This window comes from Panthera uncia, chromosome E1, assembly GCF_023721935.1.
Source record: "Panthera uncia isolate 11264 chromosome E1, Puncia_PCG_1.0, whole genome shotgun sequence".
In the NCBI taxonomy this organism is placed as follows: domain Eukaryota; kingdom Metazoa; phylum Chordata; class Mammalia; order Carnivora; family Felidae; genus Panthera; species Panthera uncia.
In genome coordinates this window covers 29,310,782-29,454,960 of record NC_064814.1, presented here as the reverse complement: position 1 = coordinate 29,454,960, position 144,179 = coordinate 29,310,782, and positions in this window count along the sequence as shown.

The window sequence follows — 144,179 nt, the reverse complement described above, 5'->3', positions numbered from 1 at the left end:
TCCTCAATTCTTCATGACTTAATGTGCCACCAATTACAGCATAACAAGACACAGAGAGTCATTTATCTGAGCCATTTTAGCTCCCTAGCTGGGATTCAAAGAAAGAGGATATTAATTCTATATATCCAACTCATTGAGAAATTCCCAATCTAGAATGATCATAGATCATCCAGATTCCAAGGGAGCTTTAGAAAACACGTGTGATGGACTAACACAATCAAGGAATCCACATTTATTTAGTACCTACATGCTATCAAGTAGTTTGCTAGGTATTAGACATATATGTATAAGTGAGAGGAGTGAGTTTGACCTTCAAAGAACTCATTGTCTCTGTGTGCAGTTAGGAAAAAAGACATTTGATTGAACAATTTGAGTATAATATGATAGGTATTATCTTACGGTGTAAACAGTATAAACTGCTTAGGAAGCTTGGGAAGGGAGTTTTTGGAGATGAGGTAGGGGCTCATACTATATACTCTCCATATGCCCCTCTAGATCCACCCTTTTCCTACCTGCTCTGTGCTCTTGGAGGTAACCTCTATAAACTGCATCCTCTGGGCACTGGTGCCTTCTGGCTTCCAGATGGTTTCAGTCAATGGGAGGACATGAGAGGGTGAAGGAGAGAGAGCCACCTTCCTTTCACAATGCAGGTTTTCAGGTGCTGCACTGTTCTAGGAGAGGCCACAGCTTCTGACTAGAGGTTGCTCTTATGAATTTGGCCATGTTCCAGTAACTGGTTCCTCCTTCCTGCTTCCAGCAGTTACTAGTCTTGGGCTGCTTCACCATCCCATCTTGGTTTCCCTTAACTTTGCCTGCACCATTGTGGAGCCCCATCATGCAACTCCCTGCAACCACTCATTAGGGGTGGACCTCCTGTTTCCCCTGATCAATGCTGAGGTCAAGAGATGCTTCCCAGAGAGAGTGGCCTTCTGAAGAATGATTAAGCTTCTGCAGGAGCATGCAGGTGGGGTGGGGTGTCCCAGGCTGAAGTGAGAACACTGTTGCGGCAGGGAGGCCTGGGAGAACACTGCATATGTGGAGGCAAATAAGTAATACCCTCTTAAAAAGATTTTTAATGTTTTGTTTATTTTTTGAGAGAGAGACAGACAAACAGTGTGTGAGCAGGGGAGGGGCAGAGAGAGAGGGAGACACAGAATCTGAAGCAGGCTCCAGGCTCTGAGCTGTCAGCACAGAACCCGACGCAGGGCTTGAACCCACAAACCATGAGATCATGACCTGACCCAAAGTCGAATGCCCAACTGACTGAGCCACCCAGGCACCCCAGTAACACTTATCTTCTTATAGAGAGGCCTGAAAGGAGTAGGGAAAGGAAATTAGAAAGCTGAAAGGACTTGGGGGCCATGCTAATATGGCTTTTGGATTTTATCCTGTTTGATGATGGGAAGTTTACAAAATACTGGAAATATTCCAATGTCTTGAAGTTCCAGATACTCAAGTCTTTCTACAAAACCTGGATTTCAGAAATGACAGGCTGGTATAGATCTCTGCTCTGAATTTATGCCTTATTGGTACTGCACTCTTCCCCGTACTGGTTAATAAAATTCACTCTCAGACTGTGTGCTAAGCTGTTGACTTTTAAAAACATCAAATCACTTCAAAAGCTTTTTCCTTCTCAGTCCCACTATATTGGGCCTTCAACTTATGTATTAAAGAAAAAGGGAATACTCCTCTTGAGAAATGTCATAGTTTCATTCAATTACAGAAAACTGTTTGACGTGACAGTCTTTCACCAATCTTTATAGAAATAAGTGATTGATCAGAGTTAAGATTCTTGGTTTGGTCTTAGGGAAGGGGGAAGAGGGAGGCCAGAGTAACATCTGGTAAAGGCTGGCAGAGGCCTTGTGTGGGGGGGTAAGGAGAAGGAAGCACCAAGAATGAGAAGTTCAGATCAAAGAGGTCTAATAGAACTACAATACAAACAGCAAAGGTAGAAGCTACATCAAAAAAAAAAGTAAAAAGAGGTGAAACAACCCAAGTATCCACTGACGGATGAATGGACAAACAAAACGTCCTGTATACACACAATGGAATATTATTCAGCCTTAAAAAGGAAGGAAATCCTGACACATATTACAATATGGATGAATCTTAAGGCCACTCATATGAGGTATTTAGAATAGTCAGAATCATAGAGACAGAGAGTAGAAGGGTGGTTGGCAGGGGATGAGGGAAGGAAAAATGAGGAGTTGTTTAAAGGGTATAAATGATCAGTTTTGCCATATAAAAAAAATTCCAGAGCCAGACTGCACAACTGTGAGAATATATTTAACACTATGGAAGTATACACTTGAAAATGGTTGATGACAAATTTTACATTTTGTGAGTTTACTACAATTTCAAAACAGTTGAAAATGGTAAGATTAATTTTAAGACTATATTCTATTTAGGGGTGCCCGGGCAGCTCTATTGGTTAAGCATCTGACTCTTGGTTTCAGCTCAGGTCATGATCTCACAGTTCATGGGTTCGAGCCCTGGGTCAGGCTCCACGGAGCTTGCTTGAGATTCTCTCTCTCCCCCCCTCCCAACCCTCCCCTGCTCCTGCGCACTCTCTCTCTCAAAATAAATAAACTTTGAAAAAAGAATGTATTTTAGTTAAACCATTATATCGGCAACATTATCATTTTAATATGTAATCAATACAAATTTATTAAGATAATCTATACTTTTTTCATACTGAGCTGTTGAGATTTGATGTGTTTTTTTATTTACACTTAGGGCACACCTCAGTTTGAACAAGCAACATTTTATGTGTTCAATAGCCACATGTGGCTAACTGCTACCATATTGGACAGCGCAGTTCTAGAGCTAAGAACAAAGGCAGGTGCACCAGAGGCTTGCCCCGTGATGATAGTTTTCTTCAGAGCCCTCTACTTTTAGTAACTTGCCTTTGAGGTAACCTCAGGCATGAGCTAAGACCTAAGTTTTTTTGTGCAGCATCATAGGAAGATGATCTAAAAGCCATCCCAGAACCCCAAGTTGAAAGAGATCAAAAAAAGCACTGAGCCCACCTCTACTGTCCCAGGCAAACCCTTTGCTGCGACTGCTCCGGCCCTTGATCAGTGCCAAAGTGGCACATCAGTGAGGTGCAGTCAGAGGTAACAGACGTTGGAGTCAGACTCACTAGCTCTGTGACCTGGACAAACTGCATAAGATCCCAGAGCTTGAATTTCTTCATTGGTGCAATAGGGATAAAGACGGTAGGCTCTCAGAAGGGTGTCGTGGGAATCGCATCAATGCTCGCACAAAGCCACGGTGAAAGGTGACACAGCAAAAAGTGTAACTTTTCAAGTGGAGACACAGATTCTCTTTTTCCCTCAATGATTCTTTCCTTCCCCCCGCCCGATCCTTATACACAAGTCTCCATCTACCCTCTGGCCTAGCCTCCTAGTCTTTCATTTTTTAAATCTGCAAAAAATGGGAATAATCCTAGGAACCACTGCATAGGACGGCTGTGAGTAGTGAGGGTACTAATGGAGACGTAGCACTTAACCCATGTCCCGGCACACAGCAAATCTTGACGAAGTGGAAGGTGCTGCTGCTGGGCGACAGACTGCAGAAGTAACAGTGAATAAAGCGGGCACCATTCTCGCTTCTGAGTATAAACTTGCAGGAAGCTAGCCCTGAAACCAATAATACAAAGATCGGGGATTGCCATGTGGGAAGTCCTTAGTAACATCTTTCTTAAATACTTGTACTACAACTTAAAAGCCTGTCATCCTTGGTAGGCAAGGCTTTCCTCTCACTGGCAGATCATGAGCACACCATTTCCCTTGGTTTGTCCACCATCTGAAACAGCAACAGCCCTGTTCCTTCTTAGACCACTGCCCCATCTTTCCACTTGAATTCAGACACACCAGTGGCTCGCCAGTTTTGTGAAGCAGTGCTTCTTCTCTTAAGCCCTTGCAGACTGAGTCACTAATACCTTTAAAAAAATCATATTTATCAAACCCGCTTATGTATGGTAAGAAAATCTTGCTCCCAAGACACAAGTCCTTTCTCTCTGCAGGTTAGGGTCGGCAAATGTATGCCGAGTTTCTGTGTGGCTCCCACTGGGCAATCTCGGCCTTTGCACAAATAATTACAGAATGAACAAGAGCTTAGCACTGAAGCAATTTACGGTGAGCTACACAGGAGGTGAAAAGAGCACAGATTAATCTCCAAATGGACAAAGTACAAGGGAAGAGGAAATAAGAGAAATAATAAATCGTTGAAAAAGTTGTCTTGATAGGAGGTAGGAACCGAAAAAGAAGCATTCTACAGCTCTTATTTGATGAGAGTTGGCATTCAGCCCTGTCTGTCCTACATCATTAAAGTCCATGCATTTGGGAGGATACAAGGCAGTGAGACTCTACGGTATGGTTCCTTTTACCCCGATAAGCTTAGCTAGTCCTCACCTTCCCAAGGACCCTACTCCCATCTACTCTGTCAGCCGCAACTCTTGCCCAAGGAGTGAGTTTACCTCTCTGCTGGCTCCGTCAGGGTTGGGGAGGGAGACAGAAGGGCAAAGAAGCCTGCCAGGATTGAGCTCAAGGGCTTGGAGACAACCCGAAGCTAGCTTCCCCTCCTGTGATCCCTGCTCATCTTTCTCAGGTGGTCTGATACAGGATGGAGAGCTTCTGCCCCTCTCTTCACTCCTTACAGAAATGGAAAGAGGGGTCTGCTGCACTTGGGATTCCTCACGGGAATTCTTGACAAAGTATGGAAGCTGAGGAGCTGCAGGCTTGTCCTGGGGAGGATGATACTGCCTGGCTTAATTGGACTCAAAGCCAGATTTAAAGAAGTGACCAGTGTCTTTTTATAGCTCCTAATTTAGACAGAGAGAGAAAAAAAGAATCTAATGTGCCTAAGTCTCTAGATAAATCTACCTTTCTCCAGACTATAGTACTGATGGCTTTGGACAGTGAAAATACGTTACAGAGAACAGTTTGGTAATAGGCACGAAAAGCCACAAAAATATTCATATTTTTTTACCTTGCTAATATCAATATTAAGAATTCATCCCCCCCAATGTTTTTATAAGGAGAAATAAAACTGCTTTATGCACAGAAATATTCACAGTGGCATAACAATCATGGGAAAGCATAGAAGCAATTTAAATAGCCAAAAACTGCTAAACAGATTATGGCATATCCATTTAAGGGATTAATCCATTTAATCCAGTCACAATTAACCATCTATGTGAAAACTGGCTGGAAGACGGGAAAGTGTTTATGGAATAATACTGGGAAAATAAATGGTGAAAATAAATATATCTAGACTGTGGTTACAATTGTGTCAAAAAGGCATGCTTGGACAAAGGCTGGGAGAGAGCACAGAGAAGAAACGGGATGCTAAAAGGGCAATATTAAGACAGTCTTTAAAAAAACAAACAAACCCAGTTTGTAATGTTTCCACAATGCATCCTTACCAATAACAGCAAAAGTAAATCATAGCAAAGCATAGGCATCAGATTACTCATCTTGCCTCATTTCTTTGGCTTTCCCTGAGTTGCTTAAGTTAGGTCCTTCCAACTTGAATGGCAAGGCTCCCCACGTGCAGTGGATGGAGCCCAGATAGCATGATACTGCAAATACTGAAATATTGAGCCCTTCCCACTGGGATGGCCAGTTGGGTCTCCTAGCCACTCATCTCCAACTCTGAGCAGCCTCATCTATTGACCCTGGAGTGCTGTGGTATGAGGTTGGAAGGTGCTCCCTGGGTGACAGGATTCCCCATAAAGCCAATGCCCTGGTTTACATTTCATGCACAGTCCATAATAACTTGAGAGCTGGGGCCCTGACCCCCAGTATAACAGCATTCAGTTTTGCACCCAAGCATTGGCAGACTGCTCTCCTCTGGACCAAGTCCCGGATGAAGTGTCTCTGACTCTTCTGCCTTCATTATGTACAACTGCCCAAAGACTGTTCTTAGGACAAGGGAAGTGTCCTTCCTTAGAACCCTCCTTCTCCCCTTTTTCCTTTTGTCCTGCAGATGATAAACTTGTGGTGCACTGACTGCAAATACTCATGCATGTAAACATTCAGCCTGACACGCTCAGCCACGTCTAAGCTTCTAAAGACAGAGGAAAGGAAGCAAGGGCGGGAAAACAACAAAAAAAGGAACCAGGTCTTCAGAAAAACAGAACACGAGCAAGTTTATGACCAGGTGTACTTTTGCTCAGCTCATTATTTAACGTCACTAACAATAACCCAGAGATGCTAACTAGCCCAAGAAAACCTGCAGCTAGCTACACTAGTGGTTTAAACAAAAACATTCTCTCCGGCTGTTTTTCAGCTTCAATCTACCCAGTGTTCACAGTAATTTCCAGAGCCTGATAACAACAACAACAACATAAAAACAAGATAAAACAAAACAAAACAAAAAAACTGAAAACAAACAAACAAAAAAACCCACAAAACTTTCCCCAAGTTCAAGAAGGCATCAATGCTGTCAACCCTGAGAGACCTACTTATTTTATCCTGGGTTGAGAAAATGCATGAAATACAACCCATGCTTTTCTAAGCCCGGGAGGTACCCATCGAACTCTTTTACCAGTGGGAAATGAGAGGTTAAATTGTGTTGGATTTGTGGCTGTTTACTACAGACATCTAGAACTGTGAACCAGAGATACAAAAGTCACCCTTGCCCCTTTGTGGCTAGCAGGATTGTAAACACCCCTGCAGGAGAACAGCTCTGTGGCAAAGAATCTCCGTGAGAGCTACACATCTGCAAAAGAAACTTGGGAAAGAAACCCTCTGGAAGAGTCCTTCCACTCGGGAAAGCTCTCTCTGGCTCAGGGATCTTTCTGCCATGCAGCCCACTCTCAAGGATGAAGAAGAAGAAGAAAAAGACAATATCCCCCACCTGCTGCTTGGACTTACTATACGACCAGCGGAGAAAATGCAAGTGCGTGTGGGCACGCTCTTGCACTTCCTTTGGAAGAGGAGGGCAGATCCCAAATGCACTTGTTAATTGTGTAAACCATTCCTCCCACCCCCTGCCACGGAAAGCCCCAACTCATACACGCACGCCCACCTCACGGCCAAGCCCCCTCCCCAGCATTCCTTTCTCAGCTTCAGAGAAATCATAAAATGCTACTCACATGTGGCAGCTTCAGCCTCCCTTTACCTCTCCCCAGCCTGTGCACGGGCTCCGGTCGCGGCTGCTGCTGCTGCTGCTGCTGTTGCTGCTGCTGCTGCTGCTGCTGCTGCTGCTGCTGCTTTTTCTGTTGCAAGTGAAACAAACCTTCATCGACAGAGATGGTTTTCCTCTGGGTTGCTTTGTCTGAGATTCCCCAGATGAACACCGACTCGTTTATGTCATTATGTGAGTTCGATAGCTCCCCTAACACAGGAAAGGCTTTGGGGCTGTCATCTTCCACGGGCTGGGCTTCTGGTGAGAGAAACAACAGACCTGAAACTGACAACTGATCACATCAAAACACTCCAGGGGATGGCAACCCAAGACTACAGAAGTAACACATTAGCTCGCAATGATACCATGCACAGCATTGATCATCTGTCTTCTCCTGGCACTGTGAGCCTAACCAAGTTGAAGAGACATTATTTATGAACTTACAGCTTCCAGAATGACTCCAGGTGAAGCCATATGGGCATTATAAAGCATAGTGTCACAGAAGGATTCTGTATCCAACGTTCTGGATCCAACGTTGTTGACATCAATAAGGGGGGCGGGGGGAGGAGGGTAATACCATTTGGTGGCTAAAAGTTAAAGGCTTTCAGATGGACCAAGGTTTATATACATTGAAGTAGACTTAGGTTCAAATGTGAGCTCCATCACTTATTAGCTGTGTAAATTTGGGAAAACTCCTTATTTTCTCCAAGTCTCTCTCTTCATCAGCACATTAGGGATAACTTAATGTATAGAAGAGCTACAGGAGGGAAGTGCAATGGTATATATTAACTATCACATTCAATGCATGTCACAGAGTAGGTACCCCATAAGAGAAATAAAGATCCCTCACCTGGTGGTAGTATTTGCTTGCTTTGGGGACTCGTCATCTCTTAATGAGGAACCTTGTGATTGTATTATAAAACACCAGGATCATTCCAATGGTCTATGTAATTAATTGCTTCCTCAGAGGAAACAAATAATGATACTTTACATATGTGGATAAACCGTAAGTTTCAGCTCTCAAGCATGTAAAAATGCTGGGATGGCCATTTCCCAGATATGAGAAACAGAGTCACTGGTTTATGAAAATTGCTCAAAAAGGGGGAAGACACTGATTCTTACTGCTTTGCCTTAGAAACAGACTTGTGAGAACAGAATGCAAATCTACTTTCACTGAAGGCCTTCATTTAGGAGGGCTGGATTTCTCATGACTGACCTATTTTGAACAAGGGGATCCTCAGCAGGGAAATCTGTATTCATTTCAAAGAGTAAATAAGTCCAGGTGATGAAAAAAAACCCAAAATGTTAATGCCGGGTGGACCTATGAGACGCTCCATGGGGGAAAAGAACCTCACTTTTCCCACCTGAGAACACTGATGTTCGGGAGCTGGTCAATACTGACCCATCTCTCATTTCCCACTATCTCCAAAGCAGCAGAAGAAAGCTTGAGCAACTGTAGTTGTTGTTTGGGGGATTTCTACCATATTGAGGTGGTTTCAGTGGAGCCAACATAAATGAGACCCAGGGTTGACAAATGGCGTAACCCAGTCCACCACACCTCATCTTACCCCACAAAGGATGTTAGTTGGAAAGTATGCTTCTGGGTCCCAGACATATGCCACCATTCTCCAGGTGAATCAGTGTGAATGAACAAATGTTAAAAACCTAGACCAGAGCAGTTGCTGATAAAGGGAAGACTGAGGAGGAAAAGAAATAACTAAATGGTCAACCAAATCCCAAAAAGCTTCCTTGTAAGAGTTCAAAAAGCTTCAATAGGATCCCACAAACATGGAAGGAACATTCTCTGAGGAATTTGTGCCAAGTACGTGGCATAGTGTCCACTACATTGTAAATGCTCAATGAATGTTAGTAACTGATAAGAAAAATAACCAATAAAGAGAGAGATGAGGGAATTTCTCATAAGTAATTTGAGCTCATAAATTATACTGGACATGATGCTAACATTTTGCCATGTTGTCTCATTCAAGTCTCAGAGCAACTTGAAAGAGAGATATAAATCCCCAATTTGTGGTTAAGGAAATTGAGGCATAGGAATTAAACAACAAAAGCTTGTTCACAAAGTCCCACCACATTTACCCAACTACCAGCATCTGTGCCTTTAGGCTCTGCTTCCCTCACATTACTGTGGATGAACTGTCCATTCCCCCAAAAGTCAACTCTTGCCTACTCAAGGACATCACTGCAACCATTTGTCCTTGTCTTTCCTTCACCATCAATTTTTCCCTCTATACTATATCGTTCTCAACACCTGTATGTTAATTGTTATCCTATGTGTAAAACATACCTTCAGTTGATCCCATATCCCCTTCCAGCTACTACCTGCTTATATCCCCTATGTATAGTAAATATCCTCTCAAGAATGGTCAGAACTCATTGTCTAAACTCCCCCTTCTCTCTTGAACTCACTCCAGTCTGGCTTTTACTGCCACCACTCTACCTGCCCTTGTCACTCTAAACTGCCAGTCAAAATTGCTTTTGCCAAAGTCACTGAAAACCTCCGTGTTGCTATGTCAGTCTTTATCTCCATTTGGCCTACCAGCATCACTTGACATGGGTAAGCAATTTTCTCTTCATTGAAACTTCCTTCAGTTGGCTCCCAGGACCTCACACTACAAGGGTTTTCCTTCTATCCCACCGGTTGTCCCTCCTCAGGCATCCCTATTGGCAGCCCTCTCTTCTAGTTACTGGAGAGAGTGCTGGGAGGGAGTTAGAAGCCCAGACTCTGAAGCCAGACAGCCCAGGTTGGAATTCTGGCTACACAACTCAGCAAGTGTTATGACCTTGGCCAAGTTACTTAACCTCTTTCTTCCACTTTCCTCATCTATAAAATAAAGGTAATAACAGTAACCGCCTTATGAGGTTGTCATGAAAATTGAAGGAGTTCATATACGAAAACACTCAGAACAAGGTCTGGTACGCAGTAAGTACTACATGAGCATTAACTATTTTTATTACCCACTTCTTAACATCAAGTGCCTAAGGGCTCAGCCCTTGGAGACTGTCCTTCTCTGGGTGATCTCATTATTTCTCATTGTTTTAAATAACATCTAGAGGCATATTGAAATGTACAGTCTAGACCTCTCCTCTACAAGGTGCAGTGGCCTAATTAGGATCTTCTCTTACACGTTTAATAAGCATCTCAAACTTAATATATCCAAAACCAAACACCTGGTTTTTTCAACTAACCTGTTCCTCACATCGTTTTCTTCATCTCAGTTGACCACTCCATCTTTCCAATTGCTCAGGTCAAAAACCTTGAAGTAATTCTTGACCCTCTTTCCCTCACACCTGACATGCAGTCTGTCCACAAATCCTGATGACACTATCTTTAAATATATCCACAATTTGACAACCTCTCACTTTCTCCATGGCTACTCACCTGGTCTAAGACACTATAATCTCTTGCATGGATCATTTCAATAGCTTCTTAACCATTCTTCATGCTCCTAACCCTTCTCTCCTGTAGTCTATTGTCAACACGGTGCAATCTTTCAAAACTTGGAGCCAGATCATACCATTCCCTTGCTTGAAACTCTCCATAAGCTTCTCACCTCACTTAGGAAAACAAAGGCCATGTCTTTATTGGCCTACAAGGTTTGACCCTATGCCTACCCCCCTTCTTATACCTCCTTGAAATCATCTCCTATTACTCTCTCCATTTCTCTGAACACCCTGGACATAAAGCCCTCTTGCCTACCATAAGACGCATCTCAGGGCCTTTGAACTTGCCATTTTCTGTGCCTGGAACACTCTGCACCCATAAGCCTAACAGATTCATTTCTTTACTCCTTCAGCCCTCTTTCCAGTGTCACTCTCTTGTTGACACCTTCCCTGATCACCCTATTTAAAACTGTTCTCCCCTTGGCACTCCCTTTCCCCCAAAGTGTACTTTTCCCCATAGTTCTAATCACCAAATATTTCCTATTTGTGTGTGTATTGTCTCCCAAAGCCTCCCCCTATGAGAATGTAAGCTTCATGAAAGTTAGACTTTTTTTTATAACTCTTTTTGTCACTGCTGTTCATAGTGCTTTAGCATATGCACCAAGTAAATGTTCATTAAATATTTTTTGAATTGATGGATGGAACTAAAAGGATTTAATCTCTTATCAAAGGTCACAGAGTTAATACATGACAAAGTTAAACAGATATGTCTGCTTCCATAGCCCATATTATTTCCAGTGCACAGGCAGTGTCTCTACCAATGTGTTAACGCAAATCATTCTAGACGTACATAGAAAAGCAATGTTTTAATTTCTATCGACTAGTGCTACGTTTCAGTGTTTTCAGGCTGCATGTCTGTCATTGCTTGCTAACATTTCTATCAACAAAATACTGTGTGAGCTACAAGTGTATTTTACCAAAGGGGAGAACAGCCACTTTGTTCCTTTGAATAGATTTATTGAAATCAACGTTCTGGCTGAAATGAGAATTTTCCTTATGGCAGATGTCCTTGACTATCTATTCAGAGATAAGAAACAATCACTAACACCTTTTAAATTTCTTTTGTGTGCCAAATTATTTGAGAAAAAATAAACAATTCCCTGGAATTACTGAATTTTCGAAACATGTTTCAGGAGTGGTAGTTGAACACTGTAAGGGACCAGAGACTCTGAGTTGTTTTCAACAATATATGGGAAAATAAATTCATTTTTCTTTTTCTTTTTTTTTTTATTTTTTAAAAATTGTTTTATTTATTTTTGAAGGAGAGAGAGAAAGACAGAGCATGAGCAGGGGAGGAACAGAGAGAGAGGGAGACACAGAATTTGAAGCAGACTTTAGGCTCTAAGCTGTCAGCACAGAGCCCGATGTAGAACTTGAACTCACGAACTGTGAGATCATGACCTGAGCCGAAGTTGGACGCTTAACCGACTGAGCCACCCAGGCACCCCTAAATTCATTTTTCTTTTGTAACTTTTCATTTGTCACTTTGAGGATCTCTTAATATAGATGAATCTATCTATCAGGAAAAACATGCTGTCCTCATGGGGCAGAATACTAAAAGACCCTCCATTGTGGGAGAACACCAGTGAAGTGACAAAGATCTCTGGCTTAGGAGTCAGAAATTTAGGCTCCATTCCCAGTTCTTGTCCCTGAAATCTGAATGACCTTGGGGAAAGCTCTTCAGTCCACTTGGAGTCTAATTTTTTTTTTTTTTATCTATATGAAGAAGGATTTAGACTAGTTTATCTCTGTTATCCCATTTGATGTTTAAATTTCTGTTACACCATGAGTTCTGTTTCCAGTTATGAGGGTAGACATATTCCATACCACAAGTAACTGATAACTAAGTTTAAGCACATAGACTCTGGTTATAAGCAGACCAAATCTACCGGGTCCATGTCAAAATGTATTAATGATTTCATTCATCTAAAAAGTACCTACCATATATTTACCACTCTGTTACATATTGAGTATACAAAAAGAAGCAAAACCAGTCTTTGTATTAAAGGGGTTCAGAGCCTAATATAGAATATACCAAATCAAACAGACAATATGATGCTGTGATGGTGTGGGAAACAAAGGAGGGCCACTTGGTTAAGTCTGGAACTTAGAAAGGCTTTTTGGAGGGAATGATCCTTGAGCAGAATCTTTCAAGAATGAAAAGTTGTCCAGAAGGACAAAGGTAAAAAGGGATGAAGTTGATGATCCAGATGGAGAAATATCACCCCTACTGGTGAGAAAGCTGCCAGAATTGGACCACGTTTAACCAATTGAGATTTTGGGGTGGAAATCTGACTTTACATCTTTTTAAAAATGTATTTAAATTCCAGTTAGTTAACATATAGTGTGGTCTTGGTTTCAAGAGTAGAACCCAGTGATTCATCTCTTACATATGACACCCAGTGCTCATCCCAGAAAGTGCCCTCCTTAATGCCCATCACCCATTTGGCCATCCCCTCACACATTCCCCCCTCCAGCAACCCTCAGTTTGTTCTCTGTATGTAAGAGTCTCCTTCTCTGTATGGTTTGCCTCCCTCTGTGTTTTTTATCTGACTTTACATCTTATTTCTCCTGCTATTCTCTGAAAATTTTAAAGTTCTTATCTTTTCTTTGTTCATCACAAGCACAGGAAGAGATTTGGGTTTCAGAGTCTGATCAACAGCATTGCATACAAAAAGAAGGCAAAGGAACTGAACAAGGTAAAATCTACAAATTATCCATACTTACATTCCTTTGGTAATATCATCCTTGTGTCCTGCCATCTGTTATCTTCTGTCCCTGCCCCTCACTATTCTGCTGAGTAATTTGTGTAGTTGTACACAACCATTCAGAATGTGTTGGTATTCATTAAGTAAAGATATAATATGTCTGAATCGATCTTGCATGAGGAAATGTTTCATCCTGGAAAGTAGGACAGGACACAGGTACCAGACATCCTGGGCTTGAGTCCTGACCAAAACTCACTTTCTTCATCTGAAAATGGGAGATGATAATAGTACATACTTTAGAGGTTTGTGAAATTAAATTAGATAATCCACAGAAATCTCTTAGCACAATGCCTGGCACAAGGGAAGAGTTCGATAAATTCTAGTTGTTTTATTCAGGCATCTGCATCTGAAAACCACACTAACTTAAGTGTTGGGTCACTTGATGGACTCCTCATGTTCAACAATGAAAATCAGAACTAAATAGTCTTCAACTATAATGCATAAGTCATTGCTCAAGCAATTGTTAAAGCAATCCAATCAGATCTTAACTTGCCAATTTTTAGTTAGTAGGTGACCAGCAGTCAAGACTGAGATGTTTAGCCAGGAGATTCATGAGCTCAGACTAGGGCTAAGTCTGCCAATGTTTGCTTCTTTCCTTAAAGTCACTTGACTTTGCAAACCCTTTCTATTTGAGCTTCTTAAGGGCAGGGATTTGTTTTCAGCTTTATATCCCCAGCGCTTAGCATGGTGTGTGCCAATCGTAAGTACTTTGTGAAGTCTTGCACTGGCCTGCCACAATTGATGTCACTTAGACTTTGTAGATAACCAACTGCATATGTCCATAGACTATCTGTCATTGTAGAGCTGCAGGGCAACTGTGCATCTATGCTGTCAAGTCACCGTTACCAAATGTGTGGTCAGCGTAGCAAGATGGCACTTAGATGCATACCAAGACATTGAACCCTGAACCCAGATGTGAATCATGGAGATAAGGCTCGCAAAAGCAGTTTTTGCAATCACTAGGGAAAGTTGTTGAAATTTCAGGATCTGTGTTTGGGGTTTAAGAGGCTTGGTAAGGCTTACACAGGGCTCTTTAGGATCTGGCAGAAGCTCATGATGGTCAAGGAAAAATTCCATAGTCACTGATCTGAGCACATTCTGCATAATGAACAAGAGAGACTTAAAGCTACACTTACTGAGCTGTCCCCAGACCATATCTCCCAATATTCTTCCCAGTTGCTAATTATGTTTCAGTTAATTTCTTCTAATTATGACTTCCATAGGATGCATATGTCAGACCATTCATTTGCATCAAAATTTAACCCAGTGCTCTACTAGAGAACTTCAGACACTCAATACATTTCTGTGGAATCAGTAAAAGCACACATGAACGAACATTTTCATCCCTATTAAATAGGGTCATTTTCTCTCTGTCTCCCCAAGAAAACAAAGCAGAAGCCACTTGCTGATGACTTTTGGGCAGGAGGGGCTGTTGGCTCTCAGATTTCAGGGCTGCTGTGTGGTGCCTCCGGTTTCATCAGGATGTCACGTTCTTGGTAACAGCATCTGCTGTGCTTCTAATGAACACCCAGTGACAAACAGAGCCTCTGCCTTTCCCCAGGACCTGCAGAGGACAGAGGGGCCGCAGCTGGGAGAGACAGAACAAGCCCATACTTCATAACAATTACTCTGGGTTATCAGGAAAGGTGGCAAGAAAAACTATTAGCAAGTTGGTGGAAAGAAGATTTATGTCTTGGCAGCTCAAAGGTGTGACAGGTTTCTTCTCTGATGAAAAATCACTTCTTTGGAGGTGAGAAAAGGGCAGGCACCCTGCTCAGCAGATGGGAATCCATCAAGTTAGCTTCACTTTTGAGCAACTCTTCATGTCATCGAACAATGTGTCTTCAACTCCCTAAGGCAAATGATTTCTTATTTCTTCCAGGGAATATTGTAGGATTCACATAGTTTAATTACCAGAATGTTAAATGCCATGGTCAATTCTCAGTCTTCATTTGACCTATCAATAGCCTTCTCCATTGCTGGATTACTTCTTCCTTCTTGAACCATTTCCTTCACCTTTAGCACTTCACTCTGTTTTGTTATAATTCCCCAAGCCACTTTCTGTTTCCCATATTAATTCCTTGTTTTTGCCCAACTTTTACACTCGGTTTCTCCAGGTCTCTCTTCCCTATCCATAGCCATTCCCTTACATGCTTGTGTAACTTGCGGCTGTCAACACCATCTGAACCCTGTGGAATATTCTCCTGACTTTAGCATAGACCTCTTCCCTGAACCCCAGACTAATTTGTCAAATTGTCTACTCACTCTCTCCATGTAGATGTTGGATGCACATCTTCAGGTTAAACATGGCTTAAACCGAATGTCTGATCCAGCCTGGCTCCTAATGCCAATCCCCACTGCCTCTTAAGTCATCTCCATCTTAGATTTTCAGATTCTAAATCTTGCAGTCATCTTGATCTTCTTGTTTCTTTCATCTCCCACATCTAACCCGTCATTTAAAATGTGATTGGCTCTACCTTCAAAATATACACAGTGCCTTGCCCTAATCCCCCCACCCTCACCTCCTGCACTGCTGCCCCTGGTGTGAGTCTTGCCAGGGCTGTGAACAAGCCTCCTAACTGGGTTCTCTGCTTCTTCCTTGGCTCCTACACAGCAAGAGGGAGGGCTTGGAATGGTGATTGTGATTCTTCACACAAAGTCAGAGCGATCCTTTTAAAATGTAAGTTCCAATTCCCAAATCACTCAGAATAAAAGCTACAGTCCTGAGCTTGACCTCGAGGACATGCCAGCTCTGGTCCCTCTGACCTGACTGCCTGTCAATCTTCTGCTTCCTTACTTCACCCAGCCACAGTGACCTTTCTCTTCCTTAAAAACTCAAAGCAGGCTCCCACCTTGGGGCCTAGGCACTTGCCCTGACACGGTCTAATCTTCACATTTGTATTCATGACTCATTCCCTCGCTTGCTTCAGATTCACCCTCTAATAAAAGACCAACAGAACTTTCCTTGGTCACCCTATATAAAATAGTCTCCTGTTTCCTACAGCAGAAAATCTCAACTGTTGCTTTTCTTCCTATCGAAAGAACTGAATATGAATTGGGGAAAGGAGGAGGGAAAGAAAAAGAGAAAAATACAAGAGGGGGAGGGGTACACATTAATATTTCAAAATATCATCCAATCACAACAGCAGCCAGGAAATGAGGAGGGAGAGGAGCCAATTTCATGATGAGTTTTGGGTACACTGAGAGCCACGGGCTGGCCGGGCTCCAAAGTGGAAACGTCCAATGGTTAGTTATTTCACAAGGTGCAATTCCTTGGATCCCTGTGGCATGAAGGAAAACTGGACAGGCAGCAAATGAAGACTGGACTTGAAAAGGCATGGAGGGAGGTATTTCGATCACAGTGCTGAGGAGGATGTGAACCTGGAAGGCAGCGCCTTAAGGCTGATTTTGCGTCATCAAAATCCTCTGGATGTTCATGGCACTTTAGAGTGTGCAATTTGCTTTCGTATATAGGACCTCATGTGACCTTTACCACCCTGTGAGTTTATCCAGGCAAGCACCACACATCCTTATCACAGAGGCGGAACTACCCTTCATGCGAACCCACCAGGAGGGGAAAAGGCAGGTGACAGCTGTCAGGAGTGTCGAACTCAAACACTCCTATCCAAGCTCTCACACACTTGCTCCTTCACCCGTTGTTTTAGGATGGTTCTTAACTTGGGGTTCTTAACAATGGGCTTAGAGAATCCAGAACCCTCTCCAGATGTAGGAAATATAAGGTGTTTCTGTCCACATACACTGTATTTTTTCCCTTGACCCAGTCTCCATTGCTTTTATAAGATTCTCGCATAGTCAGCAACCCCAGAATGATTAAGGTCACAGCCCCAAGGCACTGTTTCTTAAGGTATTCTCCCTGAGTCATCAACATCAACAACAAAACCAGTTAATACTTGTTTAAAAAATGCAACAGTGCTTCCTGGACCTCACCCCAAGTTTTTCAGCTGGACTTTCTGGGTATAGGCAGGAATCTGCATTATTAGCAGCTGTCCCAGGGAATTCTTAACTAGTAATTGCCAATCAGCCTCCATCTTTGTTATCTACAGGTGACATAATGTGAACCTCCAAGTGTGTCTTTAAATGTAGGCCCCTGAGGCTGTGAGTTCTAGAACTCTGGCCACTGTGAGCACGGAGATCATCCAGCCACATAGCAGTTTTCCCACAATAAGGACGGGGTCAGTTCTAAGGTAGCCTCCAGAGCATACAGGACCTAGCTGGTCTTCGCTGGTCTCCTACCCCTTGGGGGCAATGAGCACAGGGAGATCCAGGAATGCCTCCTGCAGCCCTGATCCCCTAGTGTCTTCATCATCTGCCAGGTTATTTCCTGAGCCCAAGCACCCATTCTTGTGCTGCCCGAGCTACCTGTTGAACTTGGAGGCAGCTGCTGGTTATCAGTTTCAGGTAGAAAAAGACCCTTACTGGGCTATTCTGAAAGCTGTCTTGCTTATGGATACACTGGAACAAGTGTCAGCAAACTGTAGCTATAAAGAGCCAGAGAGTAAATATTTTAGGCTTTGTGGGCCATCTGGTCTTTATCTGCCATTGTAGCTCAAAGGCAGTCATGGATAATATGTAAGTGAATGGGCGTGGCCATGTCCTAATGAAGATTGGCACAAAAATGAGAAGGGGGCTAGACTGGGCAAGCCAGCCCTACTTTGCCAACTCCTGCACTGGAGCCTAAATAAATGCCCAATCATCTTCACTTTTTTATAGCAGGGATACATACAGGGGAGCAGTGATGTGAATAATCCAAAGCAAACAAAAATGTCAAGAAAAGCAGCATAAACATCAACATTCCACTCACCCGATATATGGCTTTGGAAAGCATTACACTCTTCTTGTGGCTGCTGATTTAGTTTTCTAATTATGTTTTGCTCAGGATGATATTAATACGGGCTTACACTCTCTGAGTAGATCCCACCTGGGGCTCAGGAGGTGGCTGAGGGTGAATGCAGAGAACAAAGTGAGCAAAGCTGGCCTTGTATTAAAATTAGACACAGGTAATTGAGAAAAGACTGTCTATAATCTGCCAGTGGGAATGAGAGATGCCTCGTGAGTGGCTGAGTGTTTATTAAATTTGAAAATGGCATCTCTTGCCTTCATTTACCTGGTTCCCAAAGGCCTGTGCTCAAGCAGGTGTAAGTCATGAGGGTGGGGCGGCCTCCACTGAGCTAGAGAGGACCATTGCACATTCTAGAACAGGGAACACGTGGTGGTGGAGAGGATGAACATTTATTGATTGTCTATTATGTGTTAGGCACATTGTGCACTGGTTTACAGATAACAGCTAATATTTTTTGGGCACTTGTTCTTTACTAATTATTTTACATGAATTGTATCACTTAAACTTCCCAGGGGCCCACAAATTAAGTACTATTATTGTGCTCTTTTTACAGAGTACTTGGGTTAAGTAACTTTCTCAAAGTTACAGAATCATTTAAAACATGCATTTGGACTCAATAGGGCACATTTTTAAACATTATGTTAGATTGCTCCCAAACTGTCTATTTCACAGAAAACCTCTTCTTAGGGAGATACCATTAGCTGCACTTCATAAGTGAGAACATAAGTGACTTTCCCACAGCTATACACAGAGTCAGGGGCAGCCCCAGATCCAGGTCTGTCTGACTCCAAGGTCCATATTCCCTTCACTACCACCTGCCACTTGGGGGCCCGGGTGGGGTCATTCACCCACCTAAATCTCCATGTTCTCTCCTGCCAAATTGAAATACTAGTGTCTGTCCCGTCTCATTCATAGGACTGATAGTCATTTCAAATAATAATCCTATACTTTCAAAATGATGTACATTAAAAATAATAAAGCACTGAATAATTATAGCTTATTGATTAGAGTTATGAGCTTTGAAGTCTGATAAATCTGGATTCAGGTTCTGAATCTGCCACTTACCAGCTGGGTGTCCTTGACCAAGTTCCTGAGTCTCTCTTGTTTTAAGTGTTTTTATCTGAACAGTTGGTATAATAATAATGATGATGATGATAATAATAATAATGATAATAATACCACCTATCCCACAAGATTGTTGTGAGGATAAAATGAGACCCTATGGCAGGATGACACCTAAAGACCAAAATTGTGTCATCCCTTCTTAATTTCATATTAGTTAGAAAAATTGAAGAATACAGAGGTATTAGAGTAAGGGACCAAGGACTCTGGAAATACGACTACAACAGAGAAAGAGTGGCTAGAGGCAAAGTCACACCTTTGCCTCCTGATTGGATGGCTCCTTTCTTCTTGTTCTAGATGCATCTATAGCTGTGGTCACATGAATATGTTGGCAGACTCCATCATACTCTATTAAAATAACTTCCCTGGGCTCTACTGGGGGATCCACTTGCATTAATTTAGAAAAATGTACAGAAAGTCTAGGTATACAGCATTTGCAGCAAACTGTGGAATGAGTGCGGAAGCCCAGACTTGGTTTCCCAATACTGGGGAAAAAAAAAGAGGCTATAGACCCAAGTGCCTTGCCTCCTAGTAACTAGCTGGCAGCCTACCCAGACACAAACAAGAGAGATCAGGGATTCCTGTTGACTTATGCAGTCTTTGTCAAAGGTAAAGTAATTGGTCTGAAGACAGAGACCCTGACCTGCAGAGTGTGTTCCAAAGTCTCCTTGCATTGTATTTATAGCACTCCACCCCTATAGAAACAAGATGGTGGTTTGCTTCCCAGGTCAGCTCTTATATGACTGAACTGAGAAACAGTGGCCCTAGAGAAGTAAGCACATCATTAGAACTAACATTAGAGTTTTCAGCCTTTGTTTCTGTGGGGAAATGCATTTAATATTACATAGCAAGACAGAGACATGCAGGTGCAGGGAAGAACTGAATCACCAACTGCAGCAATATCAGCCACTGAGTGCTATGCTTTAGGGAGGCAGGGAAATTACAGAATCAGAGAGCCTGAGATAATACTTAAGAAAACATTAAACAGATGTGAGGCACTTTTGTTATTGCTGCTGTAATGGTGATGATGATGGAGATTATTGGTGACAAGGGCTAAGACACTGACCTTCCACTGCAAACATGGAAGCCACTGCCACCCTGTGTGTTTTGAGAAGAGGTGAGGGGAACAGTAATGTGGGATATGCTTCTCCTTGAGGACTTGGGAAGAATTCCCCATACATAAATCCTTTGGTAGCACTGCTGTTGGGAGATGAGCATTTTCCTCAAATGCAGACCACAATTATATCATGGAATACTGACTATGTGCCGGGCATTGTAATTTATATTTATTGTTTTGAGCACTTAGAACTCTGAAAGGTAAATATGACCACTCCTATTTTACTGATTAGGAAATTTAGACCGCATTAGGGTTACTAACTGGCCCAAAGCCACATAAATTATAAGTGACTGAGTTGGTATTAGAGCCCATGACACTTGACTCCAATACAATCCTTTTTCTATTGCATCATAACCCTCTTTCACTAGCCTTTCTCCATTATGTTTTCTTTCTCTATGGGTCAGTTGGAAGAGCCATTTGTCCTGTGCTAAATTAGAGACTGCTGAGTTGTGCTGAAACCTAGTTCCCTTTGACCGATATTCAAGTGTCATCATATGGCCCCCCCCACACTCTATTCTGTCAAAGAGCTTGAGGAAAGGATTGCAACATGAGTGTGTTTTATGATAGTCCCTGGTGAAATTAGTGGCCCTGGATAATGTTTCAGGATAATCCTTTAGGTCATTGTTCTATACCCACTTCCTTTACCAGCTGTCAAGGTAGTTCATATCAAATTCTTCTTAATGGGAGGATCCATTTCTACCTCCAATTTGCCCCAACCAATAGATACACATGCATATTTTCATACTGTTTTCAAATGATTCCTTATCAATTAGCCCTTTTGGTTCCCCTTATAATGAAGGAGAAATAAATCCACACATGGAAAGTGAAAAAGATGCAGTTGATAATGCATGGACTATGTCACTTCTGCCTCTGTCTGCAATGTGCTTCCTCTGGTTTTGAAAATTCACAGAAAAAAAATCAATCAATAAACCAATAAAATGTACACCTCATTTCCTCCTAACCCAGAATCCCACAGTTTCTAAAATTATTTCCCTGGATGCAAAGAAAGTAGACATGTCTCTCTATAAGAGCATTTGCATAACCAATTCTAGTTTACGCACCTGCTATTCTAGCAGTGCTCCTATTTACCCCATTTTTCTATAGAGAAAAACATGTTCTGTTCAGAACAGGGTTCTGGTCTGCCTGGAGGCACATGACATCAACTTCTCCCAGTATGATTGCCATTTTAGCCTCAGTTTGATGTAGTTCTCTGTTTCTTGTGCTCTTCTGTTCTTAGGCAACATGTCTCGTATTGAAATATTTTTGTTGTTGCTTGTTTTGTTTTAGTGTGGTGCATTTGTTACAACTGATGAGCCAATAATGATATGTTACTATTAACTAAATCCATAGTTCGCATTAGAATTCACTTTTTGTGTTGTACATTTTATGGGTTTTGACAAATGTATAATGACGTGTGTCCACCAATTACAGTATCATACAGAATAATTTCACTGCTTAAAAATCCCCTATGCTCTACCTGTTCATCCCTCACTCCTTGTCCCTGAGACCTGGCAATCACTGATCTTTATATTGTCTCCATCGTTTTGCCTTTTCTGGAGTTTTATATAGTTGGAATCATACATTATGTAGCCTTTTCAGATTGCCTTTGAAACCATAGTTTTACTTTATAAACAGTAAAACTAGCTCTCAAATTCACTAGGAATGGTTTACCCATTTGCACTAATTTTGCAAGCTTCCTGGACAAGGCAGCATGGAGAGTACTGATTTTGCTGCTACTACCAATTTCTGGGTCGTTCCAAGAATGTTCTGAAAGGTGAAGTGGTTTGGTATGGAGAGTTGAGTTAATAATTTTCCCCAGTTCCATGATCATTGGCTCACTCAAAGACTCTCATTCTTATTTGATTGATTTTCAAATTAATCCATCCATCCATCCATCCATCCATCCATCCATCCACCGACCCATCTACCCACCCACCCACCCACTGCATTTCATTCTAATCCTATTGTACTGTCCAATCCCACCACCCTAATGTGTTGGATAGGAATCTCTGAATTTTATGTACTCTTGTAAAATATAGAGTTATTGTGTGAATGTTTTACATTTACTTAAATGGCACTGTGCTAATGGCCTCATTCTGTTTTTATATTCTCTAGCTGTAACTGGTAAACAACCTAGTTTGTTGCTTCTTCCCGCTAAATAGTATCCAGATGAACATCCTCCCCACTGGTTTACTGGTTCCTCAATGATGGGCACCTACACTCTTACCAATCCAAACCCCCGCCAGCCATGTGGTGATGAATAATTCAGAAATTTTAACATTTTTTGAGTTAGAAACCCATGAAGAGTCATTCATTGTTCTTGACTCAAAACTAACTTTTTGGGGAAGGACCCAGAACCTTCCTTTAACAAATTCAAGTAACAGATTCCAATCTATAAGGGCTTAAGAAAAAAATGGGATATTTTACTCAGGATTTTATGGCAAGACAAATGTAAGGATGGGCCCTAATTCCTTGCCTGTCCTCTCAAGGCTCCCTCACAACAGCTCTATCTTGGTCTCTTCCCTCTCTCATACCCCCCAATATTTACATCCGTTTTCAAATGTGAAGTGATTTAGGCTCTGGACTCCCCCAGTAAACCTCTACATTCCTCCCCGTTACCTACAAACAAAAGATCCTATTAGGGACTGTCTCCTTTCTAGAGTATATGTGTTGGGGGATGGGATTACACACGGGATCACAGTTATGATTCTTACATGCTGTATGCTTTAGCTTCTTTCTTGCAATAATACAAATACACTAAAAAATTTAAAATGTAATGAACACACAATTAAAAAGGATCAGCATACTGAACACTTATTATTTGCTACTTTTGTCATGCTTTATATAAATCAGCATAGACTCCTCTCTAATCAGCCCAATGAGGAAAACAATATTAATTTCATCTCCTATGTGTACTCTGTTTGTAAATATTTATTATGTGGCAAGCACCTCTATGTTCTGGTGATTTTCATGTGATATTTTATTTAATCCTTAGATTAGACCTTTGAAATTTTTTTAAAACCTGTTTTGTAGGGGCGCCTGGATGGCTCAGTCGGTTAAGCATCTGACTTCGGGTCAGGTCATGATCTCGCGGTCCGCGGGTTCAAGCCCCGTGTCGGGCTCTGTGCTGACAGCTCAGAGCCTAGAGCCTGCTTCAGATTCTGTGTCTCCCTTTCTCTGCTCCTCCCCCATTCATGCTCTATCTCTCTCTGTCTCTCAAAAATAAATAAACGTTAAAAAATATTTAAAAAAAACATTTTGTAAATGAAGAGCCTTAGTCCCAGACTGGTGACATACTTTCCCAATCGTGGAAGCACTGTGCCAGAAAGAAGTTGGCCTTCAGACTTGCCTGGGTCTCCTTCACTGCTTAGTGGTTGAAAAGTTTAAAGTAGAATAATCCGTGCAGCAGTGAGGGAAAACATCCCATCCCCCTTTGATACTTGGTAGAATTTAGAACCCAACAGGCACAGATTTTGAGAGCCAAAGAGTACCTTCACCTTATACCAGTGGGATGTTATTGGTAATCTGGGCAAGAAAATTCTTTCTTGGGGGAAAAAAAATAAAGCAAACAAAATTCTTCCTTGGGCAATACTGTTTCTAGCATTAGTTGACATTTAGTATCCCTGGAAGCTGCCCACAAAATGCTAATAAGACTCTTAATTTACTATTACGGTTCAATATATCCTCACAGTTCCAAACCCCACCTCTCCTGTGTTCAGATGAAGAAGCTTGCTCTCAGGGAGATGGAATCACTGCGTCACACAGGATTTCAACTCTGGCTTCTCTTTAGATTCACTCTCTGGTACTTTACAAAAATACCCGTGCCCTGACCCTGTCTCCTACCACATACATTGGAATATCTAGGGGTTAGAGCCAGGACCAGCATCTTTTAAGAGCTGCCAGGTGGTTGAAATGACTTGCAAAGTGGTTAAGACACTGGGCTTTGGTGCCATCCTTTCTAGGTTCAAATCCCAGCTCTTCCATTTACTAGCTGTGCAACTTTGGACAAGTTGCATCATATCTGGCTGCCTAAGCTTTAAAATATTAGTGGTATTTAATTCACAGAATTGTTGTCAGGATTACATGAATTAATATGTGGAAAAGTGGTTAGCAAAGAGTAATAAAATGTCAGCTCTTATTATTATTATTACCGTTATCATTATCATAATAGATCCCAAGTCTCTTTATCTTTTTACTGATGCTCCTTCCTCCTATTCTCCATGTGCAATTCGGGCTCAATTTGCACATCCAAGGGTTGTAGTGGTGGCAGACCACCAAAAATATGTGAAATCTTAGGGGAAGGAGCAAGTATGAAAGGGTCTCCATTAGGTACAGAAGATGGAGCAGGTAAGTCCTTCAGGTATTGAATTTCTTTGGATATTACCAGCCTTCTCCAGTGGGACAGAGGGCTCAGTGAATGGCCCTGCAAGGAAGAAAGGTTATTGACATCCATTTGAATGGGGTTGCTTTGTGAAGGACACAGCCTGGTAGCAGGGAAAGAAAGAGGGGCTTGGAAGTCAGACCAGGCCTCAAATTGTGGCTCTCTGCATCTTCCTAGCTGCATCTCCTAACATACCTAGTATATGTTACCTAAAGTCCTTGAGTCTCAGTTTCTTTGGTGGAAATAAAACAACCTGCAATGCAGTATTATTGCAAGGATAAAATAAGGGAGTGTGTAATGCTCTTGGCATAGAGAAACTGCTTACTGACATTAGTTCCTTCCCTTCAAATGCTTCTTGGAAGCTGTTCCCACACGCTTCTTACTCTTTTCCTAGCCACCCTGGAGGCTTAAAAACAGAGGAGAGTTAAAGCATGCCATGCTGGACTAAGAAATGCTCAAGGATTCAAGTGGCTTAGGAGAACTGTTTAAGAGATAATGACACTCTCCCAGATACCAAGAGGGAAAAAAACAGGGAGAAAAAATTTGCATAACTCATAAAAGCAATTTTGCTTCATTTACTTGTTAAACTCAATTATTCATTCCACTGCCAGTTTTTAACTGGGCCCACTCTGTGCAATATTATGGGCTATAGTCTGGAGAGAATAGAAAAGAATTTTTGACTTCAGTTCTGGAGCCTAAGCAAAATTCTTGGAAGACGCCATCACATTGGACATAGAGCTTAGAACTCAGAGTGTGCCAATGCCCAGGCCTTTGTGGGTGGGTCTAAATTTTATGTTGAAGAACAGCCTGAAACTGGAATGAAGCAAAGAGCATAAAAAGAAATAATAACAGCTTGAATCCTTGATGTTTGTTTTCCAAATCCCTTTGTCGTATAATATCCTATTTGATCCCAAAATAGTTCTAAGGACACAGCAATTATCATCTTCACGTTACAGAGAAGATACTGACACTCCAAGAAGTTAAACTTATTTGCCCTGGTCATGCAGGACTACCAAGTAACTTCAGATTGAACATCGAATTTAAGATATCTGACTTTTTAAAAATGTTTATTTATTCTTGAGAGAGAGAGAGAGAGCACGAGCGAGCAAGGGAGAGGCAGACGGAGGGAGACACAGAATCCGAAGCAGGCTCTAAGCTGTCAGCACAGAGCCTGACGTGGGGCTCAAACCCACAAACTGCGAGATCATGACCTGAGCTGAAGTCAGATCCTCAACTGACTGAGCCACCCAGGCACCCCAAGATATCTGACCTTAAACCGTACTACTAGTATTCCTGAGCTTTATAAAACTGCATGAGTTGTGTCAGACACACTTTTTGTTTTATCCACCGAGTAACCCATGCCCCTAGGAACCATGGTGCCCATTCCTACTGTCATTGAACACACCTGAAGTCTGTCATTGACCAGCCCACATTCAGGAGCTTTATAAAATTGAGCTTTGTAAAACTGCATGGATAATGTGAAGACATTAATACCACTCATAAATATTTTCCCATTTATCCTCTGAAAAGATGGGAAAACTGCACTTTCCTGGCTCTTGAAGGCATGACCACGTGACTTGCATTAGCAAATAAAATGTGGGCAAAATGATATGTGTCATATCTAGGTAAAAGTACTTAACTGCCAGTGAGAGATTCTAGACCAGGAGGCAGCAAACTATGGCCTATAAGCCAAATCCAACCCACTACATGTTTTTGTAAATTAAATTTTATTGAACATGGCCACACTCATTTTTTTTATATATTATCTATGGCTGTTTTCATGCTATAAAAGACAGAGTTGCATAGTTGTGACAGAGATTTCAAGGTCCGAAAAAGCAAAAATATTTTCTTTCTGGCCCTTTAAGAAAAAGTTTACCAACTTCTGTTCTAGAGAGTTCTTCCCTGCCAGGTCACCTGAAGAGTCTAAGTCTCCCAACAATACAGGTATTAGGTGGCAGAGACTCCTTCAAACTAGATTGCTAGGCTGCTGCATGAATAACAGTAGCCCTAGAGAGTTGTCTGGACCCATTATAGACTTTCACATGTGTTAAAAAGAAGCCTTTGTTGTTTTAGGCAACTGAAATTTTGACTTTTTTTTTTTTTCACCTTGACATAATCTGGCCTCATCTGACTGATATACAAGTTAGTGAATGCTGGGGATAAAGGAAAAAATACACTGATTAAACTCTGTTAGGGTCAGGATGCATTGAAAAAGTTGGATATTTGGTGATGGAAATGGACATGGTAGGGGTGGATGGGTGTTCCTGCTTTTGGGACTGGCACATCCTGTGATTTTGAAATAGAAACTTCTGGGCCAGAGATTGTGGGTAAGTCTGCATTGTTGATAACTCTGCGTACCAGGTTTAAGGTCAAGGGAATTTCCAGGTGAAACTCATGGATTAGAAATAGTCATGTTTCTGGGGCGCCTGGGTGGCTCAGCTGGTTAAGTGTCCAACTTCAGCTCAGGTCATGGTCTCACAGTTCGTGAGTTCAAACCCCACAGCCCTGTGCTGTTAGTACGGATCCACTTCCGATCCTCTGTCCCCCCTCTTTCTGCCCTCCTCCACTAGTTCTCTCCACCCCCCTCAAAAAAAAAAATTAAAAAAGAGAGAAAGAAATAGTCATGTTTCCCTAAAAAGTTTTGTAAGTCAAGTTTCTGCATTTTGAGTGTTGATGCATTCAAGACAAGATGGGCTCCTGGTTACGAGCTGTTATATAAAGTAACCGCTCTGCAGGAATGTTCTGCTTCTCAAGATCAACTATCTAACCTCTTACAATGGCTGATGTTCAACACTGAGTGACAGATTAATCCAGGTTGAGGCTAATGTATCTTTGTTGGAAGACAAGGTTTACTTGGTATTTGCATGTGATTCTAGGTTCCAGTGCAAACTAAATAGGGGCTGGCTGCATTAGTGGTTTTCGAATTCATGCAAGTGAGTAAAAAGGTTCACTCGACAAAGAAATGAGCATTTCTTTGACTTTTAAGTTCAACAAATCTCCAACTCATAGGAATTTCTGTCAGGATACTAGAAGTGGATTTTTATACAATTTGAAGTAAACTCATCAGTTTTCCAGGGACACAGAGCACTTGGATGGAAGAATGATTTTAGATAATAATGTGTCCTGTCCTATTGCATGTAACATGCTTAGAACTAAAAGGCCAAGGGCAAGGTGATTTAGACACAAGATCCTGAATGTGAGCTGGTCAACAACAGACTTCAGGTGTGTTCAACGACAGTAGGAATGGGCACCATGGTTCCTAGGGGCATGGGTACTCAGTGAATAAAACAAAAAATGTGTCTGACACAACTCACAGTGGCCCTCTCCTGGGGGCATTCAAAATATCTACCTTCTCTAACATACACTCCCAGACATTTTCCTGCCTCTAAAGTTGGTCTTAGAAAGGTATGGTCTCAGAAAGTACAGAATAGTTAAGAGGAGGGAGAGGATGTGAGTATATTCATTGGATAAGGCATAGATGAGGAGATATAAACAGGTGGAGGAATAAAATTGGCTCCAAGTGGATCTTGAAGAAAGGTTGCTATTAATCAGTAAAAACAGTGGTGACAGGGACCCTGAACAACCTAGTTAAGACACCCCACAGACAACAGTCCTTCCTTCCATACCTACACTGGTTTATAAAGAGAGAAACCACCCCTCACTACCAACATCCTAGAAATGAGAAAGAAAATAGCTCACTAATTGTTTATAACATACTACAATCTTATCTTAGTCTTAATAACTGAGAACAGCAGAGAATCAAGTAACTATCTTGTGTTACTCTTCTTTACAGAAAAATCATTAATAAACATTTCAGAAGACATGGAGAAATAAGACTCTGGATACTACCAGGGAAGACAACTAGAGATGCAAATTCTTGCCGAGAGAATAGTTGGGATATCTTGTAAATACCGTGGCCTTGTTAACACTCTATTAAACTCAGTTTGATACCAACGGAGGGCTGCTTTTCTTCTTCTCTAATTAGGGTCGTCTTCCTAATTATTATAGAACATCACAAATACCCCCTTTGGGTCAACAGAATGTTCTCCCTACTTTCTTATATTTTATTAATCCACTTTCTTCTGTGCCTGTTCTGAGAATCTAAAATTAGATCATGCATTTGAACTTGGAGACTGCTGGTATCAGACCATAACTGCTGAAGCCAAGTGGGGAGCAGCCTCAGGATGGTGGAATGAGGAGACCAAGGGCTTCTCACAGCATCTATTTGTCTCATGATTCACAAGACAATTCTTGAACTGCTCTGATTTGGGAGGGGCAGGTTCATGTGGGAGAGAGTAAGCACACTTTGCTGCATACTTAATTTCATTAAAAAATGGGAAGCCAAACACACAGCAAAGGGGATGAGAGTCAGGAGGAAAGATCTGGTTTCTATGGCAACTGGAGGAGCACACGCATCATCACAGTGAGAGGTCTGAACTGGGGCAGGAGTGCTGACAGCTTCACCTAAGGCCTGTTCCCATGTTTTCCCTTACCTGGTGGGACCTTTATCAGTTGCCATCTCCCTAAAGTCTTGGCATGAATGGGTATCATGTACCCTCCTGCTAACAGTTAGGGATGGCCTGCCAATATCACACAGATTTTAATCCTACAGAAGGAGATAGAAGATACACATTTTCTTCAGATTACTTACCAACTCAAGCATCTGGATTAGAGTCCCAGACTGTCACCCCTGTGACCCTGGGGATCCCTCTCCTCATTCTCAGCTCCCAAATGCTTACACACACACACACACACACACACACACACACACACACACATCAGTGTCTCCACTCTGTGTACATCTATAAACAGCTGCACCCAAATGCATCACCCTCACAGGCATATCTTTTGGTGTTCCCCACAGGAAGTACACAATTCCTCACAGGGAAACCTTTTCAGGCCTCAGCCCATTACATCATAAAATCACCTTTTTGCAGCAGATTCTTTAAGTCAGCAACCTCAATCCAGGCTGCACTTAGAATCACCTATGGTAGTTTAAAAAAATGTTCTGATGCTCAGATTCACCTCTAGATTTGACTCAGTATGGTGCCTAAGCATCAGTAGTTTTCAAACACGTCCCCCCAGTGTGATTCTAATGTGTAGCCAGAGTAGAGTACATTATAGTAATTCAATCAGGGTCAATGTACTTATCACTATCTGTGTGCTGGGCACTGGGTTGTATTTTAGAGATCTGAAGATGAATAGGGCAGAGTTCCCAGTCCACTGGTGGAAGACAGACATAGAGACAAATAAGTACATGAAGTGTTTGTTGTGTGGGTCCTAGGCTGGTCTGTACGAGTTAAGTGGGGGAATGTGAGCGCTTGGTTCTATTTAGAGAGGGTCAAGAAAAACATTATAGAAGAGAGGATGATGCCAGACATCAATATGAACAGATGGATAGAGGAGCAGTTTGACAAAAGGCACAGAGGACATAATATGAAAACTAGAGAAGTTGTTACCACTGACATGCAGGGTTTTGTGAGTAGAGATGAATCTGGATTTGTGAAATGTAAAACACATCAGAAGAAAAGATGCAGGTTAAAGTATGGACATAGAAATGAATTAAAAAATACAAAACAAAACAAAACAAAACAAAAAAACCAACACAAGAGATATATGGAAATGGTATAAAGGTATAACATGAATGTAACTGGAATCCCAAAAAGGAGAAACAGAGGAGTGGGGAATAAGCAACATTTGAAGAGGTGATGGCTGAGATTTAAGAAATTGATTTAAAAAACAACAACAAAAAAACCCCCAAAAAACAAAAAACAAGCCACAGATTCAAATACTATGAATCCCACCCAGAATAAATACAAAGAAAATAAATCTAGATCTATCTGAGGAAAACTGTTGAGAGAGAAAAATGGGAAAAAAAATATTACAAACCAGCCAGGGGAAAATAAATATCTTCTTCAAATGAGTAAAAATAAAACAGGTAGCTTATTCAACAGAAAACAAACAAACAACAACAGCAACAAAAACATAAGCCAGAAGTGATACATGCCACGAGTTAAAAGAAAATAACTGTCTAACAGACTCCCCTAAAAATAATAATAAAGCTCTTCAGAGAGAAGGAAAATGACTCTAGATGGAAGCACAGAAATGCAAAATGTAGGAAGAACAATAGAAAAGGCAAATAAATGAGTGAAAACTAATAGTGTAAAACAAAAGTAACACATATCATAGAATTTCAAAAATACATTGAATCAAAACACACCAATAAAAGCACATAAGTTGGAAGGGGCTAGGTAAATGGCATTAATATATTTAAAGTTTTTATATTGTTTGGAAAGTAGTACTAATTTACGTTGGATATTTAAAAATCAAGGCTATTTGCTGCAAAATGAAGATAAACACTAAAAGAATAGTAAAAGAAGGGGGCGCCTGGGTCACTCAGTTGGTCGAGCATCCTACTTTGGCTCAGGTCATAATCCCGCAGTTTCTGAGTTTCGGCCCCACATCGGGCTCTGGGCTGACAGCTCAGAGCCTGGAGCCTGCTTCGGATTCTGTGTCTCCCTCTCTCTCTCTGCCCCTTCCCTGCTCATGCTCTGTCTCTCTTTCTCTCTCAAAAATAAACATTAAAAAAATTAAAAAAATAAAAGAATAGTAAAAGAAGGAGTACGCTTGCAAGCTGAAGTGGAGAGCAGGCTAAAAAATTAAAAATCCATGAGTAGACATGAAAAAAAAAAGCAAGGGAAAAATATATGACATGCAACATATAGATGATAAATTTAAACTCAAATGTATCTGTATTATATTAATTCTGAACTAAGTTTTTCAGTTTTAAAAGACAATACGATCAGAATGAATGAGAAAAATAGAATGGTATGTGGCTTGTAAGAGAAACATCTTAAATACAAGGATCGAAAGGTTTGAGAGTAAAAAGAAAAACTCCACCCCTAGATGTTGATTTAGGAAAAATGAAAACATTTATTCACATAAAGCCTTGAACAAGAACGTCCATCATGTTTTATTCATAATAGCCCCAAACCAGAAATGGTTCAGATGCCTATCAATAGAAGAACCAATGAAGAACTATGAATGCACAATGGTATACCTCTCAGCAATAAAAAAGAACAAACAACTGATACATGTAATAAAAAAAGAATAAGTCTCTAAAACATTATGTTAAAGAAAACAGACATGAAAAAATAAAAGAAAAATATATGATTATTTCAGTAGATGCAAAGCACTCCATAAAATTCAACACCCATTCATGAAAAAACTTATAGTGGTCTAAGAATAAAGGGAAATATCTTTAATATGACAAAGAACATCTATAATAACTTACTACATATTTAAAGGACATATAAGGAAAACTTGCCATCTGAGATGCTGAGCAAGACAAAGATATTTACATTTATGGAAGTCCTGGACAGCTAAGAAAGGTAAGAGAATAAATGTATTAGACTCAGAGAATAACAAATTAAATGGTTTGATTATGTATGTAGAAAATACAAAAGAATTACTAACTACTATATTAAATTAATGAATTTTGCACAAGCAGTCAGAAAATGAAGTCCAAAACATAGCACTAGTCATGACAGTATTAACAAGGTCAAATAATAGGGCAAATCTGAAAAAGGTGAGTAAGAATTCGATGCAGAATGCTATATACAGTTTTGCTAACAGAAAATAAAGACATAAATGAAGGAAGGATATACATTTTCATGGATTAGAATATTCAATATTGTAATGACATCAATTCTCCACAAATGGATCGACAGACTCAGTGCAATCTTGATTGAAATCTCAAAAAGTTTTGTTTGTGTGTTTGTTTTGGACAGCCTGATCCTAAAATTTATTTTGAAAATAAAAAGACCCAAGAATAGCTAAGAAACTCTTTTTGGTGGCAGTTGACAAGGTAACTCTATTTCATATTAAAAACCCAGTGGGCCATGAATAGCCAGGAAAGAAGAAGGAAGGAGGAAGGAGGAAGAAGGAGGAAGAGGAGGAAAAAGGAGGAGGAGGAGGAGGAGGAGGAGGAGGAGGAGGAGGAGAGGAGGACAAGGAGGAGGAAGAAGAAAGTAGAAAGAATTATTAGACCTGATATCAGATTTATTGCAAAACCAGAGCAACTGAGACAGTGCATGTGAGTGCAAAGACCCATAATTAAACCAGTGAAATAACAAAGAGATTTCACAACTAAAACCACCCCCACAAATACCTGATTTAATGACAAAAGTGTCACTGCAGAGCAGTGGGGACAAGGATAGGCTGTTCAATAAATGATGTGCTATCAATGGAATATCCATAGGAGAAAAAAGTAGAACTTAACCCCTTTCTCAGACTATGCACACGAATAGACTCCAAATGAATTGCAGATCTAACTGTGTAAAGTAACACAATAAAGTTTCTAGAAGAGAAAGTAGAATATTTTCATGACCTTGGGACAGGGTGGATTTCTAAAGATTGATATTAAACTTTGTTAAAATTATTAACATCTAGGATTGTTACTAAATATTTTACAGTTATGATAATAGAGGAAAATGATGGGTAAACCAAGCAAAACAGTATCTACCACATGCTATTAATGTTTTCAATTTGAATTTTAAAAATTTATTTTGGTTTTGTAACGATATATGAGTTATATGCACAATGACTATAGTAGGTTTATGGTGGGCTTGATAATTTACATTTCTAACAAGTTCCCAAGTGATGCTGCTGGTCTGATAACCACACTTTGAGAACCACTGCTCACACTGAACTACCAAGTTACCTTTGATTTACTCACCCCCGGATTGGTGTGGGGCAGCCTGCAAAATGATTTCTTTCTAAGCTCCCAAATATTAAATGGGGCTATGTCCTCTCTACTCTTGTCCCTCTTCCTGGGTCTTTCCCATCTTTCCACAATCTCCTGGGGACGGATATGCTAGGTTTTATTATTGGTGATGATTTTGCTCTTTTCTCCCCCTTTTCTTATCTATCTGTGGCTTCTTCAAGTGTTGCTAAGGCCAGAAGAGACTGGTCCTGGGTGGTCCTTTTTGTTCTCCTACAACTTACAAGAAAGCACTAGTGGCAGATGACATTCAAGGGAGAGAGATTAACTTATGATAAGGAACATAAATTAGTATTTAAAAGCCTTATGCTCACTGTAATAATGCAAATCATTTAAGGTAATATGGAGGATCTATGAAAATCCTTTTATCTAAACAATCCCCAAATTTGAAAAACATGACAGAATGAAAGCGGGACCAAACTCAGAATGAGGAAAAAGCTAATAGGAATGTGGAGAAGTGGGAGCAAAGCTCTATCCTCTATCTTATCTCTCTAGGGGAGGGGATGGTAATTCAAGACCAAATCTGAAAGGTGGCAGAGTCAATTCTGTTCTGGGCCAATGAGCACTGGTAGTCCAAAGAGACATCCATCCTCTGGGGACTCTGTCCTAGCAGAGATACATAGACACAGGGCCAGTGCCAGGCACTGAGTTGAATGGCTCCATATGTTTCACAGTGCTTAGGAACCCAGAACAGAAGAAACCCCTACTCCAGAGACCTGAGGGCTGCCATTAGCCATGCATGGAGTAAAGTCCAGGCAACTGGCACCTGTTAAAGATACTATATGGAACTCTCTTTAAGGACCAGTGCCTGGAAGGTGGGGGTAGGAGAACGCATGGTGCCTGCTGACCCCAGATCAAAGGCATTAGGTAGCAGCTGAGCTGTGCTGCAGATACGGTTGTCCCTCTGTTGGCCAGGAACACACCCTGACACCACCAAACCATTCCAACTCCCATCATCTCTGGGAAGGGCTGACCACATTCCGGCTATAGGAGAAGAACACAGCTGCAATGGGGCTTCATTGAGGATGAGGACTGCTATAGGAAGCAGACAGCCAAGCATTGATAGCAACTCTTCCCTCTGACATTCCAGACTAGGAGAGGCAGTGTCACTGAGAAATGAGAAATGGGAACTCACGTTCCTCCTCTATGGTCCTGGAAAAGTGGCAGCTCTTCACTCCTGCCATGGTCATCATTTAATGTGGTTAGTGGCTACTAATCTCTTCCCTGTCTATTTTACAGGACTGCCATTTGAATCCAAGTGCAGTGACACAGAGGAAAGCACTCATTAACCTACTATACAAACCTAAGATGGGAAATGTAGGAATGATCATGATTATACTGTAAGCCAGCTTCAATCTTTTGGCTCAAATAAATACTAGAACAGAAAAATCAGAGCTCCCGGGGCTTTTCAATTAAACCCCACATCAGCGCCTTCAGTGAGGCTTCCTACATGCCTGTATTCAGCTTCCTCTTGAGTCAAATCCATCTCAAATCATTTCCTCTTTTTAAATGAGAGATCAGGATAATAATAGTGTTTTGGATTTAGACATGGAAACCTCATATTTTTTTGTTTGGAAAGGAATGGGGGCAATACAACCTCCTGGGCTTTTGGTTTAACATTGTGTGTGACTGTTCCTGTACGTTTAGATGCTAAAACTGGATGGTTAGCTGATAGAGGAAAGCATTTGTGGGGACATACTGCACCTTAGGCAGCTCCAACATCACTCTCTAAGCTGGTACTGCACAAGGGGAGGGGCCACGGACACGTAACACAGTGCGTGCTGTTTGGCCCTGGCTCCCGGTCTTAAAACTGGGCAGACTCTCCATCTACCAGGCCGCTGGGGTTCAACAAAAGTGACTTCTTGCTACTCTCTGAAATGGTCTGAATTTTATCACTTCATTTCAGCCTCTGTTGCTCATCTTTCTTCCTGGTTACGTCCAGCTCTTGACCTTTTGACTTTGTTACCTGTCTTATTTCTGTGCATACTCTTTGAACTTGGCTGCAAGTAGATAAATCCCCTGGTGATTTTAGTCCTTCCTACTCCCCTTACAGCCATGTACTCTTTCCAGCTCTGACACCTGGGACCCAGTCATGGAATTAGCCAGCTTTACTAATACAGCAAGAGGCATGTCTTAGTCTCCTACAGTGGGACTGAGTAGTACCCTGCAGGACCATTCAATCTAAGGTCAAAATGAATGGATCCAGGCCATATGATGAATGCTGCCAGTTTACCATACATCAAATGAGAACAGTGGTTGAGAGAGTTCCCATAAATGAGTTTACTAATTTATCCATGGTTTAAATCTCATCCCTGTCCAACCACACAGTCACTCTCCACTAACTCATAGACCATGGAGAGCTAGTCCTGGCCTGGGTCCTCAAAGGAGATGAAGGAGTCCCAGGAAGTATCAGTGTTCAAGATTTCAAAAATCCTAATAGGAATTGAATATTTATCCAAGATAAGTCTGCTCAAGCAAATAGGGACTCAATTTTTATCTGGGTTTAATTGGGGAGATGTTAGTTATCACTGATGCATACTTATAGGGTTAATACATAAAATAGAAAAATGAATGATATATATACTTAGTTAATACCGTCTGAGAGCCAAAACATTGTAAAAAATGAGAACATAACAATTATGGTGGAAAGCCCTTTGAAATGAAAAGGCAGTAATTTGCTGACTAAATACCAATAATCATATAGACAGTTGGGTCTCCTACGTGCAGCACCAGAGTTCTTTGTGCTTTTATGTAATCAATGGCTAAAGAAATCTTTGGGGAACCCCTAATCTAGTGATCATAATGGGAGATGCAAACACTTTGGGTGAACATGTAAGAAATCCACTAAAATTCTCTATCCATCCCAAGAAAGTACCAAAAAGACATCTCTCAAGCAGCAGGGTTGATTGATTTTTTTAAATATTTAATTATTCATTTTGAGGGGCTGAGAGAGGGAGGGAGAGAGAGAATCCCAAGCAGGCTCCACACCATCAGCATGGAGCCTGACTTAGGGCCGGAGCCTGACTTAGGGCCCGATCCCACAAATTGTGAGATCATGATCTGAGCCAAAATCAAGAGTTGGACACTTAACCGACTGAGCCACCCAGGCGCCCCAAGGGTTGACTGATTTTTTTAATAATTGATGTATTTATATCTCATTTATACATCATCTTCTAAGTTTTAAGAAAAAGCAGATCTATAGATTTATAATTTCTTACCTATAAATAGGGGTTACTAATTTACAAGCTTGGTTTTATTTGAAATCACTACCAAGTGGTACGTAGTTTTATTAGGTCTATTCTGGTGATGAGAATATTGAAGTTGCAAGAAATAAAGTGGCTCTTTACCCCAAGTAGGTACATAACTATTTCCTATTAAGTGCGAGACATTTTTAGCTTAAGGGCACTGTAGAATCTTGCTCCTGAAAGTAAATTTCAGAATGATTTAAAGCTCTATTGATTTTGTTGAGGTAACTAGAAGGATAGTTACTAAATATGACTCAAGACAATAAACAGAGAAAGTAAAGACAACACCTAAGCACCTAAGGCTTTTCAAAAGGCAGGAAGCAAGTTTTTATCCTAGCATTTTCTAAACAATGCCTTAGGAACATTAGTGTCCCAAGTTATATTAATAGGAGTTCTAAAGAAAAGGATTTTGAGGTAGCATACATTTTGAAAACACTACTTACTATATCTTTTTATTAAAGGTTAATGCATCAAAATCTCTGAGCACTTCTGCAGCAAAGAAATCCATTCACTTTGTCAATACTTCCCAAACTTATCTGACCGTGAAAAAAAATTTTGTCATGTAATTGCTATTACCAAACTGTGTTATTCATATGTTCTGGCATAACAGTTAAGCATACTGGTTTAGCCAAATAAAAAGAGGAAACTTGCCTTGGGTTTACAATAAGAACAGGTCCAGGAAGAGAAAGTAGTAGCCATGATATTTTGTTATGGCATCCCTAGAAAACCAATAGAATTACTACCTCTAAATTTACATCTCTAGATTATGGTGATTTCCAATCATCAATGGGGTACCACCTCTTTGAATAAAGTATAGTGGGGGATTTTCTCCAGTATAATTGTGTTGAGGTTGTCAAGACCACTTCCAGGTTTGATGATTCACTAGCAAGACTTACAGGATTCGGCATATGGTCACATTACAGCTAACATCTATTACAGTAAAAGGATAGAAAGCAAAATCAGGAAAGGGGAAGATGTATGGAGTGAAGTCCAGAGAAAACCAGAAATAAGCTTCCAAGAGTCCTTTCCCAGCAGAATTACACAGGATGCACTGACTCCCCCCAAAAATGAGTTATGACAACATCTACAGAATGTTGTCTACCAGGGAAGCTCATTATAGACACAGTGCCCAGAGTTTTTTTTGGAGGCTGATAATGTAGATTCTCTCTGCTTAGCATGGACCAAAATTCCAGACTCCCAGAAGGAAAGCAGTGTTCAGAATAAACTATACTGCTTATGCAAACAATTTTAGGTATAGGGAACTACTCTCATCAGCTCTAGGAATAGTGGGGTAGCCAACAAACACCAGCCAAAAAGGCCAATCTTGCAAATAGGTCTTTATAAGAAGGGCAACCTCAGACTTGCCATATTACCTCCTCTGCACAATGATAAAACAACTGAAATTCTGGATAAAATGTAAAAATACCTTTCAAAGTACACCATTGGTCTGAAACTTTTAAGAAGGAATTTGTGGAGACCAAAAATCAAGTAAGAATAGGAACCTGAAAGGTAAGAAAGAGACAAAAGCAGCTTTTGTGCTGAAGGTTTCTGCTGGCCCTAGGAGAATGAACACCTTCACTGACAAATCTACAGAGTTCAGGGAACGGGAGACAAAATCCAGGAGACACTCCAGAGGGATTGCCTAGTAGAATATTGCTACGAAAAGTTAGCACCTGAAAAGACTGTATCTTTTTAAGATAAATGAGAAAAAAAAAACCTGCTGAAAACAAGAGAACTGACAGGAAATGCTCTAGTCTCTACCTCAGCATTGGATGGGAAGGAAAAAATTCCTCTTAGAATTAGAAACTACAGGCCAGAACTCATGCATGTTTGTAATCCAAATGAAAACTATCTATGTGATATAGAAAACCTCAAATATATAGTTGTATTTAGAGTTGGTACAGGTTGACAGTGCTCCAGGCATGCAGCTAAAATATACATAAATTCTCCTCCAGAAACATAATTTCAATCTAGTCTTTAAAGTTAAATATCCCCAGATAAGTTCCAAGGAAAATGAGCAACTTCCAGCCAAATATCACAAAAGACATATAGAGGACAAAGCTTTATGTGAATGTCACCAAATGTGATAATAGTTAAATCAGATCCACAAATAGTTCAGACATTGGAATTATCAGACACAAAATATAAGTTTCAAACTTAAAGGTTATTAATAAAAGAGAAGTGTGAAGTATGAACAAGATATAAAAGACTTAAACTATGATCAAACATAATTGAAAAATAGCCAAATAGAACTTTGAGAAATGAAAACCATGGTAATTGAAATTAAAACCTTAACAGGAAATAAGACCCAGCTAAATGGAAAATTAGTGAATGGAAAGATAGATACAAGGAAAGTATTCAAAATGCAACACTGAGAAACAAATGTGTAGAAAATGTGAATCCAACATTAAGAGAAATGGTATATAAAGCAAGAAGTTAAATAAATACTTAAATTAGAATTCCAGAAAGAAAAGTCATTCCAGAAAGAATTCCAGAAAGAGAATGAGATAAAGGCAATACTTCAAGAGAAAACAATGAATTGGAATTTTCCAGGATTATTTCAAGACATCAAGCTTCAGATCTAGGAACTGTAACAAATCTCAAGCAGGATAACCTTTCCAAATCAAAATGAAATGACAGAAACCCCAAAGAAAAAGAGAATCTGTTAAAAGCAACCAAATTATGAAAATGAATATACAATTTAACATAAAAATTGTGGGCTGCAGCAAAAGCAGTGCTTATAGGAAGATTCATAACAATGAACACGTGTATTAGAAAAGAAGGCATTTCCAATAATCGCTAGTGGAGTAAAATAAATTTCTCTGAACTATCAATGATGTAACCATGCTAGAAAATTTATTTATACTTACTGTTCTCTCTATAGAAAATAACATTGAAAAATCATTATCATATGAACAAGTGATCAAAATATATACTGCCAAAATGTAGGAGAAATTATTACAGAGATAAATCAGACACTTGATTAATACAAACATAAAGTTATCATGATATACATGCTACTTGTCAGATTTTTTAAGTTCATAATTTGTTCTGATTTCTAAATAAATATTGAATTGCCAACTTAATTTGGCACTCATAATTTTGCTTCAGGTTTTTCACAGTTTGAACCTACCCTTGACGTAACACAAACATTTCTCTGTAGGAATTATACACACTTATGCCTGACACCAGTGGACATATTAATGTGGGGCCACTGGGAGATAAGGCTGGTAAGCTGTGTCTTGAGAAACTGGGCAGTGTAGAATAAATACCTTGGTGAACTTACTATAGTCTAGTATCAGACTAGTGTCCTACAGGCTCAGACCTGATTTTGTTGTGAACAGACCCATCACATAAGCATCAAAAATACTTGAAAGGTACCTGGATAGCTCCATCGGTTAAGCATCCAACTCATGGTTTTGGTTCGGGTCATGATCTCACGGTTTGTGGATTCGAGCCCTGCGTCAGGCTCAGTGCTGCTGGTGCAGAGACTGGGATTCTCTCTCTCTCCCTCTTTCTGCCCCTCCCCTGGTCTCTTTCTCTCTCTCTCTCTTTTTAAATAAATAAATAAATAAATAAATAAATAAATAAATAAATAAATAAAAATACTTGAAAGTACATCTGTTTCAGACATTTTTGTGTGTGTGAAACACACTGCAGAAAACTGCATGGGAAGCCAGTATATTAATTTATAATGAGAGATTTTTGATAGAAGGGCTAGAAATACTTGAAACTGAAAAACTAGAGAGACTTGAAATGCAGGAAGGGCATGTTCTTTCCCTGCAGGCAGACTTGCATGGAAAATCAAATTCCAGTCAGAAATTCACATAAGCGTGAAATCAAAACAGAGATTTAGAAAAAAAAAATGAATATTTAATGGTAACAGACTAAAATTCTCTTTTGAATGTTTTTGTCATTGGCATTTGCATATTTAAAGACCACTTGGCTGCAAACCCCTACACCCATTTCCACTGCAGGGTGGTCCTATTAGTGGGATTGAAACTACTCAGTGTCTTATACTTGAGGGTACCTATTCCATCAATAGTGCTTGGATATGACTTTCTTTTTCTATAAGCTTCCATAGTGGCCCTTTTCAATTTTTTTTTTTTTTTTGCCATGGATTTATTTTTTTTTCAATATATGAAATTTATTGTCAAATTGGTTTCCATACAACACCCAGTGCTCATCCCAAAAGGTGCCCTCCTCAATACCCGTCACCCACCCTCCCCTCCCTCCCACCCCCCATCAACCCTCAGTTTGTTCTCAGTTTTTAATAGTCTCTTATGCTTTGGCTCTGGCCCACTCTAACCTCTTTTTTTTTTTTTTCCTTCCCCTCCCCCATGGGTTTCCGCCAAGTTTCTCAGGATCCACATAAGAGTGAAACCATATGGTATCTGTCCTTCTCTGTATGGCTTATTTCACTTAGCATCACACTCTCCAGTTCCATCCACGTTGCTACAAAAGGCCATATTTCATTCTTTCTCATTGCCATGTAGTATTCCATTGTGTATATAAACCACAATTTCTTTATCCATTCATCAGTTGATGGACATTTAGGCTCTTTCCATAATTTGGCTATTGTTGAGAGTGCTGCTATAACGTTGGGGTACAAGTGCCCCTATGCATCAGTACTCCTGTATCCCTTGAGTAAATTCCTAGCCGTGCTATTGCTGGGTCATAGGGTAGGTCTATTTTTAATTTTCTGAGGAACCTCCACACTGCTTTCCAGAGCGGCTGCACCAATTTGCATTCCCACCAACAGTGCAAGAGGGTTCCCGTTTCTCCACATCCTCTCCAGCATCTATAGTCTCCTGATTTGTTCATTTTCATAGTGGCCCTTTTCAATTGGTAAATACCGTTATTCAAGTAAGATGATGACACATCTATGGTCAAATCTATGACACACCTTGATGTTTCACTCTCAGAATAACATAGTGTGCTCCAAACATGCTAGGACTGTCTCTCTAGGAAATGTTACTTAGAGCATTATTTATTATCATGGAGTCCAGAAATGGCTTACTGTATGATATATAAAGGTGATGATCAAGAATATTCTGGCTTACCACCTCAATATACTATTATACAGTTAATAAGAGTTAACATGGTAGAAACTATATTCCCAAACATAGAATAGATATATTAATGTTAAGCGAAAAAAGGTACAATGCATATACCTAATGAAAACAATTAGGCAAGCTTTAGAATTAGAATTGCATGTGGACAAGGAATGAAAAGAAAGATTTTCTTGTTTTATTTTAAGTTCTATTAATATAACAGAACATTATAATGCTATTTTGTTATTTATGCACCCAAACCATTTTCTAAAATCTCTACTTCCTTTTCATACTTCTTTCTTTAGTATGAAATAGTGGTTATTTGAATTTCAAAGGTATAAAATATAATGGAGCTTCAAACTGCTCCAAATATTTGGAAACTAGGTTTTCATCACTATTCATTCTTTTGGTCATTTATTAAATATTTTTAGTGAAGATCTACTATGGGTTCAGTACAGTTTCAGACTTACATCTTGCAGATAAAGAAAGAATGTTCTACTAAAGCAGAAAAGGGCGGATTTATTTAGTATCAGAGGCAACTGTCTGGAATAGAAAATTGCCAGAGGTGGGGAAAGAAGATAAAGGACTTTGAAATGTGGCTATCAAGTGGTTAAAGATAATGACCGCATCAGAAGATGTTCCAAGAACTTTGATCTGGAATTAATGAGAAACCCAAGCCCCAAAAGCCAAAAATTAAAATCTGACAATATAATTCTTCCAAAATTTCACCTAACAAAATGGCTGTGTATTTTTTCCCCCCAAATAAACTTGTCATATACATAATCCACATTCTCCAATACGGGTCAGCCTTAACTAGTAGTTAGTAAGAAACTGGAGGCTTCATTCTAATTGATAATTGGGAAACAACTTGACAGATCCTAAAATACTACTTGCATACTCCCAAATCCAATCAATCATAGGTTCTACAGGCTTTGCTTCTGAAGCAGACCTGGGATCTGTTTTATCTAAGCCTACAGTCAGCTTCGTCTTTTCCCAGGCCTCCTGCCTAGAGGAACCTCCTGGTTCATACTCCACCTGGCTATTGAAGCAAGTTTCCTACAACACACGGTGGTTCCCTATACCATATACCCTATACCCATAGCACAGGGGAAGCTGTAACAGCATCCACTTACTCAGCTTTTTGTGAACCAGTCCCTGTTCTTTATTCAATGTTTTTGTTTGATTTTTGTTTTTGTTTTTGTTTTATCTCCATGGCTATGCCATGCTTATTCTTTCCTTTGCATCTTTGTACCTGTTGTTCTTTGCTAGCCTGGTACACTCTGGTACAGACACTTCATCTGTCTGTAATACCTCACTTTTCCTATGGCTTGGCATCATTTACACACTATCTTAATAATCTCTTCACTTGCCTGTATCTTCTCCTAGACCATAAATCTAGTCAGAACCATAGCTGTCTCAGTAACCACTGTGCCCTCCTATGTCACCCACTGTCCCTTCTATGGACTAGGAACTAAATAAATATTTGTTCAGTGACTTATTTAATGAATGAAATCATTCATTGTGTTTCTAGTATATGGAAAAATGAGCTATCGTTTTCTGGGCATCTATTTTGTGCCATATCCTGTACCAGGCATTTCATGGACATATTATTATCCTGAATACTATATAGTATAGTAATAGTCACCCTGTGTTAAAGCCCTACCACATGCTGAGTCCTATACTGTATGCTTTATAAACATTTTATAAACATTTGCCCCCCTTTGATTTTTTTAAGTTTATTTATTTTGAGAGGGGGAGGGGCAGAGAGAGGGAGAGAGAGAATTTCAAGCAGGCTTTGAGCTGTCAGTGCAGAGCCCAATGTGGGGCTCGAACTCACGAACTGTGAGATCATGACCTGAGCCAAGATCAAGAGTTGGACACTTAACTGACTAAGCCACCCAGGCACCCTATGCCCCTATTTTCAAAAGGCAAAAACTGAGGTAGAGAAATCGTCCTTTAAGAAGGCTGTCTCAAGTTACAAAGATGGATTCTCTTACTGTATCCACACCCCTCCTTGCAGTTCCTGTGTGAACAACGTATGACTCTCCTTGACTCCTCAGCACTGCAGAGGTCCCCTTCACATGCCTAGAGACCACTTTGTTCCGACAGAATCCTACACTCAAGGAGAAATCGAGCTGGAAGGGATCTGGGGAGACCAATCAAGCTAATCCTCTCCTAACAGAAGTGAGAGCATTGAAGCTAGAACTGAGAGATAGTTTCCCCAAAGCCTCAGAGTTCCTTTGTAGCTGATCATTGGGAGGCTCTTCCCACATAAGCTGTTGTTTGTCAGGAGGACAGGCTTAACAACAATACCGTTGGCAGCTAATATTTTCAGAATATTTGCCTAAAAATATACAAATTTTAATTTCATGAAATTTATGTCAGGTTATTAAAAATATGGATCCTGGTTCCTTAATTTGTAAGTATGGCCCAGGCATGTATCTTCTTAATTAATACCTCTGGTGGTCCTGACCCAGGTGGCACAGGACCACTTTGGGAAACACTGCTTTAACCACCCACTCGAGTGTGATCCTTACCACATTTATCAAGATCAGTTAGCTGCTGTTTTCAGACCAGGCTATGGCCCTTCCCCCGGGAAGGCCTCACATCTCACTAGCTCTCATGGCTCTATGCTCTCCCCCAGAGGTCTGAGCAAACCCTCTGGGGCCGGTCCTGGGTGGGCCTCAGGAGTCGAGAGTTCTGACACCAGGTAGAAAAGAAGGCCACATTAGGGCTTGGTTCTGGCTTGGGAAGAGGCACAGAGTTGAGTCCAGGGGTTGGGAGCATCAGGTTAGGGGCCAAAGTGAGGAAAGTGAGCTAAGAGGGCTTAGCTGTTGGACTTCAAGGTGGGGCAGTGGATAAAGTAAGGGTGACTGCCACTTCGTCTCATCGGAAACCCATGTTGTGTGTGAAAGGGAAAGACAGTAAAGGAGTCAGATGCGTTTATTCCCTGTGTCTCTGAGGCCTGCTGCAGGCCCTGCACCACACACGGTGGCTCGACTGTGGTCTGATCCCTCAGGACAGCGAGCCCAAAGCTCTGCACACACCTGCCTTCAGTCTATTCATTCCATTCCACTCCAATCCTCCTCTTTTTCAGTAACTGTAGCAGAAGTTAGAAACCACAGAAAATACAGAGCAGTAAGGACGTCCAACAGATAACTGGGATCAGAGACACAGGGAGAAGGTGGCAGAGGACCTATCTGAAAGAGGTTCTGTTCCTGTTGACCCTGAAAAGCACAGTAATGGGGACCCAGGGGAGGCTTCTCCTGCCGGGCTCCAGCCAGGGGCTTTGTGAAGGCCTTGTCTCCCACTGGGCAGCTCTCCCACTGGGCAGTACAGAAGGCAGTTCCTTCCCCAGGGGCCGCTCCTCCCTGTGGGATCATCTCTCCCTCCACTTGTGTGCTGAGGCCGCAGAGTGCAGAGCCAGGGCCGTCAGCAGGGAGGGCACTATAAATAATCTGGTGACAGGAGGCTCATGCTGTCTGTCCCTTCCCTTTCTCCAGTCACCTTGGAGACAGCTGGGCAAGGCCAGGCCTTCCAAGTGGCACGTCAGCCTCCTCCTCCCCGGCTCTCCCACCTGAGGGAAAACAGGATAGCATGGGGGACACACCACTCTCTGGCGTCACTGTCCTGGCGTCCACTGCTCTTTCTGGCTTCACGCTGGGAGCTCTCCTTACCCTTGCACTGAGTGCACACACCACCCATCCACAGCGCTTCCAGAACACGAGGCTGCTGCAGCCTCAAGTGCAGAGCTCCCGGGAGGAATTCTCTTTCCAGAACATTACAAGGCAAGGTAAGAAAGGCATCCTTCCCAAGGTCCTTGATTGCCCACCTGTGCACTCAGATGGACTGGGAACAACCTGAGGGCTGGACCCATGTCTCATTCATTCACCCTATCTCCAGAATCCTCTGGGATTATCCATTAGGTACTCAATGTTGGATGGAAATAAAAGACGATGAAGACAATGAAACGGCAGGGAAAAAACGCATTCTGAAGACTGCATTACACCCCTAACAAATGCCCCTAAAAGCTAAAATCCTGAGAGCGGATGCTATGCCAGGCACCATGCTAATCTCTTTAGCTAAATTATTTTATTTACCATCATGGCCATCCACTGAGGAAACAGAAAGTTTAGGTAACTTCCTTGTATAGTTAAATAGTTAATAATTTATCCAAGGGAGTGGATGATTCATAGGGGCACATGTATCCCAATGTTTATAGCAGCACTTTCAACAATAACCAAATTATGAGAAGAGCCTAAATGCCCATCAACTGATGGGTAGATAAAGAAGATGTGGTGTGTATATATATACACATATATATATGTATGTACACACACACACACACATATATATATATATATATATATATATATATATACACAATGGAATACTACTTGGCAATGAGAAACAATGAAATCATGCCATTTGCACCAACATGCATGGAACTGGAAGGTATTATGCGGAGTGAAATAAGTCAGTCAGAGAAGGACAGATATATGTTTTCACTCATTATGTGGATCTTGAGAAACTTAACAGAAGACCATGGGGGAAGGGAAGGGGAAAAAATAGTTACAAACAGAGAGGGAGGGAGACAAACCACAAGAGACTCTAAATACAGAGAACAAACTGAGGGTGGATGGGGTGGTGGGGGAGAGGGGAAAGTGGGTGATGGGCATTGAGGAGGCCACTTGCTGGGATGAGCACCGGGTGTCGTATGGAAGCGATGAACCACAGGAATCTACCCCCAAAACCAAGAGTACACTGTACACACTGTATGTTAGCCAATTTGACAATAAATTATACTTAAAAAAAATAGTTAATATCTAAGATCTAGACTCGGAACCCAAGCAGCCCCATGTCAGAACCCTCCAGTTGGAAGTACTGCACTAAACCATCCCACTAATATTACAAGCCCCCATGGCTTAATTCTTGAATAAACAAATAGAAGTGCAAATGTTACCCCACTTTAAAGTCTTCTTGGGGACTGTGTGTGTTTACGTGTGTGCATGCGTGTGTGTGCGTGTGTGTGTGTGTGAGACAAAGCCATCCTCAGTGGTGTTCCTGCCAAAGGAAAATGTCCTGATTGGAACGGTGTTTGAATCCATGGATATGACAGAGAAGCTAGAGCAGAAACCCAGCTAAAGGTTTAGGAAGAGGCAGGGGACGAAGGCACCGAAGTTGCATCAGAGGTCCAAAGGTTTGGGAAAGCCACTGGAACCTGCAACTTTTAAAAACAAAAGTTGTGGAGGGGGGAGCCTGTGTAGCTCAGTCAGTTGGGTGTCCAACTTCTGCTCAGGTCATGATCTCACAGTTTGTGAGTTCGAGCCCTACGCCGGGCTCTGTGCTGACAGCTCAGAGCCTGGAGCCTGCTTTGGATTCTGTGTCTCCCCCTCTCTCTGCCCCTCCCATGCTCATGCTCTCTCTCTGTCTCTCGGAATAAAACATTAAAAAAATAAAATAAAAATACAAAAAAACCCACACAAAAGGTGGGGGTGTGTGTGGATGGGACTTACGTGAGTTTTACAAATAGAACACTTCATGTGCCAGAGAAGAGATGGCCTTGTGCTCTCCTGTCAATGTTGCCCTCATGGGAGAGGGTTTTCCTCTCCTTTATCTTTCTTTCTTCATATAAGTGAGGGAGAGGATAAAAGGACAAAGATGATGTTTGTTTTAATAGTGATGTAAACAAAACTACCTCCATAGCAAAAGCTACCTCTTCCCCCCAACTACCTCCTCAGCACTTGTGTCTAGTTTTTAGCAGACTGATTTTAACTCCTAAAAGACCAAATGAAATTCCATGGCAGGATGCTCAGGATCTCAGCCTGAATGTCTTCAGAACTGCAGGTGAACAAACTCCCCTGAGTGCAGCCCTTGGAAAATCAGCTTGACACAGCTCTGCATTTTCTGGGAAAGTTGGAGAATGAAAATGAGAAAGGCTTGAAACCTGCTAAAATTACTTACAAAGCCCCAGGAGTCCTTCCCTCTAGGGAGATGGGAGGGAGTGGGAGAAATATTCCATATTACACAGAAAATGGGGCCATCTATTTGTGAATTTGGTGCAAGATTTTCTGTGGGAGGGATACTAAGTGGTAAGAACACCTGTCCTGGCTCCTTCAACTCAGGACTTGCCTCACAACACCCCGCTGCATCTCCTGCTGAACTTGGCATTGTTTCATCTGTAGAGGCATTTGGAGTTTAGTGAAGGACAGCCTGGCTCAGAGTAGGTCGGACTTGGGTTGGACTCTTAGCATCTCTCTGTGACTTTGGGTTGATGATTTGGGACAATGTATTTCTTCTGTAGAGAAAAGCTGGCCAACAGACCTCTGGTGAAGTATAAAATGGCTTTACTAGCTTCAACTTGACCCACAGGAATGGGGACAGCCCATTCCATGTCACCTCTTAAGCTATGTCTTATACCATGCTCCTTTCCCCTAGCTCCTTAAGATCCATCTATCCTAGCCTTTCAGTACCTCAAAGTCGGCTTGCATGCCGCATTGCCCTCCACACACTCTTTCCTCTGTCTGGGGAATAGATACACCCAACTCCTACCCCAAACTCTGCCTACTGGACTCCGACACATCACCTACCTGTGGAAGCATTTACCATCCACAGGCCAGGCTTATTACAGGCTCTCTTATATCATATCTTAGACTTTCATTTATAGCATGCTTCAGAACTGTGATTCCATATTTAGTTGTATAATTATATGACTATAAGCTCCATGAGGGCAAAGATGTGTCTCTGTTTTGCTGGAACTGAATCCTCAGTTCTGACGTTTAGCAAACACTCAGTAAGTAATAGTTGAACCACTAAGTGACCTTTACCGGGCCTGGATTTACTCCTTCGTAAAACTGCAACTGGCTCACAGGGTTGTACCAAGATTAAAACGTGGTAAAGCATACTGAAGACTATAAAGCACTTAACATTGTTACCTTCCATTCGTTTGTTAATTTCAAGATGCTTTCCAGCCTCTTAGCTCCAGGCAATGTGTTTTCTAAAATCGGCAGTGCTATTACTCAACCATAAAAAAGTATGAGATCTTGCCATTTGTAACAACATGGATGGACCTAGAGGTTATTCTGGCAAGTGAAATAAATCAGACAGAAAAGACAAAAACCATGATTTCACCTGAATGTGAAATCTAAAAACAAAAAAACAAAACAAATGAACAAACAGAAAAGCAGAAACAGACCCATAAATACACAGAACAAACTGGTGACTGCCAGAGGGGAAAGGGATGAGGGATGGGCAAAATGGGTGAAGATGAGTGGGAGATACAGGCTTCCAGATGTGGAATGAACAAGTCGCAGGGATGAAAAGCACAGCATAGGCAATGGAGTCAATAGTATTGTAATAGAGTTGCATGGTGATAGATGGTAGCTACACTGTGGTGAGCACAGCATAATGTATACACTTGTTGAATCACTATGTGGCACTCCTGAGACTAATGCAATATTGTGTGTCAACTGTACTTCAATAAAAAAAATTATATATATATTATCATTATTATATATATATACACACACACATACATGCATACATAAAAATAAATCCCCAACGACATGCTGATAGATAAATCCAAAATTTCCCTCTGTGTCCTTCTGGCAGAGACAGTAACGCTCACCAAATCTAGTATTCCATTGTACCCCCTGAATTTCTTAGTTTCCTTCTAAGTAGGCAGGAGAAGATGACTAGTTCTGGCCAATGAAATGTGTACTGAGTCATTGTGTGTCTCTTTCAGACTGAGGCAATAAAAAAGCTCACTTGTGGGCCCCAGTCTCTCTCTTTTTCTATCCAAGTAACCAAAGATACAGCAGGTTCTGAATCCGGCAGTTACGAGGTGGGAGAGCCTCTGTAACCACAAGTCCTTGCATAACTAGCAAAGGCCATGTAACATAAGAGAAAAGCTTTTGTTGTCTGAAGCCAATGGGGTTTTGCAATTAATTTGTTATTGCAGCCTTCCCTACTCTTCCCTAATGAATACAGACCTTATCAGACTCCACTTCTGCATCATGCAGGATTTTTAGCCACACTCTCTTCAAAATTACTTATATCTCTGGCTTCTGGAAGTCAACCCTTTCCTGATTCTCCTCCCTCTCAGATACTGTCTCAGTAGTCTTGAAGGTTTTCTCTTCACCCATCCATGTACCTTCAAGAGAGTGCCTCATGGTTCTTTCTGTGGTTTCTACTTTCTCTTACTCTCTTAGCTTTCCATGAATTATTTTATCTAGACCCACAGCTGCAACAATCAACTTTATCCTGACTCACGCTACATCTATATGGCTAGGTTGTCCCTCTGTCCTGGATTCCAGGCCCCTATGCTTAACTGCCCCTTGGACATCTGTGTTTGTGGTGTATACCCATAAGCATCTCAAAGAGCATGCCAAAGAGTAAATACATTATCTTTCCTCTGAATCTTTTTTCTTCCTGTAGTTTTCACTAATCTAAACACAAGAATGTGCTTTCTAATACTCTTTTGACTGCAAGTGCTAGGAAGTCATTCCAAACTGGTAGAAACAAAAAGGAATGAACTAGTTCCTATGATAACTGGGATGTCTAGGGAATGGAGCTGGCTTCAAGGACTCCAGAAACCTGTGTTATTTCTATATATGGATCCTCCTATGTCTAGAGCTCTCCTCTCTCTCTCTCTCTCTCTCACTCTGTTCTGTTTCTCTTTGTTACTTGTATTCTCTTTCTTCTTTGTGGAAGGGGAAGTGGGAAACTGAAGGCAGAGGGCATGACCACCAAGTCTTCTAGCTTAAGGATCCCAGTGAAAGAAAGAAGCTACCTTCTCTTGGTATCCATGTATAAAATATTAGGGAAGAACTCTGACTGTCCCTTTACAAATCACTGCATTCAGGAATCTGGTGAAATAAGATGGTCAAAAACATAACCATAAACTCTACACCAGTGCCAGAAATCCTGGGTACCATTATTGGCAAAGACTATGCAAGGACCACATGGAGTGAAGAGCTCCCCCGGCAGAAAAGAGGTGTTATTTGTGGAAGGCAGATGTAGTACTGAGTACACTCCTGTTTTGTCTACTGTCTAGTTTAGCCTTATATTTCTCCTTTCATGCCCCAGGATCCCAACATGGAAAACACATAAGTTTCCCAACACACCAAGCTGTTGTATGATTCTACTTCTTTGGAAACTCTTTGATCTTTGCAGAAAATGCTGAAAACATTTCAAAAGTCATTTGGAAAACTCCAACTCATCCCTCAAATCTTCCCTGGGGAAGCCTCTCCTGAGTCATCGAAGGAGATATGATCATTGTCGTCTTTGGGCCCCAACGTATTTTATGTACACATCTACTGCAGCACTTAAACCATATTGAATATATTCATTTATATACCGGTGCTTAGTACACTACTTGGGCTCTTTAAGGGAAGAACTAGATCATAATCATGTTCTCGGTCAGCTTTCATGCCTTACCTGGTAGTTTTGCTGAAAGTCACAATAAATACTGATCAAATAGGAATCTGTACAATAACTCACCTCTCTGAGAGCACTCATTTGTCTATTCATTTGGCAAGTATTTATTTAGTTACTTCTGTTTGCTAGACATTATTCTAAGTGATTAAAACAGAGAGTAAGACATAAGTTCTATGCCCTCAAGGGGCTTATATTCTAGTGGTGAGAGACAGATAATAAATTTGTAAGCCAACAAAGAAAGATTTTTTTTTCAGACGCTGGTGGATGGTATGAAGAAAATAAAGTAGAATAGTGGGACAGAGATTAGAAAGGATAATTCCAGCATGAACTATCCCCAGAAAGGGATAGTTCCAGCATGGGGTCTAGGTGATGGCCCCTACAACAATTAGGCAGAGGACACACCAGGAGCAAAGGGCTTTGGGTATATTTTGGTGTATAAGAAAGACTCAAGAGTGGATGAAACATCATAAGCTACAAAGAAGCTTGTGGGAGATAAGGAATGAGAAGCAGGCACAGCTAAATTATGTTGGACATTGACAGACACTGTATCTTATTCTACTTGCAAAAAGGTGAAGAGTGAGCAAGAGGCTATCGTGTGGTGAACCAGCTGGTGTGCATGTTGAGGCGTGCAAGTGTGGATGGCAAGACTGAAAGCAAAGTGCTTAATAAGTGGGCACCACAGGAGTCCTAGGAAAATATCATGGCATTTGGAATAAGGTTATGGCAGAGAATATGAACATAGGCCGGATGAAGAGTGTGGAAGAAATGCACATATATGTGCTTCTCCTAGATTCCCATCCAAGCAAACCATGACCAATATACAAGATACAAACAAGTAGTGGAGAATTATCTTCACTCATCACCCATTCACTCATTCAACAAACATTTATGGAGCCTGTCTTAAATTCAGTCCTCCAGGCTAGGAGTCAGAGCAATAGTGGTAAACAAGATGGACAGAGCCCCTGCCATTCTAGAGCTAGCAATTTAGTGGGGAAGAGTGGCAGTAAATAAATGACTATGGAGATATAAGTAGATGCCACGTGACAAATGCTTTAAAAGGGAACTAGAAGACTTTAGGTGTGTCTGGGTGGCTTTGTCAGTTAAGCGTTCAACTTCAGCTCAGGTCATGATCTTGCGGTCTGTGAGTTCGAGCCCTGTGTTGGGCTCTGTGCTGACAGCTCAGAGCCTGGAGCCTGCTTCGGATTCTGTGTCCTCTCTCTCTCTTTGCTCCTGCTCATGCTCGGCCTTGCTCTGTCTCTCAAAAATAAATAAATATTTAAAATTTTTAAAAAAGAGAGAATTAGAAGACTTTAAAGAGGGTAGGAAGTGATGCCAAGCCATGACCTAGAGAATGAAAAGGAAATATCCCAGTGAAGAGAAGGAGTAAGAATAGCCAAAGCGGATGGAACAGAATTTGCAGATGCTCTGAGGCTGGAAGGAGGATGTACTCAGAGGAAGTGACAAAGGACTTGTCTGGAGTCCTCCATCATGAGCCTGTTTGAGTAGCAAAGGAAGCTGGAGAGGAAAGAAAAGGCCAGATTGATAGGTCTTTGTAGACATGGCTAAGGAGTCTTGAGTTTATCTTATCAGCAACAGCAAGCCATCAAAGTATTTTAATCTCTGGTACTGAAGAAGAATTGGAAGCTCTTTGTGTACATGTGCTGTCAAAGTGTCACGGGAGATGTGGGGAGACTGCTTACTCATCACTGTGTCCCCATTTGCATATGCAGTGGAGATGTTTGGCATGCAGGAAAAGATACATTTCAATTTCCCTCAACTCTCCCAGGGAGAAAGGGGTTTTGCAACACAAATGGAGTCTATAGAAGGAAGAGTGAGAGCTGGTGTGTTATGGTGAAGGACAGGCTCAGGGATCATGCAGACGTAGGGATAATTGGATATGAACTTAACCAAGTCCTCAGTTTTCTGGAGCTTCACTTTTCTTTCCCCCTCAGAACAATAGGGATGATAAAACTATCAATTTGGAAGTCGAGCTGTAGATTGCAAGAAAAACCCTGATTTACCTGACTTGGCACAGAAAATGTATTATCTCCCATAGCGAGAAGTTCTGGAAACAGTGAGTCAGCAACTTGACATCATCATAACTCCAGATGTTTTTCTTCTATTTTCTGCCTGCCACCCTTGGTACTTGTCCAAATTCCCTCTTGTCAAAATATTGCTGAAGTAATTCTAGGCATCACACACAGACATGGTAATGACTGGTAGAGAAACAGGGTATCTTCTTCCTATAGGTCACTAAGCTAACGTAGAAAATCTTTCCAGAAATCTCTGTGCAGCCTGTTCTTTGGGACTCGTTGGCTAGAATCGTGCTATATGCCCATGCCCAAGCCATCCCTGGCAAGGGGTGCTGCATCACGTAACTGGTTTGGTTTCATCATGATTCACCCCTCAGGCTTGGGCTCACTTCGCCTGCAGCATAAGCCCACAGGAGAAGGGTGGATAGTTCAATTAAAATTGTTAAAAATTAGGAAGGTAGTGCTGAGTTGTTGTATACCTAGCTACGTCTAATACCTTAGTGTCCATATTCCAGGGTTGTAGTCAGTATTTATTACAATGTCTGTAATAATAGTAGCCATTGCTATATTTCAAACAAGTCCTGTGCAAGCTCTTGAAATCTATCTGTACAAATACAAATCCATTTGGCTAATTATTAAAATCAGTCCTCGAGTATCTCTACTGACTAGCACAACAGGAGGTGCTATTTTTAATTAAACATGATAGAGTGGAACAAGTTTTTTTTTTTTTTTCAAATGTGTCGAATTAAGACTTTACCTGTAATCAGTCCCTAATCCGTTTCCTCAAGTTCAGTCAGAATGAGTTAAGTTGTACTATCTTTTTGAGGTAGTGTCGTTGTTAAGCATATGAACACCAGAATTAGACAAGCATCAGTTCAAATCTTGCCTCTATCATTTACTGTCAATATTAGCTACATTTTCCAATCTTCAGTTTTTCATTTTTAACACAAGTATAAAATAATATTATATTATGAGGACTGAGATAAACAAAACATGTAAAAGATTATGAAACATAGTGTGTGTTCAGTAAATATTAGCCTCTTTTGCTGTTATCTAGCTCATGAAGTGATCAATAAGATAAAATGAGATAATACATCTATAGCAATGGCACATAGTAAATAGTTAATAAACAGCATCTATTATGTTTGCCATAAGTCAGTACAGTAGTTGCCTTTATTAATACCATGGATTTTTTCCTACATTTTGATTGGTGGAACTATGCCACTCTAATCATGCTACAGGTATTAATTTTTTAGACAAAACACATGGTTAGTGTTTCAAATTACTGACTACTCCCTTCAGGGCCTGTCATGTTACACTAAATGGTCTGGTGTGGTCATTCACCAAACTAATAATTAAATGCTGGAATTTTGCTAAAACAAGTTACAAGCAAAAGATATTGGTCTTCAGCCTATACCCAGAAATGGGTGTTTTGGAAACTATATACTTTATCCTTTTGAAAAGTTGACTTGTCCTTAATCCCCCCTAACTGCCTTTATTTACTGAATTCCTCAATCCAGTGGGCTCTGACGTCCACTGTAAAAAAAAAAAGAGTGGTTTCTTTGCATTTCATTCTTAACAACAACAGCAACAAAATGTCTTTAATAAGGGGCTTCAATAGGTCCTGACATAATTAATGTCACTCTGACACAAACTGCTTTAAATTACCGAGTAGAGAGAGGCTTTGTGGTGAAGAATAACACACTGGTTGTGCCAAGAAAGAAGGAAGAGTTTAAAAATGGGTTTTCAGAATGGAATGGGAGGGAGGTGGGGTGGGGTATTTGCTGGGAAGCAGCACAGTCAATAATGGACCTCCAGTTTCAGAGAGGCTGGTGCAGCTGGAATTATAATGCAACTGAACTGTCAAGCGGCTCTTCCTCTATTTTTGCACCTTCATACTTTTCACTCAGCCGTACTGCCCAGTGACATCCTGGGAAGCACACACTAGTCAGTGAGACCTCATTGCCAGGAGCCTCCAGGAGGCACACTTGCCTCAAAGACTTTTTCCAATGGCATAGTCAAGAAAACGGCACTAGAACTCATTGCCAGTCTCCTCTAAGAGATTACCAGAACCAATCCCATTGTGCCTCACATCCTAATTTGCCTCATTCATCATCAGAAGTCTAAGTCTCCCCTATTTCTCATAATCATCCAAATTTTCATCCTCATTTGCTCTGTAAATCTCATGTAAATCTCTCTGTAAATCTCATGATTTGAATCTGATGGACAATCCCCATGATGACCTCCCGGTGATTCATGCCTTTTTGTAGTCCCCTCCTATGTTGAATAGCCAATAGGATGTTGCTAAAGTGATGGAGTGTGACTTCCAAAGTCGGTTAAGCTAGTGACTCTTGATTTCAGCTCAGGTCATGATCTCATGGTTGTGAGATAGAGCCCCACATCAGGCTCAGTGCTGGGCACAGAGTCTGCTTGAGATTCTCCTTCTCCTTCTTCCTCTGCCCCTCTCCAGCTTGCTCTCAGTCTATCAATCAATTAATCAATTGACATTAAAGCTTTCATCTTGTTCTTTTGGATTGCTTGCTTCAGGAGGAAGCCAGCTGTCATGAGAGGATATGCAAGCAATTCTATGGAGAGGTACACATGGTGAAGACTGAGGTCTTCTATCAAGAGCCAAGTGACTGAGTCATCTTGGAAACGGATGCTCCAGCTCCAGTCAAGACTTCAAAAGGCTTCAATTGTCAGCTAACATCTTGACAAGAAGCACATGATAAGCCCTGAGCTAGAACCACCCAGGAAAGCCACTCCTGAATTCCTGGACCACAGACATTGGGAGATAATAAATGTTTAATGTTTAAGTCATTACATTTGGGAGTCCTCTGTTACACAGCAATACACACTAAATGAGTGCTCACCTTCCCATCCTTCTAAAACCCTGGGCCATGTTTCCTCAAGCTCCTGATCTGTTATCCATTAAGCATTTCCTCAGCCCTTTGTCTTAGCTGAAACTTGGTTCTCTCCAGACGACACTGCTTTTGATGTAGCTCTTTAATAGAATACCTTCTGCCGCAAATAGGAGAATGACTCAGTGGTTTACACAGTAAAGGCATTTAATGATCTCATATCACATAGTAAGAAGTCTACAGAAAGTTGTCTTTAAGTTTGGGGAAAATCTCAGCGTTTGCAGATTGTTTTTATCTTTTCATTCTGCAAACCTTAGCATACTGACATTGTGACCACATGTTTATTGTCCCATAGTCACGCAATGGCTGCTATATCCTTAGGTATCGTATCCATATCCAGAACAAAAATAAGGAGACGGGAGGGATGACAATGAATTCACTTCTCACAATCATCCCTTTGATAGGACAGCAAAAACGTCTCCAGAAACCTCCCAGCAGATATCTATTTGCATCTGACCTTACAACCTTTCTAATATAGCAACTCTCTGATATACTCTGTTCTCCTCCCTGTCTATATTTAAAGTACTTAATACCATTTGAAATATATATTTATTTGTCTCTTGTCTGCCTCCCCTCATTAGAATGTAAGCTCCATAAAAGCTTTTCTGAATTTTGTTCACAGCTGTATCTTCAGCACCTAGAACCATGCTGATATGTGAGCAGGTGCTCAAAAAATACATTTTGCTGAATGAATGTCCTTTGGCCATAACCATATCATAGCCACCCTTGCTACAAAGAAGGTCACACAAGGAAGTATTGGCAAAGGAGAACGATACTGATTTTGTCATTTTAGATCAAGCATTATTAATCCTCTGGTACTTGATACATGATTGGGATTTTTAGGCAACTGGGAAAAGATGGGCAGATGGCTATTAACTAAAGAACCAGCAGAATCTTCCTAAAGTCCTCTCAAGCAGAGACTTTTCGTTTTCAATTCTTACATATTTTAGGAGAGAAAGGTAAGGTCGGTATCCTCCCTGCTCCCCATTCCCACTTTTAAACCGTTACTTCTGTTCTGTCTTGCAAAACCCTCTGTTTATTTCAGGTTTACTCACTGAAGATACACTCTCCTTGTTGCTACTATTTATCTGGTCATTTCTCATATATTATAACAAATTAGCTCTGGCTCATGTTCCTCCTTTTCATCCAATTTTAGTCATCATTCTTGCTGATTTCAACACCCATGTGGGCAATCGATCTAATACCCCAACTTCTCTGTTTCTCACCCCGTGGCTCTGAAGACCACTACCCCAATACCAAAACATTAGTCCTCAACTTCCCTCTCGGATATCATGCTCTGGGCTTGTCATTACCAAGACTATACCACCTCCCAGTCATGACTGCAAGCATCCTACATTTGATCATCACTTTCTGTGCTTTTAGCCTGCCTACTCATTTTCCTCACTAACAGTAATTGTTCAATCTCTTCATATCACTCAAGCCATAGAGCTCACCTCTGAAGAGGAATCCTTCTTCCTATCTAAGGTGAATCCTCCTCATCTTCCCTTCCCTCCTCAATTTTGTGCCTTTGCTCATCCTCCTCTCTCCTACATTATCAATTTTTACCTCTCTGTTGGGTCATCCAGCAGCATTCAGACTCACTGTGATACATTTCCCAAGGCTAGCTGGTCTTGGCTCATTTAACTTCCTTGGAAAGGCCCTGCACGACCCTCCTATTTAAATAGCTCTCACTGCCTTTGCAGTCACTATCCTATTAATTTGTTTTGTTTCCTGCACAGTACTTCTCACTCTGTATAGTTATCCTTTAGTTAATTAATTTATTATTTGCTGTTTATTGTCTCCCCTTCACCCAATAGGCTGTAAATCCTGGAAGAGTACAGATCTTGCTTGTCCAGTTCTCTACTCCATCTCCAGGGTTGAAATGGCACTGAAAAGTCATGGTGCTCAACAAATATCTGATAAATAAATAATTAAATGCCATCTTCCATTCCCCTGGACCCAGATAAAGCACCCTTCTCTTGAACTCTCATATTCCTATCAGTCTTACCCAATTTCTCTTCTCCTTTTCAGAGGCAATATTCCAAATATCATCCAAAAAACTTCTACTTTCATGTCTTTGCTTTCTCTACTGGCACTAGACTGGCTTCCACCTCCATTTTACCACCTCCCTGGTCAGTGTCAGCAATAACCTTCTGTCACCAAATTCAGGGGCCAATCTTTAATTGTTCTCTGTTTAGACCTTCATTGTTATGAAACAGTGTTTCAACATGAAAATCAGATCCATACTGGACAGGGCAGATGTAGACCATTTCCATCATTGCAGAGAGTTCCAGATCCCTCAGTAGCATTTAATAATCTTGTACTTTGGTTCCTTCCTTATTGGACTTCCGTTGTCTGTCTCCTCTGAAACATCCTCCTCTTCTAATCTAACTTTAAATACATAAATACCTCATGGCTAAGTTTTAGGCTATCTTCTCTACCTTTCGAAATTCCCTGTAAGTAAACTTATTCATTCCTATTGTTTTAAACGACATCTATAAGCTGATGACTCAGGAGTTTATACCTCCCATCAAATGTTTTTCTTCTGGGCTTCAAATTCACACAACCAACAACCTACATGATAGCTCAAATCTCACATGTCCAAAAGCAAAAGCTTGATTTTCTCCCCAAATATGTTTGTCTCCCCAGTCTTCATCGTCTCAGTAATGGCACTACCATCTACCCATTGCTCATACCAGAAACCTGCAAATTGGCCTGATTTCTCCCTTGACTCTAGGCCACACCAAGTCCTGGCTCTTCCTCCTTCATACCTATTTACTCTGTATTTACTATACTATTTATTATAAATATTGCAAGCCTATATATCACATAGTGTGTGTATACACATTATATATTCCCATCTCACACACACACTCACTATCCCTAGCTAGCACAAATCACCATGATGATTTCCCTAAATAAGCCATGATCACTTTAATTTTCCTTCAAATTCTGTCATCACAGAGCAGCCAGAGAAACCTATTTCTATACATATCCTGCCACTTCCCTGGCTGAATCTAGAATGAAATCCAAATTCATTAACATGACTTCATTTCCCTGTATGATCTATCCCTGCCTATATCTACAACTTATTTTATGACCTTATTCCCTAAAGAATATCCTCTCCAGCTGAACAAAAGTTATTTCTGTCCCCTAAAAACAACAAGTTATTTGCTGTCCTTAGGGCTTCTCACAGTCTTTTCTCTGCCCTGAACACCTTCCCCAACTTCTGTCCCTGACTGGTTCCTCCACACCCCAGTCCTCAGTTTAATTGCCTTTTCCTTAGAGAGAACGTCTCAGACCACCCACTTCCCCTATTTCTCCTTTGAGTTAATATAAATACATATAATAGATCATATATTATATTAAACATATTTAATATCTATGGAGACTCCCCAGTTATTCTTTCTTATAGTGGTACATAATAGTTATTTACTTGTTATTTATTATCTGTCTTCTCTATTAGATGGTAAGTTCTGTGAGAGCAAGACCATGTCTATATTTTTACTAATTTAGACCCAGCTCTAGCACATAGTCACGCCCACAGTAAATATTTGTTGAATAAACAAATAGTATAAAGAGAAGAGGTTTTCTGAAGGGAGACAAGTTTGGCTTTGATTCCCAGCTCTACATTTTAACAGTGTGACTTTGTATATGTTTCTTCCATTATTTTTAGACTAAAACTAAATACTAAATTTAATCTAAAAGGAAATATAAATTTAGTATACTAATATTTAGTATTAAATATATATAATTTATATATATATATGTTATATATATTTGTATTAAATATGTATCTTAACCTCTCTGAGCTCTAGATCTTTAAGCTATAAAGAGAAGAATAGTAATATATACCTTGTAAAATTGTTGTAAGCATTTGGGAATAGTGTGTGCTCAAATTTTTTTCATTTCCTTCACTTCTCTTAAAAATAAAAGATCACGGAGATAGAGGTGGGGAAAACAAATGGGAACAGGGGACAGACATGATCTCCCTTTTCCCTGAGAGCTAAGCTGGGTCCTGGGAGTGAATATTCTCAGAGGGAAGAATCACCAATCCCCAGGATGGAGCCATTCCTTAATGAATACAGATGGTATCATTTGTTGTACAGAGTTTGGCTTAGGAAAAGAAAAGGAGGGGGGCTGCCTGGGTAGCTCAGTCGGTTAAGCGTCTGACTTGGGGCACCTGGGTGGCTTAATTGGTTAAGTGTCTGTCTGATTTTGGCTCAGCTCAGGTCATGATCTGTAGGTTTGAGCCCCACACTGGGCTCTGTGCTGACAGTTCAGAGCCTGGGGCCTGCTTCAGATTCTTTGTCTCCCTCTCTCTCTGCCCCTCGTGCTCTGTCTCTGTCTCTCTCTCTCCCTCTCAAAAATAAATGAACATTAAAAAAATAAAATACAAAAAAAAAGGAAAGGAAAGGAAAGGAAAGGAAAAAATAAATTTAAAAAAAAAAAAAAGAAAAGGGAGGAAAACTGTGTCCTCCTTTAGTCAGATACAGACCAGAGTTGAACTAATGGGGTCAATTATTTTCATCTTTTAGAAGTTGGCTTTCTGCATCTATAAATTGGGAATGATAGGATCTACTTCTAAGGTTATTATCATGATGGAATGAGAAGAATATTGTAGTGTGTTTACCACAGTGCCTGGAAAACACTTGCAGATATGCAGATGTGAGTTAATTCCCCTGCCCCTCATAACCAGAAGGACAGGATTATAGCTTAATCTTTACAACACTCCACTGCAAGTTGGCAGTAAATGCTCTAATGAGTGTTACGGAAAAAAACTTTAAGCCCATAATTCACTATAGCAGTTAAATGAGTGATTAACAACAGTAATAATAATTATAATAATAATAATAATAATAATAATACTCCCTTCTATTCTCTACATCTTTGGCAATAAAGTATAAAGAAGACTTTTTCAACCGATGCTTAGCTTTCAGTTTCACAAGCTCTTAGTCAATCTTAGTCCAAGTTGTATGTCCATGTATTTTGCTGAATTCAGTGAATTTGCTACCACTGTAACTTCTGGTGGAAATGACCAAATTTTTGTCTCTATGCTCCAAATTTAGCAATAGATCATGACACTCAGATATTTCTTCAGGGAGTATTAATTGTAGGGGGAAAGTGATGGCATCTTATTTAGGTTGTCTGGAAAGTCAAAGGAAGATTATAATTTATAGTTACTATGGTAGCTAATTATACCTTCAAGGATATGCCAGTTGCTGTTAGGGAAAAAAAAAAAAAGGCTTTGATCATAGATGAGACCCTTGTTGGGGAATCAAAAAAAATAAGAAAGTGGAATTTGTGAATTTGCCATCTTGAAAAATGCCTGGCTATGGAGGCCAAATTTCTTTTTGGATAAAAAGTAAACTCAAATTGGTGTCTCCAAGGTGCTAAAATTCGTATCAAGATTCTAATAGCATGGGGACAATATTGTAAAATGCTAACCCATGTGTTTTTATGTGTACTCTCTCTTTACCATGTGGGTCTCTTTTATTCAGGGAAGTGGACATCATTCATCAAATTCATGGCTTCTAAGCCCAAAAGCCTTGGTCCAGGTTATACCAGGACAAACAGACTTGGAAGAATATGCCGTTAGGCAGAACTAGTTTACCTGCAAAACACTTCTACCCCCTACAGTAGTTTAGATCTTCTGAGCTCAGTAGGAGGAGAAGGGAGAGCTGGAGCCAGGTCTGGAAGGCTCTGTGCTGTGCTCATCCCTTTGGATGGAGTCCAAGTCCTGGGAGGGGTCAGTAAGAGAAGGGAATTGTGTTTGCTTCCTGATGAGGGATTGAGAAAATCATCAAGGTCTAGGAATACCTAAGCTAGACCCCCAAGTCTTGTATGGCCCCAGAATAGTATGGGAAAACACTTGAAAACTCTCCTGGCAGAGGAGCAAAAGGCCACAGAAGAGCTATAAGGAGCCAGATGGACTGAAAATGGTACAGTTTTTGACCAATGACTGGAGAATATTGCAGGGCTGGACAGATACCAATGACCAGGGATCAGGTACCACCCTTTCCACCTCCCACCTCTCATCCTTTTATGTTTTGAAAGTCTCTCCAAACTTTGGCCAATCCACACAGAAAGAGGAAGTAAATTCTGATTTGAATGAGTTTGAATCTAAAAATGTCTGTAAAAACTCATTAAGACTTGGGGCGCCTGGGTGGCGCAGTCGGTTAAGCGTCCGACTTCAGCCAGGTCACGATCTCGCGGTCCGTGTGTTCGAGCCCCACGTCAGGCTCTGGGCTGATGGCTCGGAGCCTGGAGACTGTTTCCAATTCTGTGTCTCCCTCTCTCTCTGCCCCTCCCCCGTTCATGCTCTGTCTCTCTCTGTCCCAAAAATAAATAAAAAACGTTGAAAAAAAAAAAAACTCATTAAGACTAAATTTTTCTGTCATATAAGGATTAGGTAGCATTCTAGAAAAATAAAGATGTTACTTGTGTTTTGCACATCTGGATTCATAGCTACTAAGAGCAAAGACCAATTCCAGGCAGACCATTTATATGTATTCAGAAAAGAAAATAATTTCAATTTCAAATCCACAGCCCAGAGTCCTAACCCTCACCACATACTTCAGAAAAATGTATAGAGGATTCAGGGAACCTATCACCATCCTCATTATTTATTTAGAGATACTCTCATGAATGTAAGTTGTCTAAAATCCCTACTAAAATCTAAAATCCTTACTGTGGGTTACCATGATTTATAGAATAAAAATTCAACTCCTTAGTACGATATCCAAGGGTTTCAAACAACAACCCCCATCCTACCTGTCCAGCCTTGCATAAAATCCCTCAGGATGGTCTAAGTTCCAACCACAAAAGAAGTGCCCCATCCTGACCCTGTAACATAATTTTACTCTCCTTTTCTTTCCTATTTTTGTCCCTTACTTTGCATTGTTCCCTCCACCCAATTCTTGCTTAATATTTAAGAGCATCGGGCACCTGGGTGACTCAATTGGTTAAGCATGTGACTTTAGCTCAGGTCATAATCTTGTGGTCCATGAGTTCGAGCCCTGTGTCAATCTATGCTGACAGCTCTCTGTCTCTCAAAAATGAATAAACGTTAAAAAAATTTTTTTTTAATATTTAAGAGCATGGACTTTGGAATCCAACAGACATGGATTCAAGAATTCAAATTTTAGTTCTTCATCTCACTATCAAGGTACCTCTGAACAAGTTTCCTCTTGTGTAAACTTATATTAGACACAATATAAGGGGTGATTGTGCATTGTAATTAGATAATGAGTTGAAAATTAATTAATGGATGGTTAATGAATAAACCTAGGACTTGGTAATGCTTTAAAAAAAAAGCAGGGGCTATGATTATAATTAACAGTCTAAAAATATTTTTTTTAATTTTATGATAGTACATTTATCTGGCTCAGTGGGTATGGGTAGGTCATGAGTTTCCTAGTGACAAGAGTTGTCATAATCTGCACTGTCTTGCACTGTCTGTCACCTAAACCAGGCATTCGGTAAATGGCAGTGGAATGCATGTTAGGATTAATATTCAAAGCTCAGTTTAAACTATCAGAGTTTTAACATACCTGACTAGTCCTCTCTGATACCCTCGGCAGAATTAACAGCTCCTTCCTCTAGGAGCTGCTAATGCTTCCGTATGCCTCTTATTTCAATTTGCCTTGTTACATGTTATTTACATGCTCTTTTCTAATTATTTACACATCATGTATTTAAACGTCTCTCAATAAAATATCATGTAGATTCTTGAAAAATGTAGTTTTTTCATCTTGTTAGCCCAGCCACCCTTTCTTGAACTTAAAACTACCTTTAAACATAAAAACAGAACGTGGGGCAGAATAGATGCTCACTTAACACTTGCTAAATTATGCTGAAAACCTCAAATCATCTTTCCTAGTTGGAGGGACTCAACAGTATCATGTCTGTACTTGAAGGGCAAAGTAGGGTGGGGACCAGGAAGTGGCAAATTGCTGTGCACAGCTGAGCAGGGTTGTCTTTGACCCCACAGGACAGCTGGGCTCAACATGAGAGGAGAGCTTTCACTTTTGATCTTCAAGATAACATTTTAAAATATAAAGGAAAAAGAATTTGAGATAATGTGCAAGCTCTCCTTCCCAACATGCCATATGGAAGATGAGGCCCTTGGATTAAGAATCGTTAAGTCCTACTTACTAAATAAAGACAACCAGTCTCGTGGAGAACCAACAGAGAGATATACAGAATATGAAGTGTGGATAAGAGTAAAACTTACTCCAGAAGAAAATAGCAAGAATTAGCCCAGAAGGCCCAGCCCCTTGTCCCCAGCAGGCCAAATCATACCGATTTCCACTTCCAGTTTGCTCCCTGCACTATCACCAACTATTAATCATCCCAGCTCCCTGATAAAGTAGTTGGGTGGAAGATGATGACAGTGGCAACCCCATTTGAACCAGGATTTGTGATTTCCAGGGCTACCTACTCATGCCTGCAGGTAGCCAGATGAGATGGGGGTTTAGTCAGACTGTTCTAGCACCCAGTAGAGGGTGCACAGCATACACCAGCTGTGCAGAATGAGAAGGGAAAAAAACCTGTATTCCATTGTGTCTGGGCTCATACCCGTCCTCTCAGTGGGTCTTCAGTAAGTTCCTTCTGGTTCAGGAAGGATTTGGTAGCTGTATCAACGTATTCTCCCTTAATCTTTCACCTGCAGTCACCTCTCTGAACACCTGAACTGGTTCCTTATGCACAAATTTTTATCCCAGAACTAAGCCACCAAAATGGGTTGTTTTATGATGTAGATGAAAATAGTTGGGACCAGACCCTATGATGTCTGCTGGGATGATAAGATTTCTCCTCCAGAATTTGTTTCCTGCAATCCTCAGTGCTTTCCATAAGGGTAATGAAACTAGAAAGGATAATGGAAAAGAAAACTCCAGGGCCATGCAAATCCCAAGAGCCTACAACTGTCTACGATAAGATACTCATGTGGATCATAGCTATATGTTTGAGAAGAGGCATAGTTAGCCCAGCCACATCACCCTGGTTTCAAGATTATGTTAAAATGTGTGATTCTAACTGCATCAAGAATCATAAAATACCTAGGAATAAATCTAACCAAAGATGTACAAGATCTGTATGCTGAAAACTATAGAAAACTTATGAAGGAAATTGAAGAAGATAGAAAGAAATGGAAAAACATTCCATGCTCATGGATTGGAAGAATAAATACTGTTAAAATGTCAATAATACCTAAAGCAATCTACACATTCAATGCAATCCCAATCAAAATTGCACCAGCATTCTTCTCGAAGCTAGAACAAGCAATCCTAAAATTTGTATGGAACCACAAAAGACCCTGAATAGCCAAAGAAGAAAACCAAAGCAGGAGGCATCACAATCCCAGACTTTAGCTTCTACTAAAAAAGCTGTAATCATCAAGACAGTATGGTATCGGCACAAAAACAGACAGATAGACCAATGGAATAGAATAGAGACTCCAGAATTGGACCCACTAATGTATGTCCAACTAGTCTTTGACAAAGCAGGAAAGAATATCCAATGGGGAAAAAAAAACAGCCTCTTTAACAAATGGTGCGGGGAGAACTAGACAGCAACGTGCAGAAGAATGAAACCACACCATTCACAAAAATAAACTCAAAATACATCAAGGACCTGAATGTAAGACAGGAAGCCATCAAAACCCTAGAGGAGAAAGCAGGGAAAAACATCTTTGACCTCAGCCGCAGCAATTTCTTACTTGACACGTCTCCAAAGGCAAGGGAATTAAAAGCAAAAATGAACTATTGAGACCTCATGAAGATAAAAAGCTTCTGCACTGCAAAGGAAACAATAGACAAAACTAAAAGGCAACCGACGGAATAGGAAGATATTTGCAAATAATGTATCAGATAAAGGGCTAGTATCCAAAATCCATAAAGAACTCACCAAACCCACACCTGAAAAACAAATAATCCAGTGAAGAAATGGGCAGAAAACATGAATAGACACATCTCTAAAGAAGACATCCAGATGGCCCACAGGCACATGAAAAGATGCTCAACGTCACTCCTCATCAGGAAAATACAAATCAAAACAACACTGAGATACCACCTCATGCCAGAGTGGCTAAAATGAACACATCAGGAGACTATCAATGCTGGCGAGGATGTGGAGAAACGGGAACCCTCTTGCACTGTTGGTGGGAATGCAAACTGGTGCAGCCGCTCTGGAAAACAGTGTGGAGGTTCCTCAAAGAATTAAAAATAGATCTACCCTATGACCCAGCAATAGCACTGCTAGGAGTTTACCCAAGGAATACAGGAGTGCTGATGCATAGGGGCACTTGTACCCCAATGTTTATAGCAGCACTTTCAACAATAGCCAAATTATGGTAAGAGCCTAAATGTCCATCAACTGACGAATGGATAAAGAACATGTGGTTTATATACATGATGGAATACTACTCGGCAATGAGAAAGAATGAAATCTGGCCATTTGTAGCAACGTGGATGGAACTGGAGGGTATTATGCTAAGTGAAATAAGTCAGGCAGAGAAAGACAGATACCATATGTTTTCACTCTTATGTGGATCCTGAGAAACTTAACAGAAGACCATGGGGGAGTGGAAGGGGGAAAAAAGTTACAGAGAGAGAGGGAAGCAAACCATAAGAGAATCTTAAATACTGAGAACAAACTGAGGGTTGATGGGGGGGTGGGGGAGAGGGGAAAGTGGGTGATGGGCATTGAGGAGGGCACCTGTTGGGATGAGCACTGGGTGTTGTATGGAAACCAATTTGACAATAAATTATATTTAATAAAAAAATATGCTGCCAAAAAAATAAATAAATAAAAGCAATTCTCTAAAAAAATTTTTAAAAATATATAAAATGTGTAATTCTGGGAAGACATGCAACATACAGCCTGAATATATAAGGGACTCCATCACTAATCTCAAATCATTTAACACAAATTATATGTGCTTGTGTATAAAAGGTTATCAAGAACTCCTCTGTGGTTCATTTGTGCCTCAGTTTCCCCAGCATTGTGGTTGGGGTACTTTTGTTGGATGGCGTAGTAAAAGAAAAATCAAGAAAATTTTATTTTAAGACCATCCCAAGCCCCAAAATTTGTCAATAGAGGAAGTAGAAAGGAGATCAAATTGTAAGGAGGAATGAGGAAGGAGGAAGGCGGAAGAAGGATGGAGGGAGAGAGATACACAAAATCAGCTCATGAATCCTTTCCTCGTGTTGATCTTAAGCTGGCCGAAGCTCACAGTGGGTGGGGAGATATTATTAAACCTATGTGTTGTCTGGAAATTCACCATCCATGTGAGCACAGGGCTCACTGCACTGGGAGAGGAGGGTAATATAAAAAGCATCTGAGATGTGGGAAGAGACAATTCAGGAGCTCAGTGGTCCATAGTAGCAGGACCTCTGCTGCTTGTGTTTAAGTTTACTTTCACTTAGTTTCTGAGGCCTACGGGGCTAAACTCCAACAGATGATGTGGCCACAAAGAATATGGCACAGTTTGACCAACAAAGGATTTGACCAATGAGGGCAGCAACCAGGATTTTCAGGGATCATCAGTATACAGCTCATTCTCTATATTACTGACCAGTAACCATGCTCACAAGGGCAGCCAAAGATGAAATGTAGGAACTGGGACTAGAAGAAAGACTTGCGATAATAAGTGTAAGGCCCATAAATTGTAAGAAATTGAATAAGCCTTGGATCTCACTCAATGCCTTCCCCCACCCATTTGTGGAACAACCATAATCTCAGATAGCCTGGGATTGTTTCCATTTATAACCAGTTGCTCTGGCATAGTTGGCAGAGTTATTAATAGCACCTCCTCTCACCTTCAGAAATGTCCAACAAATTATCTAGTCACTCATTCATTTGGCAAATTGGAAATCTGAGTCCCAAAGAAGGAAGGGGAATTAGTGGCAGTGGGTATAGATTTGGAATAGGTTATGGGTTGGTTTGCTATGGCCAACTAGAAAAAAAGCAAAACAAACCAACGCAACCCAATCTTCACACGACGTTACCCATTTCTCTATTTACCTCTTTCACTAAATTATAAACTCTTCAAGGTCAAAATCTGTGTCTTAGCCTCATATTTCTCAATGCCAAGCACTTAATAAATATTTGACTATTACACTTATTAACATGCTTTCTTGTACATTATCCCATTCAATTCTCCATTGGCACCATATGATGGGTAATACTGAATAAAGATGAGAAAGCTGAAAGTCAGGGATATTAAATGTTGAGGAAGTTAATAGCAAAACCACTAAAACCCAGGTCTTGAATGCTTCTTTCCATTACATTATTCTCAGTGTTAGAAGGAGTCTAAATGCAGAGGGAATGTTTGCTTAGAGGGATGGAGCCCGGAAGAGCCAAGGAAAATGTGGTAGGCAGAGAAACATCTCTGTGGGCTGAGAGATTTGACTATTGGACCAACAGGATTGTTTTTCGGGGCCCTGTGTTTCTTCCAATATGGCTGCTCCTTTGAAAAAAGGAAGCACATCATGTGCCGGCAGCGAGGTGGAAAGGGAGGTTTGGACATAGCCCAGGATGCTGCGAGGGCAGAGATTCAAAGTGGATGGGTGAAGGCCGAACTGAATGGACCCACAGTCCAGCAGTTAGCTTGGGTCAAGCTACCAAGGGTTTTCCCCTCACAAGGACTTCCATAAGACGTACCCAGGGCCCCATTCAAAAAAGGATCAAGCCTGGCATTTTCCTGGCTGTTTACTTAAAAAAAAATTAAAGCTTAGCATTTTGAAAAATGTATTTCTTGGAGACAAATATATTTTGGCCCAACCCACATCCCACTAGAACTTACCACACAAAGTTTCCAGTTCCATCCCCAGGCCACAGCACCACTGTACCATGAAGGGTGATATTTTATTTATTTAATTTCTATGTGTTTTAATTCTCCCATTCTAGCTCCTTTAGCAATCAGTTGGTTTGTATTCTTTTATCTTGACATTGTTCTCTTTCCTTGCACCCATTAAGTCAGTGCATTGTCTGCTTATTTCCATGAAAACATTTTTTTTTCAGTAATGAAATAAACTTTACCTGACTTGGAGCTGTAAATACCACCAGGAATCATTGGGAGTCTCCTTGACTTCTTCCTGGCCCAGATGTCATCACCATTCAATCGACCATAGGCCACCCTATAAAAGGAAAAATGTGCACTCTTGTTCAGGTACGAGACAACCAAAGGAAGATTATGGGCTCTCTCTCCTCTTCCCCACCTGTGATCCCCAATCTAGCAATGCAGTGTACAATTATCAGAAGTAATAAGGAAAGAATCCTAATAAAATCTCACACCATGACTCAAATTCCAATTTTCAACAAATGGTAATAAGGGTCTTCCATCTTGAAGGCAATGAAAAACAGAGTCTGTGTGGTATTCCTCCTGGGCAGTAGAGGGCACTGTGGGCACACACTGGAAGTAGACCTTTTGTGCCTCAGGAAGCTGACCACAGTTAATAGGAATACACTGTGTGGTTGCTGTCCCCACAAATGCATCTTTCATGTCAAGTGGTCCCCATGGTTCATCTTGCTGCCATGATGCCATGGAAGCAATAACAATGACAATAAAAGCAGCTTGTTCTTTCTTTTACTGTCTTCTATCAAAAGCAGTCTACTTTGGAGGTAAGAGATTTTGGAAGCACTCAGGCTTTCACTCAAAACCTGAGTTTGCTACTTACTGTCTGTATGACCTTATAACTGAACTTCTCTGAGTCTAAGCTTCCTCATTTGTCAAGTGGAAATAGCAATACTTGTGAACTGGATTCTTGTAAGGATCAAGTGAGATTGTGCAGATGGATGCCTTCAGCATATAAACATTAACCCATGGTAGCTGTTGTTGTTATAGTAGTCTTGCAGTGCAATCAGGTGTGTGGATGACCATGCCCAAGCCTAGATTCTTCCACGTTCTCTGAGGCCCAACCTTCTTGTCACTGTCTCTGATTTAACACTTTGCCCACCAAGTCACAGAAGGGTTTCATGAACGCTAGTAACATTCCCACGAGTGCACGAGAAATGCTGCTGGGCAGAGGTGGCATCTCACCATTGAAGGCGATGATTATTCAGCTGGGTCTCTCAGGATTATTTTGAGAGAGCAGGGCATAGTCCAAACACAGGGATCCTCACTGTCATTACAGGCTCAGAATTCAGAGTCCACATACAGAATTATGTGGTGCCTCACTAGGGGTAACATGTATAAGGGTTCAGGTTGTGCACTGCATGGTAGTCTATCAAAAACTACAGCTAGAGTATCAAATCTGACCTGCTGCCTATTTTTGTAAATAAGGTTTTATTGGAAGACAACCAAGTCCATTCATCTATCTGTTGTCTAGGGCCACTTTCATGCAACAATGATAGAGCTGAGAAGTTGCAACAGAAACTGTATGGCTTTCAAAGCCTAAAATATTTATTATTTGGCTCTGTACAGAACGTTTGCAGATTCTTGTGCTTAGCCTTCAGACCTAGTACCTTGTACATAGAAGATGCTCAATGGTAGATGCTCATGCTGAAAGAGTGAATGAATGAATAAAGACAAAAATACCAACCCAAACAGCCAAGCGTTAACCATAAAGAAATTGGAATGGAGGGGCGCCTGGGTGGCTCAGTCGGTCAAGCGTCCGACTTCGGCTCAGGTCATGATCTCACGGTCCGTGAGTTCGAGCCCCGCATCGGGCTCTGTGCTGACAGCTCATAGCCTGGAGCCTGCTTCAGATTCTGTGTCTCCCTCTCTCTCTGACCCTCCCCCATTCATGCTCTGTCTCTCTCTGTCTCAAAAATAAATAAACATTAAAAAAAAAAAAAGAAATTGGAATGGAGAAGATTAAAAGGAATTGTAAAAAGCTTAAAATGAGGAAATTTAGGTCCTAGTTCCAATTCTGCCCCCTTATAAATTTGTGTGGCCTTAGACCAATCACTTCTTATCTCTGTATCTCAGTTTCCTGTCTACAAAATGGGAACCCTAAGTGCATTTTATCAGGGCTGTAATGAGGAATAAAGTGAGATCACAAATGTAAAAGCATCCTGCCCAGTTTCTGGCACATAATAGGAGCTAAGCAAATGTGAGAAGAAAAAGCAAGGATGAGAAGAAATCCTTGCTTCTGAATAAAATATCTGCCCCGTCACGGAGGAGTAAACAGAGTAATTCATACATTTAATTGGCAGATGTCACGGAAAAAGCTTCAAGAAGCATTCTACACAAAGACTCCCAGGCTAGTTTGTGTTCAAACAAACCAGACAGCCAGCCCACAGCCTTAGCCAGGAGCCAAATATTTCAGACACGATCAGGGCTGGCTGCTCCAGGCTGAGCTGTTCCGCATGTGGCTGGAGCCAGGCCACAGGAAGTCCTTGGTGTCAGCTCTTAGAACCTAGTGAGACTGTGGCGTTTTCTTGATCTTCTGTGTAGACCATTACTCAGATAAGGGACATGGGGAGAAGGAAAGGGGGTCTCCCTTTCTAAAGGCTGCTGCTCCCCCAACTAAACAAGAACTTAACAGCTGTCTAGGAGCTGCCAGAAGTCAAGCCTGCAGACCAACATGCCTTTTGTTTCCACTTTCTTCTGGGGTGGGGCTGGCGGGGGGGAGTGGGACAGGGAGTCTATCATAATGTTGACCTTGAGGGATGCTTTGCCACACCTCCACCCAGATCCCATTTTATAGTGTGTGGAGTTTTATGGACCAATTTAACATGGGAGAGGAGACGAGAAGGCTGATGTGTGAACTGAAGTTGAAGAGACATAAATTCAAAGAGAAATTATTCCAGAATTATAAGCCCTGCTTACCAGTGACCAAGGGTAATAGCCACTGTTCAGTGGCAGGGGTTGGACTTCCAAAGTTATTTCAGGGGCCATTTGGAGGACAAGCACCTTTTCATTTCATTTGGATGGGTAAATATTTTCAAATGGGGTCTCCTAAATATGTTGGGATCCAGCCAAAATCCCTAAATTGTGGAAGCTTTGAATACCCAACGACTCTTTTCCCAGGACAGTCCATTCAGGAAGTCTAAAATCTGACAGAAAATGATTTATACTTTATCTGCACAAAATACAACCAGACCCACTGTTTAGTTTGAACGTGAGACCTGAAGAAATTACTGAAAACCTTTTGATTATGAGGTACTGGCTAGGACATAACAAAGCCAAATTCCAAAGTTCCCACAGGATATGAAGCAGAAAAAAAAAAAAAAAGGATGTTTTGATGAAGACCTAAAACCCTGGTCTTACACATTTCTCTGTAACAATAGCTCAGGAACCCATGTGGATGTTTTTGCACAGAACAACAGAAAAGGCAGAAAACAAAAAGGCTGAATGAGGCAGAAGTGATCTGGTCATCAGCATACACAGCAGTTCTTACTCTGTCATGTTTCTAAACACTTGGAAAGAGAAATACCTAAGAACTTCTAGGATAGCAGTGAGGAACTGGAAAGGCAGTCTGAAGTCCCCCAAGCATTATCCCAACACATTCACTCCCCAGAATACCTGTTGCCTGTGACTGTGTACCGCTGGCTTTTCCAAGGTCCTTTCTTGTAGACATCTGATTTCCGCTGATTTTTCAACAACAGCCCCACTAGTTTCTCTAAACACAACATCTCAAACTCCCTATGCAAAAAACATCATCATCAATACTCTCAAAAGGCTATGAAAAGCCCTGTCCCTTCATGTCTGCTGGCTGCTGTTTGACAACGTCTGGTGGCCCTCATTCAAAATGAATAGTGGAGCTGCTGAAAATCTAGACAGTAAGAAGACTCTTGCGGCTGTTACCATAGCCTCAAGCCTGACTTGGAAAGCCTTGTGGAAAGGTCCTTTCTTTCCTAAATTCTTGGTTTTAGGTTTTTGTTCAAGAGCTGTGAAGAATATACTGTCATCATCAGAGGTGTTGGCTTATGTAGACACAAAGTAATATGTATGTTTTTTCAACCAGCATTTATCTCCACGCATTCATGAATTTTTCATCCGAAGCCAAGTGAAATGCTCTTCTGCTTGCCAGTGTTTAAGTTACAGGTTGGAAAACACTCAAAGAGCTTGAAATTCAAGCTGATGAGACAGATGAGAGAACAGGACAGGTACGTGGCCATTGGCAGTCATCCAAAATAGGATATTCTTCTCCGTATGAGGTGTTGAGGCCCATTAATAAACTGCAGAAAGAACTGTTGGGCCTGCAAGATTAGGGTAGAAGCTAATAAGTCAGTGTGAGTCGTTGATAATATCCTAGGTTTTAGGTTCTGTGGTTAATTCATGACTGTTCTTTATTTGAGAGATAAAAACATAAAGTAAAAGAGGCAATGCATGGATGGATGATAATGGTAGAACAAGAAACAATGATTACTTTGAACCCAACTTGTATTGATTGTATTTTCTTATTTTCTGCATTCTTGATGCTTTGGCATTTAAAGTCTTGATCCTGGAGAGACTGCTCCTCCCTGGGCTTTCTAGAGATAGAAAATTATTCCCCCATGAGCATTCCTTTGATGGGAAAACCAACCAATCCAGATATAGATCCCCAACTCTCACACACCAAGCCAATATCTTTTGGCCCTAAATCACCCCAGGGACAGGTACCAGACACCTAGGGACCAGCTCTATAATCCAGAGCCTGCCAAAAATATTCAAGCTGCCTAGTTCCAAACTGACTCAGCATACCTATCCTGCTTTGCCCATTACTTCTCACATAATTTCAATAAATGCTCTGGGCTATATCCTTCCCTCTCCCTCTGTCTCCTAGTCAACCTGGGTGCCTCCCCATGTGGCCCTGCAAGGTATCTGCTGTCTCTTGTTTCTAAGGATCTTCAAGTATAAACTTCTTCCTTTATGACAATTATTTCCATGTCTGCATATGTTTCCATACCTGATTAATATGCATCCTGGGTATATTTTTAGAACATGATTTTGTGCAGTAGAAACACAATTTAAAGAAAAACCAAGAGTAGAATGAGTTAGGAAAGGAAGTGCCCAGAGCAGTAAGGGCCAGGAAATAAGTTATAATAAGGCATCTTTAGTATAAAAGAGAAAAAGCAGCTGTGCCAACAAAAGCCATGCTTCTCAAGGTTGTAGTGCCTATGGAGAAGGGATAAGGAAAGGCTACAGAGAAAGATGGGTAGAAGAGGATACATTTTCCACCATGAACATTTAAAGGGTTCCCAACCTGAGTTACTGGGTATTTGAAACAAGAATAATTAAAAGAAAAAGGAGAAGGAGGAAAGGGAGGAAGAGATAGGGGGTGTGGGTTCCAGGTAAGGAGTGCCATTCTTCACTCTTGGGCACCCCTCTGGTTTGTGCTACAGCTTTAGCACACAGTAGGAGTGCTTCAGAAAGAAGAACATCGTTGCCTGGGTGATCTGTCTGGGCTCTCTGTCCAACTCTGATGTGGTGATCCTGCTCCCAGTTAATTGGATGTCTACAATGGACTCCACAGGCCACAGTGAAATTCTGGGTTGCTTCTGAATTCACCACAAGATACCTATCATCACAGCACACAAACTCTCATTGGATTCTCTAACACTTTAAGGAAGCAAATTTTCCTGCAGTGTGAAAGAGCTGTGTGTGGAAACAATTATTTATCCTTGCATTTTCTTTCTCCATACTTGTTTCCCTTTTCCAGGTATGTGCCATAGTAGGCTGAGAGGATTTCTGCATGGTGCTCAGATACAGTTCTCTTTATGTTCCTTCTGAACAAATTACCCACATGGACCTTTGTGGAGTGTTGAATGAGTGGTTCTAAGAAATAATAAAGACTTTCTAAATAAGTCCCCTTAACACTTAGAATTTTTGGAACAAAAACCTCTGCTTCAGAGAAATGTGGCCCAATTTGAACCCATTATGTAATAATCGAAGGAGATACAATCATGCTTTCTGCATGGTCGTGGCATGGTGATTAGAGGTGACATGTAAATTAAATTTTTTTGTAATTCAATTTCTATTTTGAGCCCAAATTCTAATAAAGTGGCAGAAAATCAGTCTCAGTCAGTTCAGGAATTCAGTCCCCCATCTCCTGCCTTTCACAGAGGTGGTCTAAGTTGCTGGGAGGCTTATGCAGGGCCAAGGCATTGCTGAGGTAATAGCTGCTGCCCGGGCTAGTCTCCTTAGAGATACCCATGCCCCCCCTGCTATTAATCTGCACAGGTTACCCTCATCTGAGGCATTGTTCTGGCTCCCTCTCAGGGGGATTTTTCTTTTGCCTCTAAATCACACTACACATTGAGGAACTCGAGGAGTCTATCTCAAGTCCTATCAGCCTAGACACAAGACTCCCTCTTTGAGGACTTGCTGCCCTCCAGAAATATGCTCCAGAAGTGAGACATAGGACTTCTGCTCTCAAATGCAACACATTTACCTGAAGCCTCTCTTTTTCACTCATGCTGGGTTTAACCCAAGAAGGCTAGTGCAAAGCTCCTGTCACTCTGGGAACGGCCAGGGCATATATCCTTAATACATCCCCCCTTATTTTTCTCCTCCTCATCCTGAGGGCTCTGGCAAGTCTAAGGAATAAAGAAATGTGGCTCTGGTCCTCAGATGTTCTTTAAAATCTACCTTTACATGCATTTTCCCCAGTATCAAGGCTTTGGGAACTTAAAAGCCAGGGAAGAAAAGTTACGTGAAGTGTGTGTGTTGAATGGGTGGAGGAAATAGTTGGTGAACGGAAGATCAAGGAGGTAACAATAAATGATGACATAAACCTCACTGGGTAATATTAGAAAACATAATACCACTGGCAAAAGTGCTGCTGCCTTCAGGAACTGAGAATGGGGCATATAGAAAGCCATGTTGGAACATATCTTGTTCCCATTTTCTGAGAAGTTAAAAACTTCTTGATGCACAGAGAAAACTAGGATGAAGACACTGAGGTTAAAATCTAAATTTATTTTTTTCTGTCAATGTTAGATATATCATTACTTAACCCAAGCCAGTGCTGCTAAATGGATTCCAAAAACCAGCTTCCTTCACATCACCAGTTTCTTTCTTTTTCAGACTCCTTGAGTCTCTTCCATAGACAGACAGACACACAGACACACATACACACGTGTACACACTCACAAACATCACTGACAGTACTCTAGGTGGCAAAGTAAACCACTGCGGTGATTTGACAGCCTGTTTTCCAGCCAGTTGACCATACAGCACACATCCCCTACGTGGTAGTAAAGCCATATTTTCCACTTGTTACACAACTGTTGAGACATTTTAAAAGTAAGAATCACGGAAAAGATTGGCACACTGTCCAGGGCATTAAATGAGATGACCTCTGAGGTTGCTTGCCTCCTCTTTTCATCATTCATAGGAGAGAAAATGTCATTTCAGGAGACTATACTGTAGGCAGCTCTCAGTTATTCACAAGCATATTAATTTTCCTAGTAGCTTTTTCCATCTTGATGAAATGAGCTCAGAGAAGGCTTTGCAGCCCTTGGTAACTTTTCCTACCACCTCCCCAAAAAGTTCTGGAGGGTGGGTATCTCTCATCTGTTTCTCTCCACTGACTCATCATAAAGGACAATTCCCTAACATGTAACACCATTGGCTAGAGACTCCCAAGATTCCTGCTCTAATGTTATGATTCCCTTTTATTTTAGTAATCAGAAATGTACAAACAAAAACATTTTAAACCTACATCTTCAGATATAACTGTTATCAGTTGGCCACACATTCTTTCAAAAATTTCTATGCTTATATAAACACATACACAAAATGTGTGTGTGCGTGTGTGTGTGTGTATCTGATCATGTATGTATACAAATGGAATTGTGACAGACAATGTCCTTTGAACCAAGCAGCCGTGAGCATCAAACTTCTACTTTCCATCTACAAGAACCCCAATTTAAAAAAATTTTTTTTAGTGTTTATTTATTTTTGAGAGAGACAGAGACAGAATGCGAGTGGGTTAGGGGCACAGAGAGAGTGAGACACAGAGTCTGAAGAAGGCTCCAGTCTCTGAGCTGTCAGCACAGAGCCCGACGCGGGGCTTGAACTCATGAGCTGTGAGATCATGACCTGAGCCACCGAGATGACTCAAACCTACTGAGTCAACCTACTGAGCCACCGAGATGCCCAAAGAACCAAAATTTTTAAGATAGAGAGAAGAGATCTCTTTTGGCTGGTTTGGGGTTCTTTGGTTTGTTTTATTCTTTTTTTTTAAGGTTATAACTCTCATACTTCAAAGTTTGCAAGTCTTAAGTCCAGTGAATGTCTACAATTGCATGCAGTTGTCTTACCACCACTCTGCTCAAGATATGAATTATGTCCATCACTCCAGGAGGCCTCATTATGCCCCCTTCCCCCTAAAGGTGACCTCTTTTCTTCCTGATCTCTATAACCATAGTTTCACGTGTTTTTCAGTTTCATATAAATTAAATAATAGCGCATATAATCTTTTGTGTCTAGCTTCTGCTAGTATTTCTGTGAGATTAATGCTTGGTTTGCTGCATGATTCAGGAGTTCATTTTTTGTCATCATTGTGTGGTTTTTCGTTGAATGCATATGCCGTAACTTATCCATTCTCTTATTGATGAACACCTGGGATGTTCCCAGTTTTGTGATACCATGAATAAAACTGCTCGAAACATTCCTTGACATATTTTCATGGGGGATGTACATTCATTTCTGTGGTTGTATACCCAAGAGTGAAATTATTGGCTCACCGAGTATTTGTAAGTTTAGCAAGTGACTATCACAAAAGAATGCTCTAAAGTGGCAGGGCCTATTTAAATCCCATCAGCAATGCATGAGAGTTCTACTTGCTCTACATCTAAACTAGCACTTGCTATTGTCAATTTTAAAAATTTTAGTCATTCTTGTTGGATATACAGAGGATTTTATTGTGCTTGTATTTGGAATTTTCTTCGTTGATAAGGGTGTTGGAAACTTTTCACATAAGCTTACTGGCCCTTTGGATACTCTCATTTCTGGGCTGCCTCATAGTCTTTTGTCCATTTTAAATTGATTTATTTGTCTTTTATCTTTTTAGTTTGAAAGACTATATCTTTTGGATCCTTTATCAGATGTATGTATAATAAATATTTCTTCCCAGCCTTTTTTCATACTTTTAATGATGTCTTTTGATAAGCAAAAGTTTTTCATTTTGATGAGGTCCAAGTTATCAATCCTTTTTTATGGCCCATGCTTTTGAAGGATGAGAGCCTTGATTACAGGGAAAGAGGCTTTTCAAACCCTGGGGATCAATCATAACACTGCTAAGTGGGCTATAGAACCCATTCTCTTTTGTATGATACTTTTGAGGCTTCTATGCAGTGAGGTGCATCCATGTGCCACAGTTCTGGACTACGTGAAGTAAGAGCAAATCTGATAGGAGGTTTCTATGAGAGACTATCTTGCTGGGTAAAAAGACAGATTCATGAAAAGAAAACCTATTCTCTTGCTCTCTTCATCTTGGAAAACTGATGTGAAGACCTGTTATTTAGAGCAGCTACAATCATTCTGTGACCATGAAAAAAAAAAAAAAAAAAGCCAAATGAATCATGGTGTCATTAACCCAATAATCTTACATCGTCAATTAGGGAAATAACCCTGTAACAATTCCACCAGACTTCTTGTAATATAAGATCATAAGATGCCTTTGCTATTTTAGATGTGGTCAGGCATCTAATATCTGGAGATTGGAATGTCCTTCCTAATAAGGGCCTCATGGTACACATACTGATCTTTAGCTTGTTTTTTTCTCTTCCTGTATCACAGGCATCACTGTATACTAATATACAGAGTATTTTCAGATTTACTTCCCTCTGTCTAAAGGTCACACAGAATTCCATCATGGAAAATACAATATATTATTTATCCTGTTTCTTGTTTTTGAACATTTAGATTGTTGCCATATTGTTATCATAAACAACGGTGCAATAATTTGTATGGACATCTTTGCATACAGACTTGGGCACACTGACAGGATTCATTTTTAGAAATGGAATTGCTGAGTCTAAGGGCCTGTACACAACAGGCACATGAAAAGATGCTCAACGTCGCTCCTTATCAGGGAAATACAAATCAAAACCACACTCAGATATCACCTCACGACAGTCAGAGTGGCCAAAATGAACAAAGCAGGAGACTATAGATGCTGGAGAGGATGTGGAGAAACGGGAACCCTCTTGCACTGTTGGTGGGAAAGCAAATTGGTGCAGCCACTCTGGAAAACTGTGGAGGTTCCTCAAAAAATTAAAAATAGACCTACCCTATGACCCAGCAATATCACTGCTAGGAATTTACCCAAGGAATACAGGAGTACTGATGCATAGGGGCACTTGTACCCCAATGTTTATAGCAGCACTCTCAACAATAGCCAAATTGTGGAAAGAGCTTAAATGTCCATCAACTGATGAATGGATAAAGAAATTATGGTTTATATACACAATGGAGTACTACGTGGCAATGAGAAAGAACGAAATATGGCCCTTTGTAGCAACATGGATGGAACTGGAGAGTGTGATGCTAAGTGAAATAAGCCATAAAGAGAAAGACAGATACCATATGGTTTCACTCTTATGTGGATCCTGAGAAACTTAACAGAAACCCATGGGGGAGGGGAAGGAAAAAAAAAGAGGTTAGAGTGGAAGAGAGCCAAAGCATAAGAGACTGTTAAAAACTGAGAACAAACTGAGGGTTGATGGGGGGGGGGTGGGAGGGAGGGGAGGGTGGGTGATGGGTATTGAAGAGAGCACCTTTTGGGATGAGCACTGGGTGTTGTATGGAAACCAATCTGACAATAAACTTCATATATTGAAAAAAAAAAACAAGGGCCTGTACATTTAAATTTGGAGAGACACTGGCTTCCAAAAACGTCATCACAATTCAGATTTTTATATAGTAGAGAACCTACTTTCCCTACACAAATAACAGCCTAGCAGGTTTCTATTTGTTAAGCTTTTTAAAACCAATTTTATGGACAGCAAATTGCAGTTCATTGGGTAAATATGTATTTTTAAATTATTAATAAGTTTGTACATGTTTTCATACCTTTTACTGTCTATTTACATGTATGAATTGCCTATTCGTAACTTTTGCTCTCTCCCCTATTGTGCTATTTGTCCTTGGTATTGCATTACTTCTGAACTGAGTATTTAGCAATGTTCAGTATATATAAGCTGCAATTTGTTCTTCTTTCAACTGTTCTTGTAAAGACTTTTACTAGACAGAAGTTCTACAATTTTATGTATAAACTAATTTGTTGATTATGCTTCTCTACTTGGTGGTATTCTTAGAAAAGCCTTCTCTATGACAAGATTTTAATAACATTGTCCTATATTTTGCCTTCCCTCATTCTCATTTATGTTTTGCTCTTTTATTTGACATTTAACAAGTACCTTTTGAGTATTTAATGTGTGCCAGGAACTGAAAACAGTGAAAAGTAACAAAAAAGTCTCAACTCTCTTGGATTTTTTCATTTTACTGAGAAGGCACACAACAAGCCCCTCAAGAGATAACTCTCATTTCAGAGAATGATAATTTCTAAACAAGAAAATAAAAATGAAGCACTGGAAAAGATGAGTTTATGTGTAGGTACTTTAGCTAGGAAGCTTAGGAAATGCCAGTCAGAGAAACTGATGTTTGAAGAGAACTGAACAGTGAGAAGAACCAGACTTACAATGCTAGGAGAGAAAAGGGGCTCTAGAGAGGTGGCAGCCAGAGCTCAGGCCTTGAAGCAGAAGTGTATCACAGAAGTCTGCCCTCCAAGACCCCAGTACATGCTGAAACCAGGGGCTAAGCTCCAAGACCCGAGTAGATACTGAAACTATGGATAGTACTAAACCCTATAGAGGCTTTTTTTTCCTACACACACATACCTAAGACAAATTTATAAATCGGGCACAGTAACAGATTCACAACAATAGCTAATAATAAGATGGAACAATTAGAACAATATACTGTAGTAAAACTTATGCAAATGTGGTCTCTCTCTCTTAAAATATCTTATGGTGCTGTATTAACCCTTCTTGTGATAATGTGAGATGATAAACTGCCTAGGTGATGAGATAAAATGAGGTAAATGACACAGGCATCGTGATGTGGTGTTAGGCTACTGCTGACCTTCTGACTATTCCTCAGAAGGATAGATCGTCTGCCTTCGGACTGTGGTTGACCATGGGTTAACTGAATTTGTAGAAAGCAAAACTGTGGGTAAGGCAGGGGCTACTATCCACATGCTCAAGAGGCAGAAAGAGGGCCGCAGTATCTGGAGAGCCTCAACTGAAGCACAGGTCAATGATGGGATCTGAGAAGCTGCCTGTTTGGCCACTTTAGTTTGGATTTCATTGTTAATCATGTTGGGAAGTTTTAAGCCAGGTATTAATGTGAAATGAATCACTTCAGAATATATATCAGGGACTTGCATTGCCAAATAGGATGAGGTAGATCACAGCAGGCCAATGTTCCAATGCAGCAGGAGAAAAAAATGATAAATTATATTTTTAGGATGTAGAAATGTGGAAAAGATGACCAGATAATTAGATAAACTTTCATTAGAAAATGAAACTCTTGGGGCACCTGTGTGGTTCAGCTGGTTAAGTGTCCAACTCTTGGTTGCAGCTCAGGTCATGATCTCACTGTTCATGGGTTCAAGTCCTGTGTCCGGCTCTGTGCTGACAGTGTGGACCCTCCTTGGGATACTCTCTCTCTCCCTATATCTCTCTACCTCTCCCATTCTCTCTCCCTCTCAAAATAAATAAGTAAACTTTAAAAAACGAAATCCCAATGGTTAGTAAGCCTAGAGAGTGGTTCTCTATGTCACTATTCATCCGGGAAATGCAAATACAGTACTTATTATGACAATTATTAACATGTTAGAAAAGAGATAAACACTGAAGTAATAAACTCATAGAATATAGTAAAAAAAAAAAAACAAAAAGAAAACCCCAGTGAGAAGTCAAATGCATGCAAAATAATAAATATAAATGAAATCATACCTTTTGATACAAAGGTAGTCTTTCTACCTTTATTGCATACATCACTTTTTGACCTCAAATGATCACATGAAAAAAACCTCGATGTATTTGGTGCTAAATGCCATATTTTAAAAGCCACAGAAATATTTAGAAAGTAGATAATTTCTTATTTGAAGAAAGCAGAACAAAAGATCACACTGAAGCAACTTTTTGCTAAAAAGAATACTATCTAATGTCTGTCAGAATAGAGTTCAAAGGATAAACAGGACAGTCTGTGGAGACAGTAGCCAATCACCAAGCAGTGACAATTTGAGCATTTAAAACGATTACAGTTATTTGGGGCCAGTTTTATCTTTCATGAAGGGTCGTATGTCTACAATGATGTCCCAAAAGGAAAACTAATATAAATTATCCTAGAGAAATGTCATGTTCACTAAGGTAACTGAATTTATTGGTATGTAATTTCCTATCAAAAAAAGAGGGAGAAGTAAATAATTCAACTGGTTAAAATAAAGTGTAATAGCTCAATTTGTTTCATTGATACAGTACCATTTTCCTAATCTCCTTGCCTAATTGAAGTAGTTGTCGACTAATAATGATGGGCATTTCTTTTGTTACCTGCCTATACGACAGAAATTATTTTAGAAAGATATTTTCATGGTTGAACCACATGCGCTAACTCAAGAAGAAACCTAATTCTCAGATGGGAAGTGGAATACAGGTATAAGCCTCCGCAGCCCTGAGATTTTGACATGTTCTTTACTCAGTGTCACAGGGGACACTGAAGGATGTTCTAGGCTTATTTCTGCATTTGTTACTTGTATCACAAGAGTGGGAAGAATTTTAACCAGAATAGACGAGTGTTGGGGAGGGCATACGTAAAGCTCTCTCACAAAAGCAAGCTGGCTCAGACCTGGAAGGATCCTTACTCAGTGCAAGTGGTATCATCAGCCAACAGACATCTCACAGGGAACGTGAGGAACCCTTTGGAGCCTGTAGCTTCAACCAGGGACAAGCTGTGCTGTCTCCTGCTTTGTATAAAAAGCTCCAAATAAATGCTTCTTATCTTTTGATGCCCTATCCCAATATGATTACTATATCTTTTAATCATATATGTTGGTGTTTTTCTATCAATCATATCAAAGTCTTAAGGCAAAAACATAGAGTCTTACATATTTTGCCATTGTGAATGATTTATATTAAAACTGGTTATTGCTGGGTATAAGGCATATATATAAATATATAAGTGATAATTTATCATATAAATATAGATGATAATTTAGTATGCAGATGGATTCCGTGTGTGCGTGTGTGTGTGTGTGTGTGTGTGTGGATTCCAGATAAATATAAACATGATAACTTAGTATGCAAATAATTTCATATATTATGGTTCAGAGCAAGACTGGTTAACTGTAATCAAACCAATTTTTAGATTCCTGTGGTTCATGAGAAAAGGATCATTCAGTTGAAACCTGAAGATACTTTAGAGAGTTGGGAACCCAGTGAATATTTGACAGAGGAAGAGAAGAACTTCCCAAATACATAGGAAACTTGAAGAAAGAAAGGGTGATGAGCTGGATCAGCCACCTTCAACTGAGGCCCACAGATGGCAAGAGAATCATCCTGTCCCCCACCGCTGGTGATTACATCTCTACTGAAGAAACAGAATTCAGTGAGAGGCATGAAGATGAAAAGCCAAGTCTCTTGGTTCACATCACCCTTAATGACTTTCAGCACTCAGGTGTGGAACGGGCTTCTCTAATGCCTGAAACACTGATGAAACTGGAGAAAAATTCCAAGCAATATATCGAGCTTTTGGAAACCTCTGGGTATGTGTTTATTTATAAATAGCCTCAGGACAGAAATAACTTCCTTCCCCAATTGACTATCCTGAATTGATGATTTTTCTAAAGCAAGTTCAAAGCAGTTTAAGCATGTCCCAGTTTTAAGTACATTTACCTGGGAGTCCTCTCAAAATACATGTCCCACAGTCCATAAGCCCAACATTCACTAACCAACTTCTCTCCTCCCTACCCTGAAGTATCTCATAAGCTAGTAGGGGATGTTTTGTGACTTAACCAGAGAAAAAGCTCCATTCCTGCAATTCCTTCACCTTGAATCATCTACCACCCATACTCCGGCCAAAATTTCTGATAAGGAAATAGGGATGCATAGATGAATAATGTAAGGGGCATGCTAGGTGGGCAGCAATTCCTTTGTACTCAGTTGCTATCTGTAGTACTGGGAAGCTGTGTAGCCCATACTGCATATCTGGTGGTTCCATCATCCACTTCTATCTTCAACTTCAGGGTGTAATTTTCCTAAATACTTTACTTACTTGAGTTTATCTGTATACCTACCCAAATAGTCACTTTCCTTCCAGAATATCCCTCTGGATTCCTAGCTTCAAAATTTCTTAATGCCTCTAATATCAAAGACCTTCATCTCCGTTCTATTTAAGCCACCCCTCCCCTTGGTATAGCAATCAGATGTATTTTGGGGTGCAAGTACAAAAACAAACAAACAAGAAACAAACAAAAGAAACTAAAAAAAATCGCTGACTTTCCATATCTCACACAAATAGGTTTGATTGGCTTTCATGGTTAGCACTATGGAAGCATGTGGTCCAGGCCTCATGCAACAGTTCATCAGTGACATCAAGGACCCTCCGTCTTTCATTTTCTCTACTCCACTATCCCCAGCAGGTTGGCTTGTAAACTTACACTGTCAAAGTGTCATTTGTTCCTCCAGGGAGCACACCTGGATTCAAAAAAAAAAAAAAAGAAGAATGCCATGCTAACAGCATCTATCCCCTTAAGTCAGTGTTTCCAGAAACGTGAGCAGACTTAGAATGCTATGCCTCTTCGGTAGCAACTGCGCCATGTGTCCCTTCCTAGGAGTAAGGAATGTTGCTTCCCTAAACAATGTCAGAATTCAGATATCCTATGAAGAAGCAATCAAACCCTTAGGTTATATGAATTCCCGGCACCTGAGTCCTGTTCTCTCGACCTTCCCCTCAGCAGATGATTAAGCCAATAAACATTATCAAGCACCCACAATGCACTAAGTTCTAAGGACATAAAGATGTATAGTAGGGTAAAGTCTATGAATGAGGAAGAATCTATAACCATTCCCTTCCTCACTCCACTGTTAACTTGGAGAAATCACTGCAGAAAATGGATGAAAAATGTCAAAATCTATAGGATACATTTTTCTAAGAATAATGGCAGGGGAACAAAAAAGTAACTACAATTCCTAAAGAACTCCACCTTACGCTTTTGCATTACTATTAAATGCAATTTTGCCCTAAAAATGTGAAAATATTTTTGATGACTTTTCCATATTTCCAAATTTCCTGAAGAATAAATTATTCATCTTATTCTTGTGACTTAAACTTTATTTTTCAATATCAAACTACCTTAATCAAGTTGTAGTTGAATGGTTGATATGCCGTTACATATTTTGTGTCCGAAAGCTTTTATCATTTAATTTTCCTGTTCATCTTTCTTATTTGAGAGGCAGTCAGCTTGTTTTCAGGGCTGAAACGTTTTGAAGGGTGTTGAAAAGTATGTTGATCCTAACCATTGCACGTGTAGCGTTTAGAGTATAAAAGTGTCCTGAACAAGGGCATCTTGGAGTCCTAGTTACCCAACTTGAAAAATACTCTAAATGAAGAGACCAAAAAAATTATTTACTCCAGGGATTGCAAACTCAGATGGATTCAGGGGCAGGCAGGTAACATAAATGAATGATGTCACGAAGAAAGTATGAAATTGTAGCAAACTAGAGACTGATACAAATCAACCAACCAGCCAACTAAAAATATTGTTCCAATTCAACACAATATTGTAGTTTGGCCCTGTTGGCTGTTTATCTCTGATTCCAAAGCTTAGGAATATGATCTTAGTTATCTGGGCTTTCACAGTATACAGCTGTGAGGGCCAGAGCCTCAGTCCACATCTCCTGTGGTCCCATTCACGGCATGCTTTGTCCTACCCCCATGCTGCCTATCTGTGGCTTGTCTACTGTCACTGGAAAAGAGGAAAATCTTTGAGGATCTGTTATGTGCTAAGGCCCTCTATGTAGGTTATTGTTTTTAATCTTCAACATATATTTGAGATTGTTTTCTGGAGCCTTGTTTTTCAGGTGAGAAAAGTAAGATATGGCACGGTTAAGCAACTTGTCCAACGTTGACCTATAAAGGTATGGGCAACCCAAAATCATGGAAAGAGCACAAATGTCCATCAATGGATGAATGGATAAAGAAGCTGTGGTTTATATATACAATGGAATACTACTTGGCAATGAGAAAGAATGAAATCCCGCCATTTGCAACAACATGGATGGAACTAGAGGCTATTATGCTAAGTGAAATAAGTCAGTCAGAGAAAGACAGATATCATATGTTTTCACTCATATGTGGAACTTGAGAAACTTAACAGAAGACCATGTGGGAAGGGACGGGGAAAAAAATAGTTTCAAACAGAGAGGGAGGGAGGCAAACCCATAAGAGACTCTAAAACACAGAGAACAAACTGAGGATTGATGGGAGGGGGAAATGGATGACGGACATTGAGGAAGGCACTTGTTGGGATGAGCACTGAGTGTTGTATGTAAGCGATGGATCACGGGAATCTGCCCCCCAAACCAAGAGCACTGTATACACCGTATGCTAGCTAATTTGACAATAAATTATGTTTTAAAAAAAAGGTATGGGCAACCCAATGAGTATGGGATTTAAATCCAAGTCCATCTGGCTTTGAAGTTTGTGCGTTTTGATTGCTTCCACGAAATACAGCTCACCTTCAGGAAAGGTAAGTAGTTTATTAAGTGTCTCCAAGAAGTGGCTATAATGCAATCATTGTAGATATGGGACCTAAGTATATCAAGCCTGGCTGTCGGTGTAATGAATCCTGGCAATGATGACCAAAAGGAGAAAGGATGTTGCTGGGGCTGCTTCTCTTTCACATGCTCAATCCTCAGCTTTCCTGACTTGTTAGCTTCTTTCCACATAGCTGATCGCTCCTGCCTGCAGTGCTCTTGAAACACTTTCTTTATTTGCTTTCTGGGCAACCTCCCTTTGTCAGTCTCCCACCTCATCCCTCTGAGCAGTGCAGTGAGACACGGTTCCGTCCTCGCTCTTCTCTTTGCCACGTGATATCACCCAACCACTTGGCTTTATCAAAATGCCATCAATCAGATGATGTCATTCACATTTACATTTCCAGTCCTGACTCCCTTCCTGAAGTCTAGCTAATAGACCTCCATAATCTGTTATCTGAAATCTTTCGTAACAGATGTGCTTTGGAATGTATTTTTTTTCTGATTTTATAAACTTATGTGCATATACTGTACATTAAAGAATATCCCGCTTGAGGTTTAGGGCAGCACCCAATATTCACTCCACGGAAATCTTTTTTCAGCACCCAATATTCAAATGCATGAATACTGCCGCAGCAAAACATGACTATTCACACCAAATTACATGAAGGACTATAAATAACCTCATATCAATTAAATCAAGTTTTCTGTCAAAGAAGAAATAAAATCCCCATCCCTACTTTCTTCTTCCATCCTTACCCTGCTTTATTTTCCTCCAGAGCACTTACCAGCTCCTGGCGAATTATATGGTGTTTGTTCACCTGATTAAGGTCTGGTTTCCTCACACCCAGTGTAAATTCCATGAGAGCAAGGGCTTTGGTGCTAGTTCCCAGCCCTTTCCCCACACCAACAACAGTTCCTGGCATACAGTTTTGTGGAGGAATAAATGAATCCTCCAATTCACCAACAGAGGACCAAACACAACCCTTTCCTTTTGCCCAGTTCTGCTGAAATATCACCGAATGTGAGACTCCCATGGGTTCAATGTCACAGTTAGCAATAACCACCCTTTTTTGTCACCTTCATTGCTTTAAGAAATGTTGAGCAACTACTATTCAGAGCACCAAGGCTCCTTGAATATTTACTAAAGATATCTCTAGGCTCATTTTTAAAATGAGTCACTTGAAGCCCAGAGAGACTGAAGAACTAGTTCCTGGTTACCAGAGACCAATCTCTAGCAGAATTAAGGGCAGAACCCAGGCTCAAGAGATCTTTCATATCATTTCTGTCAAACCTCCACAGATATATAAAGTATTCATGGAATGTTGAGTGGCTCTGAAATTTTAATAACCTGGATTTTTGGACTATTATAAAAACCTGTAACATTTTTGTCACTAAGTAATAAATGTTGTTTTTACAAGAAATATGGAACTTAATTCTTTTAGTCCATAAAATGTCCTTTGCCTGTTTTTCCAGGGTCGGGTACTAAAAACCAGGATGCAGAATGTTCTTGCTCCCTCACTTGCCAACAACATGGGCTTTAGAAAGGCACTCCATTTCTCTGAGCTTCGCTTTGTTTACAAAAGAAGTGATGATATAAACAAAAACTGTATAATACCTGTCCCACTTATCTCAATAGCTTATTACAAATTAAAAAATGTAATAGAAATCCTCATTTTGTACTAAGGAAGTTTTAAAAGTAGTTTTAAAAATCTAAATAAATAAAATATTAAACACAAGTACTGCATACTAATTAAAATCATGGACTATGGATCCAGACTGTCCAGTTGAAATCCTGCCTCTACCACTTACTATTTGTGTGATCTGGGGCAAGCTGCTTAAGTTTATTTTCCTCATCTATAGAATAAGAATTATAATAGCAGCTACCTTTTACGATGGTCTGAGGTTTGAATATATCAACGTATATAAAATGCTTAGAACAATGCCTAGCATCTCATAAAGGCTCAGTGTTAGCTGCTACAGTAATGCAATTAAGAAACTATTATTATAACTACCAGATATAAAGATACACAGCTAGACATACATGCATATTCATTCAGATAGAGCTATATAAGTATTGCATTTATGTGGTTATATATAGACGTAGGAAAAGATTTAGCTGCATAGCCAGTGAACTTAGTAGCTCTGTTATTTTTATTGCTTCTTCATAGAGACCACAGACGTACATGGGAAATATGAGAGTGTGGTTCCAGCAATCTACTATAGTTAAGTTCATATTGCAAATCCCCTAAGTATCACTAACTTTCCATATTGTTAGAATTTAGTCCTTGCAAATGCAGCCACTACTTGGGCAGAATGTAGCAGCTGCCCAACAGGTGTTGAGAAATATGAGAATTGGGGGGGGGGGTGAACACCATAATTCCCAGAAGGGAATGGACTCTCTTTTAATGCTTTATTGAGGGGGAAAGGGAGGCAAAGTAGCATAGGGTGAGTAGTATAGTGTCTAAAAACAAAAGTTACATGAGAAATGGAGGTAAAACAAAAGCTTTACCCCTTCCCGTCAGCTGAACTTTTCCAAGCTACCACAGACTAATAGGAAACTCCCTTCATTCTTAGCATTGCCTTGGATGGGAAGTTTACAATATCCCTTGGCTTTAATGTGAACCATCAAGACAGGAAGCTCTGCATTTGTTTTAAGTCCCTCCTGCTGTGAGTTAATGCAATGTCTGTGCTGCTATTTCAGGCAGAGTGGAGGTGGAAGAATCCTCCTCCTGCTCAGAAAGCATCTTTCCTTTCCTTGGAGAACCACTATTCGACGTCTTGTCCAATTCAGTTGAACACTTTGGTTACTACGTTATAGGATTTTTCTGCAGATCTGTGGACAGTCATTTTGCCCCTCAGAGCTTTATTCATAAGGTATATTGGATGACTGATAACATTATTCATGTAATCTATACATGTTTTCAATTCTGTGTGCCCAGCATTGAGCTAGGTAATATCAAGACTATATAAATAATACACGGCTCTCGGGGTGTATAAAACCTTGATGGAGATTTAGACACCTTAACAGATTCAAGAGGAAAAGAAGAGAATATATAATAGACCGTTAGACTAGTTGCCAGAATTCAAACAGTAAGTCTTTTTCAGAGTTGAATTGTAATGCCTGTAGTATATCACCTGTATCATAGTAAGCCCTCAAATATTTTTAATATAAATGGGTGAAGAATGATGATTTAATATATATTAACAGCTGCAAAAGCATTACTGAATTTTAAACTAAAGTCACTCATCTAGTCTAAGTAAGTAATATAAAATAAAGAAAGCAATTGGCTAGTTGCTCATCAAATCCACCACTCTCCCTTGCTTTATGTCAGGACTGGCTCTCTCAGCATCCCTTGCAATTACGTGGAGTCATGTAACTAAGTTTTGGCCAGTGACGTGTATGCATAAGTCTTATATCTCTACTTCCAGGAAGACGCCAAAAATCTCCTTTGAAATCTTCCATGCATCATCTCTTTATCTTCCTGCTGAATGCTGAAGATCCTCTGGAGGCCTTTGAGACTCTGAAAGATGGCAGACCCATCAGATAGAAGAAGCCTGGGACCCTAAATAGACTGTGTGAAACAGAACAGGCAGAGCAGGAATGGGTGACATTAGGATGGTTCATGAGTGAGAAAAAGACTTATTATTCAACCCACTGAAATGTTAGTCTTTGCTGACTGTTCAAGAATATGATCAAAAGATACACAGGGCGGCATTATTTACAATAATGAAAAAGCAAAAGTAACCTAAATGTTCAACTATGAAAGAGAGTTTAAGTAAAAAGTATAAACCTATTCATAATGTGGGACACCTGGGTGGCTCAGTCAGTTAACCGTCCAACTCTTGATTTCAGCTCAGGTCATGATCTCATGGTCATGTGATCCAGCCCTGTGTCAGACTCCACACTGAGCATGGAGCCTGCTTGGAATTCTCTCTTCTGGCTTTCTCTCTCTCAAAATAAAGAAATAAACATAAAAAAAAAAATTTTTAAACCTATTCATGGGGCACCCGGGTGGCTCAGTCAATTAAGTGTCCGATTTTCAGCTCAGGTCATGGTCTTGCTGTCTGTGGGTTTGAGCCCCATTTTGGGCTCTGTGCTGACAGCTCATGGCCTGGAGCCTGCTTTGGATTCTGTGTCTGCCTCTCTCTCTGCCCCTCACTTGCTCTGTCTCTCTCTCTCAAAAATAAACAAACAGTAAAAAAAAATTTAAAAAAAACCTATTCGTAATCCACAAAAAGTGATGGTTGTGAACACCATGCTGCAATGCAGGAAAATACTAACATGTTAATATAAAATTCAGAGTGCAATATATAGAATATTATATGTTTTACACAGGAAGTTAATATATCATAATGTCAAATACAATTGTGTTAGATACACACAGTTGGATTTATCCAATGTGGTTCGATTCATGATTGATTTCTCTATTCTTAAATGTTTTATTTTTGGGATTGTGGTGTTGTTGCTTTATAATTTAAAAATATAATGCAAAAAAGTTATTTAAAAAGTGAAGTTAATTCTCAAATGGTAAGCAGATCATAAGCGTTTTTCTTAATCTGAAGTGGAGGGCTCAACTTTAACCAGAGGGAAATAGGAGGCTTCACGGGAAGAATGCAACTACCATGGAGCCTGGATAGATGAGGACTGACTTAGCAGAGAGAAGAAAAGAGTGTTCCAGCCAAATGGAGGAGTGTGAATGAAGGCTTTGGGGATATGAAGAGCTCCTGGGAATGCCTAAAAATCTCAAGATACTGAACACGGCACTGTTTGGGGTACCTGAGAGTGCTCTTTTCATCTCCAGGTTCCAGTGTTCCTTCCATTCCGCAATTAAAAAAAAAAATTAATGTTTATTTATTTTTGAGAGAGAGACAGAGCACAAGTAGGGGAGGGGCAGAGAGGGAGGGCAATACAGAATCCGAAGCAGGCTCCAGGCTCTGAACTGTCAGCACAGAGCCCAATGTGGGGCTTGAACTCATGAACCATGGGATCATGGCCTGAGCTGAAGTCATAAGCTTAACTGACTGAGCCACCCAGACGCCCCCCTTTCTGCAATTCTTGCCATCCATAAGTTTGATGTTTGGGCCTGCTCCCCTGGGATGGGAGACCAGCTTGCGTGGATTGCATTCATCTGTTTATCTATTTCACCTTGTAGGGTCTGGGTGAAGTCAGAGGCCCAGCAAGAATCCTATTTTCTGGCTAACCTGGGATATGTTGACCTCAGACTGCCTGAACTGGCTGAATAGAATTTTTTGATCCAGGCTCAGTTTCCCATTCATTTTTCTTATGCACTGGCTGTCTAGACTGAAATGAAAGCAGACATGTGACAGATTTGGAGTCTGTCTTCAAAAAGCTCACAGCTTTGGGAGGACAGAATGAAGATGGAAAGTGAAGGAAAACACTATTTACTTGAGCATTCATTCTATGACATAGGTAAGACCAGAGACTTCGCAAAACTCTCAGATACTGTCATCTCTGTCTTATAGATCAGATAATTGAGGCTCCGAGACACTCAGTGATTTTCGTAAGGCCACACAGCAGGAAGCAAGCAGCAGAGATTGGACTGAAACCTGCCAGTCTAATTTCTTTATCTAGGAAGTTCTGACAGAAGCCAAATATAGCTCATGATATTAAAGAAAAAGCGTAGAGATGGATTATTACAGAAGTCCAAATAAGACCCCAAAGGTGGGACTGGTAGGAGGATGTGAAACAAAGGAATAGCATTTTTTGTTGCTGTTTTAAATAGATGGATATTTGGGGCAAAGTCTTAGTTTCAAAGCAAAGCCCTTGTTTTGTGGGTTACTTGGGAAGGGCTTAGGGGCAGCTGCCTGGCATTAGCTGGAAATATGCAAGCCAGGCTTGAGTGATCCTCAAGCCTCCTTTCTCTCTTTGTAAAGGCTGGGTATGCCTTTGAAACTCAGACTTCTAAAACCCTGCCTCTGCATACTTGGAAATAGGCCTGTCAGAGGCAGGCAGTCAAGACATGTTTAGCTACCTCTTCACAAGCAAGCATTTTAAAAGGTGCTTCTAATCCATTCAGGCCCCTCATAAATGACAGGAGCCTGAACATTACCATAGTTACCGAATCGGCAATCAGTCTCCATCCATTTCCTCTTCTGTTACAGAACACTGAATGAGAGGATGCAGCACAGCAGGTGAATTGAAAGCCTTTCTCGGCTCCACTCTCGACCCTGTTCTATTAGGACCTTACAGCCACCTGTTTATAGACACAAGCGCAAATCTACCAATAAGGTGGAACCATAGGACGGACATCTCAAAATCTAGGGCACAGCCTCCTCAATGAACCCACAGAAGGGGCAGGAGGGCTGAGGACCAGCATATGCAGAGCTGGTCATTTGTATGATCCTTCAGAAACCCAGGCTTAATACCTCACCACACCCACATATGCATCACCACACCCACCCACCACACCCACATATGCATCAATTCCAATCTTCAGTACCAGATTAAGTCCAAACTCCCACGTGTGACATAAAGCACTCAGTAATTGGTCCATAGCTCACCCTTCCAACCTCATCACTCCTTCTTCAACTGTAAGACTTATCTTGAGTGTCTCCTCCCCCAGGAAGTCTTCGTGGCTCTACCAGATCATTTCCTGGTGCTCTCTCATAACACATTTCATTTTGCTATAATTATCTCTCTGCTTGTCCGTCTCCTCCACCTATAAGCAACTAACGGTCAACAAGCTGCATATGATTAGCACCCTGCCGTGGTGCATAGTAGGCATGCAAGAAAGTTTGAGTAAAGTATGACTGCATCTGTCACCAATACCCATCTCGGCATTTCCAGCTACTCTGGACCATTCCTAGCAGGTGCTCTACATACGAAGACCCCTATCCTTTCTGGGTTCTCTTCACTTCACCTGAGATAACTTCGACCCTCCACTCCCTACACAGTGGTGCCGCCTGAAGGAACTGCAGCTGTATGGCACTTCAGCTCAAGTGTCGCCCTGTATCTGAAGACTTCTATGAATCTCTAAGGTAGACCTTCCTGTCCTCGATCTCAGGTCACGAATTCCTTCTGTGGCTCCGGTTGGCCAAATGTGTCTGTCTTACCCTTCAGGGCAGAAGCCACGCCTTGCCCATCTTTGTGTTCTGCACCGGCCATCCAGCAGATGCTTAATACTCAATATGGAGTTAAATAATAAAATAATCAACAGTCACTCAAAATAATCTTCAAATCACCTGCCTTCTGGCTTCCCACAGAAATACCGCTCGAATCTCCCCCCACCTGCTCCCCGACCTCACCAAGCACGGAGACGCTGTTTTGACAGGGCACTTTACTTCTCACACCTGAGCTGCAAACTGCAGGCAGCAGCCTGAGAGGGATGGGAATTGTGGTGAGTGATGCTTTCTTCACCCGGGATAGAGGCAGGATCGGTTTTAAAGTGGTTGCCATTTGGAGCAGCAACCTGAGATCAATCACGACCCTTGTTCTTGCCAAGTTATGAGAAGAGTTTTTGTTTCACATCTGCCTGTCAGAAGAACACGATTCTCTCCTGACACCTGCCTTTGGGCTAGCATGATTGAAATGGAAGTAAATAGGAAAGGTGGGAAATTAACAAAAAGGCAGGGGGAAAAAGTACAAAACCTTCAGTTTGGGATGGAGTACACTAAAGTGGGAGTTTTAGGCTCATTCCAGCCTGTTCTTTAAGTACTACTTAGCTAACGTGTGATATTGGAATAAACTTAACCCTCTTAAACCCCTGCTTCTTTATTTACAAAGGGTTGGGTTGGGGATTCAATGAGGTAATGCACGTTTCAAACGAATGCACTGAACAGTGTCTGAGGAGATGTTCAGTAAGTATGTATTTTTGTCATCATCAACTTGCAGGAGGAATTACACCATTGTATCGTGTTGCATTTGTGACTTAAGTCAGATTTCCCAGAAACAGACTCTGAGACAAGATTTGTGTGCAAGTGAATGATAAAGGAGGGACCAGGAAGGGACTGGGGAGGCAGGACACGAAAGGGAAAGAGGCCAAGCCAGCATGGGGGTTTAGGCAAAGCCTCAGCCCCAGCCTTCAAGGGGACCCTGGAGTACGAATTATGGCTCAAAGGATGTCCCAACTCTGGACAAGGGGTCCGGGCTTTGTACTTTCTTATCTGTAGTCACCAGCTAAGATCGCTCCAGGACCCACACACTTCCAGATACTCTGGTTCTTGACATCTGAGCAAAGCAGCTCCTAGAGACATCTTCCAAAGAGAGTAAGAAGTACAGGCCTTCACAAAGCATACATGGAACCAGCAAATGGGCACCTGGAAACAGAGAGATCTGAAGACAGATAGACGGGTCGCTGTCTGTGTCCACAGACCTCTGAAAGAGGCACTTGTAAGCACTTTCACGCTCATTATCCCATTGAGCCCCACTGCATCCCTGGTAAGAGCTTTCAGGGGACCAGCCTGGGATGGAGCAGCATTGGAACAGACCTATGAGAAAGCCCGTGTCTGTCCCTGTCCCTCCTCTGGGACATGCTCAAAAATCACGAGGACAGCAAGAGGGAGAAATGACCTCAAGCAAGCCTGACATTGGACTTCAGAGCAGGGCTGAGGAGGCTTCAAAGGCCCCACACCCAGGCTGCAGCCAGACCAATTAATGAGGACATCTGGGCTGAAACCTGGGTGTCAGTAATTATTAAAGCTCCCAGGGATTCCAGTGTGCCAACAAGCTTGAAAGTCTCTGTGCTGAAGGAAGCTAACCAATCAACGCATCCATAGCTGTAATGTAAAGAGCAGGTAATTGTACTGGCAATGTAAGAGAGATCTGGAGTTAGTCACTTGCCCAATATTTACTGAGCACCTTCTAAGAACAAGGCTCTATTGTAAGTGCTCAGGGGACATGAAAATGAAACTCCTCTGTTCTCCAGTCTTGGGAGTGGGGAATGGCATGCAAATCACTGCAGTCCTCTCTGTTATGAGCTGCAGGAGGGATATATTTATATATCTCCAATGTGCCCACCATGGACAGAGTGAACTCTACTGCCAGAATTTGGGAAGGGAGGAAATGTGCTTAGGAGAGCTTCACAGTAGAAGAGATACTACAGCTGGGCTTAAGGCGGAGGTAGGGGGATGGGGTGGGATTGGAAATGTGAATGACAAGGAAATAGCATGTGCAGAGTAAGGAGGAAGAATAAAAGACACTGATTTCCAGGGCATGTAAATGACTTGGTATGGCAATTCCAGTATGTGGGAGCATACTGGAACACGAGAATGTGGGGGTGTGGCATAGTCTGTGCATTTGGACCCTTCACCCACAGAGAGGGCACATCTCTGAGAGCACCAAGAGCCTGGGAAACATCAGCCCTCCTCCTTCCCCCAGGTCTCCATTCTGGAAAGGTAGGCAAGAAGCAGGTTTGTTCATTAATGGCAGTATAGCTTTGCATCCTACACATATATACATGTGCGTGTGTGCATACACACACACACACACACACACACACACACACACGTTTCCCAGTTTATTAAAATCAGTCCAAACATAATGCCCGGCCCCAGCTTTCTTCAAACTCCCAGGGATATGTGTACTCAGTGGTCATTTCTATGTCCAAATTGATCTTTCTGCTGAAACCAAAATCTCATTTCATCTCACCCCCCGGGTTGTTCTTTCTTTTTTTTTTAGTTTATGTATTTATTTTAAGAGAAAGGAGAGAGAGTATGTGGGGGAGGGACAGAGAAAGAGGGAGAGAGATAATCCTAAGCAGTCTCCATGCTGTCAGCACAGAGCCCAATGCACAGCTCAAACTCACAAACCATGACATCATAACCTGAGCTGAAATCAAGAGCTGATGCCTAACTGACTGAGCCACCTAGGTGTGCCTGTTCTTTTTCTTTGGATTGGTACCAGGATAGATGAGGATTTTAATTTCTACAAGAATCTTTCATACCAGACGTTTGTTGTTGGTTTTTTAAGATGTTTATTTTTGAGAGAGAAAGAGAAAGAGGGAGAGGCAGAGAGAGAGAGATACAGAGAGATAGAGGATCTGAAGAAGGCTCTGTGCTGTCAGAGCAGAGCCTGATGCAGGGCTTGAACTCACAAACCGTGAGATCATGACCTGAGCCTAAGTCGGATGCCTAACTTAACAAGGCACCCACACCAGGCATTTGTGTGTTCAGCAGACTTCTTTGAAAAATTGAGATGATAAATCATATTTATATAATAGAAAAGCAAGTTAAAAATGAGAGTTTAGACAGTTTTGCTTTAAAAGTTCTTGAGCTGTGTCTCTACGGAGAATTTCTTTCTGGTCACACCCCTCTAAAGGTTGCAGCCTCCTGCTCTGTAGCTCAGTCTTCCCGAACACACACACACACACACACACACACACACACACACACACACACACTGTTATGCTCCTTTCATCTTAATTCCCTAACTTAATTATGCAGAACAGTTCAGCTGTTTGAACTCTCCCACCCTCTATTGGATTCCAGGCTTATTTTTAAAAATAACACCTATTAATGTGCCTGCAAAACAAAGGTTCATCCACCCTCGGACTCATCCTTTATCAGCATAGAAGAAATGGAAGAAGCTTTGAAATCTCCATCTTTTTCACTCTCCTTCTCCCACAAGTGTCTGTAACTGGAAGGGGAGAATATAGAGACTTATTTCCCTGTTGATGAAAGTTATGCTCCCCTACTTCTTAGAAGGCAGTAGTAGCTAGTAGCTACAGTTTTTGTTTTAAATAACTTCTTTCAATAACAGATATCCAATGTCCACGGTGACAGGTTCGGTGACTTGCCCACAAGTCAAATATGACAAAGGGAAGGGAGCACGCATTGGGCACCTACTAAATGCCAGGCAGTCTTTGTAGATTAATTTAATTTGTTCTATCCCATGAGTTATGCACTTTTAAAAATTATTGTTATTATATGAATGAGAAGACAATGAATGAGAACTTCAATTGTTTTTTTTTTAATTTTTTAATGTGTATTTGTTTTTGAGAGAAAGGGACAGACAGAGGTGAGCGGCAGAGGGGCAGAGAGGGAGGGAGACACAGAATCTGAAGCAGGGTCCAGGCTCTGAGCTGTCAGCGCAAAGCCCGACGCATGGCTCAAACTCATAAACTGTGAGATCATGACTTCAGCCGAAGTCAGATGCTTAACTGACTGAGCCACCCAGGTGCCCCAGAATTTCAAGTGATTTGCTCAGAGTTATCCAATTTCATGCTGTGGCGACATGTTTTACACTATTCAGTTTTTTTCTAATTCTTCATATGGAAATCAAATGCAAATACCCTTTCTCACTCACTCGCTAGGCATTCACAAAGTTGCCAAGATAGCATAAAGAGTTCCTATATGTGCCACATCTAATTTTCTCTTTTTAAAGTTTTTATTTAAATTTTTATTAACATTCAGTGTAATGTTAGTTTCACGTGTACAATATAGTGATTCAGCACTTACATGTAACACCTGGTGCTTATCACAAGTGCACTCCTTAATCGCCATCACTTATTTCACTCCCCGCCCCCCACCTCCTTCTGGTAACCATCAGTTTGTTCTCTATAGTTAAGAGTCTGTTTCTTGGTTTGCCTTTCCTCCCTCTTTCTCTTTTTTTCCCCTTTGCTCATTTGTTTTGTTTCTTAAATCCCACATAAGAGGGAAATCATAATGTATTTGTCTTTTTCTGACTGACTTATTTCACTTAGCGTAATACTCTATAGCTCCATCCATGTGGTTGCAAATGGCATGATTTCATTCTTTTATATGACTAATATTTCATTGTATATATCTTCTTTATCCATTCATCAATCCATGAACACTTAGACTGTTACCATAATTTGGTTATTGTAGATAACAGCCTTTGAATTAGTATTTTTGTATTCTTTGGGTAAATACCTGGTAGTGTAATTGCTGGATGATAGGGTAGTTCTATTTTTAATTTTTGAGGAATCTCCATATTGTTTTCCAGAGTGGCTGCACCAGTTTGCATTCCCACCAATAGTGCAGGAGGGTTCCCCTTTCTCTGCATCCTCACCAACACCTATTGTTTCTTGTGTTGTTGATTTTAGCCATTCTGACAGGTATGAGGTGATATCCCCTAGTTTTGATTTGCACTTCCCTGATGATAAGTGATGAGCATCTTTTCACAAGTCTGTTGGCCATCTGTAGGTCTTCTTTGGAAAAAAGGTATGTTCATGTCTTCTGCTCATTTTTATCAACTGGATTATTCATTTTTTGGGTGTTAAATTGTGTAAGTTCTTTATATATTTTGGATACTAACACTTTGCCAGATATATCATTTACAAATACCTTCTCCCATTCTTTAGGGTGGCTTTTAGATTTGTCACTTCCTTCACTGTGCAGAAGCTTTTTATTTTAATGAAGTCCCAATAGTTTATTTTTCATTTTGTTTCCCTTGCCTCAGGAGATATATCTAGACAGGAATTGCTATAGCCAATGTCAGTGAAGTTATTGCCTGTGTTCTCTTATGGTATTTTTTTGCTGAGAGAGAGAGAAAGAAAGACAGAGACAGCACAGGTAGGGGAGAGGGACAAAGGGAGAGAAAGAGAGAAGCCCAAGCAGGCTCCATACTCAGCACAGAGCCCAATGTGAGGCTCGACCCCATGACCCTGGGATCATGACCTGAGCCAAAATTAGGAGTTGGATGCTCAACCAACTGAGCCACCAAGGCGCACTTCTCCTAGTATTTTTATGGTTTCAGGTCTCACATTTAGGTCTTTCATCCATTTTGAATTTATTTTTGTGTATGCTGTACAAAAGTGTTCCAGCTTCTTTCTTTTGCATGTTGCTGTCCAGTTTTCCCAACACCATTTGTTGAAGAGAATTTTTCCCATTAGATATTCTTTCCTGCTTTGTTGAAGATTAATTGACCATATAATTGTGGGTTCATTTCTGGGTTTTCTATTCTGTTCTATTGATCTATGTGTCTATTTTTGTGCCAGTACCATACTATTTTGATTATATTACTTTGTAATATAACTTGAAGTCTGGAATTGTGATGCCTCCAGCTTTGTTTTTCTTTCTCTTTTTCAGATTGCTTTGGCTATTTGGGGTCTTTTGTGGTTCCATACAAATTTTAGGATTGTTTGTTCTAGTTCTGTGAAAAATGCTTTTGGTATTTTGATAGGGCTTGCATTAAATGGGTAGATTGCTTTGGGTAATATAGACATTTTAACAATATTTGTTCTTCCAGTCCCATGAGCATGGAATGTCTTTCAATTTATTTGTGTATTTTTCAATTTCCTTCATAAATGTTTCATAGTTTTTAGAGTATGGGTCTTTCACCCCTTTGGTTAGGTTAATTCCTAGGTATCTTATTGATTTTGGTGCAATTGTAAGTGGGATTGATTCCTTAATTTCTTTTTGCTGCTTCATTATTGGTGTACAGAAATGCAACAGGGGTGCCTAGGTGAGCCAGTCAGTTGAGCGTCCGACTTTTGATTTTGGCTCAGGTCATGATCTCATCATTCATGAGATTGAGCCCCATGATGGGTTTTGTGCTGACAGTGTGGAGCCTGTTTAGGATTCTCTCTCTCCCTCTGCTCCTCGCCTCCCCTACCCCCACTCACTGCTGCATGCATGCACTTATCTCTCTCTCTCTAATAAAAAAAAGTGGTGTGCCTGGGTGATTCAGTCAGTTAAGCATCTGACTCTTGGTTTCAGGTCAGGTCATGATCTCATGGCTTTGTGAGTTTGAGCCCCACTTTGGGCTCTGCACTGACAGTGTGTAGCCTGCTTGGGATTCTCTCTCTTCCTCTCTTTCTCTGCTCCTCTCCCACTCACACTGTCTCTCTCAAAATAAATAAATAAACTTTAAAAAAAAGGAACAGATTTCTATACACTGATTTTGTATCCTTCAACTTTTTTAACTTCACTGAATTTGTTTATCAGTTCTAGCAGTTTTCTGGTGGATTTTTTTTCAGGGTATACATACATATATATATATTATATATATATATATATATATATATATATATATATATAATATATATATATATATAAAATCATGTAACCTGCAAATAGTGAAAGTTTTACCTCTTCCTCAATTTCCCTATTGTTAACATCACACATCAGTATGCATATTTGTTACAACTAATAAATCAATACTGATACATTAATAATAAAATCTATACTTTATTCAGATTTCCTTAGTTTTCACCTAATGTCCTTTTTCTGTCCCAAGATACCGACCAGGATACATTACATTTAGATGTTGTGACTCCTTGGGTTTTTCTAACCTGTAGTAGTTTCTCAAGTTTTTATTATTTGTTTGATGTTCTTGAGAGTTTTGAGGAGTCTTAATCAGGCATTTTGTAGAATGTCTTTCAGTTTGGGTTTGTCTGATGTTTTCCTTATGTTGTACAGGGATTATGGATTTGAGGGAGGAAGAGCACAGAAAAAAAGTTCCATTCTCATTGTATCATATCAAGGGTACACAAGTTGTCAACAGAACTTACCACTGTGGGTGTTGGCCTTGATCACCTGGCTGACATCGTGTTTGTCATATTTCCACTGCCAAGTTACTCTCTCCCCTTTACTCCCTCCCCTTTTCATATTATACTTTTTGGAAGTCCAAAGTAGAATGCTGAGATGGGAACTATAGGAAATGTAAAGAAATTACATACAGATGAACCTTCAAGTGACTTCAGGTTCTAGATGGAAAGAAATCACATACACACAATCTGCTTACATTTCAAGAAATCACACACACACCACAATCTGCTTACATTTCAAGAATGATTATTTAATGGATGGATGGTGTGACACACTGAATCTTTAAGTCACATCTCATTATCACACCCAGCTTCTAGAACCTATAGACATGAACTTGTTCTGGTTGTAGAGAAATGAATTTTATTCCAGTACTCTTTTGGAGGGATATTTTGGTAGGATAAAAGGATACACCTTTGGTAACAGAGATTCCTTTAAGAAATGACCCTCTTTGTGGTGCCTGGGTGGCTCAGTAGGTTGAGCATCTGACTCTTGATTTTGGCTCCGGTCATGATCTGAGGGTCATGAAATCAAGCCCTGTGTCGGGCTCTACACTGAGCACGGAGCCTACTTAAGATTCTCTCTCTCTCCTGAACAAACTAAGGGTTACTGAAGCAGTGCTGGGTGGAGGGATGGGCTAAATGGGTGATGGACATTAAGGAGGGCACTTGTTAGGAGGAGCACTGGGTGTTACACTATATGTTAACTAACTTGGAATTTAATAAGATAAAAAAAAAATTCTCTCTCTCCCCCCACCCTAAAGTAAAAAAAAAAAAGGAAAGAAAAAAGAAATTAACCTCCTTGATGATTTGACGTTTGATCCAATGAACATATTTTGAGTGCTTCCTCTGTGAAGATACTATTCCAGTGTTGGGGGAGAGATGGTGGGAGGGATGACAAAGGTACCTGTCCAGAGCTCCTCATTTCATAGAGGAATAAAGGTGTGTACCCAAACTGCTAAAATAGCAGAGACAGAAAGCTCAGAGATCCTAAGTGCTCCTAGGGCCTGAGGGATAAGAGATATATTTCCAACTAAGAGAGGAGAAATTAAGACAGACTTCTAAGAGGAAAAAGGGATTTGACCTGAGTCTTGAAAACTGCATATGATTTCATTTTAAAAGATTGTCAAGCTAAGGGAACATCAGGAGTAAAAACTGAAAGGCATGAAAACCATAGAAATGTTTCAGGAATATGAAATAACCTGGAAAGTGTATGGCCCAGAATTCATCTATATGTAGGGATGCAGGCATTGGCAAACATTTGGAACGTCTGTGGATACCAGATGGTGGAAGGCCTTGAACTCCTTGCCAGTAGGTCTAGACTTTATTCTGTAGGTCACAGGAAACATTTATAAGTGTGGGAATGGTTTGACAAGCATTATGCTTTAGGAGTAGTTGGGAGTGTGTTCTAAGGACAATTAAGGTGTGGTGGAATATATAAGCAACAAGAATATTTAGGATATCATCCATTGGTATGGGTGTTGGTAAATAGTAGAGGTAATACAAAACTTAAGTAAACAATAAGTCATTTACTTAAGGGAATTCTTCCCTAAATCAAAACATGGTGTAATGAATTTTGGGTCATCCAAGGTTTATAAAGTAAGAGTCAACATTACCCCTTATCTCTTTTGTTTTTTTATCCTCCATAACAAACTCCTGAGGTAGATCTTATCCGTCTGCATTTTCCAGATTGGAAAAAAAATATGAGGCTCATAAAAGCTAAATGTCTTATACAAGGCCACACGGTGAGCCAGTAATGGAGCCTGGGTTTGAACCATCATCCAGAGTGACTCAAGAGTCTGACCTCTCAGGACATTCTGCGTCAGAGCTAAGTTTATAGACTGGTCTCATATGTCCATGTGTGAAGCTTCTATTTATGGATCACCCAGAGAAAATGTGTAATATCAAGCTGACTTCACCCTGCCACCCAGCACGTTCCTGGAGTACCTCCCAGCTGGTGTCTACTTAGGGAACAAAAGCTCACTTCAATATTAGCCCAAGTCAAATCTAATTAGAAAGGCAAATCCACTCTGAGCCTTCCCAGTCCCAAATTGGTGGTATATGCCAAGCAGTAACTTTCCTGTGTTTTCTGCTACTTTGGTTTCTCAGTTCCTGTTCTGATCACCCTGGGTGATGCTCTATCCAAAACTGACCCATTTTCCCATTTTGTTTCAAGATGAAAATTCTCCATGGATTTTAAAATAATAGTTTTATCTTTAAACTTGCACTGGAGCTACCACATTAGGTAACTCTATGCATTGATTTAAAAGACATTTAGTGAATGCATAACTTGTGCTAAACTACAGGGAATAAAGGTGATGAAGGTAATGTCCTAGATTGTAGGAGGTATAATCTAGAAGGTGACATATGCTTTAAATAACTGAAAAACTTAGATATCCCTGATACTAATGCAGGCAGGCCTTCTGATATCTACTTTGTGTCTTTCAAGTCTTGCCAAAGTGACTGGTGTACACCAGGGTTTCACGACCCTGGCACTACTGCCATTTTGAACTGATAATTCTTTGTTGTGGAGGGCTATTCTGTGAATTGTAGGAGGCAGAGTAGCATCCCTGGTCTCTATACTGGATGCCAATAGGAGCTCACATATACACACCCAAGTTGTAATAACCCAAACCATCTCCAGACCTTGTACAATGTCTCCTGGAGGTCTCACTGAAAACCATGATTTAGACTATGCCATTCCTGTCCTCAATTCCTGTCCTCAGAGGATTCCCGTCACCATCATTTTGGCTAACACTTGGTTGTTTAGTAAGACACTATGTTAAGTGTTTTCATGCATTATCTCAACTCTTGATAACACAGTGAGATAAGTATTATTATGATAACCTTTTCTATGATGGAAGAAATTATGGTTTAATGAGGTTAAGAAACCTTACTAAGTCATAAACCTACTATAAGATACAGCCAGGATTTTCACTGAGGCTGAGATACTCTACAACCATTGTATGAGGCTGCACTCCCTACATACAACCAGTCATCCAACATATGGAAAGACTATTTACTGCAAACTGATGAGGGCCAGGCACACTCAGGCCAACTTCATATGTAATACCAAATTTAATCCTCATTTAAAAACTATAATTTTATTCCCATTTTACTGGTTAGGAAACTGAGGTTCAGATAAATTAAGTGAATTTTCTCCAAGGTTCCAATGCTCGTAAGTGGTGAAGTCTCGATTCAAACCTAACTCTGTCTGTCTCTAGAGAAAAGACATATCCCTCCTTCTCATAAGACTCTCCACCTACCACCCACACAAGGCACAACTTACAGTTTCATCCCAAGTAAACCTGCAAAATGGGTTCTTTGGGCCAAGTATCCACAGCTTGCCATGGGCATCCTCCATTTCACCCACCATCCCGGCCCCTGCCCCAGCTTTCTATGGCTCTTCCAGCCCATTGAAGGGGGTCAGGTCTCTGTTTCAACAGCCTCCTGGGTACTGCATACCCTATTCCAACCCAAATAAGTATGTGGGTGTTTGGTGAGTGTTTTTTCTCACTGGGAGGCCCCGCACATCAGAGTGTGGATTTTGGTTTCAAGTCTTTCCTACCTTTTGGCCAACTCTTCTCTCACCTACTGCACTGGGCAGTCCTGCCTCCCTACAGCTCCCGCTCTTTGCCAAACCCTGACTCTGGCTAGGAAACAGAAGGCTGCATGCTGCCCTCCTTGGATGTCGCCCTCTTTGGGTTCCATGAATAAGCCAGCAGGAATGCTTCAAGAAAGCAAAGCCATCATTTTTCCACCAAAGGGGAAAAATATACACAACACTTTCATGGTTGTGCCTGAGTGAAAACACCCCAGGCCTCCTGCGTGGTTGGTCCCTGGGCTCAAAATGTGCACCAAATAGGACTTCAGAGGTGAAATCACTCTGTCTTTCAATTCCTCTGTGTTTACCACTGGGACCTGGGGGGAGAAGGCTGGCCTCTGATGCAGGAGTGGTATTTGACCAACAGTCATCACCCACATCAATGGGAATTAAACTCACATAAAAATGAACACAAAGGCTAGCAAATGGCCCTAGTAAGGAAGAGACAGCTCTTCCCACCACAATATACTTGTCATTCAATTACAAATGAGAGTCCCTTAGGCTCTGTGTTTCCTTTCTGGGCCTGAGGGCTAAGAGGTCCAGGAAATCAGCTTGTGTGGCTGTCTGCACATCCCCTAAACCTTTGATTGATTCTTCAATCATAAAAACTCACAAGAACAGCATGGAGAATCTTTCAACAGCCAAAGGGAAGAGGATAGTATGTGTGTGGACACTGGCCCTCATGTAGAAACTGTCATGTTTGCAAACACCCCATCTACCACCATCGAAGTGGAAGAAGGGATATGGCCAGACTCAGGGGATAACTTGATGGAATACTTAAAGTCACTGAAGCATGTATGAAATATACATTGTCCTAAGCTTTAAAAAAAAGGAGGGGGGTTTAAAAACAACTGAGGAGAATAGAAGTATAATAGAAAGAACACTGATTTTTTGAAATCAGTAAAGCTGATTAGAATGCAGTGTTTACCAGTTGACTAAACAATGGTCTACAAGTGAAGACAGCAGCTATGAAAATGTATTCAGAACAAAGGAGATTTAAAAATCTATTTAACTTAAAACAGTTCTGCTAGCACCAAAATTGTATTCACTTTTGAAAGTACTAAATTATGGTACTAAATTATGGGCAAATCCTATCTGATGAATTTATGGTAGCCCGGCCCAAGCAAAAGGGCCATTTACTGAAAAAGAGGAAACTGAGGTGCAGACAGACTTGTTATTGGCCCATTTGCCACTACAAAGTGGCAAATCCAAGTCAAGGATTTGAACCTAGCTCTGCTCTTTCCCCCACTGCCAGGTGACTTCCCATTGCCTTCCTGAACCGTGAGGACTCACCTGAGTGTGCTAGCTCCGGTACTGTACATGGGCTGAGAGTTTATCAATCAAATGAGAATTGTAAGCATCATTTGCCTTTGCTACCCTCACCCAAATGCTCAAATCATTTTATGATGTGTCAAACCTGAAATCACCCCTTGCATTCCTTAATTCATCAGAAGCAAAATAAGATAGCTACAGGTCAATCTATTTACATGGATTGGAAGCATCACTAAACTCAGGATGAGGAGAACTAGGTTCAGCTCCTGACTTTGTCACTGTCGTCTGGGTGACTACCAGACCCACAGCTCTTCACAGCTCCGGGGCACCATTCCCTTTGTATTCTGTGTCCTGGAACACAAATCTAGGTGGTACTATTTGCATGGACTACAAAGGGAATGATGCCCTTGAGAGGCCTTGGTAACACTGAACAAGTCAGCAAACCTTTCTGAGTCTGAGTTTCCTCCTAGAGAGTAAGAATAGTTGTGTCCACTTTTTAAATATTAAATGAGGTAATGAGTGTAAACTTCCTAGCATAGTCTGTCTACATAGTACCTGACATAGCATCTGAACCACTGTTGCTTTATGAATATAAAGTCGATTGGAATCAAATTGAAATAACTAAATTATCATTTTTAATAATAAATAATAGGGGCACCTAGGTGGCTCAGTCAGTTGAGTGTCCAACTTTGGCTCAGGTCATGATCTCGCAGTCTGTGAGTTCAAGCCCCGTGTCGGGCTCTGTGCTGACAGCTTGGAGTCTGGAGCCTGCTTTGGATTCTGTGTCTCCCTCTCTCTCTGCCCCTCCCCTGCTCATGCTCTGTCTCTCTCAGTCTCAAAAATAAATAAAAACATTAAAAAAAAATTTTTTAAATAAAAAAAATTTAAAAATAAATAATAAACTAGTCCTACATATAATCTCTCACTGTGGGCTCTTGAGGACTAGGACAAATATGTAGGAGGAATGGCATGGGTAAGGTGCTGCAGTGGGTGGCTTTGGAAGCCAAAGCACAGAATGAGAGCTCTGTCCTTGTGGACAGAAAGTAAGGGTATGGCTGGTGAAGGCAGTGGGAAGTGATGAACAGGTAGTCACGGTGGGGCCAGAAGACAAAGTCTGAGCTCTTTTCAAAGCCTTTTCCAGAGCTTGAGAGAGAAGGAGCTTTAATGAGAACTCTACCCTATTAGTCTTTCGTGAAGGTGAGATCTTACCCCAAAGTTGGCTCTCAAGTTGGGTGTGTACTCATCCCAGCATACTGTTAAAAAACAAAAATTCAACTAAGTAAATTTAAAGATTAAATTGGCTTCATTCAATGATTCATGAATCAGGCAGCATCCCATCTAGCAAATAAAAAGGAACTCTAGAGCTATAGAAAAGGAAAGGTTTTTAAAGGTCAGAAGAGGGGAAAAGGAAATTATTAGCAGAATGCACTGTTTTAGGCAAGATTGCCCTCTTAAAGGGAACAGAGGGGGTCTATCAGGCAAATTATCTCGCTAGTGTTAACCAAGTAATTCCAGGTTGACTGGTTAAAGGTTACATTCCCAGAAGAGGTTGAATCTATAATTAGTGTAGATATTAAGTCTTGGTGCATATTAAGTCTTGGTAGATATTAAGCCCCCTACTGACATGGGGCTTAGCACAAGTGACTCCATTTTGGGCCTGTTGACTCTTTTTTGACAATACTCACATTCCTGGGCACGATGCTTGACCTTACCCAGTATCCAATCTGATTGCTCCTTATGGAGCTAAGGAGTCAGCTAGAAAAGGTTACAAAGAAGGTCTGTGATTAAGATGAATCTTTACAAAAGCGAAGACTCTCATCTGGGGCTGGTAATTCGGAAGATGGCCCTTGGGAAGGACAATCCTGTTATAACCCAATTAGGCTGCAGAAGTAAATGCTAAAGAGGAATAAAAGCAGGCAAGATGCTTTTTGTGTCACAAGAGGAAGACAAGTGGGTTCTCCACTGGGTCATAATCAAAGGCTCCCATTAACCTGCCTATTAACTTGTGAAGAAACCCCAGAGACCCAGCTGCAGTAACCAGCATCCTTTAAGAAGCCTCACTGAGACACAGTCCAGCCTGCTTTGTCCCAAAGCATTTCCCCATTTTTCACTAAACCCCCTAAATTGAGTCATATCACTTAATGTGACTACAACCCCTGTTACAGCATCGTATTTTATTTAAACACCACTTGGAAATACACATTAATTTTCACATGATGATTGGAGAAAGGTGAGAAGGAAAGCATCTAGTACCTGTTGTGTTTCTGCTGTGTGTCCAGGACCTCACTAGAGGATTCACAGACATCTCATTTGACCCACACAATTCTGAGTACAGGTATCATTATGACTCCCATTTTAAAGATGCAAAAGCCGAGGAACAGAGTTTAGTAAATTGTCCTGATTCACATGGCTTCTCAGAGATACATTCTGGATTTGAACTCAGATCTCTTTCCATTACAGTTCACTGCCATCCATCTGCAGTATGGTTAAATCCTCAGCAGCTCTGTGAAGTAGGGTTTGTTAGTTTCATTTTCCATTTGGGAAAGCAAAGAACCAGAAATTTTCTCCAGGTCACATGGCAGGTAAGAAACCTAGGATTTGAATCCAGGTTTTTTTGACTCCCAAGTATTCTTTTCATTAAACCACAGCTGTTCTGACAAGACACCACTGTGTGTATGGAACAGAGAGTTCCCCAATATTGCCTCCATGAATGCATGTGCATGCAAACACATGCACAGACACATACATACACAGAAAAAAAAAAAAAAACAAGCCACATTGAGACACCCAGAAAAAAAAAACTACCAGTAAAACTGATAGCTAGACTCCAAGATTCCTTGGAATCCTTTGAAATCATAGGTTAGCAGGGCCATTCCCGAAAATGAAGTCAAGCTGGTGGCAGGAAATGTGGAGCTCTTGTCCAATGTACTTATTTCATTCTCGTGAAATGCAGTGCTTTCCATTTAGGTCAGCAGCTTGCGCAACTAGCTTCAGGCAAAGGAAGACAAGCGGGGACCAGCCCCTTTGAGAGTGCCAGGATCCCAGTGATAAGCTCAGCACACAAGGATCCCCTGGCCGTGCTGTTGGTAAGACAGCCAGGCACAGGGGAGATGATTAGTGGCCACAAAACCCCAGATGTCATTCTCTACATCATCACTCTCTCCAGGGTGGAAAGGACAGTCCATTCTGGGCTATAGTCTCCCTCTTGGGGAAGCTATTGTCCCATATTCTGTAAGTCTACACATAGGACTCCTTTAAAGGACAGAAGAAGTTTAAAATCTATTGAGTAATCTGTACTCAAGAAAGAAGTAGAAGAAAAACTTTGTTATTGTAAAGAGCTCTGATTTTGTTGTCAGAGAGACCTAAGTTCAAATCCTATCTCTCTTTCCTCCTAATATTGTGTACACATATAAGTTTGGGCAAACAAAGAACCTTTCCTAGTCACAGATACTTTTCTATAAAATTGAGATACTATTACAGAACCTATAGAGTAGTATGCAAAGTTTTTTTAAATAATAAAGGACCAGACAAAATAACAGGGGCTTAAAACATTCTCCTTTGTGATTAATTCAGGACAACTCTACGAGGTAGATATTCCAGGAACCATTTTACAGATGAGAAAACTGAGGCCCAGAAGTAACCACATAAGCAACTAACCAAAAGTTAAAAATGTGGTAAGTTCTGGAGCCAGGATTAAAATCAGTTCAATACCAAGATGCTGTTCATTTTGAAACTGGACCTCCAGAAAGTATCACTTAAAGTCCACACATGCGCATGTGCTTATGGGGGATGGAGTGGTTGACAAGGTCATTTCAGGAAAAAGAATGAAGTCAGTGAAAGTCTGAAAGAAAACATATATTGGGAGTGGTCTACAGTCCCCATGTTGGCCAGATGCAGGACTTATAAAGGAGAGTCATCATTATTACATTTACTTATCAGAAAGATTTAAGACCAAATCTCAGGGTGAATGAGGTGCTTGGGGATGGAGGTGCTAGGGGCAGAGGAGGACAAATATTCATTGAGCATTTACTATGTAAAGCACTATGCTAGGCACTTTAGGTATATTACCACATTTAATTCTATAATAATTCTATAAGGGTAATGAGACTACTAATTTTTCCCCTTCATTATTTATATTCTCCTAGAACCCTCCTGATTTTTAGCATGCCTTCGAATTTCTCAGCCTCCCTCTGCAGCTTACTGTTGCCATACGACCAAGTGCCACCACAAGGAATATGAACGTAACTGGTATGTGCAACTTCTAGATCACCCTCTTAAAAGAAAATTTCTTGCTTTCTTCTTTATCTCCTTCCTCTTCTCGTGAAGTGGAATGTGGATACGGTGTTGGTGCACCAGCTTTATTATATTAACAAAGACCACAGCTTCAAATAGAGGGTCTCAACTAGGGGTGACTCTCAGCATCCCCTGCCCCAGGAGACACCGAGAGTGCCTAGAGACACTTTTTGTCACATCTGGGGAGAGGATGCGACTGGCACCTAGTAAACAGAGACCAGGGATGCTGCTACACATCCTATAATGCATGAGAACACTTCCCAATGCCCGCCCTGCCTTCTCTTTCACAGTAGATCTATTCTGTGCATAAATAGCACCTTCTCATTTGGAGATGTTCTCTGCAGCCAGCTATCTCAGGCCTGGCTTGTCTTTCCCCTCATATTGAGGAGCTCTTAATATGCAGCACTAACATACAATTTTCAGCCTGACAGTGATGTGTATCATTGCCGTTAGAGAGACAGCATCAGCCCACGGCTTCCTTTTCACCTCCTGTAACTTATATGTGATCACAGGAAATGGGATGATTAATGTTGGCCAGGGTAGGATCCTCCCACTCAGTGGCTATGACCACTGGACTCCAAGGGCAACATGAAACCTGCAGAATCACAGAACTCTTTGCTGTTCTCATGATGCCAACCTGCATCACACAGCACAGTGCAGGGTCTATAAATGATTTTACATGAGTCAGTTCTCACAAGGGTTTAGGTAAGTTCAGATCCACACAAAGCCACATCTTTCATAATCCTTTTCCCACACAGCCCCATTCCCGTCTTTGACAACCCACCTCCTAAAATAGGCAGTGGAATATTATCCATAGCACACACAGAAAAAGCCAGTCTATAAATGTATGTCCATCCAATCAGGGGTTTCATCCGGTGATCTGATCTTCACTGGGGCTCTAGTATCTTGTGATATGTGACACCTTCCATTAGCAGTGGAAAAGTGCCCGATGGATAACTCACTCACTATCCGAGCTCCAAAATATCTCTCAGATCTTCATGGGCCCTTCTCAAGCCCCAAACACTAACATTACAAACATCTTAAGAGTCCAAATCAGAATGTTTAACTCAACCACAATTAAGAATCAGCCAAATGCTCTAAAATAAAACAGGAGAGCAAGATGCCACAGAGTGGCAGCTTAAGCAAGCCAAATCTATAGTCTATGGGAACCAAAGGAGGAATGAATGCAAGAAAATTGTAAAGAATGCCTCTAGCATGTGTTGGGGGCTTCATAGGTGGGTGCTTGGAGAAGAGCATTAGGAACAAATGAAAATAGAAGATCCTCTGTGATTTAGGGGAACCTATACTGCAACAGAGTAAAAATACAGCCACAAGAATGTGTAATGTTAGGACTACTAATGGTGTCTAATTTTATGGCTTATAACAGGCTTTCACATTCTTTATCTCAATTCATCTTCACAACAACCCTATAAGGAAAGTACTCTTGTGATTCCCATCTTTAATAGAATAAGTGAGAAGATAAATACTATCTGTTGGTTAGTTACTGGGTATTGTTGGCATAACCCAGATTCAGCCACTCACACTGTCCAGGTCACTTGGAGAAGGAGAGTGTTCCACATGGTGTCTGCTTCTCCATACCACTCTCCACCTGGGTCTCAGCTGCCCTGTTCTCCGCTCATCACCTGGAAGTTCAAGAACTACTCCTTCTTTATATGATGCTCATAATTTTGTGGGTACAACAGGAAACAGGCAGAGATGACAGTAGTCCGTGTAGAGCAGGTTACCACTTCATGTCCTTTACTCTATATTCCATTACCACACAGCAGCATGGGACCTAGTAGGCTTTGCTGAAGGTTCAGGGAAATAGTAGTGCATCTTGCACCACTGTTAATGATTATATGTGAATATCAGGCATGGTTTTTCCTGAAAGTTCTTCATCACCCAGTTACTAAGAATTTCTCACTGGTTACCTTCCTCCACTATTTCAATGCTCTCAATGTACTGCCTGGCCTCTTTCTTTTTATTTTTTTTTTAATTTTTAAAAATTTTAATGTTTATTTATTTTCTGAGAAAGAGAAAGACAGAGTGCAAGCAAGGGAGGGGCAGAGAGAGAGGGAGACACAGAATCCAAAGCAGGCTCCAGGCTCTGAGCTGTCGGCACAGAGCCCAATGTGGGGCTCAAACTCACAAACCACGAGATCATGACCTGAGCTGAAGTTGGACACTTAACTGACTGAGCCACCCAGGTGCCCCTGGCCTATTTCTTATGTTGTCTCTGTACCACACTGGGCACAACACACATGGATACCTGCAAAACCTACCCACCAGCCATTGCAAGTTACCGAGGCACAAAGAGTTCTCGTGAGCATCATAGAGATGCAGAGTAGATGAGAAACCCCAGGAAGTAAAGTTAATAGAGAAAGTGAGTTGGAAGATCCAATGCTTGAAAAGTATCTAAGAGAAATAAGTGAATCCTGACACCATAGAAGGTGTCACTCTTTTTTCCCAACTTGGGTAAAAGTATTAAAGTAATTGAGTCAATGAGAAATGAGAAAGCTTCTTGGAGACAGATGATTCCCTGAAGCCCATGAACACAGCCAGAATCCACATGCAATGAAAAATCATCCTGTCATCTCTTCTTTTCAGGATGCATTTTCTTGTCATGGGCATGTTAGTACTGCTTTCTCAAGATTTTCTAAGACCCTTGGTAAGTAAAACTGTTGGGTATTATCTGTCAGATACCATTTTGGCAAATGAGAAAAAAATTTAATCAATACCTTGAAAAACACCTACTCTTCTTGCTTTTAAGGGAAGAAAAATATTATCATTAAGTGAGAGAGAGTCAATTTAATGACTCAGCAATAATGAGCCAGAATTTGAATTCAACTGTTTCATTCAAAATCCCATACTCCTTTCCCTGAATTATTGTTTCTTTATTATACACCATAAAACACTTTGTACCTACTCTGGCATCTGAGACATCTTCATGTTACTCGTGCAGAAACATGGTATGGGGCACCTGTGTGGCTCAGTTAGGTAAGTGTCTAACTCTTGGTTTTGAGTTCTAGCCCCATATTGAGCTCTGTGCTGACAATGCCTCTCTCTCTCTCTCTCTCTCTCTCTCTCTCTCTCTTTCTCTCTCTCAAAAAGATAAGTAAACTTTTTAAAAATTAAAAAAAAGAAATAACATGGTAAAAGACAGATTTCTTGAGCTAACTGCTATTAGGAGTTGGAAAAATATACTTGACTAGGTTAGGGCATATTCAAACCGTTAGAAATTCAATTTTAAAATTCTTATGATTTTGTGTTGACTGATATCTGGCAAAATGAAACCTTTTGTTCAAAGACTAAAAGTTTGTGTGTATGTGTGTGTGTGTGTGTGTGTGTGCATGTGCACATGCAACTTACAGAACATCTCAGGCAATGGAACATTACTATCTGTTGCATACAGATAAATTTAAAGCACATAGAATCAATTTCTCTCTCAGTAGCAGCACAGGAAGCAGAATCAGAGCCCAAGCATCCTAAACAGCAGCTCTGCCCCCACCCTACTAGTTTTCTGGGAAGCCTGTTTGCCTTAGTGCTGACAAATCATTTTTTAATGTTGAATCATTAGGTTAAGTTCTCAAGTATTTGTTGATAGACCCATGGTGAGTGATTAATAATTACTGTTAGTGTTGTAGTTTGTTGATTCATTTGCATCCACAAATGAAGTTGTTATCACCTCGATGCCAAGGCTGACAACATCTTAAACTGTGCCTTTCCAAGGCTAATTGTTTATTTTTAACAACTCCTTTAAAATGTAAATGACTATCATTTATTGAATATATATTATGTGGCCAGTACTGTGTTAAATACTTTATAAATTATCATTTTCCCATAACAACTTCATGAGTTAGCTAAGATTTGTCTCATTTTAATGATCAGAAGGTGCAAGCATAGGTCATACGTAGTAGGTAGCAGAGTTGGGAGACCTTCTACTAAACCATTATCTTGGTGAGTTGAGAATTTTAAGAAGGATTATTGTATTTCAGGTAATTTAGGTTAAAAACAGAAAACCAATACAAATCCAAAGGCACATGCTTGTAATTTTCTGGGTGGCAGAAGAAGTAAATTTTTTAATAGACTTCAGCAATTACATATTCTTTTCCTTGTAGGGTCTTCATTTCAAATGACTGAATTAACATTCATGGAAAGTGTGTTATTCTTGCTGTATGAATGAATGTTTTGATTTAGTGGAAATGTTCTGGAAGACTATCCCTAGAGGTTACCCAAATGAATTACTGGGGTGAAATGTAAATACCCTGTATCTACTGAGGAACAAATCTCTTCCAAACAGGTGCATCTAATTTTTACCTGACCTCTCCACTTGGATGCCTAATTGGCATATCCACCTTAATTTGGCCAAGATGAAACACTTATTTCCCTCCAAAACTGATCCTCTCCCTTTCTTTCTCAGACATTAAATGCCACCACTTAGGTGTTCACTCTAGAAACTTGCAGATATCCTTAACTCCTCTCTTGCCCTCATGTTCCCATGTCTAACCAGTATGTCATGAAGGTCCTAACCTTAGAATTATATCAAAACTGTATATTTTTCTCCATCTTATTCTAACACAGTGCCATTCTTCTCATGAACTACGCAATAGTCACCTACCTGGTGTCTGTGCATTCCTTCTGGCCTTCATCCAGTCCATTTACCCTACAACAGCCAAGGGGATCTCATAAAAATGAAAATCAAAGCTTCTGGTTCAAAACAGAGGATTGAACATGTACTCAATGACCCTTCTATGGCCACTTTAAAACAAAAATTAGGAAAAAAGATCATTTGCTTTCATAAAAACAGAGTTGGGGTAAAGTCATCAGTAATAAGATGTTTCAATACATATCTGTAGACCCAAAGTAGATAGAGGAATACTGTTGGTGTAGCAGATTAGAAGAGAAAGCTGAGCACTGGCAGAATTCCATATGGACTCTCGACTCAGAAATACCTGCTATAATGGTAGTGACGTCATGGCCATAAAGAGAGTTATGAATATCTGAACACAGAAGTTAATTCCCCCAATCTCTTCTCTACTATGTCCACTAAGAAAATAGATTTTTATCTGCCATGTGAGAGATGGTGGAAGAATAAAGTTTATTTCTACCTAAAAGATTTTGGATAAAATATAAAATATTGGCCAACCAGTGAGGGTGTAGTCCTTTTATTCTGGCATGTATGGCTTCCTCCATATAACAGTAGGATCCCTGCCTGCTAAGCTTAAAATAAAGCCTGTTGGTAAACAAGCTCCACTCCAAAATCCTAAATTAGCTTTTCTTTCACTTAATTCTTAAACATGAATGAAAAGTCCATGATCACTTGACAATTGTGAAAAGCTTCCAACATGAAAGAAAAATACCAAGGAAGTCAATACCAAAGATGGTCCTGAGGAAAACTTAATTCAGAAACTGAAGAGATAAAGAAAATTAGGTCTAAATTCTCAAAGACATACAAAACTAATTTCATCTATTAAATTAAGGCAGTATGTAGAGAAAAAAGATACAACAAAGAATGAGTTTTTGAAAATTAAATATATTATTAGAAGAAATAATAAAGAGAAAGAGCAGAGGATAAAAAAAATTAAGGGAATTTTATAGAATGTAGAACAAAAGGAGAGTTCTGCCACTTGACTAATAAGATTTCTAGGGAGAGAACAGGAGCAACAGAAGGAAAGAAATTATCAAGTAGATTGAAGAGATAAATGTTCAAAAGTTAAAGGATATGAATCTTCAAATTAAAAGGGTCCTCTGGTTATCTAGCTTAGAAAATTAAAAAAGAAAACACCTTGTCATCATTATGAAATATCAAAACACCTTGTATTAAGAAAAAAAAAAAGATGGTTCCAAATGTCTAGAAAAAGAAAAGAAAAAAAAAGCTCCCAAAGAAAAATCCAACAGGTCATCTATGAAGGAGGAAGAGCCATGCTGGACTCAGACTTGTCCTCTGCAACACTGCAGGCCAGATTATTATGGGACGTGACGTGGTTCAATGTGTTAAGGGATTTCCAAGTCCAGCCAAACTACCAATCAAGTGTAAAGATGAAACAAAAGCAAGTCTCAGGACATTACTGCCAATGCATTTTTTCTTTCCATAGGAAGTTCCTTAAAGGTTTAAATGAAGAGAGAAGAAGAAATGAGATCCATAGACTAGTAATCTGACACAGAAGAGTAAAGAAAAAAAAGTCACAAGATGACAGCTGCTCATCATGCTTAGTGAACAATCATTTCTGGGTTGAGCAGGAGTCCAGGAAGGATGGAACAAGGACAGGGAGACTTGAAGATTTGATGCAATCCTTGAGATAGAGGTCAAATTACTTTAGGGACACAATAAAGGCCCATAATGCAAGGGGATGGTGAGAATTAGAAACAAGATAAGGGAACATGGTTAGGGAAGCCAAAGTGATCATAGCACATTACATAGCACATTCACCTTCAGTGCATATTTAGAAAGTCACGACAATGAGAACACTAAAGATCAATTTTAGAATCAATCTGTGGACAAAGTATAGAAGGCTCATATGAGTATATGAGTATTACTCATTATACTCATTATACTCATTATATAGAAGGCTTTGGCTTTTTTTCTCTCTCTAGACAAATGTAAATTTAGAGGAGACAGAACCTACAATGTGGAAGTAGACTATAATAGAATGTAGAGGAGAATGGAAGGAAAGGGGTATTAACATTCTAATCTTATAGAATGAAGAGTTTAGAGAAAATATCTATATTTGACAGAACAGAAAAGTAAACATATTATTAAAACTTAAAAATTAACTGGGGCGCCTGGGTGGCGCAGTCGGTTAAGCGTCCGACTTCAGCCAGGTCACGATCTCGCGGTCCGTGAGTTCGAGCCCCGCGTCAGGCTCTGGGCTGATGGCTCGGAGCCTGGAGCCTGTTTCTGATTCTGTGTCTCCCTCTCTCTCTGCCCCTCCCCCGTTCATGCTCTGTCTCTCTCTGTCCCAAAAATAAAAAAAAATTAAAAAAATTAAAAAAATTAAAAAAAAAAAAAAACTTAAAAATTAACTATTAGAAGAACTTAAAAGAGTGGTTAACTATTTTAGAAATTGGGATAGCATTAGAGATAATATAAGTAAGTGGAGTCCTCATTTACCATAGCAAGAGTTTAAAAGATGAAGTCTAAATTTAATAACTCAAAAGTCAATATTATAAGCATATCATTTAAAGGTAGAGAAGTAACCATCATGAGAGCTAAAAACAAAAAACAGAAGAGATAAAGTGTTGGCCTTGAGAAATAGTATTAGGGCTGAGAAGAACAAGTCAGAGGATTGTAATTTTTCAATGGAAGCACTTCTTTATTTGGGGAAGAGATAAATCCAGTAATTTGAGGCAGAAAAGGTAGATTATTAATTCATTGATTTCAAGAAAAAACAGAAATGTGTGCCACAAATGAAATGAAACATGGATATGCTCCATAGGTAGTAAACAAACACTAGATGGGTTGTCCATTAGGAACAGAAACTGAAACAGGAAGACACAAGAGTCCCTAGTTAGCTGTAATTTAGAACCAGCTTGAAGAATTAGGTATAGAAAAAAAGGTATGCTGCATCAAGGTGATATGGCACATAGCCCCAGTGAGGAACTTAGAAGAGTTGGTGAAAAGGCCAAGGACGGCAAAGATGGCATGATGGAGCAAGGGGGTGGAGGAATGCCCTTAGATTCAGACCACAGCTTTACTCTTATCTCTCCCTCTTACTGTCTCTGTGACCTTGGACAGGCTACTTAACCTAATCTCTTTGACCTCGGTTTCTTCATCTCTAAAACAGTGATGACAACACATATTTCACATTTCACAGGGGGTTATGAGGATTAAATGAGGTAAACAACATAGAGAACCCAATATAACTGCCCACAAATGGTACTTAACTGAATGTGCCTATTCCTTTCTTCTTGCCCCTTTTCATGAAAGATTTCTAGGTTATTGTTAAACAATAAACTAATAAAAATGTGTCCTGCAAACCAAGTAGATCCAAAATATCAATCAAAGTGAATACAAAAGACCTTTACCCAGATAAAGTAAAGCAAGTTAAAGGGGGTGGGTGGGTATTGTAAATCAGTTTAGGATGGTCTGAAGTCAAAGGAGTGAGCTTAAAACCAGATAAGGATCAGAGACCAGGGCCTACAGGGGTAGGACAACTGCTAGAAAGAAGCAAATAATGTCCTGAGGCCCCACACCTGGGAATAATACCAGGAACAACAGATTTCAGGAGGAAACTGGCACTCCTTCCAAACCGCATAGCAGAGTTAACCCAAACCTACCAAGGATAGTTCTGCTACAAAGCAGGGAAATGACTGAGAAGAGGAAGAGGGGGAGAGCTGGGAGTCATGGGATCTTTAAAATGTAAGGTCTTCACATGGACAGGCATCTGGATGCAGGACTAGGCAGAGAATCAGAAGTATCTGCGATGGCTACAAGAACCAAGGGGAGGCTGCATCAACAGGGATATACCATTGGGCCAAAAATGAATCAAAAAAGGATGCTCACAGAATGCACAGTGAGGGGTCTAGACCAGTGCACTCCCAAGGAACAGCGGGCAGGTGGGTGTGCTCATGAAAGTCATCAGACACGTTATAGGGGGAAAGGAGCTATGTATCACATTCACATCCAAATGTGGTATGAGAAAATGTATCACCTTGCTCCATTGTCATTATCATCACTACCCCAGATGAACTACAAATGGAAACAGCACCCTTGCGAGAGAATCAAGCTTCTGTTAGGGGCAGTCGCCATTGTAGAGGCTGAGGTTATAGGATCAATTTAAACCAAGGAATGAAGATAAAAAGAGCACCATGGGAAAGTTCAATTTATATCTCAATCAAATAATAGGAATAAGGGAAGGTTTTCTCAGTTTTCAAACATTCCCTAGAAGATGGCAGAAGGAGAATGCACTTCAAGGGTGATGGAAGGGATAGGTCTCATGGTAGGTTGCTGGCTCACTAGGTATACTGTATTTTTCTGAGGGCAGGATTGGAATTCTGATCTCACTGGCATCAGGGGAGGTCTGGGCTATTTGGTTACATGGGTTCCAGCCAGGCTATAACAATCTTTTTTAAATTTTTCTTATGAGATCAGGCTTCATATTCCTAAGGAAACCACTCTTGATCTCACAATCTGGATAAGTTTCTATCCCAGAAGAACATATGAGCCTCAAGGGAGGTCAGTCTCTGTATCAATAAAGGAGAGTGTTGAATTCTTTCTCCTCATGGGGCACTCAGAAGTCAACCACAGAAGGCTCCAAACTCCCAATGGTCTCTGCAGACACAAAACTGTTCTCCTTTACTGCGAGAAAAAGAGATAGCCATGTAGATTTTCCATAAAAGATAGAAGAGACAGAGGCCTATAATTACTCTTCCCTGAAGGTGGAATATTTTGATCGTTAAATTATGCTGTCTGGGATATTTTTAAATTTCTCAGTTAAAATGCTTTCTTAGTTAACTGTGCCATTCTGGAAGGACATAGAGGTGAGGTCACAAATAAAAAAGACAGACAAGTCTTCTTCTCTGGGATTCAACAGGCGTCATGAAGGAGTTGACTCTAGTACTAGGCGAGTATCCTGTTGCTAAGTAGGCCTTGGCCCCTTCATAATTAAGAAAGGGATATTATGCAGAGTTGATGATCCAGGAACGTGGCTGAGGCTAGAGCTGTATTTGTTTGTATTACTCAGTACACCAAACATGTCTTAGCTGGACCCATCCAAAAGAAGAAAAGAAACACAGAGAGACAGACAGACAGACAGACAGACACACACACACACACACACACACACACACACACCACATATCCCTCTCAAGAGGCCACCCACAGGCAAAGATGAATTTCCAAGACCCAAACTAACTGCCCTGAAATTCAATTAAAATGCTCTTTCTTGCTAAAAACTTGGGATGTGTAAATTGGGCGTCACTATGCTTCCCAGAGTTGTTGAGAGAGCAGGATATCCCAAGGGCTAAGGGTGCTCAGCCAAGTCTGGAAAAGGTCCAGGCTGGACACTGAAATGAAAGCTATGTTATTCAAAAGTGGTTGCTTCTTAATCAGACCAGGATGCTCCCTAGAACACTGGAAATATCCCAAATCTTTGAGGTGCTGAGGAATTGAGATGTATAAAGGATGTCAAAGTGATAGAAAAAAATATATTATAGAAAAAAATAAAGGATATTGAAATTATTCATAAAATAATAATAAACAATAATTACTGACTTCAAATATTTAAAAGTCTTGTGGTAGCTGGATACTGAGTTATATGGCAGAGCAAGTCATGGCAGGATGTACTGGACTCAGAAGACTAAGATTAAGAGATATCTTCAGCATTGGGCAAAAGTCAAGAGCCAAAATATAGGAGAACTTCCAAGAATTTGTTACTTGGAGCTCACAGGAATGTGAAACCAAAAATGAAATCCAAATGATGAGGTCAGTCCAAATTGCAAAAGATAGTCAGGGACTTAGTATATTTGTAGAGTGGCCATAAGTCCTAATTTTCCAGGGACAATCCCACTGTATACCTATTGTCCCAACTCAGTTTAGCACTTTTTTAGAGTTTTCACCCCTTTATTATTAATATTTGCATAAAAATAGGTTGGGATGGATTTGAAGAACTATACTTTTTACCTCTAGCTTCCGTGAGATTCTCATCTATTAATGTAACAGATTCATGGGCACCAAACATAGTTGTCAATTTAACCCATGATTATGCCTGAAAATATTAATAACCCATTTCTCTTTTCCCATTTTTTTGCTCCCCCAAAAGGAGATCCTAAGAAAAGTATTTGTATGAAAGTAGCTTATTTTAAAGGTGAAGGAAAACCCAAGTAGAGAAGTAGGTACATGAAACAGGATTGGGAAAGGAGCAAATAAAGCTTGCAGAATCAAGCCATCTAGATCTAAGGTCAACTAAAGCTTGATAATCAAGCTGCACAAACCCTGGGAGCCAGCATAAAATGCTTGCCTCCTGGTTTCCCCACCTACAATATGAGATAGCTGAGATGTTTATACCCTGACTTTGATCAGTAATTGGTTGAGGACTTCTCCCAAGGAGTATGAATTCCCTAGCATTTATGTGCTACACTCCAGACAGCGAACCAAGGTGTGGTGATTAAACACACACACACACACACACACACACACACACACACTTTCAGAAAAAGAAATGCAGGTAAATGCTGCTGTACACCAAAGTGACCAAGGCAAAGGGTTATGGATTGGGCACAATAGCATCTCATGAAGTTCTGCTTTTGCACTACTCATATCCAATTGGTATTCATCATGTTTTCCTTATACCACATATTCTAGATCCTCCTTATCCTGAACCAGAACTTCTGCTAGATTGTATGACTGGTAGTGTAACTGGAACTTCACCTCTGAAACAACTGAACTCCTGGTTACACCTTTGCCAGGCCATGTCTGTTGCAATACACAAGCATCCTCTGGACACGGAAGCACCAATGAGTGTGTCCCAGCGAATCCTTTGATTTCCAGATAATACTCTCTTTGACTCCCTCATGCAGCAACAACCAATATCCTCATGATATTCAGGGTCAGGTATCTCTGGCAGTATAGCAACTCATTATTTGTTGGTGCATTGGCATGAGGAACCCCAAGCAACCGAGTAGGAGCTGTGAGTTTAGGATTAGTGAAATGCTTACTGTATCCCCTTGTAGAACCATTCATTCCCTGGAAACCAAATGTTTAGGCCAATAGAGTCTAAAATTGTGGGGTCAGGGAGCACAAAGTACCCAAGTGAGTCACTAGGAGGAATGCTAAAAGGGGTCACTCCTACTTTTACCCTTTGGTTTCCAGACTCATATCTAAAGGTTGCTCAGCACCACAAAATGACCATGGGTTCTGTGTATAGAGCACATCTTGAAGGACAACATCCCAACTCTGATGCCTGTAGGAGAAAATTTCAATACTTTCTCAGGCCACCAGTTTCTGAGTCATACAGCTTATGATAGGCTCGATGGTTGTCATGACCATATATGCCTTTGTGGGTCTCTTGACAAGTTTCTTATCAAAGTCAAAGTCAAAATTTGACTTGAGATAGTCAGACTAGAGTGGCCCTTGGCCCTGTTTGCTTGGACCCTATAAGCTGGGGACGTTGTTTTGTTTTGTTACAGTTTTAAAGAATTATAAAAAAAAAAAATAAAAAAACAAAAAAAACAAAGAGGAACATGTGACAGAGCTCATATGTGGCCCGAAGTTTAAAATATTTACTTTCTGGCTCTTTACAAAAAAACAAAACAAAACAAAACTTGGCCAACCCTTGAAATAAATCATTAATTGCCAATCTTGGCTTTAAAAAAAAAAAAAAAGACCAGAATAATACTAATTTCTACTAAATGAAATCTCATATGGAATTCCATCCAAATATAAATTAAATAAGCAGAACTGCTCTGGTTGAAGGGGTGATAGATTTTAGTGGGTAATTTAGAACCCTCTTGCTCCAGCTTCCCTTCTCCTAATGCCTAAGTACCTTTTCAGAACCTTTGGGCACCACAGAATGTGGTTGAAACACTGAGTTTAGAAAGTCTCTAAACTCTTCCAGTGTTAATATTCTGATATTGTTTTTTATATTGACCAATGCTGCTAAAGAACACTCTGGCCTCCCATGAGCTGAATTTTGTTCAATAATATAGTCCAGTAATTATTAACATGTCCCAAGGGCATGAACAACCACAGAGCTCCAACCGTCACAGAACTGTGAGCAAAGCAATTAGATCTTTGCCCTCTTCCCTCAAGAGTTTCTAACTTCCTGAAAATGTCAATTTCACCCCCTAAAATCAGCCTTCCTAAAGCTGAAACTACCCCCAGATGGGATCACTAACCCCTTGTCAGAGGCAGAGAGCTGTCCTACATGAAGCCTTGCATCGGGCTGGCCTTTTCAGTTTGGGAAGCATGCTTTTTAATATGAGAAATAAAGCTGTGCTCATACTTTTTCTGAAGAATCTCAAAACACAGAAAAATCAAGTCAAATGGGAAATTCTTCCTGGGATGTGTAACATTTCATTCCTTGCCAAAACCAGAGACAAAGATACATTCCCCAGTTCACTGGGGCCCTCCTCTTTCATTCTAAGGGGATTCATCGTGCAGCCACTGAGAGTCATACAAAGGCTTAGTTCAAGTGTCTTTCTGGCACATTGTTCATAGAATGTGCCTCTGAGGTAATGGCCTATATCTCAAAGCCATAATCTGCCCAATGAGCCAAAGCCTCTTCTTTCCTGGAATCCAGAAGGGAATGGGGTGGAACTGATCCTTCTTTCCCATGCTTATTCCAATCCTGTAGATTCTAATGCTCTCCCAAGATTTCCACAGATTCCCAAGGGATTTACATTTTCCTACTTACCTTTGGCTCTGACCTCCCGCATCTATTCAACTCTCATTCTTTACTCTGCCCTCCAGCACTGTCAAAAACAATAGAGCAATAACACTACAATTAGTGCAGCCAAACATGGATTTCTCTATTTCTCCTTTCAGTTCTATTGGTATCTGCTTTTTAAATGCATGTTGGAGTTCTACCTGTTGGGTGCATACATAATTATGGGTTTTGTGTTTTCTTGGAGAAAAGAAACATTAGGCATGAATGTAACCTTGTATCATACATACCTAACGTTTCTTTTTCTTCCTGATAATATTCCTTGCTCTGGATTCTACTTTGCATGTTTTTTTATTACTATAGTTATTCCTATTCTCTTTTGCTAGTATCAGTATGGTGTGTCTTTTCTAGCTCTATTTTCAAACTATTTATGTCTTTATACTTAATCTGGATTACCCGTCAACAGCATAGAGTTGCACATTGTTTCTTATCCATTCTGACAATCTCCATATTTTAACTGGTGTGCTTGGACCATTCAAATATGATATAAATATGGTTAAGACTAAATCTTCCATTTGTTAGCTCTTCTCAATTTAGTTCATCTATTTTGTTGTTGTTGTCTATTTTTATGGCTTCTCTTGGGTTAGTGAGTATTTTTTAATGATTCAATTGTATCTCCTCTCATTATTTATATGCTTTCACTCAAACTTTCCATGGTTACTCTAGGGTTTTCAGTATACAACTTTAACCAGCCTACCTTCAAATCATATGCCACTTCAAACCATTCTGTATTCCCTTCTTTCATTCTTGCTCTACTGATGTCATAATATATCTTTTACGTTTGCTATAAACACATAATACATTGCTTCTATTTTGGCTTTAAATAGTTAACTTTGAGAGCAATTAAATATAAAAAGAAATCAATTTCATTTTATCTTCATTTCTTCTATTTTCAAGGCTCTTCATGTCTTTGTGTTGATCCAAGTTTCTGTCTTGTATCATATTTCTTCTGCCTCCGGAACAACTTCCTTAGTGTTTTTTGTGGTGTAAGTCTGCTGGCAATGAATTTCCCCAGTTTTTGTTTGTCTGGTTAAGTCTTTACTTCTATTTGAAGTCATGGTTCTGACAAGTAGTCTGTTATAAATCTTATCTTTTTATATGTGTAATATAATGTGTGTTTTTCCTTTGGCTGTTTTCAAGATTTTCTCTTTCTCTCTGCGTTCAGGGATTGAATATATGAATGACTAAAAGTATGTGTTGGGGGGGGCATGAGTGTGTGTGTGTGTGTGTGTGTGTGTGTGTGTGGTGGGTGGTATTTATTCTGCTTGGGTTTCTGAGCCTCTTGGATTTGGGGTTTGGTGTTTGCCATTAAGTTTGGAGTGTTACAATTAGAAATGCTGAGTCTGATGTTGCTATGTTCACTCTCAGCACACCACAGGCTTTATGGCTTCAAATTCTTGTAGTGATATCTTGTGTTTAGGGTGTGGGCCGGTTTGTGAAAGGATTTATCTCAATGTCTACTCTACCATCAGTTTGCGGTCTTCTTTTGTACCATGCCTCAGAGAACTCCACTCTAGGGTTCTTCTTCTATCCATCTCCCAGCAGTCCTTCATTATTACTTGTTACTGGGCACTTGTTAGCCTGGTAGCGGTGGGAGAGGGCTATTCTCTGCTTCTCTGATTAAGCCTCAGTTTTTTGGCAGGCATTACATCCCAGGGTCTCAAAGATGTGACCTTACTCTCCTTCTCCAGTTATAGCCTGGACCCCATACTACTGCTTTTCCTTTAAGTGTAGAAGTTTTTCCTTCTATTCTCTTCCCTCAGCTGCAGTAGATTTTCATCAATGCCTTAAAGGCAATGACATTTGTTACCCTTCCTCCCACAGAGTTAGGTTTTTGCTTTGCAGTGAGAGAAGAGAGAAGGGTCTCAGTAGAGTTTTATGATCCTCCATCACAGGCTGCTCTTCTCTTCCCCCAAATTGGTACCTTAAGAGACTCTTCGATAGGACTCTCTCCAATCTTTCCTATGAGCACCCAATGGAGCTCATGGAGAAGAACCCTGAAGGAAATGCAGAATTCCAGTTTCTGTAGCCCTCCAGGTGCCTGGCAATCTCTCCTTGGGGTCCAGTTACATCTTCCCTAGGTAAGCCAGTGCTAACATACCTCTATCACTGCTGACATAGGTCTTTCCTTACATTTTTGGGCCAGTTGGTTGTCCTGCAGCCTCAGTGTTCCTACAGTGTCAAGAAGGGGCAGGAAGTTGTCTGGATTTTTTTTTTTATGCTAAGGTTGAGAATTATTCTCTTTTTAGTTCTCTAGATCCTCCAGTAAAAACATGAAGTACTTTCAATGCTTATCTATAAGTTAATTCTTTGAGGTATAAAATAGTACCTTATTTTATAATTAAGGAAATGGGTGCAGAATAGTCTTGTGTCCCCAAGGGTGACAAAGAAGCAGATGACACAGAAATGATAAAGGGACAGTCACAATTATCTCCTTCTTGGCAGAGACAAGTGTAGACAGTTAATGACCTAACCAATGAGATATCTCCAAACACCATCCTAAGGCACCACACAAGTCCCTAAAAAGCAGATACACACTGAAGAAATGGAAGTTGGATGGGAACTGAATTGACTTGATTTCTTTTTTTGTCAAGTGGTAGAATATATACTCTAACAAGAAAGTGAGTGATATAAAAATAGATAAATTATAGTTCTTACCAACTGATTCTCTCAGCCAGGATTCTTACCTGTTAAACTTTTGCTTATTGCATTTCAACTATGTTTCAGGCATCTAGCTAAGTATATTACCTACATTATCCTACTTAATCCTCTCAACAAACCTATAAGATAAATCCTATTTTGAGAGGGGGGGAGAGAGAGAGAGAGAATGCATCCATGCCCACATGAGCAGGGAAGGGACAGAGAGAGAGGGAGAGAGAGAATCCCAAGCAGGCTCCACACTGTCAGGGCAGAGCCCCACAAGGGGCTCAATCTCACCAACCACAAGATCATGACCTGAGCTGAAATCAAGAGTTGGATGCCCAACCCATTGACCCACCCAGACACCTCTAAGATAGATCCTATTACCAACTTTATTTCAAGGATGAAGAGATCATAGCTTGGTAAGGTTAAAAGAGTTACAATTTCACAGCTAGTAAATGGCAGGGCTACAACTCAGCATAGGCCTTTATAAGCACAAAGTTCATACTCTTAACCAATGGAACTTAATAACTATACAGAGCCAGAGATGGGTATGCTTTTCTTTCTGAGGTCTAAAGTATAAAAATATGTTTCCTAAGACACTGTACTTCCTTCTATAACATTCTAAGTTCTCTGGTCTGCTTGAAAACAAAATCATCACTCCAAATAGTATTCTTTTAGATAAAATTATTGAGTTACAAAAAAAATTCCTTAGAGGTGTCTATAATACTCAATATCATTGAATATCATAGCTAAATGGATTTTTAGATCATTCAGCTCAGAGGTTCTCTAGACCAGTAGAATCAGCATCATCTGAGAAATGGATAGAAATGGCAAAGTCTCTGGCCTAATTCCAGACCTACTGAGTCATCAACTCTGGTAGCGGAAGCCATTAGTTTGGTTTTAATAAGCCTTCTAGCTGATTCTGATGTACAATAAAGTTTGAGAACTACTGTTCTAGCTCAATGTTGTACTTAAAACATTTGAGATCTCCTGTGAATCTGTATGTAGCAAGGGATGAGCTTGGAAAGATTCATAAAAGCCAGAAGAAGTTAGAGGATTTGAGCTGTAACCTGTACATAAAGAGGGGAGGGCAGAATTTCAGCCAGGGAGAAGTATAATTTGATTGGCATTTTATTACTCATTCAATGCACTTATCCATTCATTCATCCACCAAATATTTATTGAGCACCTATAAAGTATAAGGCTCTGAGCTATGAACCTGAGATATCACTCTATCAACAGGGTTGGGTGAGCAAGTATAACAGCATCAGAAGGTAATAAGAAGGGTATTGTAATACATCAGTGGAAGAAAACAAGAGCCTGAAGGACATGGCAGTGTGGGAGTAGACTGACTAGGAGATAGTTGGAATATTACATGAGTTTCTCTAGAGCTTCCATTTGTATCCATTTTGGTATAAGAAGATGGACTAAGATTAAAATGACCCCTAGATTGCCAGTTTAGGCAAATGGATAGAGTAAAGTGATACCATTAGCTAGACTGGAACTATAGGAAGAGGAACACATGGGATGATGAGGTGACTAAATACTATATCATATTAGAGTTTCATCAACCCAACTGCAACGTAATGATCTCTCATGGGCTGCATAGTGACTTGAGTCATTAGTCCAGAATGTAACTAAATCTGTTGAAAATATTTTTAATGGCCATAAAAAATTACCTTTACATTGAACTGAAATACTGACATTTTCTTTTCTTTTCTTTCTTTTTTTAAATTTATTTTATTTTATTTTATTTTGAAACACTGACTCTTTGTAGCTTCTGCTCACTGGCCTCATTTTGATTAGCAATTCAGAATAAATCTAATTTGGAGAGTCCCTGTAGCTGAATTCCCAAAAAAACGTCTGTAAACAAGTGTTTATATATCTAATCCTGTTGACTGTAACTCTCATTTGTCTTCATTTCTGAGGGTCTGCAATTTGGCAATGATTCTTCACACCCTAATTTTCCCCGTTTCCATTAAATTCTTTCTGACAGCCTTCATGATTAGAAAGTGAACATTTATATGTATCAATAAAGCTTGCTGTTAAGGAATTCTAGAATTGTCTCTATTTGAAAAGTGAGTCATGACTCCCTTCTGTAGCCATTTTATAAACTTCTCTTTTTCTCAGACTTAAAATTAACAAGCAAACACACAAACACACAAACAAAATCTTGTGCTTACCCTCACTGAAGGCTGTTTCATCATCTTTTGACTTCCTAACGTACATTTCTCTTAGGTTTTTATTCACACCCAGAGGTCTGTATCCAACTGACTCAAAAATATCATTACCACAATTTTTTTTTTCTTACAAAACAGCACAGTGCAGACCTCAAGGCACCAATTATCCTTCTATCCCTAACATCATTTTTACCGTACTGGTCCTCCCTGGGCTAGAGTAAAATCAACAGTTAAAGGTCTGCCCTTCACTTTCTCTGAGATCTATGGGTTGTTCTAAGTTTAAAGGCCAATTTTTGCTGTCTCATTGTTTTAGAGGCTACTGATAATATTCAATAAAGTACGCATCTGAAAACACCTTACTTCTGTTGCCTTTTCTTCTTTTTAAAACAAGCATTATTTTCTGATATTAACATGGAAACATACAAATAGGAGAAAATTTGCAAAATGGAGAAAAGCATAAAGATAAATGTCAAGATTGTCCATAACCCCACCACAAAGAGAAGCAACTACTATATTTTCTTACATTTCTTTCCTGAATTTCTTCAATGCATCTATTTTTACAGTTAAGAGCAGATACCTTTCTTTTTCCTGCTTTTTAGCTTTTTATGACTCTGTGTTTTTGCAGGTCACCTGAAATTTTTTTCCAACATTATTTTTAATAGCCAAAATATAATCCATCATATGAATATGTCACACTCTAGCTTAATAATTCTTAAATTTTCAGTCATTTCGTTAGTTTCCAGTGTTTTGGCTATCATGAATAACCTGCAGCAAAAATCTTGGTACATGAAGCTTATCTACCTTTTGAATAGGAAAGTACAGATTTATACACATGGAATTTCCAATCTAAAGGACATAAACTTTGTATTTATTTTTGAAAGAGAGAGCGAGCGAGCATGCATGTGCAAGTGGGGTAGTGGCAGAGAGAAAGGGAGTAAGAGAGAGAGAATCCCAAACAGGCTCTGCACTATCACAAGGGGCCCAAACTCATGAACTATGAGATTATGACCTGAACTGTAACCAAGAGTCAGATGCTCAACCGACTGAGCCCCCCAAGAGCCCCAAAAGGAAATAAACTTTTTAAAGCCTACAGAAATTTCTGTCCCTTTTTTCTATACATTTTTACAAAGTTCAGATTGCACTACACGTTTTATGTTTTTAATTTATATTACATTGATACTTTTCTATTTTACTTACAAGTCCCCCAAGTGTTGGACATTTCCTATTCGATGACCTTTTTATGAAAATCCCCGTGCATAAATTTGGTCACATCTTTATTATTACTGTAAAATAAAAATAACAGCAGTAGAATCATTGAGAAAAGGGGTCTGAACTTATTACACATATTGTTGTCTTGCATTCTCCTTGTTTTATTTTTAGTTTTGTGATCACTAAAGAAACCGAACATTTTTTTTCATGAATTTTTGGTGTATACTTTCTCTTTCTGAAATGACTTTTACTCCAATGAAAACATGGTTCCTTGTTGTCAGAACACATAAAACATACATATTATTTTTAACAACTATGTAGCTATGTAACCCTTTGCGTGGATATAATTGATTTAATCATGCTGCTACAGTTTGACATTTGTTTCTATCAAGTACTGCTGCAGTGAAATTGATACATAGACCTATATATATATACACACATACATATTTTTAACATTCCTGCTAATTAATGTTCCTAGAAGTGGGATTGCTTATCAAAAGCAATCAGAAGCCTTATGTGTTTGTAATTTTGATAGATAATTGGCAAGTTGTCCTCTAAAGGTGCAATGAAACGCACTCTGACTGAGAGTCCTTGAGAGTACCTGTTTCCCCACACACTCACTAGCACAGAATATTATAATGGTTTAAAAAATTCCCATTTAAATAATAATAAATCTAATAAAACTAGTCATAATTTCTACTTCTCTACTCACTGATTTTTTTTTTCTCTTTTCCTGTGTCCACTGTCCTTTTACGTTTCTTCATCTGTTAGTGGCTTGATTATGATTTTTGCCTATTTTTTTAGCTTGCTATTAACATTGGTTTTTAAGAGCTCTCAAATACACACATGCAGTCCCCAGTCTGTTGCTTTTTTAAAAAATTGTCAGGGCACCTGGGTGGCTCAATCAGTTGAGCATCCAACTTCGGCTCAGGTCACGATCTCGAGGTTCATGGGTTCAAGCCCCACATCGGGCTCACTGCTGAGCCACAAATAAGACATTTGATGACTTATAAAATTTGTGATAGGATGGCCTTTAATGTATTGGGTAATAGTGGAATGCTAAACTAATCTTGACTCTAATTTAAGTATTTTTAAACCACACGACATCCAGCTGGTTGGCTCTTTCTCATGCTACTGTACCCATAAAGGCGTAAAAGTTTAAAACTGGAAAGGGTTAATCTTATTCCACTGATACCATTTACCCCCCTCCTCAGATGAGGAGACTGAGGGTCAGACTGGTAGAGCGATTCACTTAAGTTCACACAGTTTTCGTGTGATAGAACAAGACTAGTGATTTTATTGTCAGCTGGTCATTATCCATTCCAAGGACATCATCACTGCTCTACAATGAAGTGATTAGATTTCTAAGGTCCCTTCCATTTTAAGATGTGGAAGGAGAAAGCCAACTGAAACTATTAGCTCAAGGCTTTATTAAAATCTTTAACACGAGAACAATTCAAGAGGACTGTTCTGTTCTCCAGAAAACAAGGGGCTTAAAGAGGTCATAGGGAGAATGTTCAGTTTTGTACCAAAACTTTTTCGCTGTGGAAACTGAGATTGTCTTAGTCTTGTTACAAGATGCAGGAATGGCAAGACTAGGGCTGCAATTTAGCCATCCTTGTTGGTCAATTTGGGTTTAGCAAGGGAGTTACTAAGGTAGGGCTAAGATCTGGCTACAGTCAGTGGAAAATGTTCAGCCCTTAAGCACGTTTTACAATGATAAGAAGCACTCAGGACTGTAGTATATAGTCAGTGATTTTATTTTCTCTCTCCTCTGGTAAAATGCAAGTAGCCTGAGGGCAGGATGTATTCATTTCCTATGACTTCTGTGACAAATCACCACAAACTTGGTGGTTAAAACAACAAAATCTTTTTCTCCCATGGGTCTGGAGGCCAGAAGTCTAAAGTCAAGATATCAGCAGGTCACTTCCCTCAGAAGGCTCTGAGGGGAAATCTGTTCCATAGTGGTTGCCAGCAATCCTTGATGTCCCTCAGCTTACAGACACATCAACTCAATCTCAGCCTCTACCTTCATTGTGCCCTGTTTTCTCTGTGGGTCTGTGTGTCTTTTCTGTCTCTTGTAAGGAAACCCCCACTGGATTTAGGGCTTACCCTTACCTTGTATGATCATATCTCAATCCTTACCTTAATTACATCTGCAAAGACCCTATTTCCAAATAAGGTCACCTTCTGAGGTTCTGGGTGGACATGAATTTTATGGGGGTGGGGGACACTATTCAACCTAAGACACAGGGGTTGTATTTTTTTTAACCACGGTAGTCCTGGTACCTCAGATGCAGTCTGGCAAATATTTGCTAAATGTTGAACAAAACTTAACCAAGGTTGAATATTAGCTGCTCCCTCTATACAGCCTCTGGTCTGTGGACCTCCTCAGATGGCCTACATTACTTGTTCATGTCATCTGCTGGGCTTTATAGGCTTATGGATTCAGGACCGCTGTTCATGTTTAAAGTACTGCTCACTTTTTTCCAATGAAATAGGGAAAGAGGATGACAAACAGTAGAGAGGGGAAAGTACACTCAAGAACACAGCCAGCCAGCCTAGATTTGGATCCTGGCTCTGCCAATAACTCACTGTGGGTCCCACCTACCTCAGTTTTTCCATTTGTAAAATGAAGATAATAGTGCCCGGTGCTTTGTTGTAAAGATTAGAGAAGTTGATACACATAAGGTGCAGAATCTAAAGGTACAGAGTAAAATGCTACAAAATGTTAGCTATTATTCAAATGTCTTGGTGCCCAAAGTCAAAAGTTCTTAACACCCCAACCTCCAGGAATACAATAGATTTTGTTTTCTTATTAGACTTTGAGATAATCTCACATGTTTCAGCCAGTATTTATATTTTAAAGGAGGGCCACACCAGCCTGCTTCCTTGTAATCACCTCCAAATGCAAAACAAATTTTCTTTATAAGCTAAATATTTAATCATATTATAATCATATTTTAATTACTCTAGGGAAACGTTTTTATATAAAGAAGCCAAAGAGCAAAGTTTTTGGATAACATATTTGTATCTCCAGTTTGAAATTTTCTCCTCTTAGGTATGCCAGCATCTAACTTTACTATTATGATTATTCTTTTTTTGCCTCTCATTCCCAGTTTGCCAGTTATTAGCTGTAGAAGCAATTTGGTGAAAGCTGAAAGGAAGAAGAGACTAATGCTTGAGTACCAGGCATTCCATTAAACAGTTAACATTTTTCATTTGATGCTATAAAGTGTGTAGTATTACTCTCATTTTGCAAATGAATAAATTAGGACTTAAAGATGCTCTTAGAACTTGCCCAAAGTTGTCCATATATTACATGATGAAGCTGTTCTTTGATATAGTCTGTCTGACTCCAAAATCTCTTATAGTCATTATACAGTGCAATGTCCAGCAGTTATGTCATAGTTTATAGGTACAATTACACACACACACACACACACACACACACACACACACACCAGCATGTATTTGTCCCTAGGACTTTGGCCCATTTGAATGCAACTCCTGTTGTTAAACTGATTTCAACCAGCTGCCTTATATTTAAACAAAGATAAGAAAAGACACAGGAAAGGTTAGAATGCTAGCTTTGACAATATTTATTTTGCAAAGAAGATAATGCTCATTTGGGATTAGCACTTCTTCTCAAGGCAAAACTAAGCTATGCTCCTGTTCCAAAAGCCTTATCACATAAGCAGATTAATTTTAATAGGACACATGGCACATATTGTTATTATTATGCAAATATGTTTTGAATCACCACTTAAAGGGAAACAATCTAATTTTCTTCTCTCTACCCTTCTTTTTAATTTTCTCCATGCTGGAAATAAATGAGCTAATATTGAATATATGAAGGAATCAGAAAGAATAGAAAATCCAGAACCATATCTTTTCAACCTTCCAGTTCAAAGAACCAAACTATGGGACCAAAGATATGCAAACAATATAACCAATGTAAAATAGGTAAAGACTCACAAGTGATGGGAAAGCTGTCTGTACATTTTGTCCTGTGGGGGAAAAAAAAAACTGCTTATATTTATTCCTTGAGGACTGCTAAAGAGGGCAGACTGGGGATACCAGCTGAGCTTTACTGAGATGCAGAGACCTATCATTTATGTACATGTATTTGTATCTGATGAAAAAAGCCTCCTGACTTAGAAAGTTGCCAATGTCCTGCCACAGAAAGTTCTCAAATAAGTGCTATGTCACCTCATTGTGAATGTCCTGGTGGGGAAGCAAATACTCTATGAAGGTTATCTAAGACTGAAAAGGTCTCTGAATCTTTCTGAAGGTCTCTGAAAAGATCCTATAACTCACACGTCCGTGAGCATACAGCTGTCTATGCCATTTTTATTTTGTCACTTCATTTTCAATATCAATTAACTCCAGTGATTTGATCCCCTCTACTACGAAACCTCTAATCAGGGACATGCAAAGTGCAGCCCACGTGCCCAATCTGGCCAGCCACCTGTTCTGGTACAACCTGCCAGCTAAGAAGGGTTTTCAAATTTTCGTTAAGAAAGAAATCAAAAGAAGATGACTATTTTGTGACATGTAAAAATTATACGACATTCAGCATTCAGTGTCCATAAATAAAGTTGCACTGGAATATGGCCACTCTCTTTTGCTTATGTACTGCCTATGGCTGCTTTTGTGTTGTAACACAACTCAATAGTTGTAAGATATTAGACAGCCTGCAAAGCTGAAAATATTTATTATCTGGCCCTTTGCCAAAACAAGTTTGCTGGCCACTGCTTTAGAAAGCAAAATTCTGAGAGCAGAGGCTGTGGGCTCTGTTGCTTATTGCTGTAGCCCCAATATTTGGCACACAGTAGTAGTTGCAGTGTCATGGTTGCTGAATGAATAAATGAATGCAGGATTATCATGTTTAGAATTGATGAGAAGTCATTAAATATGCCTATACTTAATTTCTTCTTCTAGAGACCCACATGGATTTCTATCCCTCCTACCAAATAAAGCGAAACTATATCATAAACGAACAAGAGACTCAACCAGGTCTAGCATTAAGGCATAATGTACCTGAATGGCATAATGTCTACCTTCCATTCTGATTGATCTGGGCCATACCTCACCCAGTCATTAACAGTTTTGGAAATCACCCTGGACATACTGCAGGTTATTGCCTTAAAAATGCATGGCTTATTCAGACTTTGCTGAATTACCAAAATAACCTTTGTCTTTTCTTGTCTTAATCATTGGGCAAATTTAATGCTCTCTGGAGGAATAATTGTGGGGAATTATTCTTTCCTTTCAACACAGAGAGAAAGCCAGCTCAGCAGTACACTGACATTTATTGTAGGTTAGATGAATGTCATCACCTTGCTCCTCCCTCCACTTGAAGAGAACATTAATACACTAAGTCACGTGTTGTTGTTATTGTTTAATCTCCCAAACATTTCATCCACAACAGTTTTAGAACTGTGGCTTAGAATGTTGAAGTCTGTTAAAGATGCTTATACTGGTTCTCATCCCCCTCCCACATTTTTTAAAACACTATTAGCCACACAGTACTAATTATCCAGCTGGCGCTTCTTGCAGCAGAGTTTCCAAGTCGCCTCCCCAATTTGAAGGTGTCAGGAGAAAGGCTGGAGACTCGCATTTCCTCCTACAGCTTCGTGCTCTAATTAAAGCAATAAATACGGTTCCCTCCAAGGGAGAAGGAGGCAGGGAGGAAAGATCTCTTCCGATCCATTAGTCCCACAAGGTGGTTGTAGGGTTTAAATTCCAATGCACATAGGACAGTGGAAGAACCTTAACACACAGAAAGAAGAAAAAGATGTAGCTGTTGGGGAGAGGAGAGAGAGATAACAGCCCCGGTCCCAGTAACAGTAGAAAGAAAATGGGATGCCCCCTGAGGAACAGAAACAAATGTCTCCTGTGTCAGCCTGATGGGTTTTAGAATTGAAATCTCAACAATCATTTGGGTCACAGTTTAGCCTGTGGAATGAGCCACACAATTTTATTTATGTGTTTGTTTCATAACTGGTTTATTTTAGTTTTAACATAGAAGGAAAGTGGTTAAACTTTTTGGAAAGTTATCATATGATCACTGTAAATCATTTTAGCCATGGAGAACAGTACAAAGAAGAAAGTTCCTATGCCACTTTAAATCTTCTACCAAGAAATAGCCATCATTATTAGGGGAATACCAATTCAGATATCATTTTTATATATACACAGAATCACCAATAGTTCTGAACCTTATAAAAAACAGGGACATACTGTGATATTTTCACATAAAAGCTTTCACTTTAATTTTTATTTAATAGAAAGGGGAAAAGTAAAAACTGATTTTCAATTTTCCCAAAGTATCTCTGTAAGGCTGATGAAACTATTTAGTGCTTGGAATCATTAAATCTTGGATTTCTTAAAATAAATTCCAGTTTGACCCTATTAATTGACTCTATCAAAGAACAATCTCATACCTTTTCCTACCTCTTCTGTTTCTTTAATTTTTAAAGTAATTGTATTATCTTTATCATTATTTTTATTACATTCTGTCACATAAGTAATTCATAAATATAATTTGCATAATTGTTCACATTAGTCTTTGAATGAAAAGGATTCAGTATATACCACTAATGTTTTTACTGTGGCTCCTTCATTTCAGATTTAATTTTTTGCTTCATGCTTTTTATTAGCTGAATTTGTCACCAGTCTACATGTATGTTTGTGATAAAGACTGTTGGGAGGTGCCTGGGTGGTTCAGTCAGTCAAGTGTCCAACTTGGATTTAGGTCATGATCTCCTGGTTTGTGTGTTCAAGCCTCGCATCTGGCTTTCTGCTGTCAGGGGGAGCCTACTTCAGATCCTCTGTCTCCCCTTCTCTCTACTCCTTCCTCATTCATATGCTCTCTCAAAAATAAACATTTTTTTAAAGGCTTGTTGGGTGTTAATTGCTTCATGTTTGAATGTATCTAATTGTCTTTATACGTGAAATATATCCTGGCTTGATTCGTTATTCTGTAACTTTTGTTTGTTTGTTTGTTTGTTTGTTTGTTTGTTTTGAGAGAGAGACAGAGTGTGAGCAGGGGAGGGGCAAAGAGAGAGGGGGACACAGAATCCAAAGCAGGCATGAGGCTCTGAGCTGTCAGCACAGAGCCTGACGTGGAGTTCGAAACCACAAACCATGAGATCATGAGCTGAGCGGAAGTTGGATGCTTAACCGACTGAGCCACCCAGGGGCCCCTTGATTCGTTATTCTTGGTCACACCCTTAGAACTCTGTAGAAGGCTATTACAACTGAATGCTTCCATGAAAAAGAGTAATGTCAATCTTATTTCCCCTTTTTGGCTTCTGTTGGCATTTGAGTTTATGACAGCTGATTTGATTCCAACTCTTTCCTCATACAAAAAATGATTGAAGCCAAATAATTTTCAACATAGATTTCCACCAGGAGTATATGAGAATACTTAATCTTTGCCATTCTGATAAATAAAGTCATATAACACTATTGGCTTAACTTGCTTGTCTTTGATTCCTAGGATGCGTTGACATCTTTTACTAGGTTAATTGATAATTGACTGTATTGGCTTTCACAAAATCTGGCCATTCACACATAGGTCATATATGTAAATTAATATACTAATAATGTAACTGAATTAATTTAATGAAGCCATTGCATGAAGGTTAGGGTGCTGTGTATAATATCATTCTGACCCTTGGGGTGCTTGGGTGACTCAGTCGGTTTAGCATCCAACTCTTAGTTTCGGCTCAGGTCATGATCTCACAGTTTGTGAATTTGAGCCCTGTATCATGCTTCCCACTGACAGTGCAGAGCCTGCTTGGGATTCTCTCTCTCCCTCTCTCTTTATGCCCCTCCCCTCCTCGCTCTGTCTCTCCCTCAAAATAAATAAATAAAAACTTTTTAAAAAGATCATTCTGACCCTTGCAAGGAGATTTTAGGTTTTTCTAATAACAAAATACATAGAATAATGGTATTTCAAAGTTGGGAGGACTGCAGAGTATTCTAATTCAGTAGCTTTTAACAGCAAAATTCATTTTTAAGCAAAACTTTTTTATATGAAAACCTAATAAATAGACAAAGTGGATCTGCTCCTTATAAAATTAAATAGGGCAGGGGTAGAGTAGAATTCAGCTTGTTATTTTTTCTCTTCCTGACTCCCAGGTGACTCAGAAAGCCACAAGACCCTATGGCTCACAATATGAAAACCAACAAAGACGGCATGATAATTTTGTACTCTGAACTGGTCCTCTGCTTGCTTGGAACACAGAACAAGGATAGATAAATCATTCAGAACATGTTTTCTGACCACAGTGGAATGAAGCAAAAAATTAAAAACAAACATATCACTAGAAAATTCCCTCTCCTTTAAAAAATAAGCAATACATGTCTAAATAAACCAAATGTCAAAGAAGAAACAACAAAGAATATTAGAAAGCATTTTGAACTGAATAATGATGAAAGTACGGTCAACAAACTGTGTGAAATACAGCTATAGCCTTGCTAAGGTGGAAATATACTGCCTTAAAGTGTGCAGATTAGAAAATACAATAGGCTGAAAATCAATGACCTAAGTATCCAAACCCAAGAAGTTGAAGAAAAAAAAAACAAACCCAAGTAAATGAAGGGAAGGGAAACTTAAAAACACAATGTGAAGAAATTAATTAAAAAAAAATTTATCAATACACAAAATTTTAAAAACCCAAAAGCAGCTCTTACAGAAGATGGATAAAATTAACAGACTTCTAGGAAATGTGACCAAAAAAAGAGGAGATAAGAAAAACCAATATCAGACATTACTATAAGGATATCACTATAGATGTTGCAGATATTAATAGATACTTCATGTGAATAAAGTAGAGAATTTCAAATTGACACATTTCTAGAAATCTATCAAAACTAAAACAAGAAATAAAAGATATAAATAACCACATATGTATTAAATAAATTGAATCTAAAATTTAAATCTATTCCACTGTATGATCTCAAGACCTAGAAGTCTTTACCTGTGAATTCTTCCTAACATTTAAGGTAGAAGTAACATCAGTTTCTCAAACTCTTTTCCAGAGATTAGGGGGAAATGTTTGGGAGTGGGAGTGGATGGGAAATTTTTCATTTCCATTTAGGAGGCCAGCCTAACTGATGTTAAAACTTGACAAGGGTATTACAAAAAAGAGACTTTAAAGGCCAACATTTCTAATGAATATAAGTGCAAAAATCTAAATATTAGCAATTCGAATTCAGTGATACACAAAAGGATAATATATTATGACCAACTTGGGGTTTACTTCAAGAATGCAAGTGTATCAGTTAATATTTCACAATGATAATGCTGTTTAACAAAACACCCTAAAACTCAATGATTCAAACAATAATGCTTTGTTTAGCCTACAAGTCTACAAGTGGACTTTTAGCCCTAGTCATGGCTGGCTTCCTCAAATGTCTGCAAAAACTTCTGGTGGGAATGCAGATTGCTAGAAGGACTGAAAAATCTCTTTAGAATTATCTACTAATGCTGAACACATGCATATTCTACAAACTAGTAATTCCGCACTTAAGCATGTATCGGAAGGAAATGCATATATATGTTCTCAAAAAAAAAAAAAAAAAACAAGATTGCTCATAGCCATACTATCTGTAATAGCTACAGCATGGAAATTATAAAGATACCCATCAACAGTAGGATGAATACATAAATTATGGCATATTCATAGAAGAGAATTCCATTTAACAATAAAAATAATTGCTGTAAACAACCATACCTATGGTTGAACAAAGGAAGCTAAACTTCCCTCCCCCCACCCCACACATACACAAAAGGAGAAAAGAAAAAAGTATCATTTCATTTATATTAATTTCAAAAACATAAAAAATTACTCCCTGGATTTAGAGGTCAAGTTAGTGGTTACCCTTTAGAATGCTGTGACTGTAAGGAGGATTGCGACTCACTCAAAATATTCCGTCTCTTCATCTGGGGACTTGTTACATGGATGTGTTCAGTGTGTGCGAATTTGAGTTGGACGCTTACGTGCAATTTTGTGCATGTTGTTATGCTTAATTTTTAAAAGGTAATTTTAGGGGCGCCTGGGTGGCTCAGTCAGTTGAGCGTCCGACTTTGGCTCAGGTCATGATCTCACAGTTTGTGAGTTCGAGTTCTGTGCTGACAGCTCAGAGCCTGGAGCCTGTTTCAGATTCTGTGTCTCCTTCTCTCTCTGACCCTCCCCCATTCATGCTCTGTCTCTCTCTGTCTCAAAAATAAATAAACGTTAAAAAAATTTTTTAAATAAATACATAAAAGGTAATTTTATATGGTTCAAAATATATAGAAAATATAGAATATAGAAATATATAGAAAACATAGAAAAGCCATATAAAAAGGAAAAAAAAGATGTCATTCCAGATTAAAATGGCAAAGCATCAAGCAAGGGAAGACTTTACATGTATCAGATATATGTTTCTGTTAAAGGACTTACACTAAAATAACTCCCATAGATCAAAAGACAACTCCTTTCTCAAATGTGCAAAGACTTGATCAGGCCCTTTACAAATGAGGAAATCCAAGTTCCAAAAAACATAAAAAATATGTTCAACTTCGTTAGTCATCAGGAAAATACATACTAAAACCACCATGAGAGTCTACTACATACATAAACCAGAATGACTAAAATGAAAACAACTGTTAATTCCAAATGGCAGCAAGGTTGTGGAGTAATAGAACTTTTATACATTGCTAGTGGGAGTGTAAATTGGTACAAAAAAATTGAAGTATTGTGTAGCACTATTCAGTAAAGATGATATACACATATACTATAACCAGTAATTCTACTTGTAGACATATATCAAGCAGAAATGTTCTATTTTCAAATGTTCTGCAAAAGGATGCACAAGAATGTTCATAGGAAGGGGCACCTGGGTGGCTCAGTCTGTTGGGCTCAGGTCATGGTCTCTCAGTTCATGAGTTCAAGTGCCACACTGGAGCTCTGCACTGACAGTGTGGACCTGCTTGGGATTCTCTGTCTCCTGTCTCCCTCTCTCTGCCCCTCCCCAACTCACTCACTCTCTCTCTCTCTCTCTCTCTCTCTCTCTCAAATAAACTTAAAAAATGTTCACAGGAAAACTATTTGGATTAACCAAAAACTAAAAATATGTGCCCATTAATAATAGAAAGGATAAATAATCTGCAGAATATTCAAATGATAAAACAGTACATAGCTATGAGAAAGAACTATTGCATCAAGCAAAAACACAGCCACATTTTGCTAGCATGATATTGAGCCAAAGAAGGCAAAGGAAAAGAACATATTCTGCATTATTCCATTTATATAAATTTCAGAAAATAGTCACAATTAATTAACTGTATTACAAGTGTGAATAGTAGTTACCTTTCAGGGAAGGTCATGACTGAGAGATAACATGATGGGGCCTCTGGGGTACTGGCTATATAGGTGTATTCATCATGCTGTGCACAATTTTCTGCACACAGACTGTGTTTCAACAAGTTTTTCTGAGAAGTAAATACTTGCGTAGGATAACAAAACCAAACCAAACCAAACAACCCATAAACAAAGTTAAAATGCAAGCCCTTACTGAGGGATAATAATATTAATACATATAATTGACCACAGTTTAATATCCACAACATAGGAAGAATTCTTACAAACCAATAAGGAAAGGACAGCGACTCCCCTAAACACATACCAAATGTGTAAAGAGCTAATTCACAGAAGATAATAGAAAGGGTCAAAAACCTATTAAAAAATACTCAATCTCCCTGGTTATCAGGGAAATGCAAATTAATACAATATTAGGTATCTTTTTATATTCATCAAATTGGCAAAAATCTGACAATGCCAAGTCAATGCTGAATGAAGACTTGGGGTGATGAGGAGTTTCATAAACTACCATAAATGTTCAGCCCGTAATAGTTGGTTGGAGAATAAATTGATAAAACAGCTTAGAAGAGAAATTTAGCAATATCTAGCAGATTTGGAGATGTGCAGAACTGATTTATTCATTCATCAGTTCCACTCTTAGTATTTCTAGAGAAATACACACAAGTAAAAGAAAACATAAAATGATGTTAAATACATCAGGGGTGAGTGATTGAAAACAACCAAAATGTTCATCAATACGAGAACAGGGAAGTTAATTGTAGTATAGTAAAAATCCCTCTATAATGCAATAAATGAGGTCCAAATATATAGCCAGGTAAAATGAGGAGCTGAGCTATGAGGTCTTGTAGTTCCTAAGATCCACCGTCTAGTTTGGCAGTGCATGGTGGAGTTGTCTAATCCAGTTTAAAGATCAATGAAAACGGTTCTAGGTCCTATGTTTGGACAGGAATTCCAGGAGAGTGCTCAGAATACTGAGATTTTCCCAGTTTGTTGTCAACCTTTTATAAGGGCCATATTCAAGGAAATAAGGCTGAAGGAGTATTGGGGATAAGAGGACATACTCTGGTCTTATTCTCCAAAGATGAATCCCATTATATCTGAATTTCACTCTTACTCCAAGGTTTCAGTGTATATTAATTCAACAGCATCCTACACAATAATTAAAACATATGAACTGGAGCTATAAATGTCAATGTGGAAATACTGCAAAAACATGAAGTTGAGTGAAAATATAAATTAAAAAATAATACATAGGATTTGATACAGTTCAACTCAAAATCCCAGATGGATAGACGTGTATTTTGTTTATGGATAAATATGTGACAAAGTATAAAACAATAATGGAAAGACACACACCAGTTTCTGATTGTGATTACTTTTGCAAAGGAGGGAAATGAAATCAGGGTAGTGCCTAAAGGAATTTTCTTTTTTTCTTTTTCTCTTTTTTTTTTTTAATGTTTATTCACTTTTAAGAGAGAGACAGAGTGCTAGCGGGGGAGGGGCAGAGAGAGAGGGAGACACAGATTTCCAAGTAGGCTCCAGGCTCTGAGCTGTCAGCACAGAGCCTGACACAGGGTTTGAATTCACAAACCATGAGATCATGACCTGAGCCAAAGTTGGGTGCTCAACTAACTAAGCCATCCAGGTGCCCCACCTAAAGGAATTTTCAATTGTAGTTTATTACATGTTACTTCTTTTAAAAAATTAAAAGCTGATATGACAAAATGTTAAGGTTTGTTGATGCAGATGGCAAGTATATGTGGGTTCATTATACCATTTGGTATGCTTAAGATATTTTGAAATAAAAACATAAGTAGAAAACCATTTCTTTGATCCAACACTCCCCTTCGTTTCATCATGCAGAAAACTGAGAACCAAGGAAGTACAGAGTATTTCATTTTCTGTCATTCTTTGAGGAGGACGGTCTCCATTATTATTTCTGAGCTAAGTAACTGAAATTTGGATATATGTATATATATACTATGTCCTTATGTTAACAAAAATAAGGCGGCAGACTGTAGTAGAGTAAACACTGCAGTGTGAATGAACTTCCAATATCAGGAACCAAGGTAACCAGCTAAGAGCTTGAGTTGGTCATCTGATAGATGACCTCAGGGATCCATTTCAGCTCATCTGAAAGCTGTTTTAGAGAGATTTTAAGGATCTTTATTTAACTGTGAAGTCATATGTGAAGAGTTCTGAATATCCTACAGAAAGGGTTCATCTACAGCATTGATAAGATTCTCAAAGATGTCTACAACTCAGTAACAATCAAGATGCTATGCTATAGGCAGATTTTTAAGCAAAAAAGAAAAAAAAAAACAGTGTCAAGAGCTCATTTAGCATAAGACGTTCAGAGCTCCTTTTCCATGCCCCAGTTCATTCTCATAAAATAGCAAAGCTTTTTTACATCAACAGTGGTTTGGATAGTTGAGAAGACACTGGACTGGTTTCCAAATCTGGTCAATCATTGTAATCACCTGGAGAGCTTTTAAAAATAACTTCACTATGAAATTCTGAATCATCAGGGTCACAGATCCTGCACTAAAAACAACATGTATTTTAAAAACCATGTATTAAAAAACAACAACCCTTCACTTTTCTAGCCAGGTTTTAGAATGACTAAATTAGAATGTGATGCTAATCAAGCTAGCTTATGTTTTTGATCCACTATGGCCAATGAATTTCATAGAGAGAAAAACCTCTGACCAATGGTAACAAATTGTATCC